General features: G+C 42.6%; 1 protein-coding gene across 1 annotated transcript; it reads left to right on the forward strand.

Annotated features, from left to right (window-relative positions):
• Window positions 1-42,984: 42,984 nt before the first annotated feature.
• Window positions 42,985-121,358, forward strand: ELOVL6 (ELOVL fatty acid elongase 6). Its single transcript, XM_062636630.1, has 4 exons — window positions 42,985-43,296; window positions 94,857-94,988; window positions 116,717-116,868; window positions 118,878-121,358. Exons 1-4 carry the CDS (start codon window positions 43,208-43,210, stop codon window positions 119,300-119,302), a joined length of 798 nt encoding a protein of 265 aa, XP_062492614.1. The 5' UTR covers window positions 42,985-43,207; the 3' UTR covers window positions 119,303-121,358.
• Window positions 121,359-121,896: the final 538 nt, after the last annotated feature.

The following is a 121,896-nucleotide window of genomic DNA, read 5'->3' on the forward strand; positions in this document are numbered from 1 at the left end:
AAATTGTGTGCAAAATGTGTAAGCTGCCAGAAGCAGCTTCAGTCAAATATGTGCCCAGGGGCTCAGTAATGGATACAGTGTTATGCTTGCTAGTTTATTGCTGTCTATACTCTCTTCATGCCTACATCCTTGTCTCATAATTTTACCCCACTGTAGGCTCATTTCTTTCTTCTTAAAATATTTAGAAAGGAACCCAAATGAAAAATTAAAATAATTGTCTAATTTTGTATGAGCATAAGGCTCTTTGGCATAAATCTACAGTGAAACAGGCATTATTGACAGCTTTGTCAAGTTTCCCATATGGACAGTTTATGCTGATTTCCAGGCAGTTACACATAATTGAAGTTAAAGATCTCTGTAGCTTGTCTGACGGGGCTGAAACAAGAAACATGTGCATGTATGTCTGATTTTGGAGAGCTTATAGTTCATGGTGCTGCTGGTTTGCTTCTTGAAGGAACTGGCAGGTTATTTTCCAGCACAAAACTGTGGAGGCTAATTTGGGACTACCAGAAGCGATCACAAAGTAGATTTTATAAATGATCACATGATGCAGCCTGAAGAAAGCTGGTAATGTCAGGACCCATGGTGCAAACCTTTATGTTCGGTATGTGGTCAGCGAGAGCCCACTGAACCTGGTTTTGCTGTCTTACAATCTCATTTTCAATACACAGTAAAAACAGTTCTAAGGAAAGGGAAGCTTGCCAGCCTGACTAGACATTTTTTATATGGTGAAGATGGCTGTGGCAGTAAAAATCTGTTTATTAAAATCTCTGAGTATGTGTAATTATAGGGTACTGTGTGATGAATAAAGATGAAGTTGGGAATGAAAAAAAATAGTCTTTTAGGCACTTTGGGACTGCAGTAATTGTAGATACTTTGAAAACTTCCTAGCTCACAAGAACAATACATGAACAAAACAGGCTTCCCTTGATGACAAAAGCTGGCAAAATCACATATGAGCAAATCCAACAGCAATTATTCCTAATTTTTTGTGTGTGTTTGACAAGGTTTGCATCATATGTATTTTATGTGTTTGCATTTCTCTTCTAAGAAAGTCAACAGGGCAGGCCCCAGAATCTACTGATAACTGATCTGTGCTGTAATTATGTTGGGCCTGGTTTATGTCTAATGGTAAGATTCCTGTGTTTATATAATATAAACACCTGAAAAGAAAAATGAGAATTTGGAGCCTCAAGAACTGAGATTTGTATGAGAAGGGAGTTTCTCTTCCTGCTGATTCATAAAAAATAATAGGGCTGAGGGTTGAGAGGTTATCTAGTCTATCCTCCTAAATCAGTGTAAGGCCAGTGCATTTTGTGCAGCCGCTCTGGGAATTGGGAGCAAATGAGGAGCATTTACATCCTCAGAGGCTACTATCATTCCCTTTCTTCAGTGCTCTTTTTCAGACTGCTTCAGTACTCCCTTCTGCACCAGTGCTCGTAACCTTTTCTTCTTTCTCCAGAAGGTTTATTAGGGGACAAAAAAAAAAGTCCAGAAGCACCTACTGTTCTTGAAAAAAAAGAATCCACAGTTGGTCTTTTCAGTGGAAAAGGACACAAAATCTTGAATTTCTGCATCTTCAGTCAATTGGTTTAGCACCCCGTGTTAGATGGGTGCATTTATGGAATGTCGCAGCTTGTTACCCTTTGTTGAGGCCTTTTAAGGCTAGCTGGTTTTCTACAAGAAATAAGAATTTATTATCTTCATGGATATATAAGCACTTAGTGAAGCTCAGGCTCATACCTCACTGGTAAGTTTTAATTAAACACCATACTAGAAAAGTCCACCTCCCAGTGATATCAGTATGGTGCACTTGCGGATTGTTGCGAATGTTCTCTCTGAAAGAAAAGCTCTGAAGTATCCATGTTTGCTACTTAACTTTAGGTTTGTATGTAGGTCAGGTATAGACAAATATGACGAGATATTCTCCTGGATTTCTCTCTGGCTAGGGACACTTTTCCTTTTTAGTTGTTCTAATAGAAACATTGAAAATAATGAAACAGAAAAATGTTATCTCAATTTTCAGGTCATTGTTTCCCTTCTAGACCCATTACAATTGTATTGACCCAATTGACTTGATGTAATTAAGGATCTAAAATTAACTTTGAGCTGTGATATTGCTCAGTTCTTTGCTTCATCTTACAAAGAATCTCATGTTAGAGTTTCGTGTCTTACAAATGTATGACACCTTCGGTAGCAATTGCTTCAAGTAGCAATACATACGATTTAATTCGAATAAGAAATTCTAGGATATTCTGTGGAATCTAGGTGTAGTCAATAATAGCAGCATTTCTTCTGTACACACAGTCAAGATCTCCTCTTGTCCTGGAGCATTTCTTCTAGTGAATTTTGATCACAACCTACCAAAACTGGTAAGAGTTCTTAAATTGATACATGAAGGATGTGCTACTGTTGTGTTTGGGTTTGTGTCTCATTGTGCTTAACCTTCTCCGTATCACCTTCTAAGACTTAGTCAGAGTTAATCTGATGGCAATAAAAGTGCTAGCTTCTGCTAGTCTTCCCAGGGATGAATTTGGCCCATAACCTCAGACTGCTCTCCAAAGTACTTGACTTCTTTCTGAAGTCACTTTGACCGCCATAAAAATCTCATTCAAATATCTAAAAGCCTATTTGCTGTACTCTTAAAAGGCAAGCAGTGAAGTAGATCTACCAAAGTTTCACCCACCGGTTGCTGCTAGAGTTTAACACCCCAATATTCTGATTAGTTGCACTGAATTGATGTTTGTAGATAGAACTAGTGAACATTTACAGTGCCAGCGTATATAAAAAAAATCACACTGCATCTTTTCCTTTTCCTCACATGTACAAATAGCTTATAATTGTAAACTGTGTTTTAAAAGTCATTAAAGATACAGAGAATTAACCAACCTAGTTTTTAATTTAAAAAATAATGTTCTTTTAAAAAAAGTTTCCTTTGCAAATCTTTTGGAGCAAATCAGTCTCATGCATCTGCATTACAACTTTTCACCTCAGTGTCTTATCACTTTCCTCATCAATAGCAAACACCAAGTGTGTAATCTTTAATGGTCAGGAGGAATTTCTCCCTTTCTGAGCCTGAACTTAATTGCAAGGAGCTGGAATGGAATTCTCATCCACTAAGTGTTCTGTCTTTTAAAATAACTAAGTTTTCATTTAGCCTAAGATTAACTTCTCAAGTGTATCATCTTCAGGACAGATAAGGCTTTGATGTCAAGGCAGTAAGTCATGAATCTCTCTTGCAGTCAGTGTGCATTTCCAGAACATTTTGGGTTTTCCTCAATTTCTGTCAATTAATGTGTGCTCTTTTTCTCTTCCCTAAAACCTTATATATCTTTGTCTGAAGATGGTAATATCTTTCTTGTCTTTTCTTCACTTTTTGCTTCTTTGAGGAAATCAGTTCTCAAGTTTTTAATTAGTTCTCCTCACACTGTCATTATAATTGTCATGACCTTTGAAATTTTACAAATTTGTGGATCTAGTTGGCTAAGTGACACCTTCCTCATGTTTTCTGAATTCCTTTCCTGACTGCAAAACCCCATTTGTTTTGTCTGGGTGACAGAGTTCTTTAAGCTGTAAACCCTGAAATTGTTTCAGAAGAGTTTTTTCTTTCTTATCACTCTCTTTCTTTCAGAATAAATCATATTAATTACTTTTTAAATCAGAATTTTAAGGATCCCTGTGTAGTCTCATTCTTACCTCTCAGTTCTTTACACTGAGGCTGTCCTCAATTAGGTTGTGGTAGCTATTTATACCACTCCTGAATGTTCATCTCCAGTCACAAATTTGTACAAAAGGCCAGGTTTGAATTTACATGGAACATACTTCAGCAATTCTTATAATATAAATGACTGAAATGTGATTAAAGAAACTGAGAGAGACTTGTGAAGGCAATTTCAGGTTCTGTTGAAGTCATTTAAGTTACTGAAGCTCTATTAAAATTATAAGATCAGAATTTGATGCCAGAATGGGGATTTTACATTTAATTTGGAATCCTAAGTGTCCAGCTGTGGATTTTTCTATAGTATGGAAAAGAAATAAGGACAGATCTCTTAACATCATTGCACCTATTTTACAAAAATGTTTTTATTCATACATGCAAATACAAATTTTAAGATATTGCTTGGGAATGGATTTTTTCCAGATACCAAAGCTGGAAATAACCCCTCCACCTCTTTTTTTTCCCAGCTGAGTACCCATTAACCTCAGGTGACTTTCATATGCTCAGTGGTTTTGTCATAAAGCATTTATTTTTGACTGAAAAACTTGTTTTTAAATACAGTATAAATAAATGGCATACATTTAACATGATTACCCTCTAGATAAAAGGTAGATGCAATCATTTAGTGAACACAAGTGAAATCATGATAAATATAAAAATGTGAATGGAGGGCAGTAAATAGATCCTTGAATTTCATTCTTGTTTTGTATGAAGTATTTATATGGTATCCATTGTATGGATTCTATAAATAGCACACCTTTATGTGTTGATGTGACTCCCAAAAAATGGCTCTACACAGCGATATTTTCTTGTCTCCATAAATAACCTGAAGATTGTCTACAAGTGTTCAAATCCTATCATTCATCTGTATGATGGACCCACAGCTGCTTTGCCTTGCTGTTGTAACGGTAGGGGACATATGTATATTCTTCAGTCAGATTCTGTTGTGGAGGCTGATTTCAGGATTTCTGTAGCATCTAGAAATATCTACTTCACTGAGCTTTGCAGAGAATTTTAGCCAGAAAACTGCTTATTTCTGGACCCTGATTTGTCTTGGGCACTGTCTACAGCTGTTTTGTTCAGCTATGTCAAGACTTGGGGAGCAATGAAATACCTATTTATGGACAAAATTGGTCTCCAGCATTAGTACCTAACTGCAAATACAGGGCTTTAATTTTGGGTGTAGGCATCTAAATGACACATCCCTCTTCACTCAACTTTATCTTTTTTCTTTCTCTCTTTGAGATCTGGATCTGTGTGCTTTCTTGACTAGGCTCAGGGTGAGGAAATCGGTCTAACTGAAGTTTTAACTGGATAGCCCCGACCAAGGGTTACATTCCCATGCCTAATGTCATTGGGATTACACCAGTGATGAACTTAATGCAAGTTTAACAAACATTGCCCAACTATAAAAATGTCTTGTATAAAGCTGAAAATCCCTTCACCCAACTCATTAAACAGCCTCTATATTGAAGTTCAGTGACACTTTTTTCCAATTTGTAAACTTTTGCTTCTTGCTTTAAAAATTCCAATTTATGATGTATTCAATTGTAGATCTCATCTACAGTCCAGGGTGAGCTGTATAATAATACCCTTTAAACATTGCAGTGGCTTCCCTCTAAGCTCTACTGCTCTAGAGAGTTTTCTCTAATACTTTTCACTAGGTCACAGAATCTCTTTTCTGCTAAACACGACCATGTCTGGGCTGGCACTAATACCTAAGATAGTTGTTGCCTGCTAATAAGGTTCCACAAATTCTCACGGAATTCTTTAAACAGCAGAACTGTCTGGGGCTTCAAGTTTGTTCACAGTGGTCCCAGAAATATTTGACTTTCTGGAGGGTCATAGTTATGATGTATATCTTCTTTATATCTATCTTGAAATGATGGACTTCATGTGGACAATATTGTCCTATGAATGTCAGAAAAAAAACAGAAACTGCACTACTGAACTTCTTACTTCCAAAGTCAGTGTGTCTCAGACAGTGTGTTGTGATCACTGGGGATCAAAGAGGAGGAATCTGGTATCTTTACAATTGAGTCTAATATCCACCTTGGTGTGATTGATGTCCTGTCAGCAGTTAAAAGCAGCTTTTCTCCTGGCTTATGTAAACATTTGGAAAGAAAGGCACCAGAAAAAGAGATCCATCTGCAAAAGGTTTGAGAAATACTGCTTTAGAGCTTGTATAAAAAAATGGCACTCAGTTTCCTGAAAACTGTTGGTGTTCATGGTCTAAACTCTCAGAATAGAGTCATACAGATGAAGAGCCTAAGAATTTATTGAAAGAGGTTAAAAAATAAATTCCCAGGATCTATCTGAAATATCCTGGCTGTAAATGTCTATTTTGAAGGCAATACTCATATACGTCCCTTTCTCTGTGAAGTTCTACACTCGTTTTGATTCAGTACAGTTAACTAGACCTGTGCAGTCTGAGTTCTTTTCCAAGCTTTTCAAGACTTTTCGTCCCTTCCTTAGTTTACAAATCAAGCAGGAGACTTTCATTAATAGTTGTCAGAATTATTCTTCCTATTCCCACATCAAAACTAAACAATTGCCCTTTTCAGTGTATCCTCCACCCTTTGTTTTTCTGCCATCAGATGGCACAACACAGCTGAGGGGAAAAAACTCAGTGCAGGTGATTATTACATGTTACATTCTGTTATCCTTTTTTCTGTCCTTAGCACAAAAAAGAAAAAGGATTGTGAGACTGAGGAGAACTGATAAGAAAACCTGCCCCTTTTTGCTTGGTGAATGAAAGAGAAGCAGGTGGAAAGCAATTTGCACGTAGCCCACTGTTAGCTGCTCCCATATAGCATGGAAGCCACTGTTTTTATTTTGTGCTTACTTCTATAGAGTACTATCTTGAGAAAATAAATCCTCTTGTGTTTCTTTAATGGTGCATTTGACTTCTATGCCTTTCTTTGGGCTCAGTTTATTTAAAGCTTTTTGAGCATTGAATCTCTGGTATGTGAATAACTTCAGGCAGTCCAATCTATCTGGAAGAACACCTCCAGTTATTTGTGTTTCTAAAATGGCATATATGGAAAAGCAGGCTGTGCAAAATATCACTGCATAATAACATTATATAATTGTGTTTATCATAAAGAGAGCAATGTGCTATCTACTCTTAATTGTCACTTCCACTACAGTATCTCGAGGCACAGATCTTTCAGCAGTACTATTTGTTTGCTAAAACAGTAATTCTAGGTCAGATAAATGGGAGTTAAATACAACCTCATAGTCATTTTGTATGTGCAGTATTGGGGCAGGGTTTCAGACTGCTTCCTTTAGCCATGTGTGTTTCCCTTTTGTGAATAGCTGTGTTTCTGGGAATAGCTAATGCACAGTGATCGTCTACATTTTGTTGATAGTTGCTTTTGTGCATTAACTTCTCTTCAGTTTTGTGGGGGTTTGCCTACGGGCGGCTCACTGCAAAACAAAAGGTCAGGCTTTGCAATGTGCATTGCAGATAAAAGCTGTGTGTAGGTGTTAAGTATTACTTATTCTGTGTTTTCTGTAGTATCTGCACAGTGTGATCACTCCTCTGGCTCTAGTCATCTATCTGGAGCAGGCAAAAAAAAACAAACAAAAAAAGGAATTTCAAAGAAAAAGAAGCTGAGAACAAGCCATGCCACGTGAGAGGCCATTTCAAACTATGTTCTTGTGCACAAGAGCAGTGACCCTCTCCCTCTCAGTTGTCCCCATGGCTAAGACCCCCTAAGACCTCAGCAATCACTCAAAACCTCTCTAAATGGAATACAAGTCAGCCAAAATTAAGATGTCATTGTCTGGGCTATAGCTGCCCATTCTGCAGATCCCACATGTGAAACTTTCTTTAGGATGTGTTAGTTGAGATGGTACTATGGGGTAGGCAGATCCTGCAGAGTGTCTGAACCTGGGAGCTTATGGGACATGATGTGACTCCCACCTGCAAGGGAGGTGGCCCTCCTCTGGATCTTCTCCAACAGGTCCATGTCTTTGCTGTATTGAAGACTCCAGAAACGGATGCAGTACTCCTGGTGGGGTCTCACAAGAGCAGAATAGAGCGGCAGAATCACCTCTCTCGACCTGCTGGCCACACTTTAGATACAATTTAGGGTACAGTTGGCCTTCTGGACTGTGAATGAAGAGCGCTGAGTCATGTTCAGCATTTCATCCACCAGTACCCCCGAATCCTTCTCCTTAGGGCTAGTCTCAATCCCTTCATCCCCCAGTCTGTAGTTGTGTTTGGGACTGCCCAATCCAGGTTCAGGACCTTGCACTTGGCCTTGTTAAACTTCATGAGGTTCACATGGGCCCACTTCTTGAGCTTGTCCAGGTCCCTCGGGATGGCCTTCCTTTCTTCAGGTGTGTCAAGCACACCACTGAGCCTGGTGTCATGAGTCTTAATTTAATTTTATCTCTTGAATTTTATTTTATTCAGCTGGGACTAGATCTCATTAAAGTACCCCAAAGATATTGACTGTGCTTTTGTCCATAAAGAACAGTTCTTTTTGTCTTAAAATATGAGAGTGTAGTGCATATTTGCAAAAGGAACTTAAGCTGCATTCTAAGCTGGATTCTTTTGGACAAAGATAGAGAGATTTGGGATTTCTGCACATAGGCTAAAACTATACTTGAAAATATGGTTTACTGTGAGAACACAAGCTGAGTTAGAAAAACAGTGGTTTTTTTTTTACAACTAGTAGGAATTAAACTTTAATAAAACAGAGAAGGAATTGCTAACCTATTAATTGCTAACTAATTAATCCACAGCTTTAAATTTGTAATGCATCTAACAAGGTTATATAATGTTCTGGACTATCTTTGACATTTACAACTATTTAAATTGTTTCCTTATTAAGAGGGCTCAGCAAGGTAAAGGGAAGTGACATAGGAGCAGAAAGCTGAAGGAAAAAACAGTCAAGTTGAAAGGAGACAGGAGAGAAAAGTGAGTTAAGCAGCAGCAAAAGAAGGGAAAGAGGCTTCCACCAATTCACCTATTAGAACAGCTTGAGAAAAATATGTTCAAGCTGTGAAAGGCAGCCTGCTACTGGCATCATCAGCGGCCTTTAAAGACACAAGGGAGAAAGCAGAAAAGCTGTCATGCATCATCCCTTACAGTACTGATTCACACCTGCTGCTGGGACAGCCCAGCTGGCAGTGGCAGCTGCTGCAGTGGCAAAGAGGTGCTGCTTTCATGCTCAAGGCTGGCAAAAGGACCTGTGCAATGACATCTGAGTGACCCTGTGTGCACTGGACCAAGGTGCATCCCTTTCACTGAGTGCAAAGTTACTTTCTCCTGATTTTCACCAGGCTCATGCAGGTGCTTTTTCAGTTTTTTGGGGGGTTTGTGTTTGGTTCTTGGGGTTTTTAAGCTTCCGGTAAAAATAGGTCATTGCAGGAAACAGCTATTATGTCAACTCACAGTATCACAGTATCACAGTATGCTAGAGATTGGAAGGGACCTCAAAAGATCATCTAGTCCAATCCCCCTGCCGGAGCAGGAACACCTAGATAATGTTACACAGGAATGTGTCCAGGCGGGATTTGAATGTCTCCAGGGAAGGAGACTCCACAACCTCCCTGGGCAGCCTGTTCCAGTGCTCTGTCACCTTCACTAAGAAGAAGTTTCTTCTCAAGTTTAAGTGGAACCTCTTGTGTTCCAGTTTGTACCCATTACCCCTTGTCCTATCATTGTTTGCCACTGAGTAGAGCCTGGCTCCATCCTCGTGACACTCCCCCTTTATATATTTATAGACACTTATAAGGTCACCCCTCAGTCTCCTCTTCTCTAAACTATAGAGACCCAGCTCCCTCAGTCTTTCCTCATAAGGAAGATGCTCCACTCCCTTAATCATCTTAGTTGCCCTGCGCTGGACTCTCCCCAGCAGGTCCCTGTCCTTCTTGAACTGAGGGGCCCAGAACTGGACACAATATTCCAGATGGGGTCTCACCAAGGCAGAGTAGAGGGGAAGGAGAACCTCACTCGACCTACTAACCACCCCCCTTCTAATACACCCCAGGATGCCATTGGCCTTCTTGGCCACAAGGGCACAGGGTTGGCTCACGGTCATCCTGTCGTCCACTAGGACCCCCAGGTCCCTCTCCCCTACACTGCTCTCTATCAGGTCGTTCCCCAACCTATACTGGAACCTGGGGATGTTCCTGCCCAGATGCAGGACTCTACACTTTCCCTTGTTATATTTCATCAAGTTATTCCCTGCCCAACTCTCCAGCCTGTCCAGGTCTCGCTGGATGGCAGCACAGCCTTCTGGCGTGTCAGCCACTCCTCCCAGCTTAGTGTCATCAGCAAACTTGCTGATAGTACACTCAATTCCCTCATCTAAATCGTTGATGAATATATTAAATAATACTGGTGCCAGTACTGACCCTTGAGGCACTCCACTAGTTACAGGCCTCCAACTAGACTCCGCCCCATAGACTACAACTCTCTGGCTTCTCTCCTTCAGCCAGTTCACAGTCCACCTCACTACCTGATCATCCAGACCACACTTGCTCAATTTAGCTGTGAGGATGCTGTGGGAGACTGTGTCAAATGCTTTGCTGAAGTCAAGGTAGACCACATCCACCACTCTGCCATCATCCATCCACCGTGTTATTTCCTCATAAAAGGCTAAGAGACCGGTCAAACATGATTTCCCCTTGGTGAAGCCATGTTGACTGCCCCTCATAACCCTCTTATCCTTGATATGCCTTAAGATGGCACCAAGGATAAGGTGTTCCATCACTTTCCCAGGAATGGAGGTGAGGCTGACCGGTCTATAGGGCTCTTCAGGACTGCCTGCAGCAGAGTAGACAGAGACAAAGAAGGCATTCAGTAACTCTGCCATCTCTGTATCTTCTGTCACCAGGGCACCCATCCCGTTCATCAGTGGGAATACATTGCCTCTGGTGTTAGTTTTATCTGCCATGTATTTGAAAAAGCTCTTTTTGCTGTCCTTGACCCTTCTTGCCAGGTTTAATTCTAAGGAGGCCTTAGTCATCCTAGCTGCCTTCCTACATCCTCTAGCAGCCTTCCTACATCCTTGAGCAGCAACCTTATATTCCTCCCAAGTGGCCAGCCCCTCCTTCCATGACCTGTAAACTCTCCTCTTCCACTTGAGCATACCCAGCAATTCCCTATTTAGCCACGCAGGTTTCCTGGCCCTCTTCCTTGACTTCCTACGTGTCGGGATGCTCCGATCTTGAGCACGGAAAAAGCAGTCCTTGAATGTCAACCAACTATCTTGGGCCCCTTTTCCTTCAAGCAGCCTTGCCCATGGGATTTCCCCTAGCAATTGCTTGAAAAGGCCAAAGTTTGCCCTGCTAAATCCCAGGGTTGCAATTCTACTTGCTATTCTACTGGTCCTACCACACAAGATCCTGAATTCCACCATCTCGTGATTGCTGCAACCAAGGCAGCCCTCAACCCTTACTGCTTCGACCAGACCCTCCTTGTTAGCGAGGATGAGATCCAGCAGCGCTCCTCTCCTGGTTGGCTCATCCACCATTTGCAGGAGGAAGTTACCATCCACACACTGGAGGAACCTCCTGGACTGCGGCTGGGTTGCCGAGTGGTCCTTCCAGCAAACATCAGGGAAGTTAAAATCCCCCACGACGACCACGGCCTGTGACTGTGAGGCCGCTCTCAGCTGCCTGTAGAAGGCCTCGTCAACTTCCTCACCCTGATCTGGTGGTCTGTAACAGACACCCACAACAGTATCCCCCCTGCCAGCCTGCCCCTTAATTCTCACCCACAGACTCTCAACTCGCTCGTCATCTGTCCCTGTACAGAACTGAGACACTCACTATTTTTGGATACCAATACTATCTGAGTTTTCAAAAAGCATCCAAGAGAAGAGCTGGTGCTGCAGTATGTGATCAGCTTTGTCATTCTCAGAGCTTTCTTCTTATTTACAAAGTAGTAGTAAAAGTTAATAGCATATGGTTTGAATTTCAGCACTGTCAAAACATTACTTTTTTTAGCAGACTTGCAGCTATTTTTCAAGTGTTAGCATCAAAAATTCAAGGCAAGTGCCAGACAGCAGATAATCAAAACACATATCAGGATCTTTTGTATGCTCCGCAGAGGCAGGCATAGCCTGTCAGATGCTGGTGGGAAAGGAGGTGACCAGAGCAGCTCCTGCTGGCCAGCTCTGGGGTCTTCCTAGAGCAGGTCAGTCAGCTCCCGCTCCTCCCACCCACCCTGTCCTGCCAGCTCTGCAGCAGTGGGTGTCCCTTGTCATCTGCTCCTGGTGTCCCACACCATGGGACTGTTAGAGACATCTGGAGATTTGGAGGGAGTCAGGGCAGCTAAGCAAACTTCAGCTACAGCACTTTCATTTAAATGCATTATCACCTCTTATCTCTAAGCTATATTAGATGTAAGGGCCTCTCAGCCTTATCTGTTGCCAAATAAAAAGAGAATCCAGATATTCTGGCAAGGTTTATAGGCAGGCTGTAGGAAAAAAGTCTAAAGAAATACAGACAAAAAAAGGCTAGAGACAGCTTATTACTAGACCCTTTTTTATTAAGTTGATTCACTGGAGAAAATGGTTTATTTTAGGTCATTCCATTTTTTCTCTGTCTCCTGGATGCCAGAATTGCATGCAGACAGTGGTATTGTAAATGCTATCCTCCTCCTTCCACTGAATTGTCAGAAAGGCAGCATGTCTGTCAGGTGAGTACAATAGAAGAAATTGCCAAGTTGGTTTTGAAATGTTCAGCAAGATTGCAGAGCCTGGAGTGACAATGCTTCCACAGGTCCCTTATGCAACCTTCCTGTTACACTCAAATAAATTCATACATTTCAGTCCGCTCATGCATATTGTTCCCAGTGATTGTACCAGGTCTTTGCTACTTCTCTATTTCCATTTTTAGCAGCAAGGTAGTACCTTTCTGTTTTAAGTTGTGTTTTCCAGTGAGAGACAATCTCATGAGAAGCTTCAGCAATTGGACGAAGCAGTAAGTTAGTTAGTAGTCATGAGATGCTGCTGTGAAGAAATGTAATCCCCACAATTTAAATATTCCAAACACAGCCCTGAAGTTTTGATCAGAAAACAATCTTTCAATTTAGATTGTGCTTCCATCCAGACAGTGGCCCAATTTTGGTCACAAGGGAGGGCTGTGGTTTTGTGCTAGCAGAGATGCAAGCAAGGCAAAAAGAAACAAAGCCAAATATTTTGCTACAGTATTTTTCATTGCTTTTTAATAGGTCTCCATAGGTTTGCTATAGTACATTGCTATAAATGCCCTGCATTTAGCCAGTCCTATAAACCTGTTCAAGGAATCAGAGTAGATCAGATGTAACTCTTCATACCTTTTGCACTTAGTTGCCTGATAGTAAATAGAATTTGCCATCTATTGTTATCTGATTATATAACCCAAGCTTGGTAGTACTGCTAGGCACTGATTTAAAGCTGAGATATTCAAGGTCACAAATCCACCATTTACTAATGCCGTCTGTCACAGTGTTGAGGAATATTTATGGGGAAGAGTGGGAGGAAGTTTGTGCATTTCTAGTGACTCTCTCAGACTGCTGGTCAAGGATCTTTGGACACAAAATTAATTTGATTTTATTTTTAATCCCATTAATTTCTGCCACTGCAGAAGTGATTGCTTCTTAGATAAGCTTTTGAAACAAGCAGCCATACCAAGGGGAAGACATGAGAGGCTTGCATTTGTTTGAGGTCATTGACCTCCCAGGCTTCCTGTCATTCACACTGATGGAAGTGTGCAAGGAATTAACCCTGGTTCAAATGTCCATCATACTTTGTAGGCTTTTTTTTGTGTAATAAAACCTGGAAGTTGCTTAGTCACAAATATCTTTATGTCCTGGAAAAAGAAAACGCACCTTCTTACTGATTATGGATAAAATGGTATGACAAGCATCTCTTAATTTATTTTATATTTTTTTAAGAAGGATAGGATTAATAGTGAGCTTTTAAATGGAAAAAGCTTGCTGAGCCAGACCAGCTTTGATGCCAAGTTCTGTAGTGGAAGTAGGAGATACCATAATTTCCAAATTATTGCTAGTTTATTCCTTAATTGACAGTACCATGCACATGGGCAAAATCCACCTTCCCCACTGGGACTATATAATAGGAGTCAGGATGTAGTTTTGTCAGGACAGTGCAGTAGGAGTGATGGCAGCAAAAGGGATCTTCGCACGCTTGAAGCAAGATGTAAATATCTGATTGGCCTAAAGCAAAGAAGGTACTCATTCATACTGCAGAGCATGTTCACTCTGGAAAGAGAAGGAAAGTGTCATTGATTTAGTTTCAGCTAAACTATTTAACTAACCAATAGTTAACAATTATATTCCACTTAAAACACTGTGGGAGATACTGGAATGACACAGCATTTAGCTGTACCTAGAATACAGTGATCTAATATAATACCCTTCAGCTGTATATAGTATCCAGCTGTATGTTCAGTTGTTGGGGCTTTTTTAATTTCAGTGTGCAATTTGTGAGGAGAAAACTAGGCAGCAATTCCAGAAATGTAATTTTGTTTTCATTACTTGATTTTTCATATTTTTCTTCAGTTGCTATCCTATTCTGTATTAAACACACAAGCAAGTGTTGGGTTCATCTCCAAAATATCTAGATGTCTCCTGGAGATACAATACAGCATTAAAGGTAAACAGTAAAAGGTTGCTCAGAGAGGTGGTAGATGTGCCATCCCTGGAGACACTCAAGTCCAGGTTGGATGTGGTTCTGGGCAACCTGATCTAGTTGAAGGTGTCTCTGCTCACTGCAGGTAGGTTGGAGTAGATGACCTTTGAAGGTCCCTTACAACCCAAACTATTCTAAAAATCTGTCTGGATGGTTGGGCACAAAGAGTAGTGGTGAATGGAATTAAATCCAGTTGGCAGCTGGTCACAAGTGGTGTTCCCCAGAGCTCAGTACTGCCACCAGTTCTGTTTAATCTCTTTATCAACTACTTGTACAAGGGGATCAAGTGAGTTTTCAGATAACACTAAGCTGGGTGTTGATCTGCTGGAGGGTAGAGGGATCTGGACAGGCTGGAATGATGTTTTGAGGGCAGTTGCACAAGATTTAACAAATCTCAGTGCTGGGTCCTGCACTTGGGTCATAACAACCCCATTTAATGCTACAGGCTTGGGGAAAAGTGCCTGGAAAGCTGCCTGGTGGGCAAAGACTTGGGGACGTTGATCAACAGCCAGCTGAATATGAGCCAGCTTGTGCCCAGGCAGCCAAGAAGGCCAACAGCATCCTAGTCTGTATGAGAAATAGTGTGGCCAGTAGGGTCAAGGCAGTGATCATCCCCATGCACTCAGCACTGGTGAGGCCGCACCTCAAATCCTGTGTTCTGTTCCGGGCCCTTCACTACAAGAGGGACATTGAAGTGCTGGAGTGGATCCAGGGAAGGGCAGTGGTGCTGGTGAAGGGCCTGGAGCACAAGTGTGATGAGGAATAGCTGAGGGACCTGTGATTGTTTAGTCTGGAGAAAATGATGCTCAGGGGAGGGAGACCTTCTCGTTCTCTACAACTATTTGAAAGGAGGTTGTAATGAGGTGGGGATAGGTCTCTGATTTCAGGTAACAAGAGATAGGACAAGAGGAAATGGCCTCAAGTTGCACCAGGGGAGGTTTGATTGGATATTAGGAAAAATGTCTTCACAAAAGGATTCTGAAGATTTGGTGCTTAGGGACATGGTTTAGTGGTGGAGTTGTCAGTGCGGGGTTAATAGTCAGACTTGATGATGTTAAATATCTTTTCCAACCTTAACAGTTCTATGATTCTAGTCTATTAAAATGCCTATCTGTAATTAGCAGAAATGTGAGTTCCAACCATTACTTATTTGGGATCACCCAGGGGTGATCTGTACTACTGCTTTCAGGGACAGCTATGGGCACTGTCCTGCAAGAACAACTAATGCAGTTGCAGCCCCAGTTCTGACTGTTCCATTCAGCTGTCTGCTTTAACTGTGAAAAAAAGCTTATTTTCGAGTACAGGTTGGAGCAGAACATCTACCCTGCAATGTTCACTTCATTTTTTTTTCTGGAAATGGGAATGGAACTGAGCCAATAACAGCAAAAATCAGGTTTTTTTTTTGTTTAACAAGTTGCTGTGAAAGGAAGTGTAATGTGCTGGGAATATAAATTTCTAAATAGCTAATGACATGTGCTTACAAGTTACTACCTCAAGAGCAGGTAAGAAGGGGCTGGGATCTCCTCTGGCATGCTGTTCTTGGCAAGGCATAGATGGGGGGCTCCATGACTCAGTTTCCTTGCTCTGTTAGAAAGACAGGACAAGTCCTTGGTACATTCAAAGTATTATTCTCCTTGTGCCTAGATGGCCAAAAGGATAAACTCAGCTTGGTGGTACATGCTGTCTTCTGCCTAGACAACAGTTATCTCTTCCTGTCTACTTACACAGGAGCTGGAGTGCTGTTAACATTATGTTGTATAACTCGCAGTATGATTTTTTTCATACAGGTAATGACAAGGCAAAATCGTGTCTTACCCATAGACTAAATCTGTAACTCAGGTATCTTTGTGCCCCTTAGATTGCTTAAACTGCCTGCTGAAAATGAAATACGTAGTCTGTACAGACACAGGCGTTTATGAGTGACTGGTAATACCAAGTCTTCAGAGAGATACATTTTGCAAGCAGATGGTAGCTGCTTTCAGTTTCCTTTAACCAGGAGATGAAGGGACCAGCTGGAGTCTTGCTAGTGCTTGAAAAGCAAAGGCAGCCACTCATTGACATTTCCCTGAGCCACCGAGTTTCCAGCAAAATGATTTTTAGTGTCTGTTCTGCAGTGCAGAGTTCCAGCCAGGAGCTACAGGCCAGTGTGCAGAAAGGGAAGAAGAGGTTTTATTGGCAGGGACTGATACTGGTGTCATCACTGGCAGTGAGCAGAAGAGTTGATTGCCATGTAATCATATGAGAGAGAGCCATCTAATTCAGGAATTAATCTTAGCCAGGCATCCCACTGACAAAGTAAAGTGCTGACGGGGCTTCTACAGTGAAATGTGCAGTAGTTCAAAAGTAGCCAGCACGTGCCTCATGCAGTCTAAATTCCTGTAGTGCAGGATGGATTACTGTTTTTCTTTTAAGACTGAAAACTGAACAGCAGCCTAATTTTTCCATGTTACTCAGGAATATCAAAATTTCTCTGATAGTTCAGTGCTGTTTGCAGATTGTTATGCTGCATATAAATGGCTGGTTGCAGTAAGGTATAATTGCATGGTAACTAGGATTGCTTGGAATTCAAGAACAGAGGTTTTTTCAATTATATTCTAGAAAAAACCCAAACAAAACCCACTCAAAAGCCAAGAGGTTTTCTGCTTTTAATTTGGACACCCCCCTCTCTTCAAGCATCAGGTATGCCATGGCCAGTCTAGGAGCAAATCTCAGTCCTTCCCCTTTCTGCTCGCAGTCGTTCTTAATGACTGCTGGCAGTATTTTGGCCTCTACTGAAGTACAGGTTTTTAAAGTAATAGAACAGATAATTTTGGAAAATGGCTGGCAAAAGTTCACATGTATTTGTGCAAGGGCACTGAGAAAATAGTGCTGGTTTGTAAATACTGCCAAGTGTCCACTTGACTGCTGTCTGGAGAGCAGACTTCTCCTCCATTCTTTTGGAAGCTGTGAAGCAGGGGCTGGAGGAGCTCTGCTGCAGTGCTGTGCTCTTCTGTAAAGCCTCTCTGTGGTGTGTGCACATCACTTGCATAACCAACACCCAGCTGACCACCAGATGGCCTTTGCAGAAGCAAGAAGATAAGGTCAAGATTTTTATTTCTGATTTGTGGGTAGACACTGTTTCCAGTCCTGCATAATCAGATTCACTGTGCACTAACCGATTTCCTAAGGCATAATGTAATTGATGGGTAGAAAATTACTTATGTTATTATCCTCAAAGCACTACAAAGGTAAGCAACAATTCTCAGTATCCTTCTTGCACAGAAGCAGACTAGAGATGTGAATTGTTAGGCACACAGGTTCTCCATTCACTCCCAACAGACACTGCAGGGTAGTGGTGTCTCCAGCTGGCTCAGGAGGGCTTAATTTGCAACAGAGTGGATAACATCTGTGTGTTGTACTCACAACATCATGAAGTGCTGAATGTGCTGCAAAACAGGTTGGAGAAGCTGAATGAGTAGCAGAGTGGTTGCTTCCACATTTAGTTTTATGCTGCAGTGGTAAAACTGCTACAGCACTAGCAGTACTAGCTCACCTGAAGAGTTTCTAACTCAGGTACACCTGCACTATTCTGCTGTTGTGGCAGTGGTGCCAGCCCAAAAGGCATAAACCCTAGCTCATCTAAGTCTCTATCAGGAAACTAATCACTGAGCTGTGCAGCTTTCAGCATTGGCAGTGATAATGATGCTACAGCTCAGCCTTCACCTCTGCTGTGTATGGAATGTACACAGCAGGATTGCACTGGAAGGAGTTGTGTCTGGGAACTGGATGCTGAAAAGCATTTCCAGGTGGTTAGAAGCCCCGATTAGAAATTGCCCTTCCTGCACCAGACTGGCACAAGCCTAGTACTCCTCTGCCCACAAGTCCCCTCAGAATCCTAAATCCTTCTCTGCTCCCATCTCACTTTTGCCTCTGCTGCAGCTCAAGGCCATCAGTCTGCATGTGTGAGTGTGCAGTACTGCCTCCCATAGCAGTGCCAGGTACCCTGCATGAATATGTGTGCTATTTCATCTTTCCATGTGCTCAAGGGCTAGTTCTTTCTTCTTTATTCTAGATGAGGCAAAGGATGCTTGCAACTCAGTGTTTGTGTCACACATTGTGCTGCTGGGAAGAGACATGGTATTTCTGGTTGTGCTCATTCAGCAGATGCGGTGAAAAGAGAAGGATACTTGGAGTACCCAGAACTGTCCTCTGTCTTTTTTCTCGGTGCAGATGAGTTAGCAGTTACCTTAAAGCCTTCAGAGGTTCACAGCAAAGGGCAGACATGAAAAAACACTAATAAATTAGATCCCATTATCAGCTTAAAATTCGATGGCAAGAATAGTCTTCAGCTTCTCTTTCAGATTCAAGCAAAAGTCAGACCAAAATACTAATGGATTTTGCCTTTCACCATCAACAGAGACTTGTAAAATGCTCTTGCATGTCCTATAACCATGGTTCATATCTTTCATTGAAGTAAATCACCACGTTTCTTGCTAGAAATATGCCACTTCACACAAAGCGCGAATGAGTAGCACTACTCATGAACATGTGCATATGTTCGCATGAATGCATATCTATTTCTGCATTGTTACACACTTCTGTGCCTTTTCAGTCCTGCATTTTTGATCTTGATAGACTGCAATAATGCTGTTTTCTAAATTATACACTGCTTTGCTGAATTCCTTAATATACTTTAGAAAATGAATAACAAAAGCATTAAATGCTTTGCTCAGAATGAGCTGGCATTTGTGATAGCTGTGGAAACTACTCAAGATTCAGAAAATTAAATTATCAAGCCATAGGGACCAAGCTAAAGCAGAGCTGTTTCCCACAGCATCCTGACTGGGGAGATTTGCCATTCCATGGGAGGGAGGAATTTCAATTTTGCAGGTGCAGGAATAGATTAAAGCATTATACCTTTGACACAGGACTTCAGGCAGTTGTAGATCCAGTGAGCAGTGGGGTTTATGTGCATGCAGAAAGCTACAAGTCATGGTCCAGCAAGGCAGTCTTGGGTGATAATTTCATTGAATATACCTCCCAAAGAAAATGGGGACAGAGGGCTATGGAGGAGCCACCAGTGGTCTTCTGCAGAGCGAGGAGAGTAAGAAATCTGTGCGTTCTGCTCCCAGAATGCCACCATCATGACAAAGGAGAGGGTGGTGGTATATCTCATGAGAAATGGTGTTTTTATAGTATTCTTTATCACACATATTGAGATGTCAAACCCAAATCACGACTATTAAATGAATAAAAGTGTGAGTCCTGAGCAGGAGCTATTGCAATGGCTGAATTCATAGGTCAGATCTGCTTAATTCTGTATCTAATTGTGTCTAATTGTTGCCCTGTAGGGTGCGATCAAGCTCTGGGTGAATAAAGCCAAGAACAGGGTTTTTTTACTGTGTAAAACAATCACATGCATTTTGCTGGGTGACAGATCAAAACCATAGTAGGTATTTATGTTTTCTTATAGCTTAACTTAGAGCTCTGTTTTGGCACAAAATCAGGACATAGCTCATTCAGATCTTTGGCCAGCTAGGAATTTTTACCTTTGATTTCTATCCCAGCCACAGTTCTCCTCATTTCTTTTCCTTCTCCAAGCCAAATTTCAGTTAGCATGTCATGGGCAGAGACTTGGACCCCACAGGACAATATTTAGCTGAATGTGGAAACTACAGGGGGCTTTCAGGGCCACCAGGACTGCTAAATAGTCCTTTGGAACTAGTGCAGAAAGAGTTGAGCAGCAAATGAGTTTGTGTGGCTCATGTTCACAGAGGCATAGGCAGGCCTATATCAATTGAGTAGCTGCAGTTGCTCCTGTTAACAAGTCTCAGATGAAACCATCTGGTTTTACAGTTGACAAAGGCTGTTTGTGCAATGTCGATAGTTGAAATATAACATGTATGGGTAATTTTTTCCTCAGTTTTAGTGTACTATGCATTTTGTGAAAGCAAACCCTTATAAATCTCCATTATGTAAGGCTGTTTGAAAACTTTATTAAGCTCCATGAAAAATCTCTTTTAATTACATGATCAATTTCATCCTTTAGTGTACATTTTTTCTCATGCTGCATAACTTTCTTTCTACCACATTATCTTCATGGGAGGGTAAATAGCACTATTTACTGTTATAGGATTACAGTTCCATAAATAAAACATATAGTGAGAATTACCACATCTAAATAGGATTAACATTATTTTTCTGCTTATTTTTTAGGTGGATTATTTTTATATAATTTATTCTCATCCACCCTTTCTGTAAGAGAAGCTTTAAGCTCCTCACCCTCTTCTCCCCTTCCGCTGGCTGTTGCTCATTTTCTTGACACAGAAGTTGCTGAATGAAGCCAGAGGCGAGGTCATGTATGAACAAGATTTGAACCTTTATTTCTATTTTTACTTTTACTTTAATCTTAAATAAACTTTAAAGTCTTATATATCTCGTTCATTCCTTCCTGTGCTTCCCATCAGGAAACAGGATTTGAGGCAGTTCAGGTAGGGAAATGTGCCCTCCCTGAGGCTGAATGCCCAGGAGGGGTTTTATGGATGTGCCTGGAACATGCTGACCACCAGGCCCCAAGCATCTGTGATCACACAGAGAACTGAGCCATAAGCAGTGGGAAGTCCTTGCTTGGCCTTGGCCTCAGCTGTGGGGATAGATGCTTTAGGGAGTGTGGCTTGAAGATTTCGCTTCATTTTAAATCTAGGCTGGTGGGAATCCAGTTGGAACACTTCAAGTAGGAACATCCCCCAGAGATAAGGATCACAACTAGCTCCTATCTCACCAAATCAAACTAAAAAGCTCCAACAGTGTGTGCCTTTGCCTGGGCACCTCCCTAGAAAGGACATATGGAGGGCTTTGTGCAAGGCCCAGACTAAAGAGGCTATTGGGAGATGCTTGGCGTGTTCATTCAGAGGACACCTGGGAGAGCTGTTTTGCAAGTATGATACAGAAGCAAAAGTACCAGTCTGTTCAGAGGAGCTTAGTCCCAGAAAGGGAAGTACAGAAGCAATGCGGATACTACTGCTTCCAGGGGTAGGTGGCAGCTGGGAGGAGCACCTACCTGAAACATACAGCCACCACTGACAGTTTTATTGGACAATTTCATTGCGCTCCCAAACAAGTCTGACATTTCTTAGTAAAAACTTTGTTACAAAATCTTCATGAAAATGAGAGAAAGGCACTATTTTGCTTTCTCAACACCCAGGAGTTTTAAATGAGCTGGTTGAGAACCTCAGTATTTCTAGGATGAATTTTAATTAGCTTTTCAGACAAAGAGGAAGCTCCAGCACTATGCCAGTGTTTACAATCAGAAGATGGCGTGACCCAGATGCTTTCAACTGCTATTTCTCATTCTGACACTGATTCTGGGTGAAATATTTTAAACAGGATACAAGAAGAAAATAAAAGGAGAATGAATGAGTTTATAATTAATACTTACTACTATTTATTAAAGAACTTAAATGGGTACTTTCATATTTGAACTAGATTGTTACATAAAGATAAGATAAATTTAGATGGCATTGGTATATAATATACTGAAACATCTGTTAATAATTTTTCTAGATCTTATATAATTTTTGAATAATAAATAAGAATGCTACAGAATTATCATATGACATCTTAAAGGCAAGATAGAAGACAGGCCTTCAGTCACGGCTACAAGCAGGTAACCATGAGCTCCTAGAGTGGTCAGCTGAGAACTGCTTCTTGGCCACTGACTAACTGCCAGTACTCAATAGAATGACAGCAACATGGAGCTTAAAAGGCACACAGAATGACATGGTTGTCTGGATAAATTGAGAAGAAACTAAACAATGTAGGTCTTAACCTGAAGTTTATCATACAAATACATGATATGGGTGCAATTTAGAATAAAGATGAGGGGAAGAAAGATTCCTGCAACCCAGAAAGCAACATCTCTGTAAAGGATTGGAAGAGTAATTTGAGCTGCTTAAGTAATAAGCTTCTCTTTGACTGGGCAGTGTCTAATGCAGTCCTTAGATGTATAAACAGAGGTAGCTCAAGTAGCAATGAAGCAATGATATATGTGTTTGGCAGTGGAGAGAGCACTAATGGAATACTGTGACCAGTTCTGTCATTCACAATTCAAGAAGGATATTGGCAGAGAAGAGTTATGAACACAGTTAGGAAGCTGGAAAATATTTATTATGGGCAGAAAATCCTGGATCTAGGAGGTAGCATCTATTATAAAAGAAAGTTAAAGAGTGACTTATTTGCAATCCATAAGAGTTTACAATTGCAAAAAGTTTTGGTGATGGCTCTCTGCAGTCTTGAAGCCAGAAAAATGGGACTAGAAATAAGACACAGGGTTTAACAGTGAGGCTGTCATTAAAATTTATGGTAACAATTTTCAAAACTTTATTTTTAGTTGTTCTTTTTTCTTTACAGCTACACCTACATGAGAGTTAACATGGGGGTTGCTGCTCAAGAGTCACCCCTGTTGGCCTTGAGAGCTATGAATCTGAGAAAACTAGTGACAGTATCTCAAACAAAACATTTGAGTTAAAATTGCACACTCATAAATACAAGCATGGGGTCAGGGTCTAGATCAGTTCTTTACATGGCTTTGAATGTTAAGAAAATTGTTCTAGCCTGGTCACATGTACATAGAAAACAGGCATCTTGCAGCACACCGGCTCTCATGAGAGATACAGGAACATTCCACTGTTTGAGGCTAAACTGGAAAGGAATCCAATATTGGAAGTGAAAAGGGTTGGTGGGGCAAATAACATGGGTAAGGCATGGAGCAATAATAGTAGCAGAGAAGCCGAGTAACTTTCTGCCATGCAAGGAGCTCTGGGAAGAGTGGTATTTAATGCAAACACATGAGGGTGAAATGAATCCTAAAAGGAAAATGGATAAGGTAGGGATTTGTGTTAGTTTCCCTTTTTATGCAAGTGTCCTCATTAATGTAAGAGTAAGGGAAACTGCAGATGATATGAAAGTATAAGTGCCCTAGAGGAAATAGAAAAGAAGCGACATAAAAAGAGCTGCATATGATAACAACACAGACATAGAATAACAGTGTGAGATCTGGGGTGAAAATATGTAAATTAAATCCTTCAGGCAGAGGAAAAGATGGAAATAATCCAAAGGAAGGAAAAGTTGTACAGACCAGCTATGCAGAAAGATAAGAAATATGCAAAGATGGGAGCACAGAGCCAGTGAAATGAGTCTGCAGTGTGATATGTTGGCATAAAAGATGACATTAGCTCTGTATTTCAGGTGTAAAAACACAAGCTTAGAGTCTAAGCTCCTACAGGCTTTCTCCTGTAGGAAGTCTGCTGCAAGTTCCCAGGTGCAGCATCAGGTGAAGTTGACCTGTTAATGTTTTGGTTCCCTGGGAACAGAAATACCCTTCTGCAAGCTGAAATATCAGTAATACATGGCAATTTTAGAGTCATTGAAATGAGTTCAAGTAGGACCCAGATGCGGGTTAAAATACATTCGAATTAGAATTTAGCTGGAGTATTTTGATATTTTACTGGTTTTAGCCAAACACCCCTTTGCACATTGAAAAGTGATGTGGATTGAGTTAAGGCATGTTGCTGAAAGTTATGGGCTGAAAATGAGACTTAAACTGATCTGGAAATCTGCGCCTTCCCTGGTTGTCAGACAGGGAGTTTCCCTAGAAAAATTTTAACAGCATTTTTGCCAGCTTATACACAGCACAAGCAAAATTGTGCAATAAAGAAAAACCTTCTGGAGTCAGGGAGATGAATTAGACAACCCACTAGACTTTTTTCCATCTTTAACTTGGAATGACTTTATGAAAGTCCTTTGTCAGCTCTTTACTAACTTGTGCATTTAGCTCTGATCAGTCCTGTCAGCCTGTGTTTTGGGAAGTTAGATTCAGATATAAATCCCAATATCAGTCTCTCAGAAATCTAAAAATAGAATAGTTGAGAATGTATGGGCTGAATTATGGATCAAATGTGTCACTGCAGGAACCAAGGACAAAATCTGTGACACTAAACTGATGTCATAGAAAAATTCTCTACTTGACCATTTCTCTACACATGGAATGCATTTTTTATTCACAGAACCCCATCTAGACCAGCTAATTAATCCTCACAGGATGTCAGTGAATTATTACTTATATCTCCATTTTTCAGACAGAAAAGAATGTTTAGAGCATCTTTTCATGTTACAGCTGAATAAGGAATACAAATTATCTTGCCCATTGCCCCATGCTAAAGTCTCCTGCCCATACTGCCACCTAATGCCTGTCTAATATATGTGAGAAAATGCAGCAGGTGCTTTGAAAAACAAATGTAGATATTTTCAAATTATCCACAATGTTTAACAGTTAAAAAGAATTATATTATACAGGGGAAGGAAAAGCAGTATCTATTATTCATGGATTCAGCCATAGCATGGCAATATCCATAGCTACACAGGCCTCTGTGATGCCCCTATGTTGCTTGTGGCAGCTGAAGCAGGCGGATGCATCTGCACTGATTCTGGATTAGTAGCAGACCCTTTATGCATCTATAGACTGGACACCTGCAAGTCGTAAGTCTCCTTGTAATAAAAAGATGTGGCATACTTGTTGCACTGAGTTAACATTATGATTCACTCTCATTTCGTACCTACCCCCTGTAATAGCTAAGGAGACATACTTATAACTACAGTGTGCAATTAGCAGCTGCCCAGAGGCAGTATAAAGCAATCATACCTCTATTTTCTTAAATTCTGTAGCAGCTAAAATATTCCATTAGGACCATATTTGCATAGTCTTGCTACTCATTCGGCAATTTTCCCGCAACTACTAGGTTTTGTTAGTATTAGGTTAATAAATCCTGGTATTTTATTGTCCAGGCAGCGCTAGGAGCTTTGCCACTGGAAGAAAATAAGGGAAAATTAAATTATTTTTTCATCTTGTTGCCTTTGTTATGGAGGTGAAATTCTGTTTTGCTATGGTCGATTAACCTTTAAAGGCGAAGGGAGGGAGGTGGAAATCAGGCCTATAGAAGCACCCTATGTTTTTAAATACAATGTGCTGAATGTTGGGATTTGCTGACAGGCAGGGGCACCTTTCATAGTGAAAGCCAAGCTTTTACCAGTGGAGAATATTTCTAATTGCCTTTCTGACCGTCATTCAGAAATACCTTATTAATGTAACAACTGACTTGTTCAAAACTAAAAATCTATGCAGAAAAATGTAATTCTATACCTTTGAGGATTTGGAGATTTCAGTCCAATTTTGCCCTAATTCAAGTGGAAAACAAAAACATTTTGAGTCCCCCATGACAGCACTGAAGGCATTCTTAGCTTTGACTAGTGTCATCTGCTTAGCAGACTCTGCTAGAGCCTTCAGTCACGGAAGTCCCCAAAATTTTTGCCTGCCGGGGATCTGTATGCCAGGCAGATTAGCTTCCCTGGCATCTTTTCCCCAGGGAAGACCGCTGCCAAGTGACTAGGAAATGGGACACGCAAGAAACCTGCTGAAGAGATTTTGCTTGCTTGCTTTCTAAATTTCACTGGCATGGGCACACATTTGCAAAGCATTTCAGGTTCAGTTAATTCAGCAACTTGTAATGAAAAGAGAATCCTCTCTGTTCTGCCCTGCCCCCAGGGGTTCTAAACTTACCAGAAGATGGCTAAAATTACTGATTATCAGCTTTCATTGGAAAACGTCAAAGAGAAAAATTCATAGCCTAATTTTTAAAAGGTAGTGACTGCAAACTTTCCCACTGGAATGTTCATACTCCAAGAAATTAGGTTATTTTTCTGTTTCAGTATCTTCCAAAATAGGCCAAATTCAGTTCTGGAGGAAACAAACGTATTGCAGAAGAACTCAGGTTCCCTAGAGGTCAGTGTTTTTTTCTAGGACAGTCTTGTGTTGTAATTGTTGTTATTATAATAATAATAATAACTATTATTATTATTATAACAACATATAATTATAAACAACATATAAAAACATTATAATAATAACTATTATTATTATTATTATTATTATTATTATTTCCCTTAATTCTGTATGGCAGTCTCACTATGGCAGGTAATATACGACCTAAGAAAAAGTACTCCCTACCTCAAAGAAGGTAGATTGCAGGCAGACAAAGGCAGAGAAAGGAGAGGAAGAGAAATTGAAGTTCTTGCATAGGATCATATGTATTGGCCTTATCAGTCCTTAACGGACAGCTTCGAACATTCCCTCACTGCCACTCAAGTTTAAAAAGAAAATGTTTTTGACGGCATCCACCCGCACTTCAGAGTGCCACGGTGAAGGAGATGGCGTGTCAGTGCCTGCTGCCAGGATTCCAAGTGCATTCCCAAGCAGCCAATTAAGGCAGACAAGATAGGTACCAAAGGAAAAATAAGTATTCGTCAGCCACCACCTCATTACAGAACCGAAGCGCCTGTTCTCCTGTCAGAGTCACTGAAAGGTTTTGCAAATGCGTAAGCGCATAAATCGTGCCTGCACAATTACAGCTACCATTGCTCAATGCATCTTGTTAGCTTGCTTTTTAAGCGTAGTAATTAAAGGCACAAGTGAGGATTGTGCAAATTCAGAGATACTGATACTAGAACGTGGACTTTTACAATCCTAACAATGATTCTGTCCTCCACGTTTCTCGGTGGATATCCTCCTTTGCCAATCATTTTTCCATTCAGCTGTTTACTAGACCTGGGACAGACTGAATTCAGGAAGAAACAAAATCCTGCTTTTGCCTAAAAGTGCAGACCCAATTTCTTTCTTGCACAGTCAGGTAGATACAGTAGTCACTCACATGTTGAGACTTTGGTATGTTAAAGAGTACAAAATTCTCCCTCAGAAGGAGAATCTCCTATACCTATGACGCAGCAGACTTCAACTTAGGTTATTTATAAGGGATCAGCCGCAATTAGGATAAGGAGTATATGCTAGGCTTGATCATTTTAGCACCAGTTATGTGGATACTGTATTGTATAATAGGAATTCTATGCTTTTTGTTTTGTTTCTGTGGCTAAAACCAGTAAGTAGCAGTGTGAATGGTGCTGAAATAGCAACAGTGGTTTGCAGACCTCCTCCTTTCCCACTGGGCAGAAGGTGGGACAGAGGATGTTTCAGACTGTGACTTCTACCTAGGTCTTTAATTGTTACTATTTTGTGCTTAGACATAGAGTAGAAAGCATATGTATTTCTGAGTCTGATAAAAGAAACTGAGATCAAAGGGTTGATCTTTCTCTTCTCAGTGACGTTGCTGTAACTAAATTACCTGGGAATGCAAAGATAACAGATACAGAAAATGGATTGGAAATGTTTCCAGAATACTTTAATGAAATTATAAACAAAATGAGCATTTCAGCAGCATGCTGATTGTCCCTCACAAAGTCACACACAACAATTAGCACACAGTGCAAAGCACAGGAGGAGGGAGGGTTTAGGACACTAATCAGATTCCATTAAGGAATAAAAAGCTAATTACTGAAGGTGCTTTTCTCAACTTCATCATTGATGAGCCTCAATAACTTCAGGTTTCTCAGGTCATTTTAGGGATCAGCAGAAGGGAAAAATCTTTCAGTTATAGGTTGTTGGTTTAAATATAATTGCAGTTGCTAGTGACCAGAACACATCACTGACAGCAGCCTGCTGGCACATATGGTTGACGCTGGCAGCCTGGCTCTGATGAGATGAACTTCCTGATCCCAGAGATGACTGGCTTCACCTTCACTTGCAAAGAAGAGTCATAGCTGGAAACTGATCTGCCTTTCAGTTTCTGGAGGCCAGTATGATCATGCATGCTGCTTTTGCTATTTCTTTTTTGGAGAAAGATGATTTGCCTTCAGTCCTGAAGCCCAAGGCTCTCAAGGGCTCCTTATTGCCTTGCTGAAGGGGAACTGCCAGTGCAACAGGAATCAAATTCATTTGCAAGTGTGCAAGAAATCTGGCTATGAAAAAATAATACCCACAGACCTTTGTGGAATGAGTGAAAAGACACTTTCTGTGCCAAAATTCAAATGCCAGTTGGCATTTTATCTTAAAAGTGGAAATTCACACAATACTGAGCAATTCCACAGGATCCACCTGTTATTGAAAGAAATGGAAAATATATTTGCTTCCCTCAGAACTTAAGAAGAATTTAAGTGCCCATTGAAGCTATTACTTGCTTCAACTGCTATCTTCAGTGGGGAAAAACATGTTTTTCCCCGTGACCTTTTAACTTTATGGCTCCTTATAACCATAACCCTTTCAAACTGAGTACCCCATAATAACGCAGTAGGAATAAATCAGTACCAACTCCACCAGTACCCAGGTGCTTTCATGTAGCTCTTAAAAGCCTGGCACCTTCACCAGCAAACCCCTGCTTTGTAAAATCTGGGTTGCTGCCTTTCTGGCAGGGCTGAGAAAGTTGTCGGCAACTGAGCTGCACAGGAGAGAACCTTATTGTTCTGCTTGTCAAGTACGATGCCGAGATCATTGCCTGCATGCTTCAGTGCACACCTCACAAATTACAGCTGTACCTGCATGTGGGTTTAATTAGGTACGTTCGCATACAAGGGAGCTGAAGCATTTCAGCGCTGGCTCTGGCAGTACCTATTCCCAGCACTCTGACGTGGAAAGAAAGAGTAAAAGGACTCCTTTTCACAAGAATGAGCAAAAAAAAAAACAAAACTGGAAAGGAAACCTACAGTTAAAGCTGGTCAGTGCTTCCCATTATCATATCTGCAGTGCAGGCTGAAAGATCCACAGTAGTAGCAGGGGCCTGAGACATGTAGCGGGGATGGGGCAGGCCAGAGAGAAGTGCAGTGTGCTGGGGGGAGCTCAGGGCAGGCATGTGGGGCCAGAGAGACTCTGGGAACAGAACCAACGACCTTGAAGCTGGTCTACAATGGTCTTTTAAAACCTGTACGTTTCAAAGGTGTTGGATGAAAGTCTGGATTATCCTAAAACATGTTACTAGGGACAGAGGGGAGTGCAGATCCAACCTAATCAGCTGAATTCAGGTGTGAACATCTGAGACAGAATTCTGTACTAGACTTTGCTGTGTTTGCTAACAAAATTTCATCCAGCCTTGTTCTTTTTCGTTCTTGTTGCTTTTCAGTAATTAAAGATTATGATACAGCTGTGATCATGCTGTAATCTAGATAGATCCTACACGTCTATGCCAGGCTCTAACATTACTTCTCATAAATTTGCACTTGATTTGTCTTCTGCAGTTAGGTCTTTATGCCAGTTCTATTTATGAATTATTTGAATAAATGAGATATCAACCAACAGATGATGGCCTCAGTTCCCTAACATCTGACTGAGGTTGCCATTTGTCAGCTGGCTCTGAAAATGAAGTGAGGAGAGTGAAGAAACAGATGCTGGAGCAAGGCATTCATTACAGCTAGCAGAAGGACAGGGGCTACAGATACGCTATAGAAGACCAAAACCTGCATTTCCGTCTTCAGCAGCAGAAGACTGGCTGAGCTGTCCCTGCAGTTTGAGCTACCACACACCTTTTTGTAGAGATGGTTTCTCTTGTTAGAAAAAGAAGATAGTGACCTTCCAGGCTGAAATTGTAGATGAATGCTTTTCCAAAGGCAGTAGGGAAACTGCCCTTAGTTTCAGCTGTCAAAAATAGAAGGCATGTCTATGACAGTCATGATATACGTAACATACAGCACTGAATTGATCTCTGGTCTTACTTCATTTCAGTACTATGAACAGTTTATAATATCCAAAATACTGCTTTAACACGTCATGTATTTTACAAAGTACCTAGTAGATATTTGACGTTAAAGGTAAAGGTTGTTTATCTTTAATAAGGTAAAGTAAGGTTTATGGTTGTTTAAAACAGGCATAGAAAAGAAGTTTATTTTTTCATAAAGTATTTCTTGGCAAAATATTAGTGGTGACAAAGTTGAATTAATACAGTTGTTCAACACTCTCCCAAGGGTGGTTTCCCTTTTCCTTTGGTTTCCTTTGGTTTCCTTTCTCTCCTCCCTCCACAGACCCTCAGTAGTTTTTGTCCCTGCTCTTTGCATTCTACTTCAGAGCATAAGCTCTTCTGAGGAAAAACACAGATGAGAAAAGTTTGCCATTGCTTTCAAAAGGAGCTTGATTTGACTCCAGATCATCTTCCTGACCATCACAACACAAGAGTAAGGGCTGCAAGAAAAAATCTAGGGGCTTTTATGGAAATTCAGGGCTTTATTCTAAATGCACTCAGGTGCAGTTTCACAGGAAATTTCCAAGGGTCTTGCCAAGCGGTACAAATCAAAAGTACAGTCTCACAGTCAGTATGACCACTTTGCCTGAGACCGAAAATGATGATTTCCTCTGAGCGGGGCTGATTCCAAGAAGTGCGTTGGGCTGCTAAGGTTAAATGTAGCTCTTGTGAAAGCCAGTCATTAATGTCACTGGAGTTACAGCAAGGATGTATTTAGGCCAATGTACTTAGAAAAATTTGTGGTGTAGAAGTACGAAATGTCAAGCATGGTTGAAAGGTTCCGGGGCATGTGTGTGCATATGGGTAGAAAGATGTGATTCCTTTCTGCTTTGTTTGATATTTGGCTTTTTATTTTGTTAGATTTATGGAGTAATAATTTATCCTATACTATTTCTATTCTGTTTGTCATCTTTATTCCCTCAACTATTCAAAAATCAAGGCTTACTAGTTTTGGGTGGATTGAGAGGTGACATGTACATTGGGAAATGAAATGAAACTGGAAAGTCTGTAGAAGAAAAGCACCAGGAAAAGAACCTAAAAGACTGCTATTATAAGAGGGCTGAAGAACAAATATGGAAAGAATATATCTGTGTTTCCTATTTATTTGAGTGAATCAGTGACTGTGACCTACATAAGCTGTGGGTCTGATATGCTACAAGATCTGTTTATCTAGGTACTAGCCACAGCATGGACACATACAGCACCGGCTTCAGGGCTCCTGGGGGAACACTGCAGACTGCCCATGGCAAGCCAGTCTAGAAGCTTTAATTTGTAGATGCCAGAATGCTATTATTACAGGAGGATTTTCTAGTATCACTCTGCAAGTGGATCGAAATCTCTCCCCTCACTACATGTAGACCATAGGAATTGTGTGCATGAATATTAATTATCATGGAGCACAGTTTCCCTACCGAGGAGTCTCCCCTTGGGAATGCTTAGCTATTCTATAGTAAATTCAAGGTGATCCCACACCCCTTCTTGTGTGTAAGAGCAGAAACTATACCCAAAATGCAGATCACGTGCATCAATAAATGCATCTCAGCGAGAATAAGTCAGTGACACATCTTATTCATTTTAGTCTCTAGGAGGTCTTCATAAAACCGTTTAATGAAAACATGATTTGAGATGCTTGCACTGGATGCAAAGGTGAAATAGAGTCCTCCCCTACATTGCTGTCAGCAGAGGAAAAAGCTGTGATGGAGTTCATAACAGACTTGGACCAGCTGATGTAAATTGCCTGACCTCCACTGACTTTGACACAGCTGAAATGGTTGACCCTCAGTAAAAATCTGACCCGGTAATTCTGGCTCTTACCCAAATCTGTCTTTTATTAGCAAATGAGTTTCATGAAGTACCTTTATCCATCTTATGCCCCTCTTCCTATCTAACCATTTTCCAGAGCAGGACATCCTTCGGTACAATTAATTTCACTAGGTTCATTCCCCTGAGGTTTATAAATAATAAGTTGCCTAGGCAGAGCATTGTATTTGCCCTATCTGCTTTGTTTAACTCTGTAAGAGCTGTGTTTCCCTGCACAAAAAGAAATAGCTTGCAAGTACCTAACAATATTCAGGACAGTACAAAAGATGGTACTGAGTAACGAACTCAGCACAGCTCAAACACCCAATGAAGCCTTGACAAAAGCCTCCCACAGTCCGCATCTTACAGAGCCAAACTCCAAATTATGTCTTGGTGCAACAGCCTTGATTCTTCCTGCCCAATTGAGGGGGAAGCAACTCTAGGAGCTAGCTTGGCAGCAGGACCAACTTGTTGGGGTTGGGGTTTCCCACTCCCAAGACTTGACCTTGCTTTCCTTCTATTTAGCACAGGATTGATTTGGAGTGGGCACTAGGGAAGAAAGCATGCTGGAAATTGCTGTACAGACTGCAGGAATTAATTAAACCCCACTGGAACAGAGAGGGAGCAACAGAGAGTGTTTCTGCACTCTGTGCCTAAAATCCACCTGGGAGAGGGTGCCAGAGCTTGGGTGCTCTCCCCTAGGGCTGCTGAGGGCTTTATTCTGTGAAACTGTTGCAACCAACAGGGACTTAAATCCTGCCTGGTAGAGCTGCGACCGGACCCATCCCTGAAGCAGCAGCCTGGGGAGGCACAGTCTACCCGACGCTCAGGCACAGACACTGGTGGGAGGGGAAGTGGGCTGTGGGTGGCTTACTTGGACTTTAGCACTTGCTGGCACCTTTGCCCAAGCCTGGTTTTGGGGCTGGTCCTCACCCAGCAATTTCCAAAATACAGGCTCCACCAGAGGGCACAGCCACCCAGCAGGAGTGGGGAGCTGGGGCAGCAGCGGAGGCAGCAGCATCAGGAGGATGCTCCTGGGAGCAGAGGTACCCCAATAGGTCGAAGGGCTAGCTCCTGCCAATCCCAGCTGCATTCTAAAAGGAACTGGGTTTTTTGTTTAAAAACACACTGCCCCTGCTACTTTCAAAAGTGGCCCAGCATCTGCTTTTGGCATCAGAGCACATGATCGATCACCTGGGCAGGGCAAGTGAAAGGAAGATAGCACAGCCAGAACATCACTTTTTTTTTTTTTTTCAGTGATTTTTACTTACTTTTGACCTTATTTTGGATATGTGCACCAGGCAGGCTTCCTGAGGTAGCAACTGAGGGTTACCATTTCTTCCCACTGATACAGTACTAGAACCTGGGGTAGCTGATGAGAGGTCATGATTTATGACTCAGATAAGAATTTGACCCTTGTTCTTTATTTGCAAAAGCCTTCCACTTATCCAATAGTTACCTAGTGACCAGTCTGCTTCAATGATTAATTTTCTTGTGTTGGAAGAAACAGAAAAAACCCCACAAGCTCTAACTTGTAAGATGATAATTTTTTTTTGTAGCGGCTGTGCCTAGTCTACCTGTGAGCTGTGGAGCTGAGAGGGGGGTAGGAAGACCTTTCCTCTCTGACCCAGGGCACCTCTGTGCCCTCCATTAGCCTGTGCAGCATTTCTAAGGGGACAAAGAAGAGGGAGGGCATCCCTCTTTCTTTTGAGCCAGCATGTGCAGGGAAATTGATAACACACCCTTCAAGGAGGTATAAATCAGGAGATGCACCCTCCTTGAGCAAGGAAGAGCTCAAAGCTTCTATGATGCCTCCCAATGCTCACTTTAGAGCTGCATTATCTCATTAGGGCTCTCCCTCTGTGGAGTTATTAAAAGCACACTTGAGTTTTCTCTATTTGTCTCAGTAGATCATCATGACAAGCACAAGCGTTGTATTATACAACATGCCAGTAATTAACACCTAGCTACAGCTCTGTGGCATCTAGGTCTTTCTTAACTGATGACCACAAGTCAAAGACAAGCATTTCTACTACTAACAGTAAGAATAGGGCACATTTTAATTTTGAGAACAATGTATGTAGCAGATAAGCAACATAGTAATTGTGCTTTGTATGTAAAATGACACTTTCCTTCTAAGTCTCCCCAAATTTTTAACACTCAATAGTGAATTTAGTCTGGCTGTATCTGCTGTGATGGAAGAGTTCTCAGTTTTGCTCTTCAGATTAAAACTGAAGCAGAGAAGGGACTTGTCAGAAGTACCTTGGAAACTCCCATTGACCCATTTAGGCTAAATGAATAAAAATCTTTAAGTTCACAGTTTTGGGGTGTAATTGTGAATGGTATTTGTGTATGTCTGTTTGTGGGGCCTGACTGACATCTAATAAATATTCTGCTGACTCCTGTAATTAAGAATAGTCACTTTGACCTTTAGAGCCCAAGACATGAGTTTCTGGTGACACAAGTTATACACATACAGAGCAAGTGATGAAATTTCCTGTCTTCTGGGTGTTGGTTTGAACAGATGAGGTTCTCAGATAAGCAATGCATTAATTCACTGTCCTTCTGAAGGAAGCTAGTGAAGAGGCCTGGATGGAAATGCAAAGAATCTTCAGTGGGTTGGGTCCACATAGTGACCAGTGGTCATATGTGACCTTCATATATTCAAACCTTTGATAACCATACGGGCATGACAGAAAACTCACCCCTCTTCTCAGGATTATCCTGGAAAAGGGAGACTGAAATAACTGTAAAAAGAAGAATGGGATCAAAGACAGGGGAATATTTCTGTTTCTTCCTATGGAAAGGCAATTCTTATCCTTACAAAGATCTTTCCTGATATCTGACCTTTAAAAATGCTGAAGAAACTCATAGCTTCATATTTTATCACCCCTTTTTTCACATTGGGAAATACTTAAACAGATATATTCACATACTACCTTATGTCCATGTGACAATTTATGGCTTAACCCCTAATACCAGAACTCTGAATCCCCCAATTTCCAAATCAGAATCATTTCAAATGGAGCCCTCTCCCACATCGAGTGCAGGTTAGCCAAGCTGAGCAAACCAGAACTTGCCTCATTCTGGTCAAAATAGTCAGCCTAGGGCTAATCTGTTTCAAGCACTCTGCTCCTATTAGTGAGAAGTTGTTCCTGCTATAGGCTTTCCCTGCTACAGGCTTACCCTTGATCAACACCTGGCTGTAGCAACACACATTCCCCAATTTACAGACTGGTAGATAGGTGACTACTGGAGCAGTAAAACAAGATAAAAACAACCAGATAGCCAAAAATGAGACACAGTCTGTCTGCTCAGGAATACATAAACCCAAAGAGAATTAGCACTTCACATTTTAGCACCCTTGCCACACGTAGCAGGTGGTTTTTCTTCCACTGCCCATCCTACAGCCTCTACGGGCCAAGCACTCTGGCTCATTTTGCCCCTTTGAGAGGGCACAAGGTGACATCCCAACTCCAGCTCCACCATGAGCCTCACTACTTTCCCCTTCCAGAAGACAGACCTGACCCTTCAAGGAGCCAACGCAATTCACTGCACAAGATATTTATTTTCTTTCTGATTTTTTGTTTCTTTGGGGCTTTTTTTAGGTCATGTACCCACCCACTGTAGTGAGCTGAATCAGCTGATAGAGGGGTGAGGGGATTGCCAGGGCTGGGAAAGCAGGAGGAGCGCATGACCAACAGGAGAGCAGGGAGCAGAAACTCCCCCTCTGTGGCAACCAGCTAGCTCAACCCTTCCACCCAGGCAGTCTCTGCCTGATAGTGTGGCAATCAGTTGGAGTGCAGAGAGCAGGATGACTTGTTATTTTGGAACACTCCCCAAATAGCACTCATCCTCCAAATGACTGGAAGACGCCAAAAGAGTCATTCCTGTGGCCTGTCTCTTGGAATGCAAACAGCTTGTGGCACACAGGCATGGTCATGTACCCAACTGAAGGTGTCTGCTTCCACAGGTGGGTGGGCTAGGGTATCCAGAGCATCCTTTGGGCTAGCAGATAGGACATGGGATTTATGGGAATAGCTGCTGGACGCCAGAAAGAATACTGGAGGACACCTCAAATGGCAGTACCAGGCACCTGTCTCCCTGAAAATGCATTGAGATTGAAGTCACTGACATTAGACTCCTCATCAGTGCCAAAACATATCTCCAACTACACTGATAGAACACTGCCTGGGAGAAGGGGTACTCCTTGAGTAGCTTGAGTAGAGGCTTGAGTAGCAGTGGCAGAGCCTGCCCACAGACTTCCCCATACCTCTGAAATAGCAACAGCAGGCTGAAGATACAGTACAAAAGCTCTCCCTTGACCCTATTGACTTCCTACAAAAATCATATTTCTTCATGGATTCAATCTAATACAAACATAGAGCACTTTTTCATGCCAACAAAAAGCACTCCTGAGGCCAGAAAATACCTGTGCAGTCCCAAAGATGTTCAAAAAAATGTTTAAAAATTAAAGGCAGCCTTTTAGAAACAGATTCTCTGCACAACTGTGCAACCACTTTTATGTACGACTTTTCTTTCTTGTACTCTAAAGTGCATGCAACTCTAAATTGCAAAGTAAAGTTATTCTATGGACTATTTTTTCAGATTCCAGATGGCACAGAGCAAGTGACTTTGCTATGTAAAGCAAAAGATTTTAGAGGAGGTGACTATAAAGATTTTCCCAGCTTTTGTACCCCCTTCATTACTGACTGCAGGATTAGCCCATCTGATTAACTGAAAAAAAACCCCAAGAGGAATATTTTCCCATTTTCACTTTTGAAGAATCAGTTTAGGCATCTTTTTTTTTGTTTGTTTGGTTTTTTTGTGGTGATTTTTTTTTTTTTGGTAATTCCTTAAAACATATACAACCAATATTTGTAGAATTAAATGTCACAATATTACATGGAAGAATGAGACCTTCTTTTCCCCCTTTGAAATCATTTAACCTTTGTGCATACCTGTATGATCTCAGCAGCAGCATGAGGTTAGGCAGCATAACTGATGACTGAGTCCTGTCCTTCATTTTAGTAACCTCTGCATGGGATTTCTGTAGCACATTAACATTTGATAACAGTGGTAAGTAGTAATAATAATCTTAACTGGACTAAATAAGCAATAATTAACAGGAATTAATTCTGTTATTGCCTTCCTGCTAAAGGAGACCAAGTGATGATGTTCATCTTCCAATGGGCAGTGAGTGGGCTGAGCACTATTTCCAAATCCCACTCGAGGCTCCATTGCCTCAGACAGCAAGCGTGCCACCACATCTTGTCCCTGCTGAGGTCACCAGGAGTTTCCAGGGCACTTGAACCCTGTAGCAGAATCATGATCTGTATGTACTACAAGCTGTGACAGTTGGGATAGAGCCTGAGAGCCATTTGGCAATACCACTGTTGCATTATCAGTTTTTTTTTAAGGAAGGGAGTGAATGAACACTATCAGTTGTGCTGGTTCTGGGAGCAGCTAAACCTGCACAGAGCAGAAACACGTGAAAAGTCCAGGCCTGCTTAATGACACTTTCCTAATTGCAGCTGGCAAGCAAGCTCCATGCTAGAGGCTGAAACTGCAAAGAGAAAAGCCTCACCACAGGATTTTCAGGGTTCCCAGTATTTTGCTCTGCAGCTACTTCATCAAAGGGCCCGTCAGCTTTTTGCTTATTTCTAAGATTGTGAAATATTCAGACACAGGCTTGAAAAAAACATCAACGTATGAAAAATTATGGAAAGTTAAGGTTGAAGTTCACACACTTGTCGTTATCTTTGTATCGCTCCACTTGTCAGTGAAAATATACACATACCCACGCATAAATAGGCACCTATAATAACATCACTAATCACTTGAAGCAGTGCTTTCTCCTTCTGTGGCTCTTTTGTATGGCACCATAAAATTAAATAGTCTTTAGAATGTGATTGCACAGACTCCATTATTTCAACCACCTTTTCAATTTTTAATTCAAATAAAAAGTAGTATGTAGGAAAGTCAAGCAAATATATGGGTTAACATCAAAAACCTCTAAGACAGATATTTAGCATGACCTCAGCATGCAAACTTAGGTGGTTCAGTGTAGTCATCCAGCTCCAAATTCACATGCTCATGTTTGAACTTTTTGCCTTTCACTTCCTCATCTCACCTCCTTCCCTTACAAAACAGATTATTTTTGCTGACCTCTCAGCAATGAAAGTCAAATTATTTTCTCTCAGGTTTACTGATATTGTTTAACCCACAGTTGTAGGGAAGTAAGTACACTGTCGGTGTTATGATCTCCCTGGCTTGTAGGGGTGAAGCAATCTATAGGTCTGCAGATGTACTGGCAGATAATGTAGAAAAAACCTTGTGTCTTTTGCTTATGAATGAGTACCATCTGGGATATGCTTAGAACTGCTACTAGTGAACGCAAAGATGGGAAATTCAAATTCTGTGATTTATATGGAAATGGCTATAATGAGGCAGGTCTGGCTGTTGGATTGCATTTTATGCACAAGACTTCATGTGCTTTGAAACCGCAGAGATTTTCCACTTCTTGCCACAAACCATGGCCTAGAGCTTCAGCACAAATTGAAAAATGCTCCTGCTTCTTATGGCTGTGAAGAAAATACTGAGAGGGGCTGAGGACGTGAACCATGTGAAGACAAAGATATAATTACCCCACTTACAACCACACTGAGCTTTTATCTGCCCAATCTAAGCCATAGCACTGACAATGAGAAGGAGCAGATTGCTGTCCGAGCTACCCACAAGGGCTGCACGCTAGAGTTACTGCCTGGCCCCTGCGGGGTGCTCTGCAGATTGCTCCTGCCCATCATCTTTTCTGTTGTAACTGGCATGGTCTGCATTAAAAATATTGCAGAACAGCTTAGATCTAGGTGGTTACAGAGCACAGGGGTGGTTTAAGTACATGATCAAGCTGGGTACTATAGCACAAATGAATGGGAGTATGTTGAGCCATAGGTTATTTTACAGACCTGAGAGAGGACACAATAATTGTGCTTTAAATTTCTTTATAACATTTTGATGTTGATTAATGCTTACTGTTGCTTTATTATGAGCTGACACTTCGTAAGACGGTTTGTTCATAGGGTTTGTTTAGGCTTAGCACGGCATTCATCCAAGCAGCTTACCAGCTGTCTGTGGTTGAGTCCAGGAATAATGCAGCAGCACAGACTAACCCAATTTGCTTGCCAGGTAAACTTGGGCTGTCCATAAGCATCCCTTGGCCGTTTTTTGTTTATTCCTTGGCACTTTCTGAAACTTTTATTTTTGTTAGGACCAACCAGGACCAGCTAGTAATCTTAAGGAGGTCCTTTATTAATTCTTGATATCAACTCCCATTTTCTTATCCAATGGCACCACCTAATTGTTTTCCTATTATGGGGCGTATAAGAGAAGCCAGTTTTTCATGGCTTCCATTATTTGTATGTTGCTCTGCTTTCAAATATGGCAAAATTGAAGACAGAGAGATTGAATCCTTTAATGCATTAATTGATATAGCTGAAAAAAACCCCACCTTTCAAGCACACAGGCCTCCTTCAAGTTCTGTTTGTTTTAGTAATTGATGTTGTTTAAACCACAGTGTCAGCTCATTGCCACTTACTATATCTTATGTTGACTTGTCAGCAACATAGCATCCCATTTCCCAGCAGCTGCTAAGAGTTTAGTCAAGACTTAGCTATACACCAGTACAACAAACTATTCAAAATTACACCTTACAGCAATAGAAACCTAATGAGTTTTGCAATAAGTTAACACTGTGACAGGGAAGAAAAAGTATTTGCTTAGTAACAGGAATGATAATGGTAAGGTGCCTAACCTGATTAGACAGTTCTTTGTAAATCCTGAAAGAAACTGCTTGCATTACTCAGCCAAAGGGTCCTGGGTAAAATGGAAATGGCATTAACATGTATCTGGCAGGAAATGCAACATTTAGTTGCTATGTCTTCCATACAGCTTTAGAAGACATACTAAATGAGGGGAATAAAATTATTGCTCAATAACTATTTACTGAGATGGGCACCCCGTAGGACAAAGAAACATATGCACATGTATGTGTGCAGAGGGACTTAGGTTGTATTCCCTGCCTCTTGAAACCACATCATTCTCCCCACATCCTTCCTCATGAAAGGTATTTACAACTTTCAGTTCAAGTTCCTGCTTTTATGTGAGAATTAAACACATTACTTCAAGAATGACTACATGAAAGTTATTTCCCCTTAAAATAGACTATATTTTTTTTTGTTGTTGACTGCTCTTGTTGATATAAGCAACCAGAAGCAGGGCTTAGAAACTACTCAAGGCCCAGAAGATTTTATGCATTCTTCCATTGTCCACACAGATTTTGTAAGTGACCCTGAGCTTTGGTATTAAGTTGCAGATGTCACATGCTAGGGTGAATTTTCAGGTAGCCCTCATGAAGCCAGGACAGGAAGAAAAGAAGTATTCATTGCCGATTGCTTAACCTATGCAGAAGTCCTGTGAGCTATCAAAAAACTGGAGAAGTTCCTGATGAGCTTTTGAGATGCATATGAACCCCAGTCGGGTTTAGCATTTAGAAGCTGTTAATATATTTCCCAAAACTGTTACAGATGATTTTCAAGCATTGCTGGGACTTGCTTCTACATGATGCCTTGCAGAGTCAGCACTCCTGAATGAGCACCCAGTGCCACATAGATGCTTCGAGTCTGGATGGCAGCTGAGTCCCAAGATAGGTATTTCCAAACAGAAACCCTGGTGGCAATAGTCAACCTTATCTGAAGCTCTGTGGCCATTCAAACCCTAGAGGAGCCCTTGCCATAGCATCTCATAACCTTCAGCTCCATCCTGTGCACTGCACCAGCTCCAGCACTGATTTTAGGAAGCTGCCACTGTAAGGGAGCAGGTCTCAGGCCTTCTGGCTAATCTGTCACTTCAGGATTTCTAAAGTCCATCCACACACTCTGGAAACTGCATTTGGGGCAGTTCTGTTCTGAACATCTGTTTTCTGTCAGAAGGAAACTCCCAGACCATAAACTTCAACGCACCAGATACTCATGAAATACTCAGATGCAATAAGCCTTTAAGGCACACGTTTCTAATCCAAAGTAGGTTGGAGTTGCAGAAAAAGGGATACTGATATTTCCCCCCTCCCCCCCCCCCCCAAAAATGGAGAATTTTGGTAATGGTCTCTCTGTAACAACTCCACTTTTAAGACAGAAAAAAAATATTTTGCCACTCATGGGTGTAAATATAACCAGACACAACAAATATTCTCACAAAATTGGAGCCCAAATTTCCTTATTTTCTAGTCATTTTCAAGCAAAGAGCATTGACATACAACAGCATTGTTGTATCACACATTAATTTCTCCATCTCTCTGTAACAAAGGTATTGCTCAGATGGATGAGCAGTATCACCTGAAGCTTTTAATGGAGCAAGTGCTGATGCACACTGTAGTGAAGACATCTGGAGCTGACACATCCAAGTGTAGTCCTACAGGAATTATATCTAGCAGAGGAGCAGGTGATGTGGGCCAATATCTGCTATGGGCAGCATTTAACCTCCAGCATGATGGCAAGGAGAAGTCCCATGGCTCTAGCAGACCTAGAGCTCTGTAGCTGTGAGGAGCCCTTTACCCTGTGCTTCATCCAGCCACCCAATGTCATGTGTGGCGGTGCTGGAGATCTCTCCAGATGTCTTCACCCATCTGCCTTCTGGTCCCCATCCACAAAAACTGCCTGCCAGTGGAGATTTGGACTTTTAGGGGCACATCCTTTGGAGCAGGAGTGCATGTGAAGTCAGCTTTCCCAAAACACCACTCCACCAGCAAGTTCAGTAGCCACTGAAAGCTGATGCGAGGCAGTTTTGAAAATCCCTGCAGCTCTCAGAGCCTCTCATCTGGAAAGCAAAGCTAGCACTATTGCTCTTCCCCTTCATCCTGCCTGTACAGACAGTAATCATTTTGAGAAAAGGACTGAAGGACCTTGATCTGTTGAAGGCCTTTGGGTATGATAATAATAAATAATAATTTAGCATGACCTTGCAGTTTCAGTGTGAGCAGCTTGAGGTTCTGTTTGCTTAAACCCCCCTGTCAGGTGACAATGTGAGAAACTCAGCCCTCGTTAGGGAAAAAGAAAAGTTCTAATTGTCAGGAAAAAAGGACAGAAAAAAGGAAGAACATGACTCTGAAGTCACACTAGTCGAATGCAAGCCGGAGCATCTGACTAGTTGGCTGTTGACATCCCACAACGTGAGGGCTCTCCCTTTGCTTCTCTTTCTCCTCCCCAGTGCTTGGGTTTAATGACATTGAACACTTCCATGTTAATGAGAACTGAAGTCCACAAGGGACAAGAGCATGCTGACCCATGCTGGATCTGCTCACTTTCTTAACATCTGCTGGCTTTCTTGACACAAAAGCTGTTCTCCTGCCTTCAGACTGCAAGTTCGGTGGGGGCTGGGACGGCTGTTTTAACCCAGCTCGCACTGTAAAGCACGTCCCGGGTGCTGCCGGAGCCGGAGGAACTCAGCTGGAGACATCAGCATGTGGTAGATGAGACGGGAAGGGAAAATTAAGGATCCATAAACACCGTGTACCTTAGCTGCCAGGAGAGCTGAGCAGATGATCGTTACACCCGGGGTCCCTGCCCCATGCTGCCCCAGCCACGGGGCAACATCCCAAACGTGTCTGTACACAGCGGGGAGCCTGGGGCTCTGCAAGACAGTGACAGCTTGGGGACACTCACCAGCACCCCCTTCCCTGCAGCACCTCGGGCCTGGCTGGGCAGGGGGCAAGAGAGCCCAGCGCCGCGGAGCGCGGCAGTCACAGCAGGGGCATATTGAATTCAAAAGCAAACAGGGCGCGGGGTGTAGGCTATTTGGGGGCAGTGTACGCGTTTGCTTTTCTGGCTAAACCTCAGCTTGTGCCTCTTTACTTCCCGGCTGGCCAAGGAGGGCGCGCAGGGCGCTGCGGTAGCGGTTCAATGCAGGGATGGGGGCTTCCGATTTCTGTAGTTATTTTGGAGGGCCTGGAGGGGTGTATGTGTGTGGGGTACCCTCCGTGCCCGGCAGGAGCGCAGCCCCCGTACCAACCGGCGTCGTCCGCCGGGCAACGGCGGCGGGTACGCGAGAGTGGGCGGGTGTCCCGGGCGGCGGCGGCGGCGGCGGCGGGCGGGCACTAAGACTGCACCGCCCCCGGGCGCTGCGCGGCGGCCGCAGAAGAGGAGGAGACCGGCGGGCCCGGGAGGAGAGGCGCGGAGGGGAGCGGAGCTATGTTAAACCCGGGATACCGCTGAGGCGGGGCGGGCCAGGCCACAGGCGGGGGCTCTCCGGCATCGGGCGCGCAGGGGCCCGGCTCCCGAGGCGGCGGCAGGCAGCATTTCGGCGCGGAGAGCGGCTCCGCAGCCACCGAGCCAATGAACATGTCAGTGTTGACTTTGCAGGAATACGAATTCGAGAAGCAGTTCAACGAGCATGCGGCCATCCAGTGGATGCAGGAGAACTGGTGAGTGCCGCCCCCCGGCCCCGCCGATCGGCGGAGAGGCGCTGAGCCCATCCGGGTGCGCGCTGTGTGCGCCCGGCAGCGCGGTGCGGCTCCTCGCCGCCGTGCGCGGGCACACGGGCGGGCGCTACTGCCGGCGCTACCTGCGCGCCCGTGCGCGGGGCCGCCCCGCCGGGTTACGCAAGGCCAGGGCATCCCGCCGGCGGTGCGATGCTGCTCGGTGTGCTGCGGTGCGGGCCCCGACCTCCCGCCGCCGCCTCCTGCCGTGCCCCGGCCTCCGGGTGGCCCGGCGGTGCAGAGCCGCACACGTGCCCCAGGCTCTGCCCTCGGCCTCCCGCGCCTCCATCCCTGCCCGTCCCTCCCGCTCCCCGCTCGTTAAAACAAGTTGCGCGTTTGCCAGTGCTCCCCGCGGAGCCCCTTTCCTTCCCGCTCCCCTCCCCCAGCTCCTAATAAAACTTCATTTGGAGCCATGCGGCTATTAACTTTCCCGGCGTGTGCAGGGAGCTGGGGCGAGCTGAGCCGCGGCGGGATCCGCCGTGCTGGTCGCTGCGCAGAGACTCCGCGGGGTTGCCCGGGCTGCGACGAGATGGAGCCGCACGGACACACGCGCACAGACACACGCAAACGGACACATGCACGCACACAGCCTTGCCCGCCCAACGGGAACGCTGTGCCGGTAGCCTGCTTCGTGCCCCGCACTGCCCCGGCGGCATCCCTGGTCCCGGGCGCGGTCCACGCTGCTACCCGGGCCTCGGCTGGCAACGTGGAGGGAGCGCCCCGGCTGCCACTGCCCTCTCCTGCGTCGTACCCAGCGGCCGTCCTTGGGCCGGGATCTCCCTCTCCATCACACGTGCCCAGCACCTTGCTTCTGGCATTGGCTGTCTGTATGGTTCTTGTGTTCGCACCTTGCCTGTGCTCACTCGTGCTTTGCTGCTGCATTGTCCCCAGCCACCCTGACCTGGTGTCCAGTCTCACCCTGTCTGCTGCTCCCGTGGTGTCTCTCCCCAGCTTGCCCCCTCCTTTCCCATTGTCCACATGTCCTCCCTCAGCAGTGCCACCTGCCCTCTCAGGTTCCTTCAATCCCTGAATCTCCCAAGTGAGGAACTTCCCGGTGCTACCCTCAGGTGACGATGGCAGGATAAGACTGTCTCTGGGTCCAAGCTTTGGTGCCTATGTTTGCAAGGTAGAATGGGCCCAGATCCTAGGTGGATCTCAGCCAGGGACTTGCTAGAATCCTCCAATGACTCTTCTCAGGGCTTCTAAATGCAGTATAATTAAAATGACCCTTTAAGTGTGTGTGTCTCCATTCCCCTGCAGGTGAACTCATTAGCTCTTTGGGGGTTACCTAGTGTCACTCATGTTTCCAGAAAAAGGAGACCACATAGATACTCTTGGGCTGGGAGTGTTGGATGCTTCCCATTTTGTCCATGTTCCAGAAAAAATTGGCATCAGAAGAGGACAAACTGGTAAAAGGGGGGGAGGGGGGGGGGAGAATACCCAAATGTATTTTGTAGCCAAATAACTCAGGAGAGATGTGGTTTAGATTAAAGAACATAACTAGGAGCCAGTATTCCTGTGTCATCTTCTTGGCTCTGCTGTACTTCATGGCATGACCTTGGGAACATTATTACATAACCTCTCCTAGGCCTCAGTTTCTCCAGCAGGGAAAGACCAGAGGGGTAGGGAGTAATAATGCTGAAATGCTCTCATGAGGTGCTTTGATGACTTCGGTAATGTTTGCCGAGTGACTTGAAGATGTCAGGTACTATATAAATGCTAAGCAGTGTTGTTAAAATCTCCCTGGCAGTCTCAAGTGCTGCAGAGTCTCCAGCTGGGACTCTTGTAATGCCAGGCTTTCTCTTCCCAGCTTCAAAGGAAGAGACCATCAGTTTTATGTTGCTGCTGTACAGCTAAAGAGGCAAAATGGTCTGTGTGCACACGCTTTTCAGTCTGTTTTGCCTTCTGTAAGGGAACTGATGAATTATTACCTTTGATTCACATGAAAGTAAAGGAGAGCAATCTGCTTGTGGCCTGGGATTGTTTCTGGAAGTGAAATGGAGCTGTGCCCACTGTCGTGGCAGACTTGTCATCAAAATGCCGCTGAAGACCCTTTGGAGTTTTAGGTTAAATTGTGTGGCTTTATCTTCAGGTTATTCACTTGCTTAAAGAAAGCTGCTGTACCAGCACTTGAATTTTGTGGGGGAACTTAACTGGTAAAATGCATCAGCTAAGGTCCATACAAGAAGGTTTTGTTCTTCATATCAGGGTGACACTGTAGGTTTGTTTATGCAGACACTGATGGCAGTATGTGGCTTCTTGACTTTGTAGGTGTAGCCTTAACATATGCATCATTAACGTAAGAGCATTCTAAGATGAGGCTGATGAGTAGTAGTTTCTAGGGATGAACACAGTTGTGCATTCTTTGGGGAGGAAGGTGGACTAAGTGGACTTGCTTCAGGAAAAGCTAGTAGGATTTTATACCATAATCTCCATTTAAATTAGGATGCCATACTATTACCATGTCTAACATGGAGGTAAACACATTCTGTAGGTGTGGCATTTGTTGTTGTGCTTAACTTTAGAAATCTTTCTTGATCCTATCCAAGGCCATAAAAACGCCTAGGCTGTGAGGTGCTGGGGGGTGAGGGTGCTTTAAGGAGTTGACCGTGTCTTTCGGATTTTAAGAAAAGTCCTTGGATTCTGACTGGGTCACATATGAAGATGTAGGCCAGTTTGAGGAAGGACGTGGATACCTTTGCATACCCTCTGGGTTCTGAGCTGGTTAAAGCACTGACAAGCCCTTTTAATTATAACTGTGCAAGCCTAAACCTGGAAAAGCTTGAACGCAAAGCCTAGGAGTAGCAGCATACCCCTGGGTGCTGGTTTGATTGGTCTGGATGGATCATGGTGGCTGGTTCTGTTTGGCCAAAGCTTGTGCCTCCTTTGCCTCTGTCCTCCAAGCCTGTCCCAAAGTCCATTGCTCCCTGGAGCAAGTGCACGTCCTCTGCACCCACTGATCGCTGGCACCCAGGTTTTTCTTCAGCACAGCCCCATCCTACTGTTTATTTCCTCACTGCATCTGCCCCTGGAGATCAGTCCTCTGAGGCTGACATGAACGGAGCCTGTCTGACAGTGAATTGGTCTAATGGCAGTGAACGAGGTCCTTCTTGCTTCATTCCAGATGTTCCTGCTTCACTTTAGAGAGGCCCCATCCTGCAGTGTGCATTGCGGGGGGACCTCTTTAGAGCCTGGGTCTCAGTTAGTAGTGCTGTAAAGAGGCTACTGTTTTGACACAGAAGAAAAATGAATTGTCTGTTCCCTGACACTTACAAGCTGATATGTTTCATGCCCTCCTCAATGCATAGCTTATGTGTATATATGTTTATGTACCCTTACGGTACAGCCCCCAAATTGCCTGGTTCTCCTGAAGAGAGACGTGAAGGGCAGAGCAGGGTTGCAGGCTGCAAAGGCAGACCTGCACACTGCTGGTCTGAGAGTGAGAGCCACCCAATCAGTTGTCTTCCCTAAACAAGCGATGGTGGGTTTTCAGGAGGTTGAAGAACTAAGGGGTTCATTTAGTCTCATGAAATCAGTTAAACTTTCCCATACTGTGGGAAAACTGTTGTGGATGTACCTTTACATGTGGTGCCACGAGGTAGCTTTTAAAATGTGATACAGTATCAATTTAAGATAAGATCCACTATCTTACTGTACTCAGACCATGGGAGGCTTGATTTCAGTATGATCAGGAATAAGTCAAATGTTTATTAAGATGATTACTTACAAAGATTTCTTAAATCAAACTCTCCCAGCACCTCCTCACAAACTTCTTCAGAGAGGGGAGGGGGATGAAATAAATAATCTGCAGGGGATTTCCCTCTGCCTTAAACTGCAGTGTGAGAATTGATGTAGCTCCAGTCCTTTATCTCTTGTGCATAAATGCATCCGTATTTGTGCAGAACATTCATAGTTCAGTCAGACATGCAGCAAAGAGGGCTGCGGCACTGGAATCCCGATTCCGGCTGCAGGCAGCGAGGCAGCAAAAACTGGCTGGTGCTTGGAAAAGCAGATAGCGACAGCAACGCACGAATGGAGCAGTGAGCGCCGAGGTCCTTCCCATCGTGCCACAGAGCGCCAGGTTCGGGCATCAGCACGAAGTGACAGTTGTTCCTGTTATAATTGTCTGGCCAATAATAATTATCTTCAGATGTCTGCTGACGAGGGGCTCGCCAATGGGGAGGCAGGAGGCCTGTGCTGACTGCGCCGAGATTATCTGGGCGAGATGACGTCAGGGCAGGGCTTGCCTAAAATCACAGAAACTTTTCCTCTGCTGCTGCTCAGCTGCTGCTGCAGGGCTCCGGGCATCCCTGCTCTCCTGCCCTCCGAAGGCTCCCCCCCTCCTCCTTTTGTGTGCCCCTCCTGGCTTTTTCCACGCCTGTTTTTCTCCTTGAAAAGCCAAGGTTTAACCCTTGGCAGCCAGTAGCATGCTCACAGGTAGCAGCAGGAGCTCAGTTGGAGCAGAGGAGGATGAGCAGGATGGCAGCGGAGCTGGTTATTCCCTAAAGATGCTGTGGGGCTCTGCTGCAGAAACCGGCTGTTTTCGTCTATGAGCTTCCAGTAAAGAGAGAAGCACTGTGTAAATGCAGCCAGGCATTTTTTAGTTTTAAAGGGCTGTGGTAACCCAAACTTGACTCTGAAATTGACTGTGTGAACCTTAGATGAGTGTAAATGTTTGTGTATTGAAAACAAACATCCAGGTGCAGGGAGTTATTTTTAGCCTTTTGTTAGCAAAAATGTTAATGTGGTGAGGGGCAGAAAGTACAGCCAATGCTAAGAGAAATTTATCCTTTGGTGTGATTTTCTTTCCAGTCAAAACTGGAGATAGATGTTGCGGAGCAGAGGGTCAACTAATTTGGATTTGAAACACACTTGCCTTTTAATAATTCACAGAAGCACCATCATCCTAGACAGATTTGTTTCCTAAATGCAGAGCAAGCTTTCCTCATCCACTTAAGCTACTCTTACCTCACGCAGAAATCAAGAGTGAGAGGCTGTGCACGTATCTCTCCAGGCATACGTGTGTGGCAGCCAAAAACTGATGTAAATTACTTCTTTTTTTTTACCCTCTCCTGAGCTCTTGCTAAATGCCAGAGAAGGATGTGGAGGGGACACAAGAGTCGCCCTGCCCTTCTCTTTGTGCTGCAGCAAGGACTCAAAGGGAAAGTGTATGAGTTGCTCTTTACCACAGCAAGACTGTTGTGCTTGAACAAAATTCAGCCAGCGCAAGAACTGAGCCTACCTCCACATTTCATCCCCAGAGGGGCTTTTTTCTGTTCTCTCATGCAAACTGTCCATAAAGTTGAAAGGACAATCAGCGCACGGTAGCTTTGGAGCTGGAGAAATTAGAGGGTACTGCTTCTTTGCCTTTCCTCCATCCCTCAGGCCTTTCTGAGCAAAAGGCTGATACAATGGAGTATAACAGGGCTTTGGCTCCTTGAAAATGCAAGGACAGAGTCTATGGGGAATAACAGTACATGTCATTTCAGAGTTCATGTATTTTCTGTCTGTGTGTGGGGGAAAAAAAAAGAAGGAAAAAGACTGTGGCAGAGAAATGTCATCCTGAAGATAAATACATGGGTGTCTTCTGGGTTCAGCCTACCACTGAAACGTAGGCATTGGCCTTATGCTTACTGTATCCCTAGAGTGTGAACACATCTGTCATCATGTTACTTCACTAATTTTTAAGCCTCTGAGAGTGAAAACATCTCTTCCACTTTGTCAAACACCATGTGCCTGTGGGAATAATGAACTTGTAAGAATGGAGCAAGAAGTAATTCAGGAGCTTGCCATTTCCACAAGTGAAGAAGAGCATTCAGGAGTGTTTCGGTTTGGGATGAGATGTGGCATGCTACGTCTTGGCACTTTTGAAAAAGTAACTCATATTGTCAAGTAGGCATACACTGTGAAAGCCCAACAGTGTTTGTGCAGGCATGGGCTGAGTAGCAAGTGGTGGCACAAATCCTTAGATTCAGGGTGCTTTATGTGGACGGGCAAAGGAGTGATGGGGAGAAGCCGATTTGCCCTGGGACTAGGGTGCAGGGTGCCCAGGTATCTCCTTTCTCCTCTAAATGGCCTGACCCTGAACCACAGGGTAGACAGTCTGGCAGACAGTCTTTTCACCTCTGGGGCTGTTTCTGCTAGCTGATGGATGCAGGCACCCTTGCAGAGAGGGACAGATTCCTTTGCTGGTTAAATCCATGTGAAATAGGTAGCAGAAGGCACCCTGTGTGCTGGTCCAGCTTTCTAGCCTTCCAAGCTGTAGCTTCACAGGGATGTGGTGTTAGGGGCGTTGGAGTGGCACCAGGCAGCTGTCCTTTCTGTTACATGGTAGCATCCCTGCTTCATCAGTCCTGACAAAAGTACAACCTGCAGTCAACCTCCATAGGCACTTTTGCAGCACAGGCGAAGGCAGCCTGAGCGCAAAGAGCATCCTTGGCCAAGGTCATTGCCCCATGTCGAGAGGACAGCAGTTTTTATGGTGGCACATGAATTGCTGTTGGCTGTTTTGCTGTCAGGTCACATATGTTTCTGGGCTCCTCCTAGGCACCACAGTGGTATTACTTTCCTGAATGCCAGTTTTTAATCATAACCTTGATGAGGAGCCACTGTTTTTTACCTTGATGCATTTTGTCTTCCTGTTAGTTTTTCTGAGGCGGACACTGTTATGTGCATATCCCTTGCAACGTAGAAATATTAAAAACTGTCCAAAAGCAGTGAGTAAAATTTACATGGGAACATCCATTTTCTCCTCCTCCCTGAAACGGGCACAGTCTGGTTGTCCCTCATCTGGTAAGAGTAGCACTCTAGACAGGCTACAATGATTTGTTAGATCCTGGTCTTTTAATGAACTCCGTGCTGGTAGATGTTGCCTGTTAATGGGGCTCAGGGTAACCAGGAGATCGCTTCATGTAACTCATTGTGTGATTAGGGGTCTCGATTACTCCATTTTCTGCAATGCCTAACATAAGTGGCCTTTTCCATGACCTCCTTGCTGAAAACGCAGTGAGCATTCATGTTCAGTACACCTACTGCTCCTTAAAAAGTCAAACATGGTCATGTTCCCATTGGTCTCAGCAGAGAAAGGTCTGGCAGAGTATTTAACTCTCAAATTTATGTGCTGCATTTGCCATTGGTCTCTTCTCCACAGCCATCTATAGTGGTACTGGGAATAAAAGGATGTTTTGTACTTTTTTCCTCCTTTATGTCATTGCGCCGTCTCTGCCCCTTGCTCAAGAGTCTATCCCAAGCCCTTTTCAGCTGACTTTGATCTGCTGACTCTTAGTGACCAATATAGAGATAAAAAAGTGGAAAAATTTGTAAGGGAAAGGCTGTAGTATTTCTGTCTTTGTGACTGTTAGCACTGGCAGGCTGGTACCCTGGTGTGCTGGGGTCCAGGGAGGTGGGACAAATGGGTGGGGAATGCAGAGACCCTTCTCTGCAAAGGCATTATCAGTACAGAGCTGGAGACATTGGAGGGTGTAGAGCTGGGGTTTCTTTATTTGCTTTAAGGGAGTTTGTGGAGCTTTCCACAGTTTTGAAAATGATTTTGTGGTACAGGGTCCATTGGGACTGTAGAAGGCAAGATGATGTAGAACACTTTTTGGAAAGCCTAATCAAGAGAGAGTTTAGATGCTTTCTTCTTTTAATGGAAATGGGCAGAGGTTAAAACATTATTTTAAAATGTAAATTAGTGTCAGCTAGAATGTAAAATAAACTTTCCACTGTCTCAGATTCTATCGAGGTATGAGCTGTTTGTGTAACCACGTTACCTGCATACTGCCACCCAGTACTTCTTTTCTTGCAAGCTGTTTTGTCAGCCCTCTTGAACCTTGTCTCAGGTTGGAGTGGAAGGGTTGTGTATTTACTCTATGGCTACAGAGCACGTGGCACAGCAATGTACTGTCCCTGACTTATTTAAGGACTGGGAGCAATGTGGAAGGACTCCAAAGCCATCATGACCTTGGTTTAGTTAGAGAAGGGACCCAGATCCTGCAGAGCTGACATGCCATGAAATGATGAAATGGGCAGATCTTGCATCTGCTGAACAGTCCTTGACCTCTGTTGGGTAGAGCTGGTATTCAGAGTTGGGAAGAAGAGGGTGTGATGAAAGTCAAAGATTTACCTCATGCCAGGGGACCTGGGGCTTTGCAGAGTACATAGAGTGGTTTATGCACTGTGAGGCATGCAGGGGAATGATGATCAGTACATTTCTGATAATATGGGGAGCCTGACTTCAAACTGAATGAAGCTGTAGCCACTGTGTACAAGTTAGGCGTCAGTCGATCAGACGCAGTTCTTCAAAGGATACCTGAGTCCCACAGTTTCAATAGAAACCCAGGACCTGTGCCATCTCTGGAAATCGCTGATTGTGCTTCACTTCCGAAGGTGTAAAATGGGAAACAATTCCTTCCTGGGGATATTCAAAGTTGTTTTTTCACCATGTCACAAAGGTGATCCTGAGGTTATAAGACCTGTATGAGTAATTACATTAAAACAGTACAGAGAACAGCATTACTGTGCAGCTCTACACTTGTACTAGCACTGAAGAATGCTTTATTCTTGTCAAGGATGTTGTGCGAAATTTGTCTCCTTGATTGTGGTAACTGAGGACTCAAAAGAGCTGCTGTAATATTTGAGGCAAGGCAGTTTATTGTTGGTGTCATGAGATTAAACTGCAAAAGTCCAGACCATTCTTAATTGTAAATTTGTGGAAGGAGCTGTCCTTCATATAGTTTAATAAAACTTCAGACTGTTCAACATCTTCTGACCATAACTTTAAAATAGAATATTTAAAATTTGTTTGCAGTTAGTTTCAGCATATGAAGCCTGCAAAGGGAGTGAAAAATGAATTGGACATCATCTATGATTGATTATGAGCTCCTCAAATTGAATGTGTTGGTTTTGCTATCTGATGGCTTCAGTTATCCCTAGACATAAAAGTTAAGGTCAGTCAAGAGCATTATTAAGGACAAGCATTTGCCCTGTATAAACACCAGAATGATATCACTGAGGAGTATGATCTTCTGGCTAATGAAATAGTCTGATTTTTTTTTTTTTTTAATTTTTCCTTTTTTTTTCTTATTTTTCTTTCTTTTTTCTTATTTTATTCTTTTTATTTAGAACCCTTAAGAGGTACTTAAGTGATAGTAAAATCCCCCAAGTATAAGCAAAAGCAGGATGCCAGAGTTGTTGCACTCTCCCATTCACATAGAGGGTTTATCAACAACTGTTTTCAAAGTCTGGCTTTTTCCTAATGTAATTATGCTTTTAGCTTTTAATGGGAGTTTTCCCTCTAGGTCTCCTGTTGTGCATCTGTTGAATGCAGGTCCTCTGTAAACAGTAATGGGAATTTTGTGGTTTCCATTATACAAATGTCCATGCAGCTGAAAGTCCTGGGTTTTCTTCCTTTTTGTTCTCTCTGGAGGGGCTGGCTCTCCAGCTCCTTTCCCATGTGTTTGGAGGTCACAACCAAGAGAGATGTTGGTTGTTAGCAGCAAATTCTGTGGACATCTTACATTTCAGTTCCTTACTTCTTGTTTCTTCATCCTTCTTGGCTTGACAGCCGAGCAGAAATCTCCAAGCTATTTCATACACCATGATGATCCTCTTGTTTTCATTAGCTGCCTTCACTTTTACAAAGACTTTTGCTCTGTCGACATGGTAGCTCTGGGGCCGACGGCTGCCAGGGCCCAAGTTAGACCTCAACCCCTCTTCAGGGTGTGGATGGGGACCTGGCCCTTGTGCGCAGGCATCACCATGCTTTGGGTGACTGACCCAAACCCGGCAAAACCTGCTGGTGATTTCAGTGTGTTTCCGAGGTAAAAAGAGAAGCAACGAGGTTGGGCTAAGTGGAATGGATGAAAAGAATGCATAGCATTGATTGCAGACCCCAATGAAACAGTTTGTTTAACAGGTAGAAGTATTTTGAGCTGCATAATGTTGTCTTTACATTATTTTGTGAGGGCATTTCCCCATTGCATTTTTTTGTAAGATGCTACTGTTGGCCACTGTCTGAAACAAGATACTGATCTGATTCAACCTTTGATCTGACCTGATCACTCCTGTGTGCTTTAGTACCCTTTCTTGATCACATGTCTGATAAAGAAAGTACTATTTTTGGTACCAGTCACAACAGAACTGTGTGGAAGTGGCATTCCCTCTTGCAGTGGCTCTGTGTACACAGACCATCAGTTTATTTTGTTAAATCATTATCTGTTGTTTCAGAACTCTGTAAATATTGTGGAGTTAAATCTTACTTGGATTGGCACTTCATGCTGAAAATGCCCAATGATCTAACATATTGCAGCATTTCTGGGGATCTGATGCTGGGCAGAGAATTCCCCTGTGCAAGGCACTGGCCAAGGATGCTATGAAAAACCCTTGTCTTACCCCTAACATCTTGGGGGGGTTAGCTTAAGACTAGTAGTACCCCAGGCAGACAAAACTAATTATTTTTTAAAAGGTTCAGATAACTTATTGCTTGGGCTGTCAGAGCCAGATCTGTGCAGCTACCTTGCCACCACCTCTGTAATGTGGGTAGTTTTGCAGATATCCCATTGGAGTGAGGACAGCTCCAAACAGCCTACACCATGGGTAAAAATAATGTTATAGCTCTGAGAGGAGTCCTTGGAGTCCTCAGTTAATGTGTCCCTGTTCACTAACTTTTAGTATCACATGTGATGGGTTCAGGGTTGGTTTTTTTGGTTTATTTTTAAGAATTTCCCATAAGCTTTCCAGCATTTTCCAAGAGCTCTCCTCCTACATCAGCGCTCACGTCATGGACGAATTTCAAAATTTAGTTTGGAAGATAGGATCAACACAGGTGTTCCTGTTGCAACATTTAGAGCCAGATTGTCGCAAGGCTGTTGTATGCAGGATGCTCATGCTTGTTAGGAAATGAGAGAAAATGTTTTACTGAAAGAAACATTTTGAACACCTGGCCCAAGATGTTCATGAGAAGTGGTCTTTGTGTAATGGTAGCCCTGTATAAAGATGGTAGTTACAGTGCATGCCTTTCCTAGGTTCCTCCACATACGTCTTTTGATCCTGCTCAAGAGGTTTGCACATCTGAGATCCTGATATTTGATGATTACAGGCAGTTTGTATTACTGTTCACTCATTCAGTCATTTGAGCACCCTGCAGGCACCGGTGATGGGATTTGTCTGACCACACATAGTCACCTGCTGCACGAAGTGCCTGAGTCATCTCATCCTGAAATAGGGAGCTAAGAGAAATAAGTTGCATCCTAAAACCATTCCCTTCTCTGCACTGAATATGAAGAGACTCCTAGGAGCTAACCGGACCACAGCCATTTCCAAACATCTTTCTTCCTTTCTCTTCCACCATGCATTTTCTTCTTTTCCAGCTATCTACTTAATTTTTTCCTTTACATCACCCTTTCCCCCTCTCTCTTTCATTTTCTGTACATCTTTTAGGAACAGTCAAACCGGGTGGCTGGAGAAGCCCTCTGTGCTCACACAAAATAGCCCACGCAGTGCCAAACTACTGGTGTGGGTTTTGGAGCTGGGCTGATGGAGCTGGGCAGTGCAGACCTGGCCCTGCGTTGTCTTTGGATGAACAGCAAGAAATACTGCATTGGGGTAGTCCGCTACCATCTTCTGATGGAAGTCACTTGGTACTTGATTTCTGGAATAGGGCAGTAACAAAACAAGAGTGCTTACATGTAGCTTTCCTCAGCCCCTGTCATATCCTGGTATAAAAGGAGCCTCTTTTAAAAGCTACTTTCCAGTCACTAGCTGGAAAAACCCTAAATAAAGTCTATAATAAAACTTCTGTTTGCTTCAATGCAAGAGATTTAGTTCCTAAGCTTGTATATGTTGGCTGAATGTAATGTAGCATCTGGTACGTAGAATGATTATGACAGCTTGCATATTTTGAAATGGTCATTGCTGTAAATGGAATAATTGGAAAGGATGCTAGAAGAGTATGAAGATGAAGAGGTTGTGTCTACATTTAGGAAAAAATACACACCAGGCTGATAATATGGGCAATCCAGAGATTAGAGAGAAATAGTAATGATAAGAGCTATCACAGCTTTTTATTGTGTGGCGATCAAGCAGAGCTCCTCCCTGTGCTTTCTGTAGTAGCATGCTCTTGATTGGGATGAAAAATGGGCTAGGATAACAAAAAAAGGATCTGTTAGTATGTATCCTGTAATGGCACTAAAGCTGGGAATGCAGGTTTTGATCTCAGCCTTTCCAAATGCTATTCTTGCCTTAGTAGTCCCTGTGATGCTGCTGTGATGTCATGGAGCATATTCCTCAATGAAACGCTGGTGGCCTCAGGATAGTCATGCAAAGTATGTAAGATATCGAGAGTGGTCCTTTGGTATATCTCCATGAAGTCCTGCAAGTACGGTGAGCAGTTTTGACTTGCATCAATTAAAATGGCTTATATGATTGGGAGAGGCTTTTGACAGACCACAAGTATCTTCCCTACACTTTTACAATTAAATTCCAGCATTTTGTCTTCATAGGCTGTGTCCTGATGACCTTAGTTATGATCCGTATTTATTGCTGGCAATCAGTTACGGCGCTTTCCATTAAATTAGATCGTATTGTATCTGTTTACAGGGGAAGAGAATTTGGCTTCAGACATCTTTAACCCATTTGCCTTGTTTAAAATTTCAAGAATGAGTCTTGACTTGGTGGGATTTCAAATAGCTCTTGTGTTATTAAAATAGCTGTGTATCTGGAAAGAGGGACAGTTGCGTTCAGTGTATTACCATGGAGGGTTATAGTATTTTAGCATCTAAGGTCTCTACTGAATATCACAGTCACATTCTTGGTAAGTTAGATACTTTAATGTCAGAAAGCTCTATAATGTAACATTTCTAACAGCAGGAGGGATGTCTTGGAAGTGGTGGATCTGCACAGCCTCCAGGGCTGCTCTGAGAGCTGCCCAAAACCACTGCTGGAACAGTTTTCAGCAGCAGAAGTCTTGCCAGATTAGAATGACCAATTCCACTAACTTTCATCCGAGTTGTCTCCTCTTAGCTCCCAGATACTCTATGACATTAAAAGAAAGCAAGACTTTGGTTCCCAGCACTTTTGAGAGAGTCCCATTGCACGTACAGTAAACAAAGCACATCAAACATGATGGTACATGATGGTTCCATCATGTGTTTTCCCTGACTGCTGGATGAAATTCTGCCCCTTGAATGTCAGCCAGCCTGTGAGGCAACAGGGACAGCCTCCCTGCCACCGAGGTTGCATGATGGGGTGATGTCAAGGTGGGTTGCCTTGGGTTTATTGGTGCTGGAGTAGCTTCCCAGGGTAACTTTTCCCCATGCCATGCAGATGCAACCAGTGCTACAGTTAGGTGAATTGGCTGCCTGTGCCAAACTGTTCCAGCTGCCTTGCCTGGAGGCTACCTGCATGGCCTTCCTGAAAGTAGTCCCAGAGACAGCTTGGCATGGGAATGATGTATCCTTTGATATTTAGAGCCCATGACAGCATGTATAGTGAGATGTTCATGGCTCATGTGCCCAAAAGGTTGCATGCAGTCTAAGTGGTTTCCTTCTAGCTGCATAAGTGAGGACAAATACTCTAAATTATGAATAAGAAAAACATCCCTCTCAGGCTGGATCTCAAAGTCTGCCATGGTAACACCCTGCGATCTGGTCCCTAGACTAGCCTGCTCAACCTGCTTCACTCAAAGAGCGGGTAAGGCATCCATCCAGAGAACTACAGGCTTTCAGGGACTAGTGGCTTTCACTATTACGATTGGGGTCTGGGAGTCATCCAGGTCAGTGAGAGACATGCCTGGGACTTGAATGGGAAGAGGATACAAATTTCTGTGCATGAGTACATAAGGTGGCTCTGGCATTAGCTGTAGCTTTGATTCAGAGAGAGATATGAGTGTTGCTGAAGTCAGAATAAGCTGCCATCCTGCAGTAATACCTATGTATGTATGTAAATGCAGGATGTGGCTGTGGAATCAATGGTAGTATGTGGGGGATCACTAGAAAGCATGAAGATTAAACTGAAAAGGGCTTGTTTCCCTGCCTGGCTTATGTCCAGTCCTCCCTGTGCAATTGCTCCTCTTCCAGAATAAAACTACCCATCTCCAGTGTTGAACCAGTTAATGCAAGCAGGGGCTTAGGCTGCTTTCTGCTGTGCTCTGGGGTAGTGACTGTATGCTGGAGAACGCCTTGCAGAACAGAAGGGGTAAAGAAATGTCTGTTCAAGTCAGGGTGTGTTGACTCACAAGGGTCATTTTGAAGGTTATGGATATATGTTAGGCAGGTATTAAATAGCTTTTGCTTTATAAATATCATTTACAAAAGCAAGTATCCTCTTCAGAGCGCCAGAGTGTATAAGGATATGAGTTAATTAGTCTGCATTTTCAAAGTGGTAGAAAAACAGAATTTGGATCAGAAAAATTGCAAAAAATTTTGATGGTGACTTAAAATCCAGTGACTTTTGTAAAACTTCCTGGCCTCGTACCTGCTTTTTCTTCCCACTCACTGCTTTCTGCAGCTGTGTCCATTGAACGTGGTGTGGTCATTTGTGATGTGTGTGACTCGAGAGAGGAGAGGTTCAGACCTGCTGTCCGATGGCTCACTGCAGAGGGGCAGGTCCACCTGTTGATGGGGCAGGTTGTGATGGTCACTGTGGCACTAAGTCACTTGTTTTACAGAGAACTGTGGGCTGGCAGGAGGATGAGCCAGGCCACAGGCTAATTTGTAGACAGGCTCAGCGGAGCATTTCGTGGCCTGCAAAATGACCAGGCCAATCCTGCAGCCTTTATCGTGACACCTGAGGCAGCAGCACAACCAGCCTCCTTTGCTTTACCAGATTCCCATGCTCGCGTCTCCATCTTTCTAAACATGGCACAGATTTTTTCACTTCCCAGACCTAAGAATGGGGGGAGGGCAGTGGAAGAAATCTGCATTAAAGCTATTGCCATACCAGTATGAAAATGCAGAGGCCCCTTGGCAAAAGGGAGGGGGGCCCTCACATGGGGGTCGTGTGTTGTCCAGGTTATCTGGGATGTAGCTTTGCAGTGAGAACAACCTTGCGGTGCATTCAGAAATGCTTGCCTGACTAACATATTGCTTACATTTGCTGACTCACTCCTGCACTGCCTTTTCTTTCTTGTTCCCTGGATGCCTTGATTTTTATCTCTGTTACTAGGGCTGTGTCCCAGACACTGTATAATAAGCGTGTTTGTGTTTGGCTTCTGTGGAGGTAGGAGGCATCTACATTTGGATACAAATGTTAATATAATTCACCCGTAAGTGAATAATAGCAACAGAATACAGGGGCCTGACCCCCCCTGCCCCAGCATGGGTGGGAAGGCTGTGAAATGCAGCTCTTGGGGCAGAGCCACCCCCAGCATCACCGCCTGGGACTTTGCTCCGTTCAGTGTTAACTGCTCTTCAGGTCCTGCTCCCCAGCAGTGTTTTGACCTATTAAATTCAGCCTATGCTTTCACCTGTAGAGGACACTAATACAGGCAGCCTGTGTCTGAAAGTCCTTTCGGGGTGGGAGCCGTACATGGCCATGGCTGATAACTGCTTCAGAGCTGCTGGTTCCCCACTGCCCTGCTTTTTCTGGAGGCATGTGGGTGATCAAAGCTCCTGCTCAGCACCCACCCTGGACATAGGGTGTTCCTGGAAGAGCTTCATCTGGCTCCTGTCTGGGTGAGCTGCAGAAGCCCTTCATCGTCAGAGCCCTGCTTGCTTTCCTGCTTTGATCTTTCACCCGGGGCCATCAAATGTCCCTGTCTCTTGCCACTTCAAAGGATGGCTGTTCTTAATGTGCAATGCCTATGTACTTCTGGAGGTACGGCTCATTTCCTGTATGTCTTCTCAAATACCAGTGGTCTTAAATGACACTCCTAAAATGTTTGTGGATCCAGGTTAGCATACAAGGAAAATGACAGCTTCAGGGTTTTTCCCTTTACAGACTAGGTTCCTAGGCTTTGTCTATGGGTATCCCAGATAGTTTCAACTATCCTGTCTTCTTAATCTCTTCTGAACAGGCCACCATTTATTTCTCCTGTCCAGCTTGCTGAGGGCTAGTTTGAATCCCATCTCATTAAGTTGCCATCACATAATGCTCTTTTCTCTTGTTTTAATCAGATGATGTCCAATGTTTTTCCCAGCAATCCTCATGCAAAGAGTGACATTGCATGGCCAATTACCAGGGAACTAATTGGCAAACAGCTTCTTCCCTTATGGTTCAAAGAGCATTATCTGTGCATTCCCAGGAGATCGTACCACACAGCATCACCTTGCAGCTGCATTGCTGTGAATGAAGCGTGCTTTTTCCCTGTGTGCTGGTTCCTGCTCATCAGTTTTGTGTCAGACTGAGAGCAGATGGCACTCCCCAATGTCACGAAGCAGAATCTAGCACTGACAGTGCCTTCAAAACCCTCTCTGCATTGAAGCTACAGCCCCTGTGTTCTGGTTCTGCATAGCAGCAGCTGAACAGAGGCACACTTCTGAGTGCTCAGGCATGGTAGTTTTGCTTTAAGGAACTTCAACTTGGAAAGGGCTGCATTTCTGGTTCTTTTTAGGCGTGATTGCTTTTCTCAAGCCAAACTATTTATGGCATTTCTTATTGCAGGTTTCAGTATTCCAGGTTCAGTGAGATCAGTGATATTTAGCATTTATAAACAGAAATTCTAAGTTTGAAAATCTTGGCACTTTTGATTGTGACTTTTGTAAGTGCTGGAGGCCATTAAACATGCAGCTTCTGTGGTGTCTTCTGTTAGCCGTTTCTTCATGGTGGAAATCACTGTCAGCTTCTTGAACCAACCCCTGAAAAGCCCCCAGGCATTTTGGTGGCAAAGCTAAGGAACTGTGTGACCAGCTTTGCTCACTTTTGGATTTACATTTTTGTCATTGATTCTGAATACATATTGGACCAAATACATAAGCAAACAATATCAGGAGGGTGTGTGCTTGCACTCTCGCACTTACTTTTACTGATTCTCAAAAGCAGTGCCTAGCACCTTGGGCCCATGCAGTGAGAATTAAATGATGAGAAGAGCTGTTGTTTTACATTTAACATCTTTGTCAGCAACATGGCCAGTGGGATTGAGTGCACTCTCAGGAAGTTTGCTGATGACACCAAGCTGTGTGGTATGGTTGACACACTGGAGGGAAGGGATGCCATCCAGAGAGACCCTGATGGTCTTGAGAGGTGGGCAGTTGCCAGCCTCATAAGTTCAAGGCCAAATTCAAGGTCCTGCACCTGGGTTGGAGCAATCCCAGGCACAGCTACAGGCTGGGCAGGGAACGGACTGAGAACAGGCCTGCAGAAAAGGACCTGGCGGTGTTGGTTGATGAGAAGGTCAACATGAGCTGGCTTCAGTGTGTGCTCCCAGCCCAGAAACCAACCGTATCCTGGGCTGCATCAAAAGGAGTGTGACCAGCAGGTCAAGGGAGGTGATTCTCCCCCTCTGCTCTTGTGAGACCTCACCTGCAGTACTGCATTCAGCTCTGGGGCCCCCAACACAAGAGGGATGTGGACCTGCTCAAGCAAGTCCACAAGAGGACCATGAAGATGCTCTGAGGGCTGGAGCACCTCTCCTATGAAGACAGGCTGAGAGAGCTGGGCTTGTTCAGCCTGGAGAAGAGAAGGCTTCCTTATAGCAGCCTTCTAGTACCTAAAGAAAATGGAAATGGAGAGGGGCTTGTTGGAAGGGTGTGTAGTGACAGGACAAGGGGAATGGCTTTAAGCTGAAAGGGGGTAGATTTAGATGAGATGCTGAGAAGAAGTTCTTTACTGTGAGGGTGGTGAGGCAGTGGCAAAGGTTGCCCAGAGAAGCTGTGGCTACCCCATCCCTGGAAGTGTTCAAGGACAGGTTGGACGGGGCTTTGAGCAGCCTGGTCTAGTGGACAGTGTCCCTGCCTGTGGCATATGAGCTTTAAGGTCCCTTAAACCAACCCAAACCATTCTATGATTCTATGATTAAATTGATCCTTCTCTATCCCAGCCTTCTTTGAATTTGTGTTATATTTAATGGCAAAGAGCATCTGGCATCATCTATTTGTAAATCATAAATTAAGATTTATTTTACCCACGTAAACAGAAACCAGTCCTAGAAGAGGCAATAATACGAGAGCTTTTAAAAAGATGCCTTATCAGTAAGTGGTAGTGTGTACTCTGTTGGGATCTTCTCTACTAAGATATTTCTTCATTTCTGTTGCCTAAGGTGAGCAATAAGCTTTACTTCAGCATGGCACTCTGTCACAGGATGGGGTGGGCAGTGATGCTGGAGAAAATAAACTCTCTTCTAGCTCCAGACTGCAGAACCTACTCCTGGTAACATATTTATGTCCCCTTATGCAACTGGATGATGAATTTTTGGGATGAATAGCTGTTTCTGTGCAGAGTTTAAAATGGGAACCAGGACTTTGGCACCTAACTTTCAAATACTCTCTTTTGAGAGTCAAGTAGGAGGCTTTGTTGCGTTACTAGAGAACGCTTACAGGCTGGAAACTGTAAGTCTCCTCCCACCCTGCTTGGGTCCCAGAACTGCTGGCCCTACAGCTTTGTGCCATATCCCCTACCCAGCCCAAAGCTGGCCACTTGGCTTTTTGTTTAAAATGAGGGAAGAGATTTGTACCTATGGAAGAGACTTTGGGCTGTCAGCACAGTCAAGGAAATATCCCTATATTAGTTATATGGATAGTTAGGCCAGATTTTCCAGCTGTTTATTTTACAAGCATGCTGAGGCATCTTAATGCAGTTAGAGGTATTAAGTCGATGTTGTTAATTTTAATGACTTTAATTGGCCTTTAGCATTTATGTTTAATCTAGTACTACTTATTGGCCTACACGGTATGTTGATACGTTTTAAAGCTTCAGACTTGGCAGCTTGCTGAGAGAGTACTTGTATTTCCCAGATACTTGGATGAATTTCTTTCTGCTGTTGTTAACCAATGTAGACTTCAGCTCTGCATTTGGACTAAAATTTAAAACCATCTACAGAAGGGAGCCTGATGCTGTAGTTGGAAGCAGCATCATGGGCTTTGAAAAGGGTGCCTGTATGTGTCTGCCAGGCAGAGGCAATGGGTGGAAAGCTGATGGAGAGAGAAACAGATTTGGTTTGGTTCAAATGAAGCGTAAAACATTGTACTAGCCAAGGAGGTCTGAGAAGCTGCCCAACAGACTGTACGACCTTGTTCACTGAAATGAAGCTTAGTTAGGGATGCTTCCAGCCTCTTCGGAGTCACAGGGAGAAACATCCTGCTGGGTTACAGCACAGCAGAAAAAGTATGAGCCACCATTTCTTTCTGTGCTGTTTGAACGTACTTGATTTTAGGATGGGAGTGCTTCTCCAGCAATGAAATTTCTGGGCTACATTAACCTTTAATCTGCTCTCTACTAGCTGGCAATTTATATCCTGATTTGCAGTGATTAAAAATTAATCTAGCTAGGATTTGGTGGTACTTCAGGATTCAGGCATTTTGATCTTGCAAGTCAGGTTTTAAACTAAATGCACATTACGTGTACATCTACATTAATTATAAAATAGAATCCGTCTTTCATTTTTGAAGTAAAGATTATTCATGATACTCTGGTATATTCAGAATTTCAGGTGTATCACTGCAGCTAAACAATCAGAAAGCATCTTCCAATTGACTGTTCCAGTTGACTTTGGAGGGGTACCTTTTGTGGTTGGTATCAGAAATGTGTACAGAAGGAGCTTTTAAGTCTCTATCTGTGGTGCTACGATTTTGCTGTTGTGTTTCAGGAAGCAAACCTAGCTCTGCCATGTTTTGCTGAGGCAAAGCTTCCACTAATACCATAGGACAAGTTTTCTTCTTTACCGTGAGCAGCTGGTTAAAAATGCTAACTTAAAAAGAGGAGATTCAAAGCCAGGTAAAGACCTGATTCTCTTATGGAGATAATCCTTACATGATTTTCCTAAATATTTTGTCAAGTGTTTCTGTCTCTTATTTTCTTAAGTGTACGTTGAGACTAATGCCTGCTGATCTTCCTTGGCTCAGCTTTCATCATCTAGTAACTTGAGGCAATTTGTGCACATCCTGGAATTTAGATATTTGGCTTATTTATGAGTAAATACCTCTCAGTCTCTGTTTAAATTTGCTTGAGTGTAGAGAGATGCTGATGTGCATATGCCACAGATGTATTGCAGTCATATTGCAGGTACTTGCACATGACAGATACTGTTCATTAGCTCCTCCCCAGCTATGACAAAATACTTTTGTGCCAAGTGGAAGCACTGGTTCGGGTATTTTCGATGCAGTTTTTGCAGAAGTTGCACTTAAACCTGTTCTTCTGCAAATATTAGCACAATCTTGTTTTTTTATTAGTATACCATAATTAGTATGCCTCTAAATTCTTCCTGGCAGGTTAGTAGTTCATAAAGGGCTACAGCATTTTCACTGGTTCAATTCAGTGGTTAAGGCTAAGCCATCTAACCAAAGCTGAAGTCTTCGGTTCCTGGTGTCGGTCCTCTGTCCATCTGACTTTCTTGGCTTGCTCCTCACCTTTTTCAGGTTATGATCTGTTTATCTTAAAATATCTTTTGATCTTTGACTTATAAACAAAGGCAGTAAACACTTCTGTAAAGTGTCCACGCTTTGTGGAGAGAGGTGTGCCATTAACTGTTTTGTGAAATAGCTTATTCCAGTAGGCCTTGAAATGTATTTAAATGGTAATCCTATTTCTAACCCCGGTTAGGTAAGTAACTATGTTTGTATTTTGACTTCTCTCCAAAGGGTAGTGCGTTAAGTTATCAAATAGGCTGCAGTCACACTAATGACAAATACTGTTTTAACACGCTTGAGTAGAAAATGGTACCATCCTCATGTAGCACCATGCCATGTATCAATTTTATGGCACTTCTCAAAAACAAATGTAACAAGCATTACTTTATAGAGGGTTACTGCACCCACTTCAGTAATAGGTAAACCCCCATTTCCACTTTGCTGTGCATTGAGTGTACTCTGTTTTACAGCATCACATTTTATTTGATACCAGCCTGGACTATGGTCACGTGTGAGGTGGTACTATTTCTCTTGAGTTTGGAAGCTGCTTGCAGTTCACCTCAGGATGAAGATCCAACAAATCTGCATGCACAAAGTGAAAGATTCAGGCTCTGGTTTTAGCTATATTAGAGTTTTTGAATATTGAAGGTCTTTTGATTTTGATTCTTACTCTTCTCTTACAGCGAATGTGAACTAGATCTAAAATCTCAACATGCTGTGCATTCTGAAGTTCAGTTAAATTCATTTCATTGAATTCAGCAAAGGTTTCAAACCTTTCAGGGTTGCTCTTTCCAAGTGAAATGTAGAACAACCACTATTACTGTTCTTTTCTGTAACTTCTCTAGCGATGTGTTAAGAGTACATTTTTGGTGTCACTTGGGTAACCATGCTATGAGGTTAATTTGGGAGACTTGAAACAATTCTTAAACTTGTGCCATTATAGCGATGTGGGCTGGAATATAGTAGCAAAAATTTCAGCATTTCACTTTAATCCTTTTCCTCAGTCACGACCAAGTTTTGAATCAATAGGTAGGAAGTGAAGCATAAAGTACGGATTTCCAGATGCAGAAAGCACAAGACCATTTCAGGTATTTATGAGATCTGAAATGTTCTCACCTTGCAGGAAAAACTCTCCAAAGAAAGATCACTGTTGTCAAGTTATTCTGTGTGTGCATTCTTTACTTAGAGCTGATCTCTAATACAGTTACTGTTCAGTTACAAAATAATCATTTTATTTGAGACACTAGGCTTTCTTCTCTTTTTTAGTCCTTCTTCTTATTGCTGTCCATGGAGCCCACCAGAGTAGCTGTCCTAAACAAACAATAGACATAGCAGAGTAAATACAGGTACAGTAGCCTTTCCCAAAGCAAAGTTTTTCCTGCAGATCAAATAAGGTAAAATCAGACAGACATTGAAACATCAACACATAACATGTGGGAGTCTAGATGCTCTGCATGGGACTTTGCATGAGAATTAAGTGTGGAGACAAACTTAGCTCTGCATTTAAATGGTAATCTTTTAGAAGGTGATAAAATTGTATCTTTGCTTTTACATAAGCTATCCCAGCTATTTCAATTACAACAAGCAATGCAGTAACCTGCACGAGTTGATGTGATCACACTGGAGTACCCAATACAGAATTACAGTAACTGTTCTTTACTATCTATGAGTAGAAGAACAATGGATAATCCCAGCTGCAAACTCACGTAGACACTGGGTGCTCTTTCTACAGTACCATGCTTGCAGAACTGCGCAGAGATCCATCTGTTCTTTCTGCACTTCCTTGTCTATGTGGGGAGAGAAAAATCACAGGTTTGTGATGTTTTTAGGATCAATCACTGTTATCACAAAAGGCAAATTTCAAAGTCATTTTACAAGATGATAATGGATGAATCGGCTGGCTCTGTACTTGTAGTTGTTAGGATGATGACATAACTCTACATTAGATTTAATTCAGTTCAGTATAGTTTAGGTAGTTAAAATACCTGGGAAATAAGCAAGAAGACTGGGGAATGAGTCCAGGGGAAAAAAATTACCAGACCCTGCTGGTCAACATCTCAAAGGCTTAGAAAATTATCTTCTTTGCAGGGGATTTCAAGCTGCCATGTCCTGCAAGGCCAGGAGGAATTCACTGTATTCTGTCTAATCTTTCTGGATCACTCTTCATTGCTCCCAAGTATAAAGATAGTTAAACCTAAACGTACTTAATGGTTAATAGGGCAGGGCCTTGTATATTGAAAACCTTTTCCTCTGAGTGCAGGACAGAGAGAATTTAAAAGGCTAGAAGAGGACAGTCTTTAAGGCTCAGTATGAACCTCTCTTTGCAGGCCTCATTAACCCAGGCAGCTCTTGGGGTTTTCCTTTATATGCAGCTATGGGGTTTTCCTTTGTAGGGTCCCTTCAATGTTGGGTTTCATGTAAACAGGAAACAATTAGAGAAGAAGTGTGGTGCTCTATTTCCATTGCATTTCCTGTGCAAAACTGCGGGCTGAGCCATTCAGGAATTTTCCTCTTAATTGCACCCTTGGTTGTGTAACGTGTGTTGACTGATTTTATATTATGTCCCGCTTCCCCCACCTGCTTGGAACTGATTCAGGCAACCCACCTTATGTAATGAAGGTATTTCAGCTCAGTTTGCAATCTGAAGATACTGAGAGCTGGATTCACTGCTTGGTTACACAAGAGTTGTTGCAGAGAGATTGTGCCCATCTTGCCATGTGCACGAGGGAGGTGGCACGGTATGGCCTCAGCCCCGTCCTCCTTGAAGGCATTCCCAGAGAAGCATCGATGAGATTACAGCTTGTGCTGGCTGCAGATAGTTATGCTGCGTGGTTGGGGAACTGGAGCTACCCATCCCAGCCCTTTCATTTCACAGGTTGTTGTGTGTGTGGCACAAGTAAACATTATCGTGTATAATCCTCTGAGCTCTGTGGGATGAGCTGCTCTGCTTGCCTTGGGGCTCCCTGTTTGTTGCAGTGTTGCAGTAGTAATGATCTAGCTCCAAATCAGAAGAAAAGACCACCTGAGGCAGGCAGGTTCTTTGAAAGTTTAATAGATGCCAGCGAAATGAAGCTAGGACATCAAGATACCCATAAACCCTTGAAAGTTCAAGGAATTAGCGCATAATTAATAGCAGTAACCAAAGCAGAGCAGCAGGTGAACATCAGTCACAGCTTTCTTTTGGCAACTGCTTGATATGTCCATTTTCTTAACTGAGAAGAAGTGAGACCAAAGGCAAGTGTAAATGCTGTCCAACTCTACTCATGATGCCACTGGTAAGTTTTACCATTGGGAAAGATCTCAGAATTATATCTTACTTTCATTTGGCCTCAAAGATACATTAACTCTGACGCATCGACAGATGAATTTGACTGCATATGCAGGAGCTAGAAAGCTTCTGTAATTGCCCAAGAGGACTTAGATCTTTCTAGAACTGTGTAGTGCTAATTCAGAATAAGACAAAGGCAGTGATTCTCTGTGTCTCTGAGGGCTAAGGGAACCATGTTCCCTGGTTCTCTAAGTCCCCCTGAAAGTCTGCAATTAAAGACTATAGGTTTTTGTGATACTTGCTGGATTATTCATTTGGATTATTTGGCGTAGGTAGCTGTGATGTATGGATGGATGACTTTACATTTCTGAAAGCCAATTTTTATGGAGAAACAGGGAAATAACACGGTACAGGGTTTACTGCCAAAAAATGCTTTATAAGCCGCAGAAAGGGAAAGAACAAATAAATACTCAAGTAAATACTTCAAAATATTTTTTTCTTTTTCCGTAGCTGGTGATACGTGCGCTCTTTGGCAAGTGGTTCTTCTAAGTAGTACTGAGATGCATGTGTGAAGTTACTGTGATTGGGTTTCGAAGTTTCTATGTGAAGTGCCACTTTGCTTCTGCCCATAAATTTTCGTTAAAACATGTTTTTATGATAACCTGACGCAATTTACGAGATTGGATTCACTGCTACAGAAAAAGATGCTTTTCAAATCTATGTATGTGGTGCAGAATTTATCTTTTTACATAGCTGTATTGAAGGGATGGTATTTATATTACAGCCTAGAATAATTGCAGGAAAGCAAACAATTACATTTATGCATCTAACATTTTAGAAGCTCAGTTTCTTACCTGTGTTTGCTGAATAAATGTCACCTTGCTGGAGATTGCACAACCAGGTGATGTCTTCGCTTGCACAATCAAGAACAATTTAAACATGTAAGAGGACAAAGATAAAATTGGTTTTGTAATGATAAAGCCAAAGGCCTTTATTTTTGTGCAATTAAAATTTCACCTCGGAATTGCGTAGTGAATTGTTTGCATGGCATTTCCTTTGATTCCTCATCCATCCTTCCCTGAGAAGGATACGTAAAAGATGTGTTAAGCAGATGCTGAGCTGCAGTTTATTTGGAGCCCTTGTGAGCCTTGGTGCTTGCTTCCAATGGGGCAATGATTAAAGCCTTAGGTTGTGCTTTTAGCTGTAGCCATCCTAAGTCTTTCTTCTTTGATATTTCTTCCCAAGGGCTGAGAATGACCTCCAGTCGAACATTTGTCGTAGTTTAACGATGTCACGGTTTGTCTGGTGCTGCTCAGCCTGTGAGTGCTTTGGTACTATTCATAGCCAAGGCAGAAGAAACCACAGCTTTTCTTGACATTTTTCATTTTTGATAAAGTGCTTTGTAGAGAAATCAAGCACACGGTGTTTATGGGCCTTAGTGGTACATACAAGGGTCCTTGGAGGTCCTGTGATTTCAGAGAGCTTTTTTGGAGGATGTGCCTGTGCATCAACTATTACTATTTTAGGCAGGTCAGGTTTTCCTTCCACAGAACATGCTCAAATCGATGTCCAAAGAGGCAAACGTGGAAGAAAGGCAAAAGATTAGTTTGTATATTCAAAAGAAATTATGCATGTTTCCAGCATTGAGAATGTTACTGGGGGGATTGGAGAAGCTGTGAAAGAACTTGCAGATGATTTAAGAGCCACTGAAGATGCCCTGTGAAGAGAAATACAAGCGTTTATCCAAAATCAGCATGTTAGCACCGGAAAGGAAGGAAAGGAAGAAAATCCATTGCACTGAAGAGCTTGAAAAGGGTGGCCTAACAATGGGCTGTGCCTTAGAGGTGAAGTTCTATGCAGAGTGTGATTAGTTCCTAGATTAAATGTGAGGACTTGAGATACTCAGAACATCAAATTAGATGATGGTCCTTTCTGGCCTATAAGGTGTGAATGAATGACCAATTTTGAACCTGAAGTGTTATCTCGATCACACTAATATAAACACACGCCAACCAGTTTGGTAAACACATGGAAAGCTATAGAATGAGAGCACTGTAAAATGTTTTGGCACCTTGGGAGATTTTGCCCTTTTCATAAGTGTTTCCTATCAGTTGTTCATGAGACAATCACATCTTCAGAAAAATCTTGTATTCTTCTAAGTTGCTACCTAGAAGCCTTTCATGTCGAGTTTCTGGAATTTCTTGAGTGAAACAGGGTAAAAATGTATTAATCTAACTGCCATATACAGGTTTTTGTTCAAAGTGTTTCATGCGTTATCAGCAGTGATGGTGATGTCCCTGAGAGGGAGGTAAGGCTCGTTGCCACGTAAACATCTGCTGGGGAAAAGCTGCGTCACTTTCTTTGCCCTTGCTCACTGTTGTTCACAGGATCGGTTTGAGTGTATGCTTAATCTGTTAACTACTTAGTTTTATTACATACTATGTATGTAGCAGTACTTAAGGATAACATTACCTTGCATTTCCCACTGGATTGTCGTGATCATTTACTTAAATCTTTGCCCAAGTTGATCAGCCAGAAGCTGAAGCTCTGAAAATGAGGAATTAAAAAATTGAGCTTTGATTATGAATAACAGATGGTTTATTTTTTTCTGAAAGCAAATAGTGTTGGCAATGGGTGAAGCAAAAAAATGACATGGTTTTGATCAAATATTGCTCATCAGAACTGCCACTTGGGTTTCAGAAACCAAATTTTCAGCTAAGATAGAACTAGATCCTTGAAAAGAAAATGATTAAACCCTTGTGAAGTAAGTTTGCATCAACACGCAATTTTCTGCCTGGTAGCTTGAACTGAATTAAGTGCTGGTGAGTTTCTTTGCCATACGTCACCAGTTTTGAAGTTTAATGATAGCAATTTAAAGGCATCTTTGCTGATTCCTTTGTGGGCAAACACAAAAGAAGTAGGCTGGGGGCATCACATCTGAATCCTGTCTGCAGTCAGAGGAGTGATGAGCTGAGTCTGAGGAAACAGATTTGGGTTTTTTCCCAATTAAATGCCATCTTCCCCCAGTACTTCCTAATATCAACATACATAGAGTGTATGTTTCCTTTTCACACAGTGCAACACATAGATGGTCCAGATAGTAAATTCCACAAGCTTATCTTTTGTCTTTCAGTAAAAAGCAAAGCAGGAAAGTTTATGGCAGGCAGAAGAGAGGAGCCTCTTATGTAAAAGATGTTTCCACAGTCCTGCTCAGCTCTGGGCTATCCCTGCTGGTGCTCTGATCTAGCAGCAAGTGACCTCATGGTCTCTGCGGGGATGCAGTGACTCAGTAGCAGACAGAGCCCCTATGAACACTGTAGTTCTGATTGGCAAGCGGTCAAACACAGCAGACAGCAGGGATTTGAACACAGTGACTGCACTTGAGAAAGTGAATCAGAGGCAAGAAAAAAGAACCAACCCTAAATTGCTGGGAACTGAAAAAAAAACAACAAAACAAAAAACAGACACACAACAACCTTAGCACAACACTGATTTGCTTATTGAGAAGATGTCTGCATCTCTCTTTCTAGTAATCTCATCCACTGTTATTTGATATGTCTGATTTTTGAAAGTATAGGATTATTTTTTAGTAAGAAACAGAACAAAATCACTATGTTAATTGGTCAATTGTTGTGGAAGCAGGCTGCTTATTTTAGTTTATTGTAGGAGTAAAGTATGCCGTTAGGTCAGCAGAGACTAGCTAAGCCTTGTAAAGCTGCTTATGTTGTATTATAGAACCTGTAAAGTAAAGGGAGGGTCATTATTTCTTCAAAGTTATTTCAGGAATGCCACTGTGAAGTACAGAAGATCCCACTTTTGAAGAAAACAAAAAGGGAGAAAAGAAATCATCTCAGTAAAAAGATCTGTCAGTAGGAAAACAGTGCCATAGCTTGCTGTTTGAGGAAAAATATAAATACAGAATAAAACGCCCCATTTCTCAAGAATCAAAGCGTAATATTCAAGCAGTGCTATTAAAAGTGCACTTTCCCCTGTCGAGTCTCTGAATTCAAACAGATTCAGTTTTGCTGATAATCCTTCTATCACCTTTGCCTTGTAATATCAACATGTTTCAGAAGCAGCAATCCAGTCTGTTTGGATTAAATATTAGAGTCAGTAAGCAAATAATTTGAATGCAGTTCTACCTAAGATGAAAACACTGTCTGACAGCGTGACTTCATCGATAAAAGTACTAGCCGCTCATCAAGTTTCAGTAGTTATTCAAAGGGTTTTTTGATTTGAGCCTTTTTTAGCTCAAATTGGGGGTTTTACCAAGAGAGGCTGTCTCAGACTGGGTGCAATCAGGGGTTTGCTCAAGGACCGCAAGGTGACTCCGTATCCCAACTTGAGATGTCTAGTGAAAGCATGGAGCATCTGGGATGTTACTGAAGGGTGCATGTGTAACATGGGGAAAACCACATTTGATTTTGTTGGTGTGGAGTTTGGAGGGTTCTTAACTGATTAATGAATTGTTTGGATCTTATGTGCAGCAGAGTAATAAATGTCACACGTATTTGTGTTAAAGCGGAGGAAAAAGACTGCTCCTGCCTGAGCCACTAACTATGGAATTAAGGCTACAGGACGTAATGTGAAAGTTTCCCTTTGAAATGTGCATGAAGTGAAATGCTTAACTTAGAATCATAGAATAGTTAGGATTGGAAAGGACCTTAAGATCATCTAGTTCCAGCCCCCAACTTTGCATATCTGCTGCTGTCTCAAGATTTCCAAAGTGTCTAATGGTTATAATACCTCCCCAGTGGGTTCCTAGTCAGAAACACCTTATGAGAATTTGGTTTGCAAAATGTGCCAAGTAGCACTGCTCTAAAAGCCAGACTTGAAGCAAAGATCTTGCCATCTGAAAACCACAGGCAGGTGCAATTACTGTCCCCTGTGAAGTACGAAACACTGCTCAATAAATTATTCTTGGCTATTTCTTGTATTGTCAATTGCTGATGCCCAGTCATGTATATTGTATGTGTGCGTAAATATATGACAGCCGCCCAGTTAGATGAGTGACTGATAACCCATAATTACATTTGAAAGAGTGCTCCCATCATAGCATCATATCTGCACAGGCCTGGGTGACACTCCGCAGTTCTAATTTCATTTTCCATGACCAAGAAGAATGGTGAAGGTTTTGTGAGATCTCCCATGGGTGAACTCTTGCAGAAGATAATCTAATCCAAATAAAACTGTATTCTTAGGACACTAAAGAAGGGGAAAACCAAGATGTTTGCCTATATTTATTGCATTTATTGCATATATTGCCTGTTTGTTTCAAAATACGTGCTTCAGGAGGAGGCTTGTTAACATGGCTGTGTTGTGACTCAGTATAATGGCGGGAATCAGATGGCAGTGTGAAGGAATATGGTGCTGGAGGTATTGACACATAACCTTGGTCAGGCCAATGTAGAATTATAAGAGAAGGATTGCCAGCCTGAGTGCAGTGTTTGAATTTCTTCTTGAGTAATTACATTGTGCCTACGCTTCCGAAAGTTCCCTGTGAAAACTCAATCAGTTTCAGTTCCTCTAAGTCTTTGAGCAAATAATTTTGTTGCATGTCACATTTTACTGTCTGTGAAGAGGTAGCAGTAATTTGTAAGGCTTGCACTTGTGTGCTGTCAGGGTGAATTTATTAATTTTGGGATATGCTTTTGTATGGGCCGAATTACATCACTACCAAAACAGAAGAGCGTCATTTTTTAAAAGGGCGGATGCAGCATGTATTGGCCACTGTTGAAGGTCCTGTGTGTGGTTCTGGTGTTCTCAACATAAGAAGGACATGGAGCTGTTGGAGCAAGTCCAGAGGAGGGCCGTAAGGATGATCAGGGGACTGGAGCACCTCCTGTATGAAGATAGGCTGAGAAAATTGGGGCTGTTCAGCCTGGAGAAGACAAGGCTGCATGGAGACCTCAGAGCAGCCTTCCAGTATCTGAAGGGGGCCTACAAGGATGCTGGAGAGAGACTCTTCATTAGGGGCTGTAGTGACAGGACAAGGGGGAATGGGTTTAAACTTAAACAGGGGAAGTTCAGGTTAGATATAAGGAAGAAGTTCTTTACTCTGAGGGTGGTGAGGCACTGGAACAGGTTGCCCAAAGAAGTTGTAAGTGCTCCATCGCTAGCAGTGTTCAAGGCCAGGTTGAACAGAGCCTTGGGCAACATGGTCTAGTGGAAGGTGTCCCTGCCCATGTTAGGGGGTTGGAACTAGATGATCTGAAGGTCCTTTCCAGCCCTAACTGTTCTGTGATTCTATGTGTAAGCTTTTGGTTTGCTAGAGTGGTGATAGGGTACAATATACCAGGAATAACATGGTTCACCTCTTACATGCTTTTTTGAATCTTATGAGTGACTGGTTAAAACTTAGAAATAGTAAGTATGATCTTTCATGGGTTTAGTATTTATTTGGTTTTCCAGTTCTCTTTAGAATTGTGTTAAAAGCAAACAATCTGCACAGTAAGTTAGAGAGGCTAACTGTAGCTAAAAAAAATCCTCAACTTTTCTAACTCAAATTATTTCTTTTTTTGCCTTCATTGAATTCACTGCTGGTGAAACGTGCTGGGTAAACAGTCCTAACGACTGAACTTTTCTGACCTCAGCTATGTGAAAGTAGCACACTGCAGCGACCTTTCTCCACTTTGCTTTTCTGCTGGTTCTTGCTAAGCATGGGCTTAATGCTACCAACTTGTCTTGCACAGCTATCAAATAGTCTTCAGGTAGCAATGACCTTTGGTCATGATGGACATGGGCCAGATTTGAACTAAACAAGCAAACTGTAAAATGACCTGTATCCCATTACCAAACCACTATCCAGTCTTACTCATTAACATTTTAGTGGTGAAAGTTCAAATGAGTTATTTCATTAATAGTCATGAAACTAATTACATTGAAGTGCATCTGTCAGTAGTAGGCAACTGACTTCTGTGCTTCTGAATAAATTCCATCTACATTAGGAAATGTTATTCTGCCTCTAACTGAGAGAAATACATTGCAAATCATGAAGAGGTATTAAAAAGGAGAAGGCAGATGTGTCCTAAATGTGATATGCTTGGTGCTGCAGTTCCCTAGTGCAATCAGTTAATGAAATTAGTAATCAGAAGTGTGTTTGAGTAGAGGAAGGGTCTTGGGCAATATTTGTACTTCATTTCTTCCTGTAGGCACTAAAAATTCTGCAGGAGAGGAAAGGTTGGGGGACAGGAGGGTTGTCATTGACTTGGATAAAATCAGACTCAACCCAGTATCAAGATTAGTTTGGATGTGTAAAAATGAAACCTAGATATACTGGGGAGATCTGACCAGAGCCCTCAAAGCATCTATTCAAGTGATTTCCATGGGAATTTGGCATCTGATTGTGGTTAAGGACAATCATCACATTTTCTTTGCTCATGATCACAGGAAAGTTTGTGATAGAGCAGCTTTAGTTTCCTGAGCATTAATCCAGAATTCCAACACTGCAGTGACTCCAATTTGCTAAGTGTGTGAATTTCCCCACCACATCGTTCCGGTACCTAGTATAGCATGTCAGGTCAGGTCTGGGCCCAATACACATAGGACTGTTATTTGCTGTTGGTGTCATCCTTCCTTTCCCATGTCTTGCTGAACATGCATGTGCTCTGCAGATACCACAAAGACACACACTTGGAAGTAACTGCTGCCTTTAAGAATGAAAAACAAAATTGTCCTCAGTATGTGGTCATTTATGGTCCAAGAGTTGTTCATTGGGGCTACTGAAACAGCCTGTTCCTCCACATGTACAGGTAGATGGGGGAGACTCTCCATGTGCAACCCAGGAATAGGTGTAGGCTAAAAGTGGTTTGTAGACATGTCTCAAGGGTATCCAAACCATTAAGCTGTTCCCCTGCAGTCACAGATTGAGAGTTGGCTGGATTGACCACAAAGAGGGAGTATTTTGCTAAGGATTATCCAAGAGCATGGTATTTATAATCTTAGACCCTGTGAGAAATTAATTACTCTATAGTCTAAGATATGTTTATCTCTCTTCTAGGGTAAGCAAATGAGAGAAGGAGAGTAAGCAAAGGAGAGAGAAAGGGCAAGAAGTCATAAATCTGTTTCTGCTAATTCTTGCCATCAAAGAGCGTTCCCCTACAGAAGGGACTGAAAAGCAGAGATGCGAATTTGGCCAGATTTTTTTTGTACCACAGTCTCTTGTCTGTAAAATGGTACTGTGCTTTTCTGGAGAGAAGTAAAAACATCAAATAGTGTGAGCAGTAACAAGGTTATGCAGGTATTTAAGGTAGGTGAACCAGTTTGTATCATAATTACAGCCTGAAGTCAGCTGCATTTACAAACAGCCCACTGTTAGGAAAAGTACTGTATGAGTATATAGTAAAAGTAACTGCTAGTTATGACTGTGAATCTATCCATATTAATATGTCTTTATGAGTCTCAATGCTGTGGCATTCTGCACAGGCACGTCCCTCTTGGCTTTACTACCTATTATTTTTGTAGTGTTTAAAGGCTCTAGCAAACACAGCTGTGTTAGGGAGACATTACAGGAGGTGGAGTCTCTCCAAAGTTAAAGATGGCAATGCAGACATTGAAAATATCACTGTGTATTTGTTTTATATCTGGGCAACTAAATCAAGATACTTAAAGCGACCTACAGTGAAGTTAAGGAGGTGGCACTTACATATGTGTCATACACACTGTCCACTGAGCTGTTGTAAACCAAAGATGAAGCTCAGTTACTTTTGCTCCTAGTAAGTTCTGGTTTTATTTCTGTTCTTCAGAAATACTGTACTGTAGAGAAACCTTGTCTAGAGTAACTGCAATGAAGGAGTTAGTGCAGACTCACAACACAGACAACCTGGCACCAGTGCAAATATGGTCTTCTAGTATTGCCACAAATGCCAGTGAAATGAACTGTAATGGGTTCAGCTGTGTTGGGACAGGCCAAAAATTATTAGAAAGAGACAAACCGTCTTTTTTTTCTTTAATAGAAAGCACTTTGCTCTTAATTTTGTGTGGAACGTTCCTCCTGGGATCTTCTCAGCTCGTCTCTAGAGGAAGCTAAGCCATAGTGGGACCAGGGGTGATGCCTCCTCCATGCAGTGAGTAGGAGTCACGTAGCATGATCTTCGGGAAGCAGGAAGGCAAGCCTGCAGTGATATCTGTCCCCTTCTTGCTTCCAGCTGACTGTGCTAAGAATACAGAGGTTGGAAATGGCTGGGATTGACTCTGGCAGTTGACCAAAGCTGGAACATGGTCAGATATGTAGTTCACCTCTTCAGATACCTTTGTTTAACTCACTTTGGGAAGCTGTGCCATGTGAATTTTTTGGATGGGGAATAGCTATTTCAAATAATTTTTTTCAAAGCCGAGTCAGCAAAGAACAGTACTGAACACTTTAGAGGTACCGCAAGGAACCCCAGGGAAGTGGAACAGATGTTCAATGTGCCTCTACCCGTGAAGAGGTCACACAAAAAGGAGAGATCACTGAAAGCTGATCTGTCCTGTAAGAAAGGTTGTTTAATCAACAAGTTTTGGCTGCCCCATCCCTGGCAGTGTTCAGTGCCAGGTTGGACGTGGTTTTGAGCAACCTGGCCTAGTGGAAGGTGTCCCTGCTTATGCAGGAGTGTTGGAACTGGATGATCTTTAAGGTGCTTTGCAACCCAAATCCTGTGATTAATCAAGAAAAAATATTGGATGAGGGACCTGTGGGAGTAAATAAAGTAAGATTGTTAAAGTTGTCAAGTTCTGCTGTCTGTGTTAGGGATGGCAAATGACAAAAACATTATCTACCAACTAATATGCAACTTTTCCAAAGTGCTCGGAAACTGTAGAGAATTTTATATTAATGCACCTGAGCTCCACACCAGACCTAAGCATTTCTCTGGCAGTAAGAGAGAGATGCAGTCTTGCCTAGCATCTGTGCAGTTTTACCACATATTTTAGCAGCGTTAGGCCTTCTTGTTGTGTTATTTCCCCCTGGCCCAGTGCAGATAAAGAGGACAGGATACAAATATGTTTGTTATTTGACAGGCAGTAGACAAGCTTTGCCTGCTGCATTTATGCTTGGCTTGGAGTTGCTGAGCTATATTTCCCAGGTCTCTAAATAGATGCTTTCTGCCCAGATCATGCCCTAAGCAAGGGTTGTTCCCTCCCCTCCCTGCCCAATAATTTGCAGTAACCTATGAGCATGTCCAAAAGAGCAGTGCAGCTGATGAAGAGTCTGGAGCACAAGTCTTAAAAGGAAGAGCTGAGAGAACTGGGGATGTTTAGCCTGGAGAAAAGAAGGCTGAAGAGAGACCTTATAGCTCTCTACAACTACCTGAAAGGAGGTTGTAGTGAGCCAGGTGTCAGTCTCTTCTCCCAAGTAGCGAGTGATAGGACAAGAGGAAACAGCCTGAATTTGCACCAGGAGAGGTTTAGATTGGATATTAGCAAAAATGTCTTTATTGAGAGGGTTGTCAAGCATTGGAACAAGCTTCCCAGTGAAGTATTTAAAAGACATGTAGATGTGGTGTTGAGGGACTTTGTTTAGTGGTAAATTTGGCAGTGCCAAGTTAATGATCAGACTTGATCTTAAAGGTCTTTTCCAACCTTAATGATCTTATAATTTTATGATTCTTTCTTGTGGTCACAGCTAGAGAATTCTATGGAAAAGCATAGTGTGCTGCTTTTTGTGTGTGAATTTTACAACTGGGAGCAAACACCAGCTCGGCAGCTCTTTTGCCTTCCCTTTAAGGTTGATCTGTGCAGGTCTGTCTGTACCACCTCAGCTGTGACCTGGGCTGACCTGACCTGAAGTGAGAGTGTGACTCAGTTAATTCCCCTTCAGCTCTTTTAGTGGCTGCTGCAGCGATGGCTGAGGCTTCCAAGTGCCATCAGTGCAGTGCTGTCCTTTAGGAGGTCTCCTGGGAAGGGGGTTGAGACTACTAAAGACTTGTCAGCATCAGCTGGTAAAAACTTCTAATTACCAGGCCTCTATCTCAGATACATACTGTTATCTGTAAGAACCAGGCTCCCTTTCCCTTTCCTTTCTGTGTACACAATTTAGGACCAAACTCTGACATCTTTACCCTCTTCTTACTCTGTATGATACATAATGAACTCATGCCACTGATCCAAACCAAGCCAAAGAAAAACACACTCTTATTACAAGTGACATGTTTACTAGAAATGGGCTAGCATATTGTTTACTGTTTAGTTCTCAAAAATACAGCTGAATCGGTGCATTGATGCAGCAACACATTTCAGCCAAATAAATGAAAATAAAGAAGAATCCATGCATGGGCACAGCTTGGTGAGGTTTTCCGAGTGAGGTATTTAAACATTTTGCTCTGGGTTTCCTTTCGAATCAAAGCCCTTTAAACTGTGTGTGTAGCTACAGGGATGCAGAGTGCTGAGCAAAATTGGACCTGTCTTGGGGCTGTGTGAGAGCATGGTCTCTGGTAAACTGCAATGCTTCCTTGTTCTGCCAGCGAGAGAGACAAGCACGTGGAGGAAAGGAAGTGCAAGCCAGTGAAAAGACTACACTTCTATGAGTCAGCCCCAAAGGAATGTTAATTTTAATTTATTTGGTTTGGGTTGAACTAACAGCATTTAACCATGCAGCCAAAGCCCCTGGGTCTGTAGAGCACTGTGCTAGAGGCAGGCTTAGTAGATTGTCAGGGGCCACTTTGGGATCCCTGCTGCCTCAATTGCCAGAGCCGCTGCAGCTGCGCCAGCCTCATCAGGGACCTTATTTGAGGTACACTGTGTACATCTTGCTCAACAAGTCCCAGCCTTGCAGCCTCAGGAGGTTTGTGTTAGCGCTGCAAGGGAGTGAAAGTGAGAAGCTTTTGCAAATTAAAGGTGCCAGGTTTGCATGCACCTTTGCATGCAAGAGGTGAGACTTCTTTGCCACCTCCTTGGATCACACCCAGCCATACAAAGCGCCATAGAGCCTTTCTTCTCCTGGGTCTGTGTTCCCAGTGACCACTTTCAGTACAGTCATCCTGGAAGTGATGGAGTGCAGGCAGAACTGCCCAAGCCCAGTTCTATTCTGTAAGGGACCTGCAGGATCATGCAGCCCCTCATGTGTCTTTAATGTTTTTTTTTCCCCAAACTTGTTAAGCCCCATCTTTGACGCAGGCAAACCTTTTTGCACTTGGAAAGCAGAGTCTCCCAGAGTTTGGATATCCTAATGGTTGGGAGTCATCTTCCTGCCTACGCATAGCAGTGGCTGGTGTCTGCAGGTTTGTTCTGGTGCCAAGAAAAGTGGAAAGATTATGTACATTCCTCACCTTCCCCTTTGCATGAGAGCAAACTCAACCTGCCAGGTTTTTTTAACAGACGTAGCAGGGAAGAATTGTGTGAGCCCGGGTAAGGCATCAGATCTTTTAATTTAAAGCTTGTGTGGCTAGCACACACTGAGGATCAAGATGGCCTTTCAAACCTTGTGAGATCAACCACCCACTGTGGTTGCTGTCGTAGATTTGCCCCAGCCAGCCTGCGTGCGAGAGACTGTTTCTTACTGTTATTCTGTTAAGAGTTTATAATTTCATATGAATGCAGAAATCGTCAATCATTTAAGACACTGCCTCGTTCCCCCTCTCCATCCCAAATTTAACAAGGCTGAAAGGTAAGACTGTATGTAAGCAGAGGCAGCAAAGTCTTTACCCAGTTTTAAAAATGGAATTGGCTTGCATAAGGCAGCTGCGGTATTTTTTTAAATGCAGAGAAGCATGTTTCCTTTTCATTTGTTAATTATAAAAGAAAATTCACCAAGGAGAATCTAGTTAAACAAGTCTGGCATTGAAGGGCAGAGAGAAAGAAAAGGATCTGCCTTCGCTGCGTAGCTGGTTGACCCAACTCACAGCCATGACCTGGATTTATTTTCCTTCAGATTTTTATTTCTATGCTTTTCTCCACTTCTTTAGTCCAGTCCTGACAGCTTCAGGAAGGGCAGCAGAGCCCTGTATTTTGCCCCTGGGCACACCATGAAAACAACGGTTTAGAAACTTAAGCGTAAGGTACGGGCTTATTTCATGTGACATACACTTGCAGTCCCGGGAGCAGTGGTCAGTGCCCATTACTGGCAGCTGGCTTCAGGGACTTTAATATCCCAGCATTTTTGCTGCCATCCTCTTCCTCAGACCCACCAGAGCCATATATTTCCCCAGTCAATTTACTGGTTTGTAAAATGTTTCATTTGGTGGAAGGAGAGAGACTTCCTTTTCTTTTTTTTTTTTCGCAAACGCATTAAGAGGCAGTGGAGGTTGGAGCATTCAGGCAGTGCTGGAGGAAGTTGCCCTTGCTGACGTGAAGGTGCTGAAACATCTCACGCGGCTTTGACATGCGTGAGGAAAGAGCTACAGCTTTTGGTCTAAAATTGTGCCCCCAGAGAGGCTGTTTAGAGAGCTCATGAGTTTTGCTGGGGAACCAACTAAACAGTGAAGGCTCTCTCGATGTATGGAGGAGCCCTAGTACTGTTGGATTTAGGGAGCCCCACATGCGGGGAGTTTCGTAGGACTGTTCATGCTGTCCAAAATGGACTAGTATACAGGAATAAGCCATGCCAGCATCTCTCAGGACATCAAGACTGTATTGTGCCACTTTTTAGGTTTTTTAGTTTGATTTAGTTTCTTACCAGGACTTCACAATTTAATTTTGGCTGTAGGACATGTGCCAGAAGGTTGCTTAATATGCCACCCCTATGGTTTAAGCCACTCTGTGGTTATTTAAAATGCCTCAGCATACCACAGTGAGAAAGAGAAGCAGCTGCTTGAGAACATTTATCCATTGCTTTGTTGGGTAACTGCAGCCACTAAATTCAGATGGGCAGCTTTTTCTTGGTTTCCAGGAGCTCTCAAACTCTTGCTTATTAACACCTCCTGTCATCATCCACAGGATTTAGGAAGTCTAATAGAACCAATGCATTTTCTTGCACCTTCTCAGAAAGGTGTCAGTCTAGCACAGGCTGTGAGCACCAAATTTAGCCAAATCACTTGAATATAGTTTTACTCAAAGGTTACAGTCTTTCTGTGAATGCAAATGCATCAGTGCAGTTGGGTTAAGGTTCAATTACATGGGGCGTCATTCTTGCTTACCTGTTCGGTGAGTGAGCCTGTTTAATTTAATTATTATTTAAGAGATCCATTTAGCATGTTACTGGTATTAGTATTAACAGTATTATTTGGGTTTTATCTGTAGTACTGGTATTATTTAACAGGTGTGAGTGGGAAGCAGAAGTGGTATTTATTCTTCCCACCATCCAAGCAAACAAGAGCACATCTAAGACATGGATAAAATATCCTACAGTCCTACAGGGAGTTTGGTTTATATCAGCACAATATTTAAATGCACAGACAGAAGAAGCACAAGCTGATTTAAGTAATAAGGACTGGTACTCTTGTGACTGAAGACTGGTGAGGTTCATCATCTGGTTTGTAGTCACGTAACACCCTTGTTTTATTTAGGGTAAAAGCTGCCAGGGGTGCGGCGGGATGGGTGGAGCGGTGGCTGTAGCACGGATCCAGCATTTTTCAAAGGGTGGACAGAAGCTCAAAGCTGTATTTATAAGAATTCAGCCCACAAAAGAACAAACTTTTGCAACTGCAGGTTTGATACAACTTTGAACAAGTCATCAGTATCATGTGAGATTGCTGAACGTCTAAGGCAGGGAGATGCTGATTCTTTTTGCTGATACACTAGGTAGCTAGAGGGTCTGAAACAAACTGCAGGCTGAAAACAAATAATTTGCAATGAATCACAAAACTGAATGTGTTTTTGCTTGGCCGAACCTATCATGCTTGCTAGCCTGTGCTTGGGTGAGGGATGCAGGAGCTCTGCTGGGATTGCTGGTTGGGGCATTGGAGCGGCACACTGGGCTCTGCCCACTCAGAAGGGCCTCTTCCCCTCAGGATGTTGTGCTGCTGACGAGGCTGAAACTGCTGAACCAAAAGGCACTTTGAACATGGACTTTGTGCCTTCTTGGTAAAGACAGAGGACTCGAATACTTTTCATCAGAGGCATTTTCTGCTGCTTGTCCCTCTGTACACGCAGTCTCCTCAGTGATTCAGGCTAGTGAGAAGGAGCAAAATGGAGGGTTGTGCTGGAAATTTCCATGTGAGCCAAGGCAGCCCTGCACTGTGCTGACCATGTGAAGAGAGCAGCTCAGGGCCCCAGAGGACCAAAACAGAGGTGGTGCCCAGGACCATTATTGCTGACTCGCAGTGCAGGTATGAGTTGGTCCCAACACAGCAGTGCTGTGTCCAGGATGCAAGCAAACACAGGGGCACTTGTCTGTGTTTTCAGTCATTGTTGCTGCAGGTCAAGGTCTCCAAAATATTTTTGTTTTCAGTGGGACAGAGTCCCAGTGAGCTAGAGAAATGAAAATAAAGTAGAAAAAACCTGTCTATTGGGCAGGAGGGGATTCACTGGCATAGATCCTTAAAACATGAGTAAACGTTTTCCCCTGGGCATTTTGAATTCCAACACTGGCTGCCTTTTGCTGGAGTGAAATGTCAGTTCAGATGCAGTGTAATTGTGAAACTCTCTGATACGTATTTATAGTGTGCTTACATTCATGAATCTTAAAGCACGCTGCAGCTAAAGGGAAAAAAAGCCAACAACCAAAACTGAAAGCAGTGAACAGTAGCCAACTGCCGTTTGCTCTAGGGTATCATGAAAGTGGAAAAACTTGTTGAATACACAGAGTTGCAACTTTTTCTCTGAGCACTTAGGTTAGCTGGGTGGCAAATATGCAGTTGTGTTGATCATTGCCAACCTCAAAAAGACAGCATTTGCCTTTCCCAAGAATAGAGGCTTGTAAAAGCAGGCTGTTGTTAATGTGTACTTGATGCACAGAAACTGGAGCGCCCAGCCCATGGAGTCTCTGGTAGGTGCTCGAATCCCACTGGTTTAGCAAGAAGGCTTTGAGATGCCTATTCTCAGTGTGTGTGAGTTGTGTGATGGGGCTGGCTGGTGCCGGGGAGCAAGAGTGACTGGTGCCTAGGCGTTACTTTAGTTCAGCTGCAGGCACGGGCTGTGGTGGGAGCACTGCAAAGCTCTGAAGCACCTCAGGGCATTCTCAGGGAAAATGGTATCTTTGGGAAGATCACTTTCTTCCCCTCCTCTGTTGCCCATCAGATCCTGCACACAGGTGCCAAAGGACTCCTCTATTCCCTTTGCAAATGAAAGGCCTCTTTATAGGCCAGCCGTAACTTAGCAAACCTGCCGTGGAGAGAAGGTTGAGCAGAATCCACAAGTTACGGAGGTAATCAGTGGTAGGAAATTCAATTAAGAAAAAGAATAGCAAAAGGGATATGTTTGAAGATGTTTAAACAAATTTTGGTTATGTGACCTTTGGGAAAAAACAAAGGTCAGACATTTATTTAATTTCTCTACTTTCATGGGTGGCAATTTTTTGTTTTAAAAAAACATATCTGAAACAGTATCACTGACATGCTAACAGGCTTTCCTATTCATTTGGAGTAATCTGGTCCTCCCTTTTGGCCCTTGACAGCCATGGCCATTAAATTCAGACTACTGTTGTATTTGAATTGTTTAAAAACATATTCCTATTCCCTTGCTTTGCTCCATTTGTCTGCCTGTCCAGAAATGCTGAATGTCAATTACTGCTCAGTCCTGGTAATGCTCCGTTTCTTTCTCACGCTGTCATGTATGCAACCACTGCTACTGTAGTCTAGATTCATCACCTTGTTTGTCTGTGGTTTCTTGCCTTTTGGCATCTGCTATCTTTTAACAGATTCCCTGTGATCAAGATTTAGCAGGAGCTAGAACAGAAAACTCTCTGTGTATATATAACACTTTAATGCTATACTTGCTAATCCTTTAGTAACCTGTACTCTTTATACCACGATGGAAAGTGAAATACTGCTAAGCAGTTTAGTATACCATCTAATTAGGTGAGGGGGTGGCTAAGGGCAGGATGCAGTCAGCCAAGCCCTCACAGCTGAAAGCAAAAAGAGAGATCCATACTCTTTAGTTGGAAGAGCTGGCGGGTCCTGCCACCTCGAGAGAGAGACAGGGGTGCCTGTGCCAAGTGTGAAGGTGTAGGCAGAGGTGGAAAGCCTGAACAAGCTGTCAGAAACATACTGCTGACAGGATATAGAGATAAGCTATATTAGTGCCGTGTACTTTGTACTGCATTGTGCCACTCCTGCTGGCTTATTCCAGTTGTTTCAGGGCTGCCATTCGGATGTCTGCAGGAAACACCGAAAAAACAGCTGGCCTGTGAAATTTAGTTGAGGAATGGGTGCTGGTGATCGTAGACTGTTTGCTTATGTTCCTCTGGCCCATCTTCATTTCCATTGCGGGTTTAGGAATGTCATTCTGCCTTCTAAATTTTGTCTGCATCAGATCCTGAAACCTCAGTAATTGGAAAATTCCTTTTACTGGTTTATCACTTGCAGTATTTCTCATGGTGTTTTATGTTCTCTCCTCAAATAATTTTAATTGGATCCAGGCCAGCTTTCCTCTTCCTTTATCTTTGAAAGAATCTGTTTTAAAGGTACTTCCTTCACTGATTTCAAGTAAAGTGATTCTGGATTTAATGAAGAAGCTATAGATCATGGTCAATAACATGGGAATCATGATGGATTGAAAGTACTGGGAAATTTATTAGCAGATTAGTTTGAGGACTGAAGCCTCCACTGGGAGTGGAAAGCATAAAAATCTTCCATAGGTAGTGGCGAGGTTCAGTTCATGGAAATACCATTTAATCATGAAACCCTTACATAAGCAGTGGCAAGGTTTAGTTCATGGAATGCCATTTGCTAATGATAAGGTAGCGAGCTAATGCATAGCTGGCTTCTCTGCTGGTGGAGGTGTTGGGCAAGCTGCAAAGCATTGTCCTGAGGAGGTAGCAGCATGTAAACCTGCCTTCTAGCTACTCTGAATTGCTCCCTGTAGCAAGTTTCGAGCACTTGCTGAAACACCTTTGTGTTTGTCCTGACCTGCTTCCCAGGTGACTAAGAAGGGAAATGGCTGTTTATCAGGGCTCTTTGTTTTAGGGAGGGGGTTGAAAAGATTATGGCCAAATTGCCCCATTTTTATCCTGGATTTTGCTAGTTTCCTATCAGTCAGGAGCTAGGTCCAGGTTAGTGGCAGTGTTTCCATTAGCATCCTTTGTCACTTGATCTCTCAGCACTAGGCACGGGTCAGATGTCCTTGAAGGTTTTATTTGGTACATCAAGCAGTCGTTGACATCATGTATCAAAAAGTACTGCAGGACCAGTCAGAGCAGGCAGTTGCTCTTAAGATGACCTGATTTTTTTCATGCAGGGATGCTGAAAAATATTTTTCCATTTGCTTCTCTACCAAAATGCCACTTTTTATGAGCTCCATTTGCCCCCTTCTCTTCCACAGGGCATGTGAACCTTTACAGGGTTTGAAAGCAAGACATTTTATTCCAGAGTTCCATTACTGCAATGTCACTGGGACCGATATCCCCTTTTAATCAGATCTAGGCCACAGAATGGCATAGCTGGCTTGCGCTGATGTGTCCATATTGTTTTAGGTTTTTAGATGGGGAGCAGAAATGTAAGTGTATATTCTAATTCATTATGCTTTTCAATCATCCATGCCCTTAGTTTGGTTTCCTCTAGGATAATTTAATATTTTCCAGTACTGAGAGAGTTATATGATCCTTTCCATAAGGTGGTCACCAAACCCTAGCCGTAAAGGCTTATTTGTACATTACTTTTGGCTGCCCTGTTTCTAAGGTTGCGCTCTCCTCCACAGGAGAATCTTGCATGTCTTTTTTGGCTGGGAATGCTCTCAGGAAAATCACAATGGTTTTTGTTCGTGTTATGCAATCTGCTGGCAGTTGTAGCACCATCATTTTCTGAGGTTATATTGCAGAAGGCTGGAAGGGAGCAACGTCCACTGGAATGTCTTTTAGGGTGGATAGGTAGGAAAACAACACACTGCTTGTAATCCCTGCTTTTTCTGTGTTTTATTTTGAATTACTGCTTTTTTCCTACTGAAATATTTTATTAGGTCCAACAAACATTATTTCCAAGACTATTTACAAGTTGCATTTGCAAAGGTGGAGAGAGCTGATCATAATCACTGTGGAGCATAGGCTTTCCTGCAGAGGCAGGGGCAAAGGTAGCTTTAATAATGTTTTTGTATTGATGTGTTACTTGTAGTGTGTGTTGTGTCCTGTTAAATAAATGTCTGTCCCCTGGTCAGTGAGAAAAGCAGCACTTGTCTATATAAATAACATATGTGAGTTGCTTCAGGGATCTTTCCAGATCTGAAGGTCTTACATTGTTGTAAGTGTAAACTTATTAGATGTCATAACCATTGATTGATTTGATCAGATAAAGCGCATCAAATGAGTAAGGCATTATGGAGATCTAGTTATTTTCATGCTATGTCTCTTATGACATACCTCCACTAGCATCTTCATTAACCACTTTTAGGTGAGATGTGCATACAGAGTGATTTCAACTGGTAGACATGTAGGTTAGTAGGCCCAAGTTCAGTTGCAGTTGTGTTTACTAGCTCCGGGTCTTTACTGTGGAGGCCGGAAGTTTAAATGTACATTGATGGAATTAAAAGTGAAAGTACTGTAGCTTTTCATCAGAACTGCAGTGCCCATGACCTACATTAGTTTCCCTGCTCTCTGCTGTCTCTTTACTGACTGCCTGAAGGACCCAGCAAACCCTGGGGAAACCCATGGTGGGCCCAAGGGGACACTGAGACACCCTGCTTTGTCATCAAGTCTATGTATTAAGAACTAGGTATGTTGTCAGAGTGATACAGATGGACATAGCAGAGGCTTCCAGTACAGGAGGAGTTTCTTTGACTACACTGACCTGCTAGGAAGACTGCTAACAGGGACAGCAATGGTCACTGTTTTGCCAGTAGGCTCCTTGATTCTTCTGGGGCCACCGTCAATTCTTAGCTCTGGTGACATAAATCTTGGGGGGCTTGTGCAAAAACGGTTGTTACTTATGATCAGTGTCAGTAACAGTAGGTCAGATGCTGGCCCATCCCTGGGGAGGAGTGGAGGCATTGAGGATGGGCCAATGCAGGCTTTGGCACAGGCTGAATGGTGTTAGCTGGGTAGAAGGGTACAGTGGGGCTCACCCCAGCAATCCAGCCCACTGGGCTGCAACTTGCACTGCTGTTCGTGTGAGGTGGAAACTGGAAGATGGCTGTCATCACCGTGAATACAGCGTCAGCTGCCATCTGCACTGATTGGGTCACCATTCAAAACATAACTTAAAAGTAGAGGAAATCTGGGGCAGAGCTAGAGAGGAAGCTAATTTGCCTTCAGTGATAACAAAATCTTGGCAAAGCTGGTTTCCAAGTCCCAAAGTTTTGGGGGTTGTTTTGGTTTCTTTTTGGAAGCCCTTTCCATTTGAGGGGTAGTTTTCTCTTGTGACATTGTGTATATTTGGAATTGTAGCTTACGGATTTTTAAGGGTATGGTTTGTTCAGTTAAGGCAATATGAGGCTTAGAAAGAGCAAAGGACTACATATACTTCAGAATGGAGTTTGCCACTTCCATGTGGAATAGAACAAATCAAAATAAATTGTCCCTAAATTTTAACTTCCGTTTCTCACCCTTAAGCTTCTCTTCCATTTTCCCATTGCAAAGGCACAAGCAAGCAAAATTCGCTGCTGCTGTTTTCATCCCTAGCTGCACACAGTTTATAGCCGGTACTCTGTAACATGTATATTCTACAAGCATGAGTATGACAAACTACTGGCAAACACATTTCAACAGAACAAATGCAACCCTCAGGGAGGTGCAGGACATGAGCCATCTTCCCCAGTGCCTCCACACTGCTGTGCCCTTGTTTCTCTTCTCTGTAATTTTAGGGCTGTTACCTGCCCTGCCAGTGGCATGCCCTGGGAGTGCTTTCCTGCTCCTGGGTGTGATTAAATGTGATGTGGGGGGAGGCTTGATTGGGCACAGCGCCTTGCTCCCTGGGAAAGATGCCCATGCAGGTTGGCTGGTTGGGAACCGGGGCCATTTCCAGCCAGACCTCCAGCTGGACCACACCAGTCTGTGACCTCATGATACACCATAAACACCTGCAGTTTCTCTGCTCTTCAGAGTTATCTGGCTTGGTAGCTCTCACCTTTCCCGCTTTGACCTGTGCAACAGGGGGCCTGAGCGTCTATGCCTCAGCTCTGCTATTAGCACTTACGGGGCATGAGGAACATGTGAAAATCCTTTTTGGCCAAGTTGAGCCTGGGACAATTCCTGCAGCAGTCCCTCTGGCAGCCTCCCAGTGCTGTGTTTCCTTACTTTCTGTGGGTTAAGGAGTTGGACAGATACAGATACAGATACAGGTACTGTCTGTCAGTAACGACATGAATTGAGTGATGAGAACAGGACCCCAGACAAAAGGCAGATGTGGGGGAATAGCAGTCCCTGCCTGAGATGTGCCCTCAGGGCCCTGACCTCCTTCTCCAGGGTGCCTTGTGGGGAGCACAGACCTACATATCCAACAGTACCTGTCATGAGGAGACCAAAATGGTCTTTTGGGAGGCAGGCTTTAGAAATCAAGGGATCAGATTGGTATGAGGTACATCTCTGTTTATTCTCCGATAGTCTTGTTACGTCAAAGACCATCATCAGTGAGTCACCCGTGTGTGTGACTGTCGCCGTTACTGCTCTAAATATAAATGTCAAAGGATACTGAGCTGTAGGAATAAATCAGGCTGCATTGGCTTGTGTGTATCAGACAGGTCTTCCTTTTATGCATGTCCTCTCTCTGTTATTAAGGCTGGTATGGTCAACAGGAAACAGCTGCAGAAACTCAAAGCTAGGAGTGCAGGTTATATTTTCATATGCAGATCTGGGGTAGCCACACATTAGATCTCTTTTTGCTGGTTCTGTCAAAATTATATCTGGGAAGAGTGAGAGAAAGGTTTGTTTTGACAGTATTTCAGAGATAGAAACACTGAGAGACTGAGAAGCGTTTTCACACCCTTTTTTATACATGCAGAGTATGTGATTTTTAAATAAGCACCAGAGAGAAAGTAACTTTGCCAAGGCTATCAGTCACTGCTTGTAAGCTATGGACATGGGTATGCTGTGTGATTTATACTGGTCAGGTTAACCCACTTTAATTAGACTCTCAGGTTGGGAGTTTTAATTATAAACATAAGTGGTTGCTGTTGTTTTCTGTTGAAAGCTGAGAGAAACTGGTAAGAAAAGTTCCTTATCTTTCATCTTACTGACCATTCTTTTTTCTTTTTTTTTCCTCACAGTAAAGTCTGTTTTCTTAAGTCAATAAAATGATCATGAAGAAGGCCAAAAGAAAACACTGAGAGCCTGAAATTGCCTGTTTACTTGCCAGAAGCACTCTGCTCTGGCAACTGCAGTGGTTTAGGGTTTTTTTTTTTGCCTCTTGTGCTCCCTTTCCAGCATATGAAGAAGTGGTAATGAGCTTAAGAACAAGCTCTGCCTGTGCAAAGTAAATGCATCTTGATAAAAAAAAAAAATCATTTAAAATCCCTATAGGGATATAGCCCTCTAAATAGAGGGGGCTAACACTGATTCACTTTACTACTCCCCTAATGAATGCTGTTATGAGGATAATCCTGTATTACATGTTAGAGGATAGTTAAAAGATGCATGATAAGGTTGTCCTTTGTGCATTTCTGCAAAGGTTTTCCTTAGCGATTAAAGAAAATCCCATGGAAATATTACATTTATTAGCACATATCTCTGTTTCAGTTTGCTCATTAACATCGGAGAACTCTACAATAATGACTCAGGCTTCTATTTTCAGGGAAAAAAAATTACAACAGTGCGTCTGGGCTGAAGCCACCTCCTTCACCATCACTGCAATATTCAAGGCTCTGTCACTTTGCATCAGAGACACTGGTATGTCTCATGCTACTGCACCTGAGGCTCACCCTGAGGCTTTGGCCCCTCAGTTTAGAATGCTGTGGTAATTCTTACACTTGAAGCATTTTATAAATAACGTACTTCTGGGGGAGTCAGGATTTCTTATTCCTTAGCTGTCTGCTTACTGTTGCTATTCCTTTCTATGCTGTGTTTTCCTGCCTGAGGCTGGATGGTTGATCTCTGCATGTCACTCCTTGGTGCCTGAGAGGGCTTTCCTGGGTAGGACTCCCTGGCTATGAACAAGGAGAAGCTTTGTTCCTGGTGGGGTGGATTTCCTTTGTGTTCCTTTATCAGCCTCAGGTTCTGCCTCCCTCTGCTCAATTTTCTTTTCTTCTTTCCTGTCTCTCTTCTACTATGAGGAAGATCTAGTAAAGGATTTTAGGTTCTGAGAGTGCCCAAACCTTCATCCATCCTTGATAAAACACATCACCTGCCTTTACACAGTGCAGAGGGACAAGCAGAGTCCACAGGCTGTGGTCCAGGGGATAAGACTACCTGCCCCTGTTGCAGGATTTTTGCAGGAGAGTGACCAAAGCTTTGTGTTCAGTGTGGATAGCCTGAGCCTGTTGGTGTGCACATGGGTGCAAGAAGCATTACTCCAGGGGCTTCGTCAGTGAAGGGACTACGAGCCTCCTTTACCATGCTGTCCCAGCTTCACATCCACCTCTTGACCCCAGCCACTCTCAATGGCTTCCATGCTTACCATTGACCCTTTCTCTTCTGTTTCTCTCATCATGTCAGCAGCTTCTGCGTGTCCCATTGCCTCATGATACAGCCACCTCTGTGCTAGCATCCTGGAAGATCTGCCTCACATCTTCATCCTGTAGCCCAAACTCTTGCCTTGATTTCCTGTAGTTACCCCTAGCCAGAGCAGAGCATTTATAGGTTCTCCAGAAAATTCCCTTTTGGGGGAAGGAGCTGGCAACTTTTGACAGGGAAACATGGAGTTGTATTCAGTAGAGAGAGTACTTAGTTCCTGAAGTCTGAAAATGTAGGAAGGTGGGAGACAACTGTGAGAAACAGAAATGCCAGAAAAATGTGGAGGATTTGGCAGCCCTGTCTTTATGTCTACATGTTATCCTGCAGAACAGAACTGAAGACAAACATACGAATGTGCTAACATTGAAGTTACTGGATGCGAGTCTTGCTGCTGAATTGCTTTGGGGGATTTTTCTTCTTTTTTTTAGTTTCAAGGTTTTTTTTTTTTTTTTGGTCATCATTCTGCTCTATTTAGTTTCTCTTCAGAAAATAGTAATGAAAAGTTACAGTGCTTCAGAACAACTCCAAAACTCTGTCTTTAAAAAGGCTCATTGGGTATTAGCTGCCTTTGGCTAAAACCATATCAAATGTAACTGAATACTGTCAGATTGCCATTGCTTTGCATCACCAGCCCAGAAAGCAGACTGTAGACATGAACCTTTCAGGAAAATCCATCATAAAAACATTGGTAAGAAGCTGGTTAATACCAGTCTAATGCAATTAAACAGATTTTCTTAAGAGTCCATAGCTCTGCAACCCCTTTGTAACTACATCACCTGGACTACCCAGTTCTTTTAACCATTATTATGCTGCAGAGGGGAAGATTCAAAGTCTTTTGGATGCAGAAAGTTATGAGAAGTTGTCAGCAAGTGTCAAAACAGAGTGATAATTTCAAAATCAGCCTACTCAGTAATTCAGTATTGTGCTTACCTCTGATAGGAGATGATACTACTGCGTCTCTCCTTGTCTGAAACAGCTGACAGCTGCTCTCTGCAGTTCACATCATGCATGCAGTCAAATCTTCCTGTCTCTGCCACCACCAAGACAGCTGTATGCTGAGGGAATACCGTTTATCATCATTGCAAATATTGCTGAACTCATTACAAAGCTGTTAAAATTGACCTAAAATCTATCTGTTCTAATTAGGATAATGGAACTATTGACCTCAATAGACCGAACTCGCGAAAAATAGTTTCAATAACAAGAAGCAAAACAAAATGTTACTTGGTGCAAGGGTATCTTGCCCAGGAAGATGTAGGGTATCTTACCCAGGAAGAAGGGAGTCAAACAGAGCACAGTCCTGAGCTGCTAACTCATTCAGACTGGTCCTTTTTTCTTGAATTGGAACTGAAGTCAAACCATTACTTTGAAGTTTTGGCTGTATTTGATCCAGAACTGAACAGCTTCGTACCTGCCTGCCTTCCCACAAAGAACTTTTAGCTACTGCTCTTAAATCCTGACCTCCTCCTGTGCCAGCCTACGCAACTCACATCCTGTTGGCAGCTGCGTGGCAGCACTGTGTTGCAGTCTTTTCCCCTGCACCATCCTGCAGTGTTTTTGGTTGCTTTGGAACTCCACTCATGGACCAGTGCAACACAGACCTGCCCTGCCTCTGGCATGAGGGTTTCCCACTGCAGTGCCGTGAGGTGCGGGGTTTGCACCCACCCTGTGGCATGGGGCTGCAGGGTCCCTCCTCTGGGGCTCCTGCACATGACCTTGCTCAAATGGCCATACGTATATATCATGTATGAGTATCTCCATACCTTGTTGTGTGCATTGCCATCTGTCTGCACTGAGCACTGTAAGCCCAGATTCCGTGGGACTGAAGGGGCAGGAACATGCAGAGGGGATGTCTCTCCTGATGCCCTGGGGCAACCAGGACAGCACTGCAGACTGTGGTACAGCCCACCACACTCCTTCACTCATGCCCGGGTTGGCGGTGGGCTGCTCCGCAAGCTGCTGCTGAAGAGGCTGCAGAGGGAAGGAGGTGGCAAGGCAGTCCAACTGCACATTGAGAGTTTGTTCCTGTCCCATATTCCATAAATCCTGTCTTAACAGTTATGCAGCTTGGTGTGAGCAAGTTTGAGTTGGTTCATCACTACCCAAACTGGTTAACAAATATTTACTGATTTCCAACCAAGCTAAACTTCAGTCAGATTTGATAAATGTGGTAATTCTGCCCCTTCCCTGACTGAAAATCAAGAACATAAGAGGTGAAAATGAATGTTTTTTTCTTTATTATGATATGAGTAAGGGCCTATGCTTTATCATTTTCAAAACATGGTTGTTATAAATAGTGCCATGCAATTAGACCATCTCAATGAACAAGGTGAGAGGGCACTCACTCGGTAGTTACCCTGGGGCTAAAGGTCACCCAGGGGACCACAGGCACTAGGTCTTCATTTCTTAGTGCAGAGCACTGAGCAGTCGGATTTTCATGCAGTTACCTATGTTTTGCAACACAGAGCTATAAACAGAGGAGTTTCTAAATAGACAGAAAATGGCATGCTGCTGCATGTATACTGATACGCCTCTGTCTCTTTGGACTTTGCTTTTACTTAGCTCTCAGACTCACATAAACTCACTATTTCCAGTGAAGGCTGCATGTGCTTTCTTCATACTTCCAGTCAGATGTGCTTTTACATCTTTTCTTAGGTTTCATGGACCTCGTGGGAGGACCCTTCTCCACTGAGGAGCCTGTGATTCATGCACCGGTTGCCTTGAACGGGTGCAGGCATGCACTGTGCTGTGCTGTACTGTACTGCACATAATGCTTGGCCTTCAGGACCATCCTGTCCTGTCCATAATCCTTACCATGGGTTACCCTCAGCTGGCTAATCATAATGGAAGAGCTTGGAGGTGTCACTTACTTGGCACTATCAGGCACCACAAGCACATCGTTGTCTTTATCTTGAGGTGAAGCAACATACTTTTGTAGAAACATCCAACTGAAAATCCTGTACAGAATACAATGCAAGTGAACCTTGGCCCTGACAGGCAGTCTGGGCAGCATGCCATGCCCTGATCACAGGTTGGTCTGATGCTGCATCATCTTGGTGTTCCAGTGTCATAAGGAACATAAGATCTTGTGGCTTGCTGCCATCTTGTCTGGGATATTAATGAAATAGTTAAACCTTTATTGAGAGTGTTTGTTTCTTTTTGGGGGTTCAAAAAGAACCAGCATCTCTTGGTGCAAAGCCATAGTCCACTGATACTTGTGAATATAATTATAGATTTTTTAGAGAAAAATCCATTCCTAAATGTATACCCATACAGTTAGGCCACCATTAATGTTGTAGATCATTAGGTCTTAGTCAGTGTATTATTGTGCTGTGTGGGAAGGAATCCTAATCTGAGTCTATTTTTGACTTTTAATGGTTGTTTTACAATGAGTTATAGTAGCAGAGTTCAAGTGTTTGCTGATTATTGCTGAGCTGGACTGCTATCAGGCAGTTTTAAAAATAAAACTTGCAATTCTAAGAGTATCATTGAAGTTCCTTAAGAGAGCCATGCTTGGCCTTTCAGCACAGTCACTGGGTTTCCTGAACTGGTGCTCACAGGCAGGGCTTGTGCAGCAGGGCAGTGCCACCCAGCATGGTCACTGCTTAATGGGGTTATTGACTTCTTGTGATTCTCCACTTTTCATTGGGCTCTTCATGTTGTGATGAAGTTAAGTGCCTTCGTGGAGGAAACAATGGGAAACTAAATTTCCAGGTAGTAAGGATCCTGCAGGAAACAGAAATTGATATGAAAAAGATAAATGAACCACAAAATGTGATCAGCTGGTTCACGTATCAACTGTGTTGTGCTTGCAGAAGTGTGTTGGCTCTGCAATATCTGTTACGTTCCTCACAGAAGTTCAGTCTTCAGAAACCAGGGAAGAATGGGAGCCAAAACTGTTTGTCTTTTTTCAGAGCTTCCCCAGCATCAGTTTTGCCTGCACTTGGGCCTTGCCCTGTGTGCAGGCATGTAGGTTCATACACTAACAATAACCTCAGCTGGGCTGCAAGAGGGTCATTGAAAGAGTTTCCTTTCAAGAAGACACACAAGCCCTTGGCAGTTATATCCAGATGTAACTCTCTTGTCTATCTAATGCTAATTAAATACTTGACAGGTGTTTTTTGGTTTTGTTTTGCAGGAAGAAATCATTCCTATTTTCAGCTCTGTATGCTGCCTTTATATTTGGTGGTCGGCACCTAATGAACAAACGAGCAAAATTTGAACTGAGGAAGCCATTAGTGCTCTGGTCCCTGAGCCTTGCCGTCTTCAGGTAGGCATTTCTTCACACCAACTGCCTTTGACAGTAGTCCGTGATGAGGGTTTGGGGTTCTTCACATACAGCAGCACTGCTAATGTGACAACAAGCTCACCCAGAAGTAGCATTTCTTTAGTTTTGCTATTCAGGGTTATGTCCTGATCTATTCCTATCACTAAAATGATCCCCTTTGACTTGCCAGATCACACAGCATTTGAAGAGGAGAGAAATCAATAACCTTCTTGAAGAACAAAGATGACAATAAAGTGAGGACATAAGGAAAAGCACTTAGTATTGCAGTAAATTTACCATGCAAGTTACAAAGGAAAATAAGCATGTTAAGATGTTACTCTTTTTTTCACTTACCGGTTATTATTGCATTTACAGGGGTGCATATATGGAATATTTAGTCAAGACTGTAATCTCCATTAGAGTGATGTAAACCTAAAGTCCCTGCTTTGATGACATGTAAATTAGGCTACTGTACTCAGAATCTGGCTTCTGGTTATTCTATCACAAAGAGCTTGTGACGTAGCAGAAAGGTGGCTTCATGGCGAAAGGCAATTTTTAGTGATGAACATCTCTAACTGTGTGTTGACCCTATCATCAAGTATGGGGAAAGTCAGGTTCAGATTCTTGATAGTTGTTGAAGTCAGGAGTAAAACTGAATTCCACTTTATCTGCTTAATATGGTAATTTTTATTGAGACTGAAGATAAATGAGCAATGAACATAATTGCATTATTTTATGAGCAATGCTCATAAAATATCCCTTAAAAACACATGAACTTGTGGTACAACTTACTAATAACGGTACACAGAAGACCTGAGGATTATCTTTCTTTTCAGTGCCCATTGGAAATATAAATTATAGTTCAGTCAACTGCATAGAAACCGTTTGCAAACCATTAGCAAACACTGATACCTGCATCTTTTTCAAATATCAATATAGCAATTGCCAATTATATTAGTTCTAAAGTGCATAAAACAGGTTTGTTTACTGCACAGCTGTGAATGGGGCATAATTTTTCACAGGATGGGAATAGTTTGAGCTGAGTTTCTACAGATTAAAGTTAAGCATGAATGGAGAAGTTCGCTTTCTTTCGTGGCTTTTCCTTTTTTCATCCAAAATTGGTTTATCACATTGACACTTTCTAAAACTCTGGCAGCAGGAAATAAATTGTATTTCTAAGTTGTCTCATCCAGCTGGGACATGCTAACAGCAGAAGTGTATGTTGGCTTTATAGGTCATCAATATCTTTAAAAAATACATCCTGGTGCAGACAGAAACTTCTTTGAAGATTTGTAATTTTCATCTGGTTGCATTTGATGCTGTACTTCTGCCTGTGTGTCTAATGCAGTTTTGCTGTTAGTGTCCTGTAAGCAACTGTTGCCGTTTGTTCCAGAAATGGCTGAATTTTAGCAGCTGTTGAACTAGTTTCTAGATGGCATGTCATTCGTGGATCAGTTTGTAAAGTGATTTGTAGCCAGCAGGATCCCAAAATGTGTATTCCAATAACACTTTCTTACTGAATATAGACGCTATGAAATAGCTGATTTAACACAAACCTTTGGTAGTTTAATTCTTCCAAGGGGAAGAAGCATTATTTCAGAACCGCCCTCTGCAGAATGTGTCTAGGATGAGTTTTAAAATCACATTATTTTGAGATGGATCTGTGGCTGACATTCACAATGTTGGATTTGTAAGCAATTTCACTAATTAAGTTCCTCCCGAAATCATAACCTAGCAAGAATACACACTACATTGTGAAATGGCTGTCTAGAGGGACTTCGAAATTGATGTGTTCATTAGTTGGAGTTTCCCATCATCATCATATGAAATAGCTAAGGCATGGGCAGCATGAGCTGCTGAGTGATGCTGGGTGAAATCTAACATGTGGACTCATGTTTTTTGGAGCCACAAGCTGCCAGACTAAACCTGCCACACAGACCACTTCTTGCTGTGCCGCACAGTGTAGGCATTTGAGGTGAGCTCTATTTGTGGAGACAAGAAGCGGTGGCCAGAAGGACACAGTTTGAGAGGAGTTCACCACTGCGGGGTTTGCTTTCTCTATCAGCTCCAATAGCACAATTCAGGGGCAAGTGTTCCCCAAGCACTGTGGAACATACTGTTTCCTCTGCACATTGGGAAATGAGGCAGCAGGGTAGAGAAAGAAGGGATGAACAAGAGTATGATAGGTTTGGAGTACACAGAAGCATTGAGCGTTTAAACTTCTGGATTTGCTAAAAGGGACCAGTTGATTATGAAAATTACATGGCTATGCTTTGAAAGCTTTGCTCTTCTGAGGTGCTGAGTAGTATGCAGCAAAGTGAAGTAGGGAAGGGAAAAATAATCTAGTGATCCCGTACAAAACCAACCCAAACACGAAACCTCTTGACTTCTTGCCCAGAAAACAGGAAATGCAGAATATTCATTAAAACCTGAGGTGAAGACTTCTTATAACAAGTATTATTTAGAACATTCATTTCCTGGTATTTTACCACAGTGTCCTTTCTAGGGCCATCGGTCACTTCCAGCCTTATTGACTCTCTGAGCAAGCTGCACTAGACTTTGAATGCTGTAAACATTCCAAGTAACTTGGTCTTTTTTTTTTTCTGGCTCCTGGCATAACTGTCTGTTTCATTTACATATGCTCGTCCTGAAGGACGTTTCTGCTTCCTCTTAAGGTTGGTGAAGGTAGATTTAGATGGCAGTGTTCTGCCTGTAGGCTTACTATGGATCCAGAAAAATGTTCCTTAACTTTTTAAAGGACTTCCTCTTTGGCTTTCTGGGATGCTGAAATGCTATTACTTTTACAATACCTTGCAGAAATTCTAAGTAATGTATTGGTCTGCCTTAAATGGTTGTGCTGAGGAAGAAAAGCCAGCATGGAGAGCTCTCAATTTTATGCCCCAAGGTCAGTGTGAGGCTTTTTTCTGGAGTCTTGTTTATCTCCCTACCATTATACCTGCTTCAAAAATCATCAGAAATAGTAACACTTTGCAGAGGCTGGAAAGATGTGGTTTGGGTTTAAAAGAAAAACAAAACAAAGAAAATTGCCTGCCAGGCAATGACACGGTCCCTCTTCAGAATGTATCCTTTACACTTTGCTCTTGCCAAGATCATTTAAATGTGGTAGCAGCTACAGTAGGAAACTTGCCACACTTGTAAATAAACAAAACAACTACACCACCCTACTGAGCTTGTTGAGCATTCAGGATCTTGGTCAAGAGTGACTTTTGTGTCAACACTAGCAGCCAGCAGGATTTCTGAGGCAGAAAAGCAGCTTTATTTCCCGTTGGAAGCGTTGACAAGTTTTGAACATTTTGTCTCTGGAAAAAGGTTACCACTCCTCAGTGTAAACTTCTGTAGGAGCAATGACAGTAAATCTTTCTTTTCACTTGGAAACTACCGTGAAAACATGATCTTCTGAAATCTTTGGCAGAGAAATTAGTTTGGGATATTTTCCTTGGGTTGTTGGGTTGGATGTTCTTTTCTCCCTAGCAGGTCTGTTGACTTGTTTCGAGCATTCAAAGCTTATTGTTGCCTGAAATGTTTTCAGTCTTTTGTTCTGTTTTCTACACTTGAATTAAGTGGTTTTGTCCAGCCTGGTTATCTGCTGAGGTCCCGAGGGAGCAGCTCTCTGCTGCTCTGTGTCAGTGCAAACCTGCTGTTATGAAGCTGACACAAAAGTTCATTTTTCATTCTCATAAGACCCCAAGGAAACTGTTGCTGATTCACCTCTACATGAAAGGGACAGTTGTCCCTGAATAATTCCTGGGGGTTAAAAATCTGCAAAACCACATTGAATCTGAGTTGCTGCTTTTATATTCATGCAACTTTGAACATAACGTTAGGGTCATTCATTGAATTTTTTACATCAAAAGTGTCATGCTGGCATCTCTAGGAATTAGCAAAGCTGAGACCAGGATTCTCACAGGAGGATAAAAAGTCATTACTTCATGTTTTCATTACATCTCAGCTGGATTTTTGTAATTCCTTTTATAGTCTGTAGAGTCTCTGTATGGGTATCATCACTATCAAGGAGCTTAAACATGTATTTGATCACCTCATCTTCATACAAGACAGCAACGTGTCACTGTTTTCACTTGCCCTCCATCCTTAAGAGGCTGCCAACAGATGTCTCATGGTCAAGGCACTAAGTAATAATAGTAAAAAGTTGTCTTCTCCAGGGAAAGCTGTCATGTCAATATGGGAGTTGAAGACACTAAAACATCCAATGTGATGCAATGATTTGTAGGGAGAGGCTAAGCCAAACTATGGCTGGTGCAGCAGAGGAGGGATTTCTCTTTGTCTAGCCAAACCACACAGCCATAATGCTGTTATCATCACCTGAGATTACATAGATTCTTACCTAAATTCAGCTATGCTGTGTAGGAAATCAGTTGATCTCAATACAGGCTTTCCAGATGTCTGTCTTCCTGGGAAACAGTTTCTCTCAGAGTAATAGGAATGGTATCAAATGTAGCTAAAAGGTCACTAGCGGCCTGCCACAAAGCTAAGCAGACCCTCAAAAGTAAAAAGTATTCCAACAGGTCTTATATTTGAAATGCAAAACCAAACAGGCTCACTGAAAGAAGGTGACTCACTTTACTTTTATGAGACTGATAGGAGATTGATTTGATACTACAAGCACAGCAGCATTTTATAGAAGGGTTTGTGCTTGTTCCGCAGACAATTCCTGACAAGGCAGTACAAAGCACACCTTCATGTGAGTCACTCAGTCCTAAGCTGAACTGAACGGAAAAGACTAAACATACGTTTAAAGAAAGGATTTCAATTGGTTGGATGTATGACTCTGAAATGCATACTAGTTGTCATGATTGTAAGTGGGAAAATTGATGAAAAATGCCTCAAATTTATGTCTGTCTCAAGAGCTGCCATTCACATATACTTGCCATGGAGATTAAAACACAACTTAATTTCATATGTTGCTGAGCAACCCATGAAAATCCTGAAATACTCTGAACTTTTATAAAGGTCCTGACAGTAGATTCAAAGAGAATACTAATTTCTGAAAAGGACAGTATTTGCCAAATAACATTGCAATTAATAAGCAGCATTTAAGGTGAATTAATAATTTTCTCTTATAAATCTAAAAGCAAGTGTATTCCATGTGAAATAGTCCCTAAATTTGTAAAGTGTTAAGGCATATCCTCAGTAGGACATTTCCCAGAATCCAAATTAGTAAAATGCTTAATATATACCAACTTAACAATTTTTCTCTATATTACCATGTTCGTCCATATGTACTTACATGATTTTCTTATATAACAGATATTGGAAAGATCTTTTCATTACCAGTTTGGAGCAAGAGTTGAAAGTTGGGTGAACAGTAGGCATTCAAAATGATTGTTGAGAAGACAAAAATCCCTTGGATGAGTCTTACCAGTTTAAGAAGAAAAATCTACTTTCTGTAAGATGTACTGTAAACCCAATAGGAAAATGCAAACAGTGCTATGTTGGGTGTATTCATACTTTACAAAACAAATGCTAGCTGGCATTAAAAAGCAGTGTAGGGGTGATAAAAATATATAGACCAAGAGCAGCAAAGACGATGTATCTCCAGTATGTGCTTTATTTATTCTAAGAAGATCATCCCATGACAAATACCTCTATTCCCGGAATTCTAATTGATGCCACAAAGTGCTGTGCCCATCCAATTGTGAAATCTCACCTCTTCATTCACTCTGCTGCTACTGCTGTGGACTCTATTGTGTCCATCAAAGTAATTTTGAATGTAAACTGATTTTACTATTTTTACCTAATCAGGCCTATTTAAAAGTAAACTAAGGATCCACTGTGAGGCCTGGCTAATGCTGCTCTACAGGAGATCCGGATAGGACCTCTTTTTTTCAGTGCTGAGATGGGCCTCCTTCCTTTAAAAACGTTTTTCTCTGCTTGCTTGCTTGTTTGCCTTTATTGCTGGAAAACTGAATTTAGCAAAGTGAATTCAGTATGTTTTTTGGAAAGCAGCTGTTGAGCTTGTTTTGCCCTCACTCACAATCAATGAGTGTTGATAAGTCAGTTTGTCTGAAGTGTAGCTTTCTCATGAGATCAGGAGCCCTCACCCACCACTACGCAACATGAATGAATGTAGTACTCAGAGCAGAGTCCCCCAAGAGTGAGACTTTCCCTCTCCATTTTAAATGGAGAGCAGACTGAGAAGTGTATTTGAGGAAAACGAAACATCTGTCTGGTTGCTTAAGAAGGGAATTGTACTGGAGAGAAAGTAGATAATTCATTCCAAAAAAATTAAACCTCCCATCTGTCCTGCTGTGGCAGCACTTCTGCATTTTACTGAGCCTTGGTACTTGGTTAGTGTGCCTGGTAAAAGGTTCTCCCCCATGCAGAAATCTCTGGGGAATAGAAATCTCCGTGTATTTTCTTCTGAGTAAGTCCGCAACAGCTTGTGCTTGTTTGAGACAGTGGGAATAAAACACCGAGAGGTGTTAACTTGCATGACCAGTCAAATCCAACATTGCACCTGCAGACGAGCATGTTAACAAACATTGCCTAACAGAGCAGTGTTCACATACAGGGCTGCACATGGGTGTCAAGCAGAGTGTCCATTTTGTGACAAGTTTAACTTTTTCTAAACAAATACGCATCCTCATGCTTCTACCATTCAGCATCTTCCCTGGGTTGCTAAATAGATAAAATACATATTTATTATTTACTGAGTGTAGGCAAATCCCTGAGATCTGAACTTCTCTCGGCGCTTGCAGGAGTACTTACTGCCTTGGTTGAGGACAAAGTGAAAAGGAAGATCAGTGGCTCCAGGCCTGTAATTGCCATTAAATTTGTGTATCTGAGCAACTCATTATAACTTTTAGCTTCTTTAAGCCTTCTTTATTCTGTCAAATGCTAGCCTTTTCCTGTAACTTAGATTTTGCTTACTTTATTATCTGCCTGCTTTACAGCTTTAGTGATGACTATTGCCATCGGTTGCCTTGATTCTCTGGTAAATCTTTTACTTTATTAGTTTTTGGCTTTGTTTGCCTAGGATAATTTCAAACTCCTGAATACATACATTTAAATTCTATACATGACAGTTACTATACCAACTTGATACATTTGATCCTGTAAGTATCTTTATCCAACAGAAATAGATGTGCTTCTTTTTTTGGATTAACATTTAAATCACTGCAATGAATTACAGTTGTTCTAAAATTTTCCTGAGGTAATGCTGGATACTGAGAATAATTCCAGTAATGACACAGGAACAAGTGCAAATGCCCCTGTAGCATTCATTAAGGACTGCTTAAGAGGTACACTGTTCTTATGAATCCTCATGGGCTACTTTAGAAATCCTGAGATGGATTCCTTAATTCTCATGAGATTTTGCACCAAACACAGGACTGAAGTTGAAAATTGATTTTTTTCCCATCCTTTTAAGTAATTTAGCCACGTCCAAACTTGCTGAAATAAATGTCTAAGAACTGGGAACCGTTTCATGAGAGAAAAACATCTTACTTGCGTATACAGCCTTCACAGGGTGCCAGGGATCTTACGCTGCAGCAAAGGTCCAATTATTGTTTAGTGATGGAAGAGTGAGTTATAGCTTCAGAAGTAACAGCTTTCATCAAGAAATATTGTTTCTGCAAGTTCTTACCCTCCATGTGTCAGATAATCAGGGAGCGGCATCAGGTAATGGCACACTGAGGAGGGCTAAGCTGGATGATAGGTAATTACTATTGATTAGCTTGTAACTCTCTCTTTGGAAGTCAGATGAAGCACAGGGAGGCGTAGGTAGAGCTGAAAAATTACTTTTTATTCATTGAAAGAACACAGTGACATGTTTTTCAGCAGTGTATGGTTACATGGGTGTCCCTGTAAGCAATTTATGCTATTCTCATGTTCCTAGGGTAATGATGGAGTGCAGCTGCCCTTCAGCCTGACCACTGCTCCTTGTTTATCTCTACCAAAACCCAGTGGCCCTTGTTTAGCCACCGAGTGCTCTCTGTAGGACTCTGTGCAAGTATAACTCTTTTTACCTCTGCCAATTATCTTCTCTGTTGGAAAGACCACTTGTGGGAATGTAGCCCTGGCACTTTTTTTTCTGCTATGCTTTGTAAGCAGTGCAAGTTCTTCCACTGGACCACAGAGCTTTGCTTTATTATTTTTGTACTCTCCTCCTCTGGATTGTCTGAATATAGCTAATCCCAAGCAGAAAGAAGGCAGCTCTGGGGGATCAAATTGCATTTCCTGGAGAGGGAATTCAGGCTCCATGAGGAGGGACTGGAAGGCAGTAAGTAGCTGTGGTAGATTAGATTGGTTTTTATCCACACATATAAATAAACCTTCTGAGTAGTAGTTGCAGCAATTGGCAGAATTGTTGAGCTTACCACTTTAGGAAGGGAGAATCAGATGGATTTTATTCTGCTGTGGTGTTAATGTGATTAAAATCTCTAGATGACAGTGCCCATTGATCCAGAGCCCTGCAGAGATGTCACTGTTTGGGTATGCTTAATGAGGTCCCTGGAGAGGGAAGGAAATATGTTGAGTCTGGTTTCTTTCCAGTTTTGTCAATGAAAAGGACAAAGAAGTGGCTTTGGGAGCAAGGTGAGTTGTGATGAGGAAGTCTGCCAACAAGAGGGAAGGGCTGAAGGGAGTGGCCCCACACTGAATGATTTATTGCTGAGGACTAAAAAAAGGACTCATGCAAGGAGCACAGTATCTGCTCTCACTTGAAAGCCACAGAGCGAGCTGTCACTTTAATATCTCATTTCCCTCTCCAGAATTTATCACATGGGAAACTAATAACCACCCAGCCGTGTATGCATATGCTTATGGATATATAAACCTGCACAAATGATATATTATTTCTTAGAGCCATGTAAAATATTTGCAAAATTTTAAAATCACTCCGAGCTGGCCTGGCTTCAGGTTTTTGGTCCCAGTGGAGAAAAAATAAACTTGATTTGTGTTGAAAGGCCTACTAAAAAGACATCTGGATCAGATACAGTAGAAGGTCTGAAAGGCAAGGCTTGTGTGTTTGGTTCAGTGATGGGGGTCTTTTTTAGAGATGGAAGGGGAATTCAGTCAAATTTTGCTTTGGGATTTTGATAGGACTGAACCCAAACCTCAAAGTGAGAATGAACTTATCCAAAGTAAAGTCTTCTGCCAAATCGAGTGATAAAAACTGAAAATCAGTGCAACTTTTGCTGACAAGTGGCACAGAGAGCTAGAGCTCCCCATTATAAAACACTTCTGCTACTGCTGACCACCAGGTTTTAGAGTGAGCGCCACACTGAAAAGAAAACATATGTTATTCCTCATTTCCCACTTTTCTTACCCTTTTTTTTTCAACAATGTTGTGGCTTGGACTCCTCCCTGAATGAGGCGCCATCACCTTCAAGAAGAACAAGGGAGGACTTTGTGTGTGAGCTGCAAGACCTGTGTGTTCTCCTTCCCACTCAGAAGATGGGCAGGGGGAGAGGCTGAGGAGAAGCTGGGCAGCAAGATGTTAGAAGAAATGTTTTGCTGTTGGGACTTACTTGTTAAATTCTTGGTGGTTTAATGCCCTTGCAGAGATGGTAACTATTTGTGGAAGTATGTTTTGGAGGCACCCAATTCTGTAATTCAGTGGATTATGTAGAGAGAATATATAGCAGGCATATATAACAGGCATGGTACTTACTACAGCATTCATACGGTTCCTGCTGCATTCTTGACTATAGCCTAAGTGTATTTCCAAGCTTTTGAGTCAGTCCTTGGATTTTCTGGCCCTCTCTAAAAGAACCATATCGTAAACAAGATACAGCAGAGAGATGCAATCCAGCATCTGAAATGCGTTTTCAGTGGCTTCCCAGAGCAGAGTAGCTGCTCAGAGTATGGTGCCACATTTTGAACTCTGTAGCACTAAAGCTATCTGAAAGGACTCCTGCCTTCCCCAGTCTTTGTTTTCCCTCCTGTGATTGAGAGCAATGAAATCATGTCATTAAAAAGAAAAGCACAGGAGAGGCTGTCTTAGTTGCGTCATTCACCAGTCCAGTTAAATCAGCATGGCCATGCAACCAGCCAAACCAGCATCACTGGGCAGGCAGGCAGCGGGGAAGTGGAGGCAGCAGCCTGCCTGTAGACTGAGCCGTGCAGTAGCTCCCATGCAGGAACATGACTCAGTATAGACAAAGAAGCTCAAAGCAGGGAAGAGCCAAAGAGAGTGCACACCACCAGTTATTGCATACAGCTCCTTGAAGAAAATGGACATTACCAAGCAATGTATTCCCTCAGCTGGAGAAGTAGGATTGCAGGTGGGAACTACAGCGTTAGCCATTTCAAGCTTTTAGGGAGTTTAGGAAGCTAAAACCATCTTTTGATCTAAAACACTTCTGAACATTGTGCTCTTAATTACAATAGCACAGTCATTATGAAGGATACAGGTACCTTATGGCTTTTCAGACACATGGGCTGAAGAGTTCTGTGTTGTTTTTAAAGGATGAGATTAATAAATGCTCTTAAATAACTACTTTGTTAATTTTTGAAAATGTGCTTTTAAAGGTGTTCAGTTACCATAGGGAAAAGATGTATCATGGGACCAAGGTGGGTTTTTCATATTTTTTCTTGCTTCTGCCCATTGTAAGAAAATAAATAATGGTCCCAAATGGTTTTATCAATAGGCTAGGCCTTGGAGAACAAGGGAGTTACTGTGCTTTGGATTATCTGTTAGCAACTGAATTGTGGTAAATGAGCACGTGGTTGTCTAAACACAGTTACAAAGGGGTAAAATACGGTAGCACAAACCTCCTTCTCTGATTTTACAGTTCTACACTAAAATCTGTATTTACGCTAAAATTGCCATAGACAGAATGAGCATGTAAATAGTTACCGTGGTTCATCAGCATCAGAGGAGAATCGGTAACATGTTTTCACATCTGTGCCCAAAGTTAGTTTTGTTAGAGGAAAAAATGGTTGCCAGTGTGACTTTTTTTTCCTCCAGCAAAGTGCAAACAATATAGAGCAGAAAGGAGTTCAGCTGAGGTGCACAGTAATGGCATGATAGTCTCAAGCCCCAAACACACGAAAAGTGAGCACTGCAGTCTTCTGCAAGACTGACTTTGAAATAATGAGATTTTTTCATTTTACAGTGACGGTTCAGTGTTCTGTTTTTCTCTGTGGCTGACTCATTGGTTATGTCTTCAGGCTTTTCTTTCACAGACTTTCCTTCATAGACAAAGGGTAAATAGAAGCCTTTTAAGATGAACTTCCTACAGAATCAGCTGCTGCTGAATGGGATTAAAACCTACATTTTTGTAGTTCTATCAACAGAGGGAAATAGTGAAGAAAAACAGGATGTTTTAAAGAATACTGGCATTGAATTTTCCACCTCACTAGCCATGGTTTTTGTACCTGCCTATGTTACAAGGAGTTAGGCACCCCCAGTGTGGATTCTGATCCATACCTGATTTTCTGCTGGAGTTCACTAGTGCAAGTAAGTGGATCAGCAGGGAGCATTAATACGAAACAACTGCAGTAGTTAGAAGAACAGCAAAATTCTCCCTATTAAGGAAGAAGAATCCAAATATTTCCTCCTGTGGCAAGGCCAGCTGCAGGGGTCTGGTCCTACACAAATTCAAGGGAAAGGACAGTGAGGGAGAGGTAGAAGCAGGGGTGCGCTTAAAACTCATTCTGAAACTCATTCTCTGTGGCTTGTGTCCACCTGTGACAGGCCAAATCCTCCCTGGTTTTGGGGGGAGGTAGTTGCCTAATATGTCAAGGGAAAACAGAGGGAAAGTCATAGTCTTGACTGAGTCTGTGTAAGGCGCGTCTGGTCTTCTGGCTAGGTCAGGAAGTTTTCAGCTATTTGTGTTTCTAGGGCAGCACAGCTTTGTAAACTCTGGGCATCACTGTATTTTTAGGTCTTGAAAGCATGCTGCCAAAATCTCAGGTGTGCAGACAATGAAAATGTGATGTTGAGAGCTTTTTATGTCTAAAAATGATTTATCTTTAAGGATATAGGATGTAGATGTACCTTGGGTAATTAAGATGGAGAGCTTGGGACCTGAAAGTTTAGAGAATAACTTTCAACAGTGAAAAGAAAATCTATAGCAGGTCGAAGGACTCTCTGAAGAAAATTTGTCCTTACTGGAGTGTGTTTACTGTTAATTCAATAATACTGTTTTCACTGATGCGCAGTGAGGTCAGATCTCTTTCTGCTTACCTCAAATGGACTGCATGGGTAGGGCACTGAATCGCAACTCATGATGTTGCACACCATTTCTCATTCTGGCTCAGGCACAGATTTTTGACAGGACACTTATTTCAGTTTGCCTCACCTGTCTGTCTTTGAAATGGATCTTATTGTTAGCCACCTTACTGGGCTGTCACAAGAGTAAAGGCCATTAAGGACTGTGAAATATTCACTGTTGGTGAATATTCACTATTTGATGAACACATCCAGTATGTAGTCAACATACTATTGGTGTATTCACTGTTGGTGAATACAATGCTAAGAGTTTTGGAGATGCCAGCACAGACATAGGAAGTCTGAAAGAAGTTAGGTCTGAACTTAAAGAGACCCCCAACTTATGAATAGCTTTGTACTTAGCAGTTTGTCACACAGGGACATCTGACCTAAAGCAATTGCTGGCCTGAATATTGTTGAGGTGTTGGTAATTATGGGACAGCCCAAGCTGGAGCTGCTGGGTCACTTGGCTGTTGGAAAGCAGACAAGACCAAAATTCTAGTATGGCAACAGGAAGGTCTGCTCTGCAGAGAGAATGGAGATGCCCTTTTCATCACAAGTGGATTGGATGACAGGGTCTTCTGGGAAGGTACTTGGATCAGTTGTGGGAGGTAAAATAGAGAAGTGCTTTGCAAGTGTTTTATCAGAACAGTCTTTCTGCAGGATTGGGTCTTCTCTCCATCACTAACCTTGGTGTTGCTTGAAAGCACTTCAGAAATGTTGAAAGATGATGAAACAACAACATAATTACATTATTTTCTTAGCCATTTCTTAGAAAATAGAGTTGGGCTAAGTTCATCAGTTGTAATTTGAACCATCTCTAGGATTTCAAGGTAACTCACTATTAAGAAGTCCACTCTTTTAAATGCTTGTAAAACGCCTCAGAAACATTACGTTTAGAATTAAGAGAAACCAAATCCATGGTCACTACTATTCGTTTTCGAACTTTTTTATCACTTACTTAGATGAATACTGTGTTGCTTCACTAACCAGGAGACTGATTCATTTATTTTGGACGATGAAACCCTCAGTTCCACAAACCTAACAAAATATTTTTAATAACCAGGTGCAGACTTACAAAGCTGGTTCTTCTGGTCAGTTATCAGTTATGAGTATTTCATATAGGCTGTCTTTGTGTCACATTGACCATTTAGAATGATGGTGCCAGATCCCTTTCTAGGCTGCTTTTCTGTGAGATTAGAGGACATGTCATATTGCATTGACTTAGGCACAGCTCTCATTAACTCTTTGAGATCAAAATAAGAGTCATTAATGCCATGTAGGTCACTGAACAACAACCAGATGATCTCTTTCAGTCATTGCCCACATTTCATTTCTACTTAATGATCAGTTTCTTATGCATGGTTTCTCACTGTACAGTGAAAGTACTATGATTTTGCAATCACAGATAAGCCTAAAGCAACCTTATGGTTTCTACACCTATTTAAATACAAGAAGATCCATGGTTTTATGGAACTGCATTTGAATACAGTCAAGGCAAACTAAGACAGGAGGCACATCTGAGATATCAGGTAGTTTGTCAATCTTTTATTGAAACTGTATATCAAAATTGTCATAGGCTTAATTAATTCCTTTACTCTTTTGGAGAATTTAATCCATCTGGAAAACCCAACTTTTTAAATATAGCACCATCACGTATTGCACATTGCCCAGTGAAGGTAGTGCTGCTCCTCCCTTCCCCAGCAAAGCTGGCCAGATGTGGGTGAATGTGCACATCACTGGAACAAAAAAAAAACAAAACACAAAAAGAGTTAAGAGGTGATTTATTTAAACAATTAATACATAAATCGATAAATTAAGAAATCTAGCCAGTCCACAGACACCCAAGAGCAGCTTGGGTGTTGGAAAGCAGAGCAAAGCAATTGCGAATTGCTCGCAGGATCCACATTTGCTCTCTGTGATACTCTGTGAGCATGTGCCCTTGTACTTCATTAGCCAGGAAATGTATTCCTCACTTGCCCTTTGCTTCCACATGCTGGAAGGTTGGTGTGTGACAGAAGGTCTTGCCAATCTGCTCCCCATGGAAGAATGAATGTCATGTCTGTCAGGCAGACTCTTGAGGTTTTAATTCTTCTCCTAGCCTTGAAACACACTGCATGTCTACCCACAAAATGATTTTGACTCAGTAGGCTTTAAATAAGCACCAGACACCAATAAAAGTCAGTATGCTGTTGGTCCATAATTCTGGTAAGCACAAACCATACCCTAATATGCTTTCCTCATTTGACACCACCCAGATGGCCACTTTCACCTGGACGTTCCCGTTCATTTTGGCTCAACTTTAAAAAGAAATTACCAGTTTCATATGATTGGGTTTTTTTTTTTTTTTTTTACAGATTATGACGGCAGACTCCCATAAAATCTCCTTATTTAATTAACAAAATTTTGTTTGACAGTCTTCTCTTTTTGGCATAAAGGTTAGCAATTTCCCAGAGTACTCTGCTGCTGTGGGGCCTGAAGCCACCACAAAATGTAAGCACAGATTTTAGTTTGGGAGCAGGCCAACAATTCATTAAATCTTTCATCTTTCCCACTGGTTTGATAGTATAATCACCACAGCATTAGCAAGGCAGCAAGCATGCTGTGATCTGACTACTTCACCTGTCTATACAGATAATAGTTTATGTATATCTTCTTATAATACTGCTGTGTATATAGCATGCAGTCGCCATACAAATGCATGTTCTCAGAACTCCTCCCCTGTCTGCTAGGTAGGACCTGTCCTCATGTTCTTCCTCAGTGGAAGGGGCATTCCCAACGCTGGTCTGCCAACTTCATCTGAAATCATCTAGGAAAAAATTTTATATTAAGCTGGGAAAAAACATTCTCTTTGCTGGTTTGCAAGGCAAGCGGCCCTCAATGCTTGCATCCTCTGGAGGTGCCTTTCTGTCTTTTGAGTCAGCCAAAGTGGCTGAAGTGGGGTTTTATAGGAGGCAGATAGAAATCTCCTACAGAGAGTTTAATTTCCAGCAGCAAAATCCATCAATTTCTTAAGAAAGCTGTCACCTAGCCCTGTCCCTGCTGTGTCATCCTCTGGGTGCATATCGTTGATGTACTGGTACTCTGGGACTATGTTCCATGAGACTGAAGAAGGTAAGAGTGATTTGAAAGAAGCTCACCCTTATCAGGTAAAGAAAAGCTCTATAAATACTTCCAGAGAATTAGAAAGCAAACCTACCAATTGTGTTGCAAAATTGCTTTGTTATGAACTTACTTTTGGGAATTAATCAAAGAAGACAGGGAGTAAATGGCTGAAAGCTGTGAGATGTTCCTTCACATGGAGATGTGCCCACCTCGGTACATGCCGCTTGATAATACCAGGAGTTTCTGGGTTTCTTTACTGATTTGAGGGTAACTGCCTTATTGGGGAGGTCAGAGCTGTCTGATGAAGGTGGATTCAGCTGCATTTCTTTTCAAGAAACTGAGTTCAGAGAGTTGTTTCTCTAATGGCAGTTTTCTGTGCTTTTTCCCAGTATCAGTTCGTATTTTACATGTTTTCTGTTGCTTGGCTAAGCACATAAATATTCTGCTGCCCTTTTACATTAATGCTTTCTCTAGGCAAGCTGTTGGACTGCCCTGCTGCCCTGACCAGTCAGACTGAGGGGTCACTGTGCATCCTATGCTCCTGTGCCACAGCATTAGCAGCACAACTTGTTTCTCTTTTCTGAGGACGGCAGGTTTTAAATCAGAAGGGCACAGAAAGGCCATTTTATTGTGTTAAGAAACCAGCTCTTCAGCAGCAGAAGCAAAACTTGATATGGGCGCTGCTCAACAGAACAGAAAGGTGAAGGTGGTTTGATTTATCACGAAGGAAGGTGTAAGAAGCTCTGCATTCTTCACCTGCTGACCTTTAAACATCTCTTGAATTCAGACTGGTTCCTCTGTAAAAAAAGCCCCAAAACACAACAAAACCCATCCAAAGAACCTGCTTCCTATTTATTTCTTGCTGTTACGGTACAAGCAGACTGCAGTCTGAGGGCTGTGATTGCATGTATAAGGTGATCTTGGCTGCTCTGTTCCGTGTGGCAAGGAGGACCACATGCTCTCCACCCCCTCTCCCGGGGCACACACTCACCTGCTGGGACTCCTGTGAGTTGCCATGTAAGCAGGTAGGGGCAGAATTAAGATTTCCTCTCACCTCCAGCCAGGCCCCAGGCTGGGAGCTGGACCCAGACCCAGTGGGAGCTCTGGCTGGGTGCCCGGCTGGCCCACTGTTGGCTAGCCCAGCACACCCGTGGCAGAGGATAGTCTGACACCTCGGAGACTGGCTGTTGGGCCTGGGTGTTGAACAGCATGTGGATCTGGGTAAGGAGGGCATTGCTTGAAGTCCCTGCCAGCTCTTCATTTTGTGCAGCACAGCTGGGTCTCGCTGTCCCTGGGCTCCCTGCTGCTCTCTGCTGGTGCTGTGTATGCAGGATGGCATGCTTTCGAGCACAGGTAACTCCACTTTCGACATGTAGCTTTGTAGCTGACATATTTGACATTCACCTTAGTCAAGACTTCTGTCCCCTTCAATCCCATCTTTGCCTAGCTCTGCAGATAGAATTTTCATGGGGTGTTTGGTTAGTTGAAGTTATTTTGTTAAGACACAAATGAGAGCAGAGAATTTTGGCTCTGTGATTATCACAGCGCTAAAATAATTTAGGAAATGTTGCTATGTTCTGTGCTGAACTTTTTATTTTTTTTAGTGTGGAGTCACATTCCCTGGTGAATTCTGCAGTGTTGGTCCTGGGCTGGGATGTCCAGAGGTGTCAGGAGACAAGTGCAGTGAGGGGTCTGCACAGAAAACCACTCTAGCAAAAACAGGCATTGTCCTTCTTACTGTGAGAAGGAGCTGAGCCTGCTGCAGTGGCAGCTGGAGTTGAACTGCTGCCCTGTCAGGCTTTTGAGAAAGAAGTGCCTCAGTCCCTCCTGGTAAGTGGGATGGAGGAAACAGAATGCTCTAATAGGCTTTGGCCACTAACACCTGCTTTGTCTTCCCATCAGCTAGCTCCCCAGCCATCAATTTCCCTCCTTAATGCTGCACCTAACCCACGCATGGGATGAATTTTAAGGCCCTCTGTGTTAGTTTTTCTTGGCAATGTTCTGGTAGCGGTGGGGATACAGGGAAGGCTTCTGTGAGAAGCTGCTGGAAGCTTCCCTGATGTCTGATAGAGCCAATGCCAGCTCGCTCCAAGATGGACCCATCACTGACCAAGCCCATCAGCAAAATGCCTCTGGGATAACACAGTTAAGAAGGGGGGAAAAGCCATGCACAGCTGCAGCCAGAGAGAGGAGTGAGAACATGTGGGAGAAGCAGCTCTGCAGACACCAAGATCAGTGAGGAAGGAGGGCAGGAGGTGATCAAGGCACCGGAGCAGAGATTCCTCTGCAGCCCATGGTGCAGCCCATGGTGACACACTGTCCCCCTGCAGCACATGGAGGTCCATGGTAGAGCAGGTACCCACCTGCAGCCCGTGGAAGATCCCACACAGGAGCAGGGGGATGCTCAAAGGAGGCTGTGACCCTGTGGGAAGGCCCTGATGGAGCAGGCTCCTGGCAGGACCTGTGGCCCTGTGGAGAGAGGAGCCCATGCTGGAACAGGGGAAGAGTCTGAGGAGTCCTCCCCTGAGGAGGAAGGAGTGGCAGAGACAACATGTGATGGAGTGACCATCAACCTCCATTCTCTGTCCTGTCCCCCTGTGCTGCTGGTGGGGAGGAGGTACAGAATTTGGGAATAAGGTTAAGCCTGGAAAGAAGAGAGGGGTTGGGGGAAGGTGTTTTAAGATTTAGTTTTTATTTCCCATTATCCTCCGATTTGATTGATAATAAGTCAAACTAATCTCCTCAAGTTGAGTCTGTTTCACCCGTGACAGTAATTGTCCCTGTCCTTACCTTGACCCACAGGCCTCTTGTTGTATTTCCTTGCCCCTGTCCAGTTGAGGAGGGGAGTGATAGAGTGGCTTTGGTGGACACCTGGTGTCCAGCCAGTGTCAGCTTACCACAGCCTCAATTGTAAACAGATTTGTAAGGGAAAAGTATTAGTTTTTATTTTACTCATGGGTACATTTTGACCATATTATGGGTAGTAAAATATCAATTGGGCAATTGGCCATTTGTTAATCTACCAGAGAAGTCACTGCCTGAAGGGAGGAGAATGTAGGGCATTTTGAGTCTGAATAGATGAGAAAGCTGCATTAGCTGGTACAGTTCATTTCTGATCAGTCTCTGTAGTTGCAAAAGGCTGTAATTGTACAGTAATTTACTGCTACCTGATTTCTGAAATCACTGCAAATGATTCCCACCAGACAGACTGCTTTGGTAAGCAGTTCATTTCAATAGCTCACAAAAGCTACAGCACAGAGCAGGGCAAGGACAAAATGAAGCAGAAGTGATTTACTGAGCAAGCAGTGTCATCACTGCTGCACATCATGTCTTTGCAAGATAGAAATTTGTTGGTTGATCTTACCTTACAGAACAAACAAGATTTAGTGGCAGAGGCACAAAAAGCAGTCCTGGCTGTCCAGGTCCAAGGAACATTTGCAGGCATGCATTAGATCTTTTTCTGTCTCCAGTGGCGTGTGCTTGTTGGCAAGGTAGTGTTTTGGCATGCAGCGCATCTCATAAATAGCTACCTGCTCATGCCATCTATTTAGGTAATTGAATCATTTTGCCATCCCCCTTACTTATGAAGCCTTCCCTTGCGAATTATTTGAAACTTGGTTTTTACTGATTAAAAATTTGGATTACTCTGACTCACACCATGTAGAGCAATAGCTGGAGTCACTTCTTCTGGAGTCACGGAACTAGAGGAAGCCACCGTCCTATGTAATTACAGAAAGTAAGTGTGGGAGTGTGAGTGCACTCCAAGGAGAGCTCTGCAGTAGCTGCTAAACAGAAAGACAGGAAGAATTAATAACATTGGTATAATCTCAAGGACAGCAAAGTGAAACCCTGTAATCCCCACAGGGCAAATACTCTTTTGCTCTGTTATCAGTCTGGATTAAATCCCTGAGTTTCCATACTCAGTCACTTATGGTGAGGTCAACATTTGCCTGTTTTTCAAACAAGCAGTCTTCTCATCTGTGTTCATGGCACAAAATTCTCTTTGGTTTTAAAACTTTAATAACGAGTGATATTTTAGAAAAGCAGTACAGTTTCTGTACAGAGAAAGCTATATTTCTTGCAGTTGTTTGATTTCATAATTTAGAATTTCCTTTTTTCCCCCACTTTAATGTCGAAGTTATTTGCTAATTGGGGAACCAGTGTATCATTAGATATTCTGAGTGATCTTCCTACACCCAGTTTTTGCCACCACCCAAAACTCTGGAGCAAGCAGCAGCCTGTCCTGACTAGCTTGAGGAGTTCCCTGCCTCAGGAAGTGATCAGATCACATCTCTGTCAGGATCTCCTCTCTTCTTGGGAATGAGAAATGTAACTCCTGAGAAAAAGAAACCAAATGCATGTGTTAAACACTAGAGAGAAGACACAGAACGAGTTGCACCTCATTTCAAAACTCCTCCTGCTGGCTTCAGCACTCTCTGCCGAGTTAAAAGGACCAATCTCCAAAAGACATGAGAAAAGCATGTTGAGAAAGCATCTCTGGGGGTGAACAACCCTACACAGAGAGCATGTACTACAGGTTGCATACTTGATGAGAATACTGCACTTTCTTGCATGCATGGATGAACTTGAGACACTGCAACAGCTGTCTTGCCTAAGCCTGGGAGCATGTGCATTGCTTTGGGCTGTGCTAATGGGAAAGCTGGACTTGGCTAAATTCCTTCAGTACTCTGATACCACAGCAGAATGTTTTTTTATTTGAATATAGCACAGGAGGACTCATCTGGCAGTAGAGACCATAAACAGCTATCACGATACAAGTAGCAGATAATACTGGTATCTTCTTAAGTGCTCACTGTAGTCTGAATTTCCTGATGGCACAGTGAAATCTCAGACATTGAAATGTAATGGTGTGGGAGTCAGGATGGTAACACCTCTCCATCTGAGCTCTGTCTGACAGAGTCTTAAGAGCACCATGCAGTACTCCACTTGGTTGAGGAGTGCTGTGGACAGCAGAGAGCAAAGTAATAGCTCCTTAGGAGCAGGCAGGTTTGACTGGGTATATCAGTGCCACAGATTTGGAAAGCTAATTACTTTGTGCAAAAAAATATATAAATTTAAATCAACAGCTTTTATGCTTGGCAGGCTTACTTAAACCACGATCAACTCTGATCAAGTGCCATAAGAACTGCCACAGACTTACTTTTTGAGTCTGCCTTGATAATTCTAAACCACATTTTTAAAAGAATGCTGACTTCACAAGACAAGTAACAGATAATCTGTAACTTCGATGAACTGTTCCTTATTTCACACACTTTGCATAAGTGGTAGCTTGCATTGCCCATATGTGTCTACACATAAGTTTTAGGTGGCTTGATTTGCTTGCTGCTGTGTAATAGTCACAAAAGACACCAAGGCAGAGCAGGAAACAGAGGATTCATGAGTAGGAAAAGGCCACAAAGAAGTTAAAGGGGAGATAAGATCAAGCAGGGTAGCGGCAAAGGGATGTATGATGTAGGCATAAAATAAGACATACTCAACCCCAAATGAGATTGGGTCTTTCTTTGCTCCATTTTTCTGAAAGCTGCTTGTTTCACCCAGTATTCATCAAATTCTGAAGGGCCAACAAGTGACAATGGTAGACAACAGGCAAGCATGACCTTGCTGTAAAACAGTGAGGCATTCCCTCTGCAGAGCTCCTTGCTGCTGAGACAGAAGCCTTTGTTCCTTACATCAGCTGGATATCTTTTGTTATCTGAACCTATCTCCTCTTTGATTGCACTAATTAATACCATTGCAAATCTCTTGATGTTTCTCATTTACAGAACACTGTTATCTTACACCTCACTTTGGTGAGATGTGTGTGAATCTGCTGTTTACAACTCGATTCAGCTAGTCAATTCCTCTGTTAGCAGTGACCTGTTAAGAGATGAAGGTAGCACATGCACCAAACACCAGCCCTGACTGACACCCACCATCAAAATCTATGCACCCTACCTGGGTTTGTCTGTGCTCAGAGCTCCTGTGCGTGTAAAGAACACAAGGCAAGACAAGAGAAAATGCTGAGGAAATCAGAAGAGGGAATTGGTCCTGATTATCTTGATAACAGCTCTTTATCAACTCATTTCTTGTAGTCTCCCAGCTGTCAGCATTAAAACTCTGCATGCTGTTTTCAGCTGAAGTTGATGTCTCCCACTGCTCTGAAAAGTGAAGGATCATTCCTGTAGTAATGAAATGAAAAACACTGACATTACCGTTCCAGACTTTCACCAGGGGATACAGCTGCAGTCCAGTTTACAAATCTGAGCTCTGAATAACTCCCTAGAAGCTAACAGAGTTGCTCCAGCATCAGGCTCTCTCAAACTTACTATTTCAGCACATTTCAGCCTTTTTCTCATAATGATTTGAAGTGATGGTGTGTAGATTTCAAATGTCCACTCAATTTTCTTCATTTTCTCTTTTCATTTTGAAGTATATTCGGTGCTGTTCGAACTGGTGCTTATATGCTGTACATTTTGATGACCAAAGGCCTGAAGCAGTCAGTGTGTGATCAGAGTTTTTACATTGGACCTGTCAGCAAATTCTGGGCATATGCGTTTGTGCTAAGCAAAGCACCCGAACTGGGTAAGTACCCTCTCTCCCTTTCTCTCACTATTCTTATTTAAAGCAGAAATGGCTGTGCAGGAAGCACAGGAAGGGTCTCAGTGTTGTCAAAATCTTGTCTTAGTCTTAGCAAAATTGAGCCAACAAAACCAGCCCCAAACTCTGCATGTTTTAGTCTCTAGAGATTAAGCTTGACTGAAGTTAGAGCAATGTGCGGTTGAAAAAGCCTATTCCCAGCCAAGGAATAAATTACAGTGATTATACGTAACAGGGCAGTCAAGAGGTAGGAGCAATTTGGTCTGTACTTTTTCCTCAGCTACTTGCAGGCAGATCCAAGTAGCATAATTGGCAGTCACTAACCCCAGAAGTGAAGGGTGGGCAACAGCACCTGTGTCAGGAAGAAGCTTTGAGTTAGGTTCTGCCTCCGTTATGCAGCATTCATCCTTAAACACACATGGAGGCGTACAATTATGAACAGTAATGTGCTTCCTCCCTAAACACTGAAAGCTGTGGCTGTCTGCTTCCTCCAAATAGAAACCAATTTCCTTTAATATCCCTAGCTTTTCCAGTCCTGATTCTTATAAACTCCTGTCTCTCCAGCTTTTTTCTTTTTTTAAGAATACTTAGGATACATATGCCAAAGCCAACTTAATAGGAAGTCTGCATATGTTCTCATCTCATGGCTTATTAGCATCAGAAAGGATTGTTTTGGGAAGGAGGAGCCATCAATTTAGCTGGTCCCCCAGCTTTCACTTTGGAGGATGCCCTTATGAAACCTCAAAGGGCTGTAGCACTCACTGTGTTCAGGTGTACAGCAAAAATAAGTCTTTACCTTTCAGCAGAGAATTTGATTCAGCAAATTACAAGGGCAGCAATAAATGAGCATAAAATCTGGAGAGAGACAAGACGCTATTTGCCTTGCTGTGTCAGAATCTCTTGGTTTCATGCTGTTTAAATTACTGCAAAACCACAGAAATCTACTTGTTAAAACTGGAAAACATCAGCTAGAACTGCACAACACCAGTAAATTGAACATATGATTATTTATTAAAACATGAGTCAACATCTTGCAGCTAATGAAGTAAACAGTAGCATTACAGCTTATTACTGACCTTGTGCAGACAGTGCAGTTTTGGTTCCACCCATCACTAGAATTCATTACATGGATTTCCTGGACGGATATACGTAGAAATAAGTTTCCAGATTCAGATCTCAGGGAACTTTTTGGAAACACTGTGTCTACAACACTAGAAAACAAGTAGCATATATATATATATATATATATATATATATATATATATATACATGCATATCTAATTGAGATGCTCAGTGCAATAATGAGAACCAGAAGGAAGGAAAAAGCAGGAATGAAGAATAAAGTTTACTTTTCTACAACAGCAGCATGATTTTGCAGAAAAGGATGTGCATTTCAACGTAGACCAAATTTCTTTCTAGAAGCATTTTTTCTGGTAATTACATACCTTTTGGTACTGTAGATTGCATATGCAATAGCTTTTTGCATAGTAGATCAAAAAGATCTACTGCATTTAACTAGGTTCAGTTTGCAGGTAGGCGTTTGAATCTGAGGACTTCAGGTGCTGTGCTGCTTCCTGTTGAGCTACATTTCTCTTCTAGTCACACTATCTGATGGACAATCTCCCAGTCAGAATCGATACAAGTACATCCACCTGCCTCACCTCAGACTTCAACAGACGATGAAGCTACAAGTAAAGTGCTACCAAGTAAACCTATAGAGTTTTCAAATGGGTTATCCACACAGGAAAATGTGTATATTTTGGTTTTCCGAAGATTGCATAGAGATTAGGAGCCAAGCTAGCGCTCAGATAAGACAGATCTGAGGTCAGACAGATCTAATCTCAGATCTGGAGGTGAGGTGGTGGCTCCAAAATAGTGTGTACTCCAACATCAGCAAAAGGAAGAGAGCCCTGCGGTAATTACAGGATTGTTCAATATGTTTCTCATTTCCTTCCTTTTTTTTTTTCCTTTTTTTTTTTTGTGTTTTGTTACAGGTGACACAATATTCATTATTCTTAGGAAACAGAAGCTCATCTTCTTACACTGGTACCATCACATTACTGTGTTACTTTATTCTTGGTATTCCTACAAGGACATGGTGGCTGGCGGTGGCTGGTTCATGACCATGAACTATGGAGTACACGCTGTTATGTACTCTTACTATGCCTTGCGGGCTGCTGGCTTCAGAGTTTCACGCAAGTTTGCCATGTTCATCACCTTGTCGCAGATCACTCAGATGTTGATCGGTTGCGTGATCAATTACCTGGTCTTCTTCTGGATGCAGCATGGCCAGTGCCATTCCCACGTGCAGAACATCATCTTGTCCTCTCTCATGTACCTCAGCTACTTTGTGCTCTTCTGCCATTTTTTCTTTGAGGCCTATATTGGCAAAACCAGAAAAGAAAGGAAGGTTGACTAGTGGTAGAAACGAGAAGCCATAGCTCAGGGTCATCAAGAAAAACAAAATTATAAGAAAAGAAAATGGCACAAGGAAACACATATATGTATGGTGCAGCTAAATCTTGGCAGCTTAGGGAAAGTTAGCTTGGTTTAACCCAGTAAGTTTATGATCCTATCATGGTGAGAACTCACTGAATTCTACTCTATCTCAAAGGACTGCTGGTGAAAGACAACTTCCTTCTTGTACCTGCCTGCTCTAGAAAAGAAAGGAGAAAAGAAAGAAGAATAAAAAAAAAAAAAAAAAAGAAAAGAAAAGAAAAAAGGGAAGAAAAGAAAGAAGAGAAAAGAAATGAGGGGAAAAAGGTTACATTAAATAAGCATTGTGTTTCCCCAGGGTGGAGGAAAGACTTACTTAAAAGAAAGTTTCTAAATCCTTTCTAATATTTTTTCAGCATTAAACTTGAACAAAGCAAAGCAGAGAGGTTACAAAAAGAAAAACAAATCTGCCTGTGATAACAGCGCAATTGCAGAATTAAAATATTTTCCATATAGGGTTGATACCTTTAGCCAAAATGAAACCCAAAAGGTTGTTTTCTGCATGGAAGGTGGCTGAAATCCACACTGTGGTCATGTATGGAAAAGAGAAGAGATTGATTTCTCCACTATGTACTCTGCCAGGGGAGCAGATCTGGCATGCAGAGTTGCCTCCCTCAGAAGGCAGAAAGGAGCAGTACAAGAGTTTAATGTGAAAAGATGCACTGTTGCAATACGTATCTCAGAGAGTGCATTTTCCAAGTGCATTTTTCACTTAAAAGCAAGGAGTTTTTACAGCAGGATAAGTCATAGAGGGTTAAATCAACCAATATTTGCTAAATTACCAGGGGCTAATGGCAGAGGGATGTTCAGGAAGGAGAGGGAGGCAACTGTCCTCGTGATTTTTAGAAATTACCTGTTAATTTCCATTTAACCCACAGCAACACTGAATTAAATGAGGGAAATCAGAAGAAATCCTAGTTAGCGGGAAGAGAGTGATGTATCTGCCCACTGTTTTCAGAACAATGCCCCGTGGTACAATACGGATTCTGTATTTTTGTGGACACAAGGATACCTGCCTGGGTGGGAAGAGGCGTCAGGACTGTGCGACATTGGGAAACACTGTGCTTCTGCATCTGCCTCCTGGGCAGTGCAAAGATGTTCAAAGTGCCCTCCTCTGGTCATGTGGAGATACTACTACAAAACATACTTGGAATAGGGTTTTCTTGAGATTTGTGTAGAGAAAAAAATAGTCTAAACAGAGTAATTTTGCTGCAACAGCTTAACTCTAAAGTCCAGAGAGAATTACCCTTTGTTAAGTACATCTCTCTGTAGAATCTGTACTATAACATCAGACTGACCACTTTAGAAGATGCTCTTTCTTCTCTGAAGTCGGCTACAGATGTAAAGAGAAATGTATTTCACTCTGAACCTTAGAGAGTTAGTTGAGAACAGCCATATTTTCTGTCAAAGACAAGTAGATTGCATTATCTGTGAGATTCCAGTCCTTAAAAAGCCAAATAAAATGTGTAAAAGTTCCTAGTATTTCAAAGACACAAGTATGTAAACTTGATGTTAAATGTGTTAATGTAGTATTCTAAATTGTATCAGTTAGGTAGTTTAACTAAACAATTAGAAGAACTAGATCAACAAAATAGGGACTGCTGTTCTGCATAGAATATACACACACCTATAACTACACCCATATACACATTCTGTGAATTTTCAACAAGAAAAAAAAGCCCAGTGGCAGAGAATCACATTTCCTGGCTAATGCAAAAGATTGTCATTATCTTTCTTGCTTTAATTTGAGATTGTACAGTACAAAGATTTTTTTTTTTATTATGATTTTTAGCTTTAATTGTGCTGTCATTCATGAAACAGAGCTGCTTATTATCCTGTTATGAAATGACAAGGGCTTTTGGTGTCTCATTCTATACAAAAGAAAAACAAATAAAGCTACATTCCATGTTATGTGAATGGTCTAACAAATCAAAAAGCCTTTGCAGGCTAAAATCATAACTGTAACAAGCAGAAGATGAGTTTACATTTGTGTTATTTAAGTTATTGATGTGCTGACGTTATTTTATGGTACACAACAAATAGCAAAATGTGATATGCAGTAATGAAGCTATGATACTCATTAATAGGACTACTGTATACGTGGAAATATTAGACAAAACCTTAAATGTGCAAACCATTTTGTTATACAGCTTGGGAGTAGATAATTATAATGCTGAATAAGCCTTTTTCCTCATGCTTAATTTTGCCCTGGCTAAGAAGCAGCTTAAGACCAGTTGAGAGTGGAAAAGGCAAAATTAAAGTCGACTGCAATTAGATGAGAAGTGTTAGTAGAAGCTCACCATTGTGCCATTTAGACCCTCAGTCCTGTGTGTCTTAGGTCTCTTAAACAAAGCAAGAGGGGTTGGAAGTGTCCTGGCGTCTGGAGCTGAAGCTGGAGCAGAAATTTTGGACCCCGTGAAGTCAGTGGAGATTTTGCTCTGCTGTGAGCAGAGCCGCTGTGTCTGACTGCCTTTACCTAAGCAGGAAGGAAGGAACCAAACACATCTCAGTCTAATT

The sequence above is a fragment of the Pezoporus occidentalis genome, unplaced genomic scaffold (genome assembly GCF_034315485.1).
Source record: "Pezoporus occidentalis ecotype Australia unplaced genomic scaffold, CSIRO_AGI_Poc_V1 ctg49, whole genome shotgun sequence".
Taxonomy (NCBI): Eukaryota; Metazoa; Chordata; class Aves; order Psittaciformes; family Psittacidae; genus Pezoporus; species Pezoporus occidentalis.

Excerpts from the sequence above, each read along its gene's own strand:
- ELOVL6 (XM_062636630.1), top strand. The coding sequence starts at position 43,208 with ATGAACATGTCAGTGTTGACTTTGCAGGAATACGAATTCGAGAAGCAG. Across the intron at positions 94,989-116,716 it reads CTGAGCCTTGCCGTCTTCAG|TATATTCGGTGCTGTTCGAA; the intron begins GTAGGCATTTCT and ends TTCATTTTGAAG. Across the intron at positions 116,869-118,877 it reads AAGCAAAGCACCCGAACTGG|GTGACACAATATTCATTATT; the intron begins GTAAGTACCCTC and ends GTTTTGTTACAG.